This window comes from Neopelma chrysocephalum, unplaced genomic scaffold (genome assembly GCF_003984885.1).
Source record: "Neopelma chrysocephalum unplaced genomic scaffold, ASM398488v2 Primary Assembly neopelma1_143, whole genome shotgun sequence".
Classification (NCBI taxonomy): Eukaryota; Metazoa; Chordata; class Aves; order Passeriformes; family Pipridae; genus Neopelma; species Neopelma chrysocephalum.
In genome coordinates this window covers 1277865-1422043 of record NW_020897805.1, presented here as the reverse complement: position 1 = coordinate 1422043, position 144179 = coordinate 1277865, and the positions used below count along the sequence as shown (strand labels likewise).

The 144179-nt window shown below is 41.4% G+C and overlaps 1 protein-coding gene and 1 long non-coding RNA gene across 10 annotated transcripts; one reads left to right on the top strand and one right to left on the bottom strand.

The window, feature by feature from the left end:
* Nucleotides 1-64539: 64539 nt before the first annotated feature.
* On the top strand, nt 64540-142456 carry SORBS1 (sorbin and SH3 domain containing 1). Of its 9 annotated transcripts, XM_027700044.1 has the most exons (36): nt 64540-64691; nt 73344-73399; nt 74247-74312; nt 76276-76371; nt 78974-79093; nt 80605-80631; nt 80800-80915; nt 83072-83878; nt 84439-84810; nt 87695-87842; nt 92860-92889; nt 96541-96716; nt 97498-97561; nt 98689-98763; nt 99104-99166; nt 103590-103637; nt 103750-103879; nt 105872-105986; nt 109152-109235; nt 112165-112230; nt 112768-112869; nt 114206-114255; nt 117165-117340; nt 118933-120447; nt 121179-121264; nt 122794-122961; nt 124331-124377; nt 125895-126009; nt 126117-126242; nt 127285-127479; nt 129362-130087; nt 131407-131523; nt 137279-137338; nt 137963-138153; nt 139423-139535; nt 140341-142456. In XM_027700044.1, the coding sequence occupies exons 1-36, from the start codon at nt 64660-64662 to the stop codon at nt 140406-140408; spliced, it is 6546 nt and encodes a 2181-aa protein (XP_027555845.1). In that variant the 5' UTR covers nt 64540-64659; the 3' UTR covers nt 140409-142456. The 9 variants fall into 9 exon arrangements, with proteins under 9 accessions (XP_027555845.1, XP_027555846.1, XP_027555853.1 ...); XM_027700045.1 differs by lacking the exon at nt 118933-120447 and having other exon boundaries at nt 64545-64691; XM_027700046.1 differs by lacking the exons at nt 83072-83878; nt 118933-120447; nt 129362-130087; nt 131407-131523; nt 137279-137338 and having other exon boundaries at nt 64554-64691; nt 138095-138153.
* On the bottom strand, nt 80846-83916 carry LOC113975728. Its single transcript, XR_003536902.1, has 3 exons — nt 83831-83916; nt 81046-81146; nt 80846-80936 (listed from the first exon to the last, which is right to left on the bottom strand). It is a non-coding gene; the product is annotated as an uncharacterized LOC113975728 (long non-coding RNA).
* Nucleotides 142457-144179: the final 1723 nt, after the last annotated feature.

Here is a 144179-nt window from a genome sequence, read left to right as displayed (position 1 = left end):
CAGGAAGCATCCATAGTAATTGATGGCCTTATCTACAGTAGTGTTTCCCTTCCTTCCATAAGCTGCACTAACGCACACAGTGATGATACCTACTGGTATTTGAATTGGTGCCTGGTGTCCTCTCACTGTCACCGTGCCTGGATTGTTTGGTAGTCCCAGCTGGTGCCCATGGGCCACTAGGGTTAATAGGAATGCAGGCACAGCTGGTCTGGGTCAAATCCCTGCATGCTTTAGTTTGTTAAAATTTCCGATGGCCTCCAGTATGTGATAGAAAGGATATAGCAGTTAAAAGGTATCTTTCATTATCATAGACTAATTAGGGCTGTCCTAACTTCCTGAGGGAATATGTAGCGATACCCAGTAGTTACAGAAGATTTAAACCAGGCAGGAGTTATTAGGCCGTGGAGAAGAAAATGTACTTATTTCTGGTCCTATGTTCTTTAGCTCCTTCTTATATATTAATGAACAGTAACCTGGATGAAAAACAACACGGAGCGGGGGAAATTAAAAAACATTCTATGTTCTTTGGAGCCTGTATACTTAGCCCCTAAAGGAGACTAGCAGTTTCTTTCTCACTATGGAAATGTGATTACATGGTAGCCTTGCTTTTTCAAATTTGGAGATTTTTTTTTTCCTCCTCCTCTCCTTTTTTATTTCTCACTTGCATTGCTGAGTCTGGTGCTATTTTGCCTGCATCTCTAGAGTGAAAACAGGCTTTGTGTTCATGAGCTTCTAATCAGAAGTGATGACAAATCCTTGATTGGGGCACCATTGCCCTTGTCCTCATGAAAATATTTTATCCTTTCTGATATCATTGGACTTGCAACTGCAATAAAGGCCAGTTTCTGCCACTGATTATGTGTAGAAGTTGATGCCTGTTATCTTTGTGCAGGAACACCTCACAGTGACATCTGTAGTTGTACTGAACATGGTTTCCTCCATTTCATGGGAATAAAATGATGCTTGTGCATTATTAAAAGGGTCTAACAAGTTTCCTGGGGAGAGACTGTGAAATGCAGTATATGATAGTATTTATGTAATTAATGCCCTGGGATTTGAATGAAAAATACTGCTATTTTGCAACCATAATTTTCAGTTTCTGGGAGCCTCAGAGTAACAAGGAAAGTAAATTGTGCTGTAAAGTCCCTAAGCGATTGTCTCTGATTGGAAGGGTGGACCAGTCTGCTGTCTCGAAGTGATAATTAGCGCATCAAAGTGTCCTTCCAAGGATGACATGTGGCAAGAAACTTTTTTTTCCCCCCTAAGTTTTTATTTGAGAAAAAATGAAGGAAATTCAGAAAATAAGAAGCAAGAAGTGAAACAAAGTGTATGTGTTGCCTCTGACTTCCCACTACAGCCCCTCCTGTGACCCTGTCCAGGTCAGATACCAGGTCAGGAACTAGGCAAGCTAAATGAACTAACTTCTTGAGCTTTCACTCTACTTTTCAGCCTGGACTACCAGGTTTCTCTGAGCTGTCTGAGGTTGTGGCTACACTGCAATCCGTACCCGAGCTAGCAAAGCCATCGGTGTCCTACGGTTGACGGTCGCAGAAATGACCGAAGGGTATGTGTACCTACAACTCCCTCTTCTTTGATCTTCAGAAATGTTATATACAGGCATGTTGAACCCCTATGCTGAGGGAGTTGTAGCCCCTCCTGCATGCTCTATGCCTTTGCAGGGGACATCATTTGTCCTCAACACTGTTGAGCTGAACGTAGTGCCCTTGACCTGACTTAGTTTACACTATTGTAAATCAACTGAACAAAGGTCTGTCCGTCCTCCTCTGTCCGTCTGTCCTATGGTGCTGTTCTCGTGACAGCAGGTTTGTGTATGGGGAAATGAATACGAGCTGTAAGTCTCTGTGATAGCAGATAACAGACAGTTTGCAGTTGTCTCTTAGGAGAGCCCTACCATTTGGCTTCATTACAGAAGACAGTATGGGAAGATGAGGGTAAAAGCTAGTTGTTGGTGACCTAGGTGGATAGCCAGGGCTCTTTGGAAATGGGCTATGTGGATCACATGCTGATAGAGCCAGAGCAGCCAACTTAGGAGAGTTGCTGTCACATAGGATGCAAATTGTGGGGGTTTGTTTCAGCAGAGGTTGGTATGAAGTCCTAAGCAGACTTGTCCAGAGAATCTTTGCCAGTCCTACATTGTGCCTTGTACTCCGTGATTACTTTATCTCATACATTTTTCAAATGTTCTGTGCACTTCAACTCAGAATGTTTTTCTTTCAGACCAAATTTTCAAGGGGATCACATACCATGCAGTGACAGTGGATAGTCCAGGTCCTTTTGGTCCCAGGAGAATTTCTGGGAGAGTGCCTCAAGTGAATGACTTACTGTCTGTTGCCCTGTTCCTTCTCCAACAGAGCAGAAATAGGGTGACCTCAAAGCTTATGCACTCCAGTGTCTCTGGATGGAGACAACAACATTTTTGCCAATGTAGTTTTGGAGCATTATACTCTATTTAATTTCTAACATTTTTTGGGATGCTTCTAGCAGAAATCTTGACCTTAGAAGCATCTGCTAGAAACTAGTCACTCCACACACACCGGAAAGATGAATTTTGCTCTTCATGCCGTGGTATCCTCCCTCTGTGAAGTTGGAGCACTTTCCTTTGTGTAAATAAGTGGAAAGCATGTCACCCTCTGGCTTGTCATGAATCTTTATCTGTATTGTCTTAATCAGACAGAACTCCTACTGGAGTTCTTTTATTTATTAGCTGTCTCATAGTCTGTGGCTACCGTTATATGTCAGAAGGTTTAGGAACAAGCTTCACATGTAATTTCATATCTAAAACTTTACAAAAATTCTTTTACAGTGAAAAAAAAATTGACTTATTTCCTTATACTAGTGTAGTCTTTTCTTCACAAATCTCTTATAAAAATATAAACTTTCTCACTTGAAAATCCAAGTAATGTGAATATTAGGACTCTGCATCATTTTGGCATATAATCCATAGGATTTGTTCAAGTGACAAATTATTGACTCTGCACTGAGGTGGACAAAAAAAGATGTCAGTTCTTGGCATTGGTGCATTTCTGTTGTATGGGGTAAAGAGTCAAATCTAAGATCTAGATCATGTGTCTTGTACTCCTGTGGTACATTTGAAACAGTTTAAGGAATTGGACTAATTACAACACTTCAGGTATTAATGATTTTGCTCTCATTCTAAAGTACACCACTAAGTTTAGAGTAATGCTATTTAGAGGGAAGGTGTTGGATGCAGTGTAATGAAGATCAAAAGCTTGTGTGGGATCTATAGCTAAGAGATGTATTTGAGGTTTGAAATTCTGATGTCAAATAAAAACAGAGGAGAAGTAAAATTCTGTGTTAGTGTTGGTAGTATGGTATTACACTGTAAACTGGTGTAATGCCATTGACTTCAGAAAGTACTCTCACTGTACTTATTGAGAATCTGATCTTTTGAACATATATGTACTCCAATTGCTGCTGTTAATATAATAAAAAGTTATCTTGATTACTTCTAAAAATGTTCTCTGAGTTTCCCTGATGGTACCCTGGATATGATGGGAAGTGGCCCAATCAATTTTGCCTTCCATAGGCTGATAACAATCTGTTTATTAACGGTTTTAAATCCTTTCTGTATTCATGTTCTGCCTTGTTTATTCCCAACTGAATGCCTCTGATTATTTTAGCTGTCATGTGCTCAGTATTTGATGCTTTGCGTAGTAGAACTGGAATAAACTGGCTGTGCTATGAGATATTCAGTGTATACTTAAGACAATGACCATTTAGCTGTCTCATTTCCTTAGCAATATTTTAAAGATTAATCATAGAGAGCAGTGTAAGCCAAGAAAAAGATAGTTGAAATAGATTAGAAATTAAGTGTTTTTCTTCATGGTGTTTTGCTTGGACTCAATATTTTGATAACTTGCTGCAGAATTCACAACAACCATAATGACTTGTTCATGTGACTGAAATTTGGATGAGCGGCGATAGAGCAATTCTTAAATATGCAAGGCTAAATTTGCTGGGCCTGTTTCTTGACCTTTGATGAGACTGAAGTAAATAGTCAGATGCTTAACACCAGTGGCAGAAGTGGATATGCTTCCCTTGGGGTTGGGGTGGCCACTCATTTGATAAACCCCAGACAGAGGCCAAGGTATAGACTTCCAAGCAGCTGGAGATTGCTGTTGGGGTTTGCATGTGAGAAATAAACTCTTAAACTGTTTTTTTTTCAGTTTAACAGCATGGTGAAGAGAGGGATGGCTTTAAAACATCCAGGGAAAGTATTCTATTTTCACTTACTTTACTCTTAAATACAAATGCATTCTTAAAAATCTTTGCAATTGGAGTTTGATTTTTAACTGTTTTGATTATCATATTACTGATTTTATGAGAATAATTTTGTAGCCTGATTTTTTATATTAAAATCAAGTAGTAGCCTCAATAGCAACGTTATTACCTGTGTAAAAAACCCAAACCAAATAACCCTCCCCAACACCTCACCAAAAAACCAAGTATCTCCACTCAAAGCACTCTTATCCCTCCCCCCCCCCTTAATACTTATATCAAAAGGACATTATATGGTCTTGCTTTTTTTCCTTCAGAGTAACAGGTATTGACTCTGCTATGGGATGCCTCTTAATAGGTCACAATTCACTCTTGCAGGTGACTTACTAATTCCACCACAGGCATGAGAGTTGGGAATGGTCTCTGTTCTCTTTCTGAAATAATACATTGGTGTGTTTTGTTTTGTTTTGTTTTCTGACTGGCAATCAATCAGTCTTAACTTAGTAGCTTTGAATGAATGAATCATGGGATCAACTAAACTTGAGGATGGACATTTAGACTGTAGTTTATACAGTTTGTTTAATTGCTTAGTAATACAGCAAAAAAGGGCTGGGGGAATTTTGACCTTACCTAATGTGGATTTGACTGTTTTGAGGAGAGACAGCATGTCACGTACGTGCTGGTTGTTTATAATCTGAACACTATGCATTTAAACCCTGGGTGGAGATGTCCCCTGGGAGGGATGACTCTCTGAAGCTCAGTGAGGCTGGATTGCCTGTATGCAGCTTAAGACAAATCCTTAGAAAGGTTACCTAGTCACTGCATGGACCTTTGCCAGGCCATGTGTCTCAACAGTTATGCCTTGGCTTAGTAAATATGCCCTTTGAGCAAGGACCAGATTTGACAGCTGAAATAGTGTTTGTCATGCTTTCAGGCTCAAGCACAAACCAAAGCCTTCAAACTTGCTTCTGAGAAGATGTCAGCAATCAGTCTTGTTTCTTGAAAAATGGGGTTTGTGTTCTGTACTGTTGGTAGCTCTTCAAGTACCCTCTATACCTCCTTGGTTCCATTTTTTGTTACCTTCTTGGACCTTTTTTTCTAATTGCTTGGTCTTTTATACATCAAGATAAAGAGAATATTCAATTCTGCTGCTCTGATGTGGTGTCATTTTCATCTTTAATTACATAAACTCTTTGTATAAGATTCTTCAGTTATTTGTTTTGTGATAGAGTCTTAGACTTGTCTCAGTCATGAGTCAAGGCCTCCTAGGATTTTCACAAATGCGAAACAGAGGGTGTATTGCTCATAAGAAAGATCTTAGACCAACTTTGGCCTATCCTGCTTTTCATGTAGAATGAATATGAAATTACTATAAGGTACAGTTCTATTGATTTTGAAAGCAGATTACAGTGCTAACATCTGAGAGTCAGAGAAGGCATAGAGTCTGTCTGCTTCACTACTTAATTATTCAATATTGCCACTGTGTACTGTCTCTGCACAACACAAAAGATTTCATTTGGCTGGAGCTGCCTCAAGCTGTCACAGGTGTTCTTCTTTCATTTACAATAGCTCCCTTAAAATATAAATGACCGCATTTATTACATCAGCTATTTTTCCTTCTTTGGAATACCCCAGCTAAAGTTACATTACACGTAACAAATGTTCTTTCTCCCCGGAGAATTAGTTTAATTACTGATGTAGGTGGGTAAAAGATCTATTGCATCTGAGATGTTAATTTTACCATGCTTTAATTAAGAGGTCAAGTGTGAAAGGCTAGAGAACACCTCCTGCTTAAAGATGCTGAACAGAATGGTGGGGGTAGAAGGCACTGATATGATGAGGTTTTTTCTGTCTGTAGGAGTATCGACTTTCCCTGTGCATCTCATTACAATGAGACTGGCATCTGGAAATACATGCCAATTTCTATTTGCTCATTGTATTTCCTAAAATTAAAGGCTTTTTCTCTCCAGAGTCTTCAAAGCTCCAAAATGGCATGTCTCTCCTTTTAAAAGTGATGGTCACTCATAGGTACCACCAGTTTCCATCAGAAATGTCAGGACTGCTCCTCCTGCCCGGAGTGTTTGAAGAATGGGGCTGTGAGTATCCTACACCCCTGTGCTCTGGCACAGGAGAGGATGTGGGGTGTGCATTCACCAGAGGACCACAGGTGCTACCATCTCTGAACACACAGTTGTTTCCTGCTTATGTCTCACTGTGAGTGTGGGCAGATTCCTTTTGGCATTTCATTTGAAAGTCTTATTTCTAGCTAATTCCAAAAACAAGGAAATGGAAAGTATTTGGGGAAAAAATGGGCATGCAGAAGGGAGTGTCTCATAACAAGATTAGAGAGAACTAGACAGTAAGAATTCCTTGCAGTAGGGTGTCTGGGACAGCCCCCACTGAGCTTGCTATGTTTACTCTGGCAGCTAGAGCAGCAATGGCAGAGGTAAGAGCAGGTGTTCACTGGCTAATGTTTGAAGATTTTCTTGAGATTGACTTATTGCACTTTCAGAAAGACTAAGTGACCAACTGAAGCAGTACTGTTGCTCTCCAAGCAGCCCTAAAGAGGACAGTTAATGATTTTTATTAACGCCTTTTTCATCACTTACTGTCTATGTGAATTGCTGATTCATGAAGATGTTCTTGTGATGTGTGATACAGAAAGTGTCTTTTCAGAAGCTTTCCTCCTTGTGCTTGTATTTTTTGCTGCTGGTGGGTTTTTGTTTGGTTGGTTTGGTTTTGGTTTTTTTTTTCTTCTGTGATGGTCACTTTCTCTTACTTTTCGAGGATACTAACAGTTCAGCTATGCCACTGCCTTCCTCTGCATTCCTGCAGGAAGATCAGTGTAATACTGGAAAAACACAGAGTTAAATATTAACATCTACTGAATGTTCCCACTGGAAAAATCAGGAACATTTCCAAGCAGTGAAAGCAGACTTTCCTTTCCTGTGGTTAAGTTTTGCTGTTTAACTTTTGAAACTACAGCTTTCTTGATCATTTTAACATGGTTTAGAATTAGAAATTGGGAGTTCTTTATTTCTTTCCCAATGCTCTCGCCCAGCCTGCTTCTCTCTTCCAGATGATAGGGGAAGAATTTTATGTGGTGAATTAGTGCTGAAATGTATAATAAGGTTTTTTCAAGGTAAGAGGTTGTTTGTTTTTTTTCTCCCCTCTGTACTTTGTCCTGGAAATAGAAGTTTCATTGCTTGCTCTTTTGTTCAGAAATGTGTTTTTAATAAATGTTGTGATTTGATATTGATGCTACTGTAACTCCTTAAGGCATACCCAGAATTTGAGTTCCTCTTGGGTTATGAAGGCACATAGCTGCCCCCATTTGTATTAGCTGAGGACCTAATCAACTAAGGCCACAAATGCAGCATTTTCTTCTACTGTGTTGAAATGTCACCATCAGTCTCTGCTGAGATAAAATGTGCACAAAGGAAATTGGTTTAATGAAGAGGAGGATTCTTTCACCCTTAACAGTTTGATGTATTTAGAGCATGTATTTATTCGGTCTTGATGGTTGTCTCAGGTGTCAGGACTTCTCTCTCAGTGCACCAGGAATCCCTGCTCAAGGTGTCAAAGTTCTAATCTTTGTAGAGCAGCTCAGGTGTCTATCAGCTGTGGTGAAGCAGAAGTAAGGCCTAGAAAGGGCTGGATTGGTAAATGTAATGTTTGTGGGGTGGTATTGCTGAAGCTTCTCTCTATATGTATAAAAACTATGCATGATTATATAGACTTAATCCTTTATAAGTAAAATTATGTTGTTTATTTTAATTCCTATTTACGCAGTAGCATCCCAAAGCAACAGAGATCTTGGCATTGCATGAGGCACGTGCTTCTGCCCACAAACAGCCAGTAAGATAAGTCAATAAAAACAAGCCATGCAAGGCATGAATTGCTTAGAGATGGAAGAGACCTATTCGGCTATCTAGCCCTCCCGTATGCCAGGGAATAATTGCTTCAACTGAATTTGCTTTAAAGGGCAGATGAATAGCTGAGTAAAGCACAGGATCACATTTTCTGTAGGATATGGTGGAAGGGCTTCTATGCTTCTGTTTTTACATGTATGTCTAGCTTTGAACCTCAAAAGCAGCAATATCCCAGAGAAATTTTTTCCAGGCTGTTTTATTTAAAGTGTAACAATGGTCTGAGCAGAAACCGTTCTGATTGCACAGATGTGCAGTTTTTCATTGTGGAGGGATTTTTCTCTCATCAAAGGAGAACAAGAAGAAAGGCAACAATCTGTGAGTATGGCTGTCTAGGAGAGCGTGCACCCGTGTGTGTGTATTTGACAGAGCGAGGTGTCTGTCTGTGTTACATCAATTGTGAGAATAAAATTCTACTACTCTGCCTGGCTGTAGGGAGGGAGTTTTACAAAGGCAACACATTGGGAAGAGAACAAAGGCCTCACTGCGTTATGGCTGTGCGAGACACACCGTTAACACTAAAGCGAGCGACCATTTCCTATTAAAGTAGTGTCTCGCACATTCATGAAACAGAGGCAGCAATGCAGTGATTCAGCTCACTGGGAGCTAATGCATCTAGTTCTGATACAGATATAGGAGGTCTCTGTGGTCAGAAAGACAGAAAAACATGTTGGTGCTCGTGTTCTAAGCAGCTTCATCTGGTGACTGGACAGGGAATTGCAGGCACATTTGTTTCATTGCATTAATTTTTTGCATTATTTCCCTTTTGTCTGTTATTGTTTCCTTACCAGCATTTGAATAGAAAAAGAGCTCTGTGCTAAATTATGTGCATGCCCAACTTCTTTCCAGACCTGACATGTTTATATATACAAAGAATTATGGAGGAATTAAAGAGAGGACCAAAGAAGCTCAGGAATTCTTTGGTAAAGCTTGTCACATTTTTAATAAATGGGCGTATAGCAGAGGGAGTGAAATCTGTTGCTCAATACCATAATAGGCAGTGCAAGGCTTTTGCTTCTCTCTGTCATCCTTAACAGACGAATTTATTTTTGGTAATGAGACATTTATCTCCTTTGCATCTATTAAAAGTCAGTTCCAGTGTCAAAAATCAGTTGGAAATAACATGAGGAAGTTTAATGGTGAAATGTGTTTCTTTTGAATGCTTGTCAAAGCTCCTTCAAATCCTGGGGATCCTTTTTCACTTTGTTTTGGTGTATTTTTGCCTTGCTGCAACTTGCATTTCCAGATGATTTAGCTGTTTTTCTGAGATCACTGAATGTGAAGAGTGTGAATATTTAGTTTGTGTAAAGAGGCTTAATGAAATTATTTTCAGGGCAATAATTAACATATCATCAGTTTAAATAATTGTTTTTCAACAGTTTTCTGTGTGTAGACCCTTTAGGATTTTTTGCTAGTGGCAGATCCTTGCCTATCTGACTTAAATCTATTGAAAGCAGAATTTCTTTTCTTTATGGTCATCTTTGAAGCAGTCCCCAAAAAAAACACGTGTAAATAGCAGCCTGGTTGAACTCCCCTGGTGCCACAAAGAAGGAGTCCACATAGAAGTAATTGTGGTAAAAGAATGCCATTAGTCAAAAAATATGGGCTCTGCATGTATTTCTGGTCCTGACACAATTCAGTTAGGAGAGTATTTTCACAGTAGTGGACTGAGTAATGCAGGTCAACAAGCAGACCACTTTGCTTAATCTGTCCATACAGAAGCTTGTGTGGATGCTAGATGAATGCAATGCTTTTTTGGTAGGCATTTGTTTTAAATCCCATGGGATTTATTATATGCCTTTCAATGGGTTTTCAAACTGTTCTATATTGTTCTGCAGGTGGAATGTAATTTTCCTAGTGAGATCTGAAGTGCTTGACAACTGGTAAAAAAAACCCTGCCTCCTTTTAGATTTGTAAATAAGATTTCTTTAAAGAAGCTGTCGGGTGCCACTGTGCACCTCCATTTTGTTTGCTATAAAAGAGGTGAAATGGCCAGGATATCAGAAAGGCTTTTTGATGTGAAGTGACCCTGAAGCTTATTCCAGGAAGTTTACTTTCAGAAAGTGTTGAGTATTCGTACTTTGAGAACCCTTTAAAGTATTTATGATTCACACCAGACACTCCTTTCAGTGTTAGTTGACATCCATCTCATAAAGGTGACATAAGACTAAATATTGATGCAAGGAAAGTTTTGACTTTTTAGCTGATAAAGTGCTAATTATAAGAACCGCAACGTGCTTAGTAACAGAACCACAGATAACAGACACTCAAAGGTTACTATTCCAGAGAAGTTACATCATCCAGCTCCATGGATGAAACATCTTTTTCCGTGGAAGAAATTGCATCCTACATGGAAGGGATTCTTTTCTGTACTGTACAAATCCTACAATTGTCCTTACCTACCCATTTCCTTTCAGTCTTCTGTTCTTGCACAGAAGTTATTCTCCTCATTTGGCTCCTGCTGTACTATAAACAATGCTCCCCTTTCTTCCCCCTATCCTCCTACACTCGCTTTTGAACAACTCAGTTGCTAGGATTACAGTCCACATACAGCTAGAGGTGGGGGAAAAAGTGTCCTTTCAGCTTCCTTTAGTGATCTTCCCTTCTTCTTTGCATTACCTAAGTAATTTTTTCCAAAAGCATGTTCATATTTGCTTTAAGAGCTTTCAACAGCAGTACTGCTGCTGTGCTCCTTGATGCTCTTCCTGGCTTTTTGTTAAAAAATGCATTGAAAGTCAGTGATTAAGTTGAGGAAGATGATTTATTTTCATTGTATGCTGTGAGTTAAACCTTCAGTACCTTGCACGCGGACTGCTTTGTGATGAAAAGGAACAAGTGCTCCAAAATGGCAGAGACAGTGACACTCCATTCTGTACCCTCTCCTTTCTCCCTTCTCCCAGCACTCAGGTTTTACAGACATGGATGCTGACTCTGGTGGGTCACGTACTCTGCAGAGCCGGGCATGTCTGTCTTTCACAGGCAGCGTGTGGAAAATGACAGCCATCACATTATTTCAAGAGGCACAGCAATCATCCTTTGATGTGCCAGACTACTTTTTGCAGGCGAGAATTGGCACTGTGTTAGACTCTTGTGGGTAGAAGGATGGATATACATGCTCTTTGTTTTCTAATAAGTATGTGCTTCTGTATAGTGTGAACACTGGGGGGGTGCGGGGTGGAGAGTGTGTGTTTGGGTTTTTGGGTTTCTTTTAAATGTGGATCTTATTTGTCAGCATGCTTGAGCTATGAAGATCGGCTCCAAAAGGTTTTAGTGATTATTCCAGGGAGCTCCATAGCCTTTCCCTGCAAGGGTTAAAAAAATGAAGTCATTGTGGAATCCATGTAAAACATTAAGCTTGAAATGCCTTCATAGTGCTCAAATTGTACAGGATAGTACTAAGTTCTCTGGAGCCCACTGGACCTGTCTCACAAGGCAGGAGCTCATTTTGAAAGAACCCATGTTCCCATAGGTCTTAACACTTTGCCTGAGATAGTCAGGAGTGAGCTGTTTAATAATAATGTTGCAGTTGAATGATCCCTCTCAGTCAAAAGGTCCTGCATGCAGCTATGATAAAGAGTGAAGTTTTGAACAGCCTGGCACCAACCTCTGCATTTCACCAGCCTGGCTCATATGCTCTAGGGAAGCAAGGAACGAGGGGCAGGAAGGCATGTCCACCTGAAGATACGATGTGGTTAGAGAAGGGCAGACATTCAGCAGCTGACACTCGAAACAGTAAATTCAGGACAATATTCACTCCATCAAAATCAAAGAACAACAGGGAAATGTTCTTACCCTTTCTGTCACAGCACAGTTCATATTAGGATACAAAACATCTCTGTTTAAGTTCCCCACTGGGTTTTGCGTACAGAAAACCATCCAGTTTTGTCAGATAGATTCTCTCTGCCAGGTCTTCTAACTGGTTGCTGCTTGAATGTTTAACAGGTGTGGCAAAAATATTGTCTGGGAGGTTGAACAGAACACAAGGGAAAAGTGAAAAGCTCATGGTGCACAGTAGTTAGACAGTATTGCAAAGGGTGGTTTGAGAGTTAAGAATGAGACTTCTGCATGAGATGCAAGGGAGATTGCCCAGAAGGGGCTCCTCCCACCTCCAGCAACTTCTAGTACTGCAGCATCTTTAATTACAGTATCTAGAATATGTATTTTTGCCGCTTCTACCTAGATATCCAAACATTTCGCTTTTGTAAGTAATTTAAAAAATTTGCTTGAGCCCTATTTTGCATACTACTTAATCGAAAACTTGATTATTCAGATACTGTATTCTCATCTGGCTGAAGTTGTTGAGAAGGTGCATGGCTGCCACCTAACCAAAAAGATTATTGTACTTGCCAGAAGGAAGTCTCTGCATGTTTTGCCCTCACCAAACCATTTTGCAGGGAACAGGCAGCATCCTGGATACTGTTTCTTCAAGCTGTAAATCAAAAGTTTAAAAGCAGAATTTAATTTTTCTGTTTCTGCCTTTTAAGCTGTTTGGAATGTAGTTGCAAAGTGTGTCTGATCCTCAGGGATATCTGTAGGAAGCATGTGTTACTGATTCAACTTAATTGGACTTTCAAAGAATTTCTCCTCCATTGCAAACCTATGGAAAGAACAGCCCTTTGGCACTCTGAATTAACATTAGATAAGAATGGTTCATGTCAGAGTTACTTATCTAATGATAACACCTACTATTGCTGCTATTCATACTAATGTTTGCTCCATTATACTTAGTCTTTTGGCTGTTTTGTGGTGTGTGGAAAATCCAGGATTTTCCTTGAGGAATTCCTGCTGGAATCAGGGTATATGTATCTCACTTACTGTTCTTGGCCTTTGACTCTATGTTCTAGCCAAAAACATCCAGGCCTTTTTTATTTTTTATAAAGAGGTCTGACTCTGTTTCTTCTTGTTTTGTTTCTATTTCCAGAGGCATTTATTTGTGTGGCTGAGGGTAGGGCATGATTTGAGTTTAAAAGCTGTTGTGAAGGTAAACAATCCAAGTTTGTCACATTACAGGCAACCTGTAGTCAGCTTTTGCCCCTCATAAATTAAGGCAGGATGGAAAATAAACTGTACTTTCCATAACAGCATTGGCATTAGAGCATAAGATAGGCGTTGGATAGGTTGGATCCAGAGTAAGTATAGGACAGAAATGGAAGATACATCTGTGCCATTGCTAGTATGCTTCTCTTTTTTCTTTATTAGAGTTCCTCTGTAGGGATGCCACCATACCCTAGTGCCCAAATTGGGTAGAATAGGGTTACTCTTCCCACTTCACAGACAGTAAGTGAGAAATTAAGGACTGAATGACACAGGAACACAGCTAAGCTAGGCATGCAGGCAGAATGTATGCTGGTGAAAGGGCCTTTAGGGTACCAACGGTACCACATGATATCTGATCGTTATGCCCAGTGGTGTTATGGCATGGTTATGGGTGCTGGGCTTTATCTATTGACTCTTGAGGAAAATGAGGCTCAGAAACTGAGGAGATGGAGTGAAAAGGGATGGGGTGTTCCTAACCCCAGTCCTTATTTCTGGGTTCCAGTAGGCAGTGAGACATATTGCTTTCTGAGAGGAAAGAAGAGGTAGGAAAATTGATAGGCATTTTATTTCCCAGAGCAACAGGGAGGGACAAGTTCTTCATTGACTGGAGTACCAACAAGAGCATATCAACAGATGCATAAATCTTGTGATTGAGAAAGGATCAATAGGATAGAAAATCATAGAATCCTAGAATGGTTTGGGTTGGAAGGGACCTTGAAGATCATCTAGTTCCAAATCCCCCACCATGGACAGGAAAACCTCCTACTGGACCAGGTTGCTCAAAGCCCCATCCAGCCTGGTCTTGAACATGTCCAGGGATATGGCATCCACTACTTCTCTGAGTAACCAGTTCCAATGCCTCACCACCATCATAGTGAAGAAAAGCACTAGGCTGTGCACCTAGTGTAGAGCAGCTCCCCAGAGGGGCTTCTATTGCACAGGACAATGGACTGATCTTTATGTGAGGGGTTACCTGCCACTGTAGTTAGGAGTCCTTTCTGGTGACAGAAGGTGTCTTGGAGAGCTGCTGTTTTTTCCTTCTGCTTCAGGACTACAGCTGTCCTGACTCACACATAAAACTTCCAGTATGAGAAAGGGAAGTTTGGACATGGTATATATCCAGCTGAATGAATACTTTTCATCCTATGCCCTTCCTGCTGGGAAGAAGCTGGTGTCTTTTTCCCATCCAGAGATATCTACTGATCCACCATTTGAAAAGCAAAGAAGCACCATCTATTGTATTGAGGACAGCTTTTCACTGGGAATATACAGAAAGCGTAAATGTTCCCTTATCAGGATCTAAATACAATGATGATGCAAAACTTTGAGCTCTACCTGTCCTGAGACTCTGTAGCATGAAGTGAAAGACAGCTTTGAGCATGGGCCCTGCTTGTATCATTCACACTAGACTTGGAGAGTACAAGTTTAATTCCACCGCTTGCTGCTATTTCTAATTGTTTGTCCTTGGTAGTGGTAGCAGCAGAGAGTGAACTTCCGAGCTGTTATTGCCTGCTCTTGAAAACATGTACAGAAGTGCCTGTTGTGGGTGGGGGAGATTGTCAGGTGGGTTCTCACTATATGGCCTTAATGAGGTGAGAAAAAACGAGATTTAACCTTGAGCAGAGATCCTTAAACCAGATCTTCTAGAGGGCTTAGACCTCATTGAAATACTCCAGCTTTTGCAGATCTGTCTTTTTAGGCAGCTGTGCTCCCAATTTTTTGTTTTGGAGAAAAGACAGGCAAAGGCCAGTGTTTTCAGGTAGGAGGAGGGACTTTCCTGAGAGACTGCAAGATGGAGAAGCAGCAGCATAATGTCCACAGGAGGGACCTGGCTCTCTGGCACACCCACTGTATCCCTACATATAGTTTTCCACAGTCTGTGTCCTTGGCAAGTAAGAATGCACCTGAGTAAATCATAATAGCCAAAGCTCTGAAGCAGATTTCGTTGTATATAAGAATGTTTGTCCTAGTCCTGGCTCACATGTAACTTTGTATTAAACTCAACATAGTTAAAGTAGTATTAGAGCATTCATATCAGTCAATCAAGCTGTCATTTATGTGACGAGCTGTAAGAATTCAGCTATTTACCAACTTTCATGGTATTTTTAGAAAATTTTGAACACTCTTGAAAAAATTCAAATATGATGAGTAGAAGTTATTCTGCATAAGTTGCATACAGAGTGTTTTCATATTTGTCTCTATTTTAACCTGTTACAGAATCTAGTCCTTTCTTGTCACCAAGTTAGTCTGTGTCTGATGTATTAGATAAAAACATATCCCTGACTCCAAATGCTAACAGCAGCACATTCAGTTCTCTGGATTTCAGCAGCTTAAGTGGGTGTTGCAGAAGTTTGGCACTGTTTCTCTTTATAGAATGATAAACACACATGATGTTGCCTTGGGTTTCATATAGACACAGAGGCTCTTGCCTCATAAAAGCTGATTCATATGCAAATAGTAACTCTTAGCTTTAAAAGATAACAAGGCTAGTTGAACTGGATGGGCTAGAAATAATTGTCAAATTTTCTTGCTTATCCCAGGGTGGTGGTTTCTTTTATTTTAGACTGAGAAAGCATTTTATTGTTCATTTTTTCTAACAGCTTCATTAGATTATTGTATTCTATGACACTTTTTTTTTTCTTTTCCAGTAGGAGTCCAGAAAATACCTGTAGAGCTGTGGCTTCTCTTTCTCTGAGCTCTGCCAAAGGTATGTATGTTACGCACTGTTACTCTCTTCTGTATTCATCTAAATTGCACTATGGAAACTTCCAGGAAAGTGAGTTTCAAAGTTATTGGCAGAAGAAGACTGCTTCCTTGATTTTTGAATGCAGTATTTCAAACACAGTACAAAGGTCTTCTCCGGAGAGTTGCATCAAATCAGAACTAAGCTTGAGAATTCAGGTTAATTCATACAATAGTGACCATCTTGCTTGTACACTGTTGCAAGTGATGTTCAAGTTTGGGCTGCCTGATAGTAGATAATAGGTAAACACTTGTTTTCAGAGGCTCAAGAACAAGAATAGTTATTTAATAGCAGGTATACACTGATTTCAGAGTGTCTGTTAATTAATGATTTCCCAAGATTATACCCTAACTCAGTTATCACTCCTGAGCAAATAACGTGGCATAATGGAAGCACTGTCTTCTCCACCTGCCAAGTCTGGGAGTCTTTCTCCTAGCTCTCTGTAAGAGTATCTTGTTTTCTAATTAGGCACTGAATCAAGATTATACAGCTCCTCCTCAGCAGCTTGGTACCTGAAGCAGTTTTACCAGAACTGCGTGATGTAGAGAAAGTGCTTTCAGCAGGTGTGTAAAATTTTGACCTAAAAATAGGCTAACATAGTAAATAAGAACCTGATGTTCAAAGGTTCAAAGCTGTCCTTACTGTCTAGTTTGTTGTATAAATTGGAAGAATTGAAATAGCTTTTGTGGTGATAATTATTAACATATGATTGCAGAGTTAAGAGTAAACAATAGTGTTTTTCTATAAAGGTTACTGTAAAAGCCCCCACTATAGCATGATATTTCTTTTTTTTAAACTAGTGCAAATAACTACGTAGCCTAATGATTAATTTTTATATATATAAAAAATACAAAATTCCTGAGTAAAATTCTGATTTCTAATGTATATGTCAGCTTGACAGTGTCTGCCTAATAACAGAAAGCAATGTATGATGAGGAACAGTGGGGCTCTTTTTTGGTTTGGTGGTTTTTGGGGGTTTTTTTCTTCCTCTGGAGCAGAGGGTAGGATGTGGTTCCTTTGAACTATTGCACCACATAAGCTTTGACAACTGCAATTTGTACTCCCTGCAGTACCTTCTAAGTGTACATCCATCCCCTTGTAGCTGGAGCCGGTGGTGGCCCAGATTCTCAGTGAGCCATGGGCAGGAAAGGCTCTGGTTCTCTCTTTCAGTGTCCCAGGAACTATGACCATTTTCTAGTTCTTCCTTTGGAAAGCCAGATATTCCCTGACCCTGGGTGAACTCACCGATGCTTTTCAGCCTCCATAGACCCCTCTTTTCAGTGTGGAAGAAAGAACTGAGAATGAATCAGAATTAATTTCCGCAAAGTTTTCCCAAGTAATTCTCCACCACCCATGGGTTTTCCTGGAAGACTGGTATACAATAGGCCTTTGTCTCCAAATGGATTTAGTTATTATTTTTGAATCTAAATGCCTAGCTTGACCCCAGTTTTAAAGGGCTCTTTAGTCCCCAAGGCTTAGCAGTTCATGCTTGAAACCTTTTGAAGATGTGACTTTTCTGTGAATATACAAGGCATCATAAATCCATTCAGTACCAGAATGAATGCAAATTAGTCTAATCATATCTGAATCTGAGCTTGTTACATTTTAAAGGAGCCAGAGACAAAGCAAAATGTCTCTGAAAGAAGTTTTATGATTTCTACAGAAATATATTGTTGTGAATTAGCTCTGGATTCCTTGACAAAACTAATGCATGGTGGGGCATACATTCAGCAACAGGTTTGGAGTTCCTACAAGCTGTGAGCTCTGAATTGATTGTAAGATTAGTGGCTCAGTTTACTATTCTTTTCATTATTTGTATAACTTGAAACTGTGTTATTTAGAGGCAAAATAAAACAATAAACAGATCTCTATCTTCTCCTCTTTGTTTCAAATTAGTTTGCATTAAGCACAAAGGCATTGTACCACTTGTCCAGCTTGTAATGCAACAGTTAATTTAATTTGAAAATAATGTTCCTCAAACAATGAGGACTTCATCAAGAAGTTTACATTCCCTTGTGAAAATCCTCTCACATGTGAGCTCTGATATTTTATGAGCTGGAAAGCTCATGAAAATTATTACATTTTCAGGGGAGATGTTCCTGACACCAGTTACAGTAGGTAGAGAGTTGTGGACAGGTTTTGGTGCTTTTTTTTTCCCACAAGAGCTGAACACTTGCAGCTGAATGGGAATTTCTATAAAGAGTTCAGCTTTCAGTCATATGGGGCAGATTTTCTAAAGTGTTTCTGTTCTGATCTTTCTGAAAGTCTCTGTCCCTAACTCACTTGCACTAAGCAGCCTTGCCCCTCCCTTCACCTCCCTTCAGATCTGTAATGCTTACCACTAGATAAATCTTTCCTCCCAGACAGATAGGAATTTACACCAAATCTGAACTCTGAAAATTGCATTGGTTGCAGGTAAATAGATGTTGACTAGTACTGAAATCTTGTCATGCATAATCCTGAACATGAGAGAAAAGAGAGTATTGGCTCTTTTACTGCTGTGCTGATATTGTTGTGGCCCTGCAATGTATTTTTGTACTGCTTGGTCCAATCTACTTTTAAATGACTGAAGTGGTGGACTGTGTTTTATGCCATGGAAGAAACTGTATAAAGTTCAATAGATTTCACTGTTACAGGATTTTTTTTCTATTACAGTTGACGTTTGCTTAGACTTGTTTCCATGAGATATAGCTTTTTCTTTCCTAATGCACACTGGCCATTGTGAAAACCTTCTCAGTTCATCTCTTGGTCAAATCTCTTTCAAGGATAAGACATTAAGAATACTGCCATTGAAACTGTATTAAAATTAATAAGAAAGAGAACCTGATCGTAGGAAGCAGTGTTGGAAAGTGGATGGCTGGATGGGCACCATCCAGCACTCATTGTTTCAGAGCCCCTATGAACATGCCACAACAGTGATTCTTTCTAGCTCTGAATTTCATGGCAACAGTGCACAAATTGTTGAGATTATGGGATAAGACTTGTCTCTAGCCTCACCATTAGGAGCAACCTGGTACAGAGAGAACAAACTCCATATTTTTCTTTTCATACTAATTGTGGAAATTTGTGATGTGGTTTGTTTGTCTCCATGAGTGTTAGTGTGAGACTAGATGACATGAAGGCCTGACTCCCCTGCCACCCTTGTTGGATTTTCTCTGTTAGCATCACCGTATTTTATTCACTGGCCCTGAGGCCAAGACATCATACATTCCCTGTTTGCTTGAGCAGTCGCTGCTTGTGTGGTGTCACTGATGAATCACAGCTTCTATTTGGTCCCTGAAATATAAACTCTGCATCTACGCTGCTACTGGGGTTTCTGTTTTCCAATTAATGCTACACAGGACGTGATACAGTCAAGCCCAGAGGGAAATCATGCTGAGACCAGTGTGAAAAGTGGATGAGACCATTCTAGACTCTTCAGCCAACATTAAAGAGAAAGCAAAGATCTGAAATAATTTTTTTAAATGTTGTGACCTTGGGTGCCTGAAGATAACATAGAGGAGGTAAGGCACAGTGGTTGTAGCTGAGTACTGCCTCACGTCCATAGTACTGAGATTTCAAACTCTATCCTGATTCAAACATGGGAAGAGTAAATAAGGCCATTTCCAGTGCTGTGATGGTTCATTGGACTATTTCAGTTGTTGGATCCTTTCGCTTTGAAACTGCAGTGTCACCAAACAACTGCATTTTTTTTAATTCCAGAAGCTTCTGACAGTCAGCAAGGATTGTATCCAAACAGTACACTGAGTATTAGCGTGTTCCAGCAAATGCATTAGTACCTATTAAACATTTATACAGCAGCATAAAGTTAGACAAGGATTCACAAACATAAATAAGGCCTGTTCTTTGCACTGTAGAGTCATCAGTCTAAATCTTGCCTAAATAATGACATATAGCACAGCTGCTTATAGGAGGAAGGGTGAGAAACATTTGAAGGAAAAGTGGTTTCTGAGACAGTGGTGACTGGAGAAGGGGATTTGCAGGTCTAGGAACTAACAAATCAGGTGGGGTAAAAAGAGTGTAAATAGGAATTGAAGCAAGATAACAAGTCTAGAAGGTAGTAAAGAATGGAAAAGAAGTTGTTAGCTGTGAGATAAGCTTGAATATGAAATGGTCAGGTACGGATAGAAGAATTTTCTCTTGCCACTTTTTAACATTCAGGCAATGTCTTCAACATGCAGACCTGATTGAAAGTGTCTTGCAGATATTGAGGATGGGACGGAATGGAATAAAGTCTGAGAAAGTCTGTGTCTTTAAAGCAGTACATATAGTTACTTTGGTGTGCCCTGATCAAAATGCAAGTGTTTTTTCATTACCTTTCGGTATTTGGAGCTCTATACTTTTTTTTCCTCTTCTCTGTGCTCCACCTGGGAAGCTCTTTTTATTGATCTGAATTTCTTGTCCCTAGGTTAATACTGAATTCTTGAGGCTTCTTGTAGTTTTTCCTTTTCTTTTTTTTTTTTTTTTTACAGCCATGTCAAGGAATTGAGAAACAAAGGGTGGTACAGATATTTTTATCTGTTGCCTGGAATGTGTCCTATATGGGAGCTACAGGAAACACTGCATAATGAGCTTCCAGCCAAATGGAATCTCAGTAAATCTGTAAGTCTAGTAGACTGTATAAGAAGAGAGAAATAGTGATATTATAACAGGGACTGGCTCTGAGCAGAGCTGTCTAGGGCACTAGATAGCCCTAAAAAAACCCCAAGCCAAAAAAACAACAACCCCCCTAACAAACAACAGCAACAACAACAACAACAAAAACAACACCACAAACAAAAAACCAAAAACCAACAAACAAAAAACCCAAACCAATAACCCCTGATGTCCTCTCTAGTTGGTAAAACTAAAACTGTCAAAGTGAAAGCTTACATGAAGCAGTGAGGTAGGTAGTGTTGAGAAAGAAGTGCCATCAGAAGCTACTTTTCCTCCTTGCTGTCTGTTGGCAGTATTGGGAGCAGTAGGGCTTCACAGCAGTTTTGACACATCCAGATTCATCATTAAAATGCATTCAATCTTGCCCATACTGCTGGGAAGCTTGTCACCTGTTAAAACTAGTAAGTGCAAGTTCTTGGTAGTTCATAAAAAAAATTTCATGTCAGTGCTACAAAATTATGGATGTTTCTGCTGATTTTGTTTGGTAGTGCCTTGAAGTTTCATCTGAGATCTGGGCATAATGAAAGACTCTTGAGTCTACAACCTTAATAATATGTAGCATTAATGTAACCTTTTGGTGTTTATGAAACACCAGAAAATTAAGTGATACAGCTCAAGTCCTGGAGAAGGACTCTGGGTAAGGCTGAAAATGAATTGAAGGTGTTTGCTTAGAGCTTTTCAGTGCCTACACGCCCATTTTGTCCCTGCAATAAATCTGCATGCGGCATTTAGAAAGCAAAATTTTTCTTTACCCAGCACTACACTTTATGTTCTCGGATCATTACACTTCTCTTTGCTCTCACTCACTCTCACAGTACTTTCTAATATACAGATATCAGAGGACTTAGTAAAGTTTGGCTGAATGCAACAATTTTTATCGGAGCACTTGTGGAATGTGGGAGATCACATGCTGGAGAGCTACTTGCATGGAGACAGCAAATTCAGGAGTAATGCTGTCAGAAAAGGGATGTCCTGCCACCAGCTTTTGTTTTCCACCACAGTTGCTAGTGGAGTGAGGGGGCTGGTCATGCTGCCTGCCCTGCCTGCCAACTCGCCAGCTCAAGGCTATTTGAGAGGGACAAGTGCCATGGCTGCAGGGCACTGAGAACCAGCACAGCTACCAGCTACTCCCTGCTTGAGACTGAGACCAGAGTCAGGACTTTAAAGAATGAAATCTCTATTGACAGGTATTTTGTGGACTGTCTGTGGTATGGACAAAATCTGCATGACTTAAGTTTCAGGTTTCTAGGTGCTTGGGTTCTTCTGCTGATCTCTCTGTTGGCAGCTGCCAGCACTGCATACTCTGATGCTCACCCCTTCCTTGGGGCAGGGCTGGCTGATCAGACCATGCAGTTTTGTGCTCCTTTGGCAAACCAATGATGGTGTTCAGGACCTGGCCTAAAGTGAGTCGGCCTGCTCAGAAAAACATAATATTGCACAGGAGGGGTTGCAAACACCGCACCCGTCCCTCTTCCACAAAACCTGTCCCTACATATGAGTGACTGGAAGTTCTAGTACCTTAAAATGGGGGTTACAGTACCAGTCCAGCTGGAGTGTATTGGTTTAGGTCTGATCTACAGTTAACAGAAGCTTGTGAAACTAGATTAAATTGGCCTGATATTGAAACCAATTCTTGAGACATGAAGCAGAGCGAAGGTAATTTGTGTAAAAGTCTACTGCCACTGCAGGCACTGGTCCAAGGAAAGACAGATGGAGAGAGGGAAATGTCACAGAGAAGGGGGAGGGGACCTGTGAAGTATGTATAAACTTAAGATTTGTACCTGTAAGTAAGACTTTAATGGCAGCTAGAAAACAGAAGGATGAAGTAGAAGGAAAAGTGGCAAATGATGCAGATATTAATCCTGTTTAACAAAATATTTCCAAGAAATAAAATTTAATCATGAAAGGAAACCAAAAAATATCATAGCCAAAGCTGATCATCTCAACATGAAATGGGAACCAAAGGCAGTGCTGAGGTTAAAGCTTATTTTTGTCTCCTGCCCATGTATTACCATAGAGGCAAAAGTCGAGAGTGTTGTTTTTTGCTTACCCCAGAACCAAGCTGGGCAGGTTGATTAAGGGGTGCTTGCACTGTTTTAGGATTGGATCTGGAAGATGAAGGCAATAGTCTGTTACTTGCATTGGAAAAGGGGGTGGGTAAGAAAACAGAGGGTGAAACACATGGGAAGCATTTGCTCCAAGGAGGCATTTTAGAAATAAGCTTACGCAGGAGGGAAGGAGAAGCAGCTGTGCTGCAAGCAGGGACCACCAGGGCTGCAGTGAGAAACAGGAGAGGAGGCAGTGTTAGGATAAGGCTTCAGCCAAATCAAAGAAATAGGCAGAGGGAGGACCCAGACTGCAACGTTATGGCCAAGACACCTCTCTAGTCTAGACTGAAAGTGAAAATTTGGAGTGTCTGTGGATGGTGCACTGCCTTTAACCTAGACCCCTCTCAGGGAAAGGAGCAGGGTGCTTTGGACTAGTGCTGAAAGCAGGGTAGGTGGTAAACATACCAGAAAAGAATAATTTATCAGAAATGGTGTGTCCTTCGTGGAGGGAGAGATACTGCCCTTATCAGGAGAGAAATGAGCTGTCTGGAGAACAGTAAGTCAGCCAAAGAGAAAAGGTGCTAGATTAGGGCTTCCAGACTCTGCTTCTTACTCTACTACAGGTTCTTTACTTGGCCTCAAGCAGAGCATTTATGAGTCAATTCAGATGTTTGTTTCTAGGTCTTCAGAAGTGCCAGGTAGATTGCTCTGGAAGCACAGACAGTCTTACTTGTTCCCAAATACCTGGTTTTCTGAACCTGAGTTGTTCTCTTGGCTTTTACTTTGTTGCACTGAACTGTAGAAGATCTTTCAAGTTCTTCTGTGGATCTATGGTTTCATGACTGGTGCAAACTGATCCAAGCCTTGGCTGCTACTGAAAGAATATGCCCCATGCTACCCTTACCCCAACTTCACCCTTACTTTGTGTTAGCTCGTGTTGATGTGAAATGTAACATCAGGTGAACCGAGAACGAATCCAGCTAAAAACTTACCCACCAAAGATAAAATGGTGCCTCACTGACATGGGGAAGCTGCTTTGTGCCTTTGTCAAATGGGAGGGATACCCAGCTGCAACTTCCCCAGAATTGCTGATTGGTTTCTTGTATGTGACCCTGAGGCTTCTGGTACTGGTAAAGGCTTTTGTATTATGTAAATCAGTAATCTGATAATATGTGGTATCTCCCAGGTCCTTTTTTTCTGGAAAGTAATTTTTCTACTCCTCCCCCCTTGCTGAAATTACACTGTCCTTGTTTATCCAGTTGTCTGACTTCATATCCTTTACATGGTGCTCATGGGAGACTGATCCAAAGCCCATTGCAAGCAGTAACAGGATACATGTTACTGATAGCAGACTTTGGATCAGAAATACATCCATTTATTATGCCTGGGGGTTGTACTGTTTATACTCCACAGATCAGTTTCTATATCCCATGGTGTATCACTAAAGACAAGTTAAATAAAATTCGTCCTATGCATCTTTATTACCCTTTGAATTTATTGGTAGTTCTTCCTATACTTAGAGACTGCAATTGCCCTAAAATTGATCTAATCCCTGTTTCCATAAAACCATTTTTTGGATGAAAGCATCTCAAAGTGCTCTACAATAACTAGGCTCAAACAATCCCAGTACAGCTCTTTCTGTGGTTGTGCTGCACCACCGTTCCCATAATCAGCCAGAAGAAATTGCAATTGTGGGATTGCTTCCTTGCAAGTTGAAAAGATGGGCAGATGGGCAGAGTTATTATTCTGGATTTTGGTTGGGACCAATGTTTTTTTCCAGCCTAGGTGGGCTGGAGAAAGAAAACCGACTAAACTTTCCATGAACCACATTAAAAGAAAGTTTCGCTTCCCTGGTGAGAAAAGCCACTCCCAAAGCAGAGTGCTTTCAGAGTGGGTGGGGAAGGGAGCTAGAAGGGAGAGGCTTCACAATCCAAAGAACAGATTGAGACTGTTGAGGTTCTGCTCAGCATCTAAGATGCTTGATCACATTGCTTCAGCCTGCCAGCTTTCCAAGTTATGTCAATCTCAGTTTGGTTCCATAAAGCATGTGCATTTTTTTTAATGGATCCTGAGAAATGTGAACCTTTTGTGCTCAGAGTGGGTATTGAAATATCCCATGGGACTTCAGTTTAAGCATTGCAGTTTCTGATGGCCTTAGTCAAAATGAATCTTTATGTTCCACAGCCATGAAAAATGCTGGGCACTGACAACTTGCTTAAGAAAGTGCTTATTTTTTTTAAAAGGTAGCACTGCTGAGGAACTTATTAGTGCTTGTTAGGCTTAAAGTGGGAATTGAGAGCTTATCCAACAGAATCGCCCTTGTAGTCTAGTGTTGGGTCTGATTTCTGAGGCCCACGGATTTGCTTGCACGTGCTAGTTAAGGAGCAGTGGCCCTTTACTACCTTTTAGGGTTTTGTGGTGAGAGCAGTCAGGTTGGATGTTGTCAACTGGCAGCTTTTCAGTGATCTTTGTCTCTGTGGAAGCACAAAGCTGTTTTTCAATGTAGACTATAGAAATGGCCTGAAAAAGTCAAATGTGGCAGAAATTGGGAAATTCCTGGGAACCCTCTGATTATGTAATAGAAACATTGGTCTAAAGCCAAAGTTAATAACCTTGTGTATCTTAAGTTAATAATTACAGGTATTAATAAAATCACTGTGAATTTTCCAGAGACAGTAGCATCAGTAGTAATACAGTGCATGCCATTCCAGAACCAAAAGCCAAAAGGTTGTTGTTTTGATGCATTTGGCCATTCAGTCCATTTATATTACAACTCACCTCTCCCTCTCAGTATTTAATTTAAAATAATTGTGAATGTTTCCAGAAGGAGACAATTGCTGATGCAGACTGTATAACAAAATGTGGCAAAAGAATATCTTCAGTTTTAAGGTCAGGAATAACTGCATTATTTTCAGAATGGGACAGAAAGTTTTCACTTTTCTGCTTTGAAATCCCTTAATTTCCTTGAGAAATTCTTCTTCTTTCTGTTTCTTCTCCCTTAATCTAAATAGCTTTGCTCTCCTTTCCTTTTCATCTCTTTGCTCCACACAATGGAAAAGAGGATAAGGAGGAAACACAATTGGGAGAAACTCAGTGATCACAAACCTGATTTATTACTTTAAAAAGGAATATATTTTTTAAAGGAGACAACATGAAAACTCAGAGGAACTGCACAGAAAATATTCTTGTTGGATTGCAGTTGCTGCAATAATTTGTTATGCAGTTTCAGCTCATAATGCAGGTGTAACTCTCATCAACTGGGCATGCTGAAGGCTATCCATTTGCACCTTCAAACACTATAGCAACTTTCCTTATCTGTAAAAACACTTGTGTTTGAAGGCTTTGTGCTAAGGTACTTGTTCGGAGCAGAACAGCACTTACTGAATGACCATTTTCCTCCGTAACACCTAAGGGACTTCCTATCCAGCTATTGAATTGTCAGAAGTCTGCTAATTTCAGGGGATTTTTATGAAGTGGCTTTATGAAGAGGAATGCCTGTGGACACAGAAGAATCCCAGAATATGTCCCATCAGTGTATTGATCTCTCATTAATCTACTGAACAGAGTATATGGTTGCCCCTTGGCTGTTGTTTCGATAGCCAGCGTTCCACTGAGTTGCATCTACTGCACTTACTCCATCAGTCATTTCCTTAATGTCTTCTTACATAAGAGGTGTAGTTGCAACTAAAGGAAGATAATGAGATTTGCTGTAAGCTGCTCTTGATTCCTCTTGATTTACCATGCAACTTTTAATTAAAAAAGGGAAAGAAGGGGTGGGAAAGAGAGATCTCATCCCTTTTAGTCAAGTCTTGAAGTAGGGAAGGTAAGACTGCATCTAGGAAAGGTAAATTGTCCTGAGTTATTTTTAGTTTTGCTGGTTCTCTAGCAGTAGGTACATTATAAAGTGAAATGGAGAAAGGATGGACTTGTCAGGAAATAGGAAACTTGGAATCAAAGTTTGCTGCCACAAATGGATCAAAGATCAGGACCTGGAGATTACTGACTAGGGCCTGTGCAGGAAGAAAGAATGTCTGTTCTTGTTCTGTCATCCTCTACCCTGCTGGGGAGGGGATGGTACTTATTTTTCAGGTTGTGTGAAGCGAGAGAGGGAATAGGAATGAAAGCAAACCCTTCTTTACATTTGTGTCTCCACCATTTTTTAACCCGTTAGCACTAAAACACTCGGAATTTTTCCAAAAGGCTAATTCAGCATAGTGTGAAGCCTTACACAGGAAACATGCATTTTCTCAGGCAGACATGAAAGTCTGTGATTTGTTTCTTTCTGGTGACCACACCATCTTGTACAAGCGTAAAACCTTAACCAGCCCAGGATTTAGAAACCAGGTTTCTCTTTGTGAGTCTCTTCTGCAGTTTAAAGGAACTATCTGGCAAAGATGGCATCAGAACTTTCTTTTTAACATGGAGACAAATTCTGACAAAGAGAACAGTATCAGACCTTAACCTGGATTACTTAGACAAGAAGTAACCAAAAATAGGCAGCATCTATATTTTACAATGTGGACGGAAAGCAGTAAATATTTATCTGTCCTTTCCTTCCCTTTGAAATAAACACTTAAGACTCTGCTGTCATTCAGATAATCTGTTTCTATACTGACCCGTCTCTTTAAGGGAGACATCTATTTCCTATTACAACTATATAGAGGCCCTGAACTAAAATATTTTGCATGCCTTTGCAGGCCTCCAGGAAACATTAAACACACAGAGACAGACAAACAGCTATGAAGCCCCTGTTTAAAATTAGGAGCAGAGAAGGGAAGCAGAGTTTCTGTCTGCTTTTCTCAGACCATATATGAAAAGGATCTCAACTCAGTTCGCTTGTTTTGCATAGAAGTATCTTCTTTCTCGGTATTAATTAAGACCAGCTGTTAAAGCAGCAAGGTCAGTGGGAAGTTACACCTTTTACCACCCAATGAATTCTTGGCCACTACAAGGGTATATTTAAAGTATGTCTCTTATTAAAAAACCCCAAAAACTAACCACCAGAACAACAACCTTGATTGCACCAACTGTTTGCTAACTGCTGCTCTAAGAACAGCCAGCTTGCCTTACACTGAAAAATGCTACTTTATAATATCTAAAAAGCACATATGTATTTAAAATAGCTTTTGCTACAGTTGGATTTCACTATCAGCATGCATTAGTAACTTTACTCCTGAAAGTTGTTATACTGGAGTGAACAGGGAACAGTCGCAAGTGCAGAGGTTTGAGAGGCAGGCCACCTAAGGTGCTGCCCTTTAGAAGTACAAAGTCACTTCAGGATGACATTTAGGGATGGTTACTTAACTGCTGAATTGTGGTTAGTAGTCAAAATTTCCAAAGAGTTGTGCTGCTTTGGGCCCTGATGTACATAGTTAATTCCCTATCTGAGAAATGGATCTAACAATACAGACAATTTCTCATTAAGGAGTGTTGTGAAAACTAGACAAACGTGAGTATGGGAATGGGCACAGTTGTGTCTCAGAGATTCTTCTAATGCAGTCTGCTGCTCTGGCAGTGGTCAGTGTCACCCATTTAGGGGAAGGATTAATGTAGACAGCAAATTTAAATTGCCACCTCACATGAGATATCTGCACCTTCTAGTAACTTGTGGTTGATAACTTCCCAAGTCAAGAGTTTTAGCTTAGCTTTGTTCTTTCATTGTTTTTGAGTTTCATTTTTTGAGCTTGCTCACGGAGCGGACTTCCACAAGATCCTGGGCAATGAGCTCTGCGATCCAATTATGCGTGATGTAAAAAATAGCTTCCTTTTGTTTGTTTTAAAACTGCCTGAAGATTTCTTTTAGTGCCTCTTAGTTCTTGTGTTACCAGCCACCATTCCCAGATCAGCATTTTTGGTGCATTTCACGATTTAATAGCATCCTCTCATAGACTGAAGAATCCTTGTTTATTCAGTGTCTCCATGTCAAACAGTTGAGGAGCTTTCATTGTTCTTACCACCTCCCTCTGTTCCTTATCTAGTTTTAACGTTGAGGTGCTAATCTGTAAGAGGCTTGCTATCAATTCTAAATGTTGCTATCTGTGAGCTTGTATTTGTTGTTTCCTTGGGACTTACTGGTGGGAAGTCACTCAAGATGAATTGATTACATTTTGTGAAGACCTAAGCACTATATAGCATATGTGTGCTTGTACTAGTCCTTGCAGGGGGGAGAGGGAGTGTCTGTTACAGATCTGTTTTCCTCTAATGAGATGTAATGATTTTGAAAATGGAGAGTGACTGTGCTGTACTTACTGCTAAGATGAGCTAGAGCCACTTTCTTTAAGAGCAATGCAGAGGAAGAGTGACATTCAAAAGGAAAATTATTTTTCTTATGTATTTTCCAGAATGAAACCATTTTACACCTAAGAAAGTTAATAAAAAATAGCCTGGACATCCTCTTCCTTTCTGCAGCAGCTGTTTCCACTCTGTATTCTAATGAGTGGGCTGAACTAAAATCTTTGGGGAAGGGCTTTTCCCTCCCTCTCCCCTCTTTGGCATTGCTGTGTAAAAGGCTGCACTACAGTATTATGCTCTGTGCTTCTGTTGAATGAGTAAATGCCTATGGCTGGACAGTCCAGAGGAAAGGCTACATCATGTTCTCAGCTAGTTATGCTCCTTAATGCAATCTTTTTAAAATTTTCCTGGATGTTCCACTGATGTGATTTTGGCTGCAAGAAGTAAGTATTTAAAACATCAGAAGTTTTAAGATCTTTCCCATCTCTTCTAAATTTTCTGCTATAAATAACTTGTGGAGTATCTGCTGGTTTTGGAGGTAGATTCTGTTTGCATTACTTCATTTTATATTTCCTGTTAACTGTTTTTATGTCTTCTGAATGATTTTTAATTTCCCTAAAGTTGCACACTGAGATTCTTGGAAGAAAGTAACTCAAATGGTGTTGTCTATCTATAAAGTGTACTGGAAAGTATTGATTCCCTTTTACTTCATAACAAAATGAGACTGACTTACCACTGCAGATGTTATTTCCAAACTGCTTTTTGTGTCCCCTGTTTCTTGATTCATCTCTGCCTGCTGAGTGACTTTATTTTTTTTTCATTCTGGTTGTATGGTTTTATTCAATGTCCAATCAGTCCTTCTTATGTGTGCTGAGAACATCTGCTTTGCAAATTTCTGTGTGCTTTCACAGTAATACAATAATCTTTCTGTCTTTTATATGATTTCTCATACAAAATAGAACTGAGAAAATGGTGAAAGAAGCAGTACTTTCTGCCCCCCCCCCCCCCCCAATTTTTCATCCTGCACTAGATTACATTCACAAAACTCAGCAAATAGCAGAATTCCCCCTGGAGTACTGGGAAACAGCCCAAACTCACTACAGTTGCATTTTGCTGGACTATTCTTGTACTAGGCTTTTCTTTTTTCCTGTCTTTCTCTTTTATGGTTTGCTGAAATTCTTTCTGTTGTAACTGCATTCCTGATTGATTCCATTCTCAGATAGGCATCTCTTGCCTGTTAAATTTCCCAAATGACATCCTGAAACAAAAGTAAAAGAGATGCCATACATATAACTGCAAATTCAAGTTGCGAATTTTTTTACTAAAACTGGAAGTAAAGATGGGCTCAACCTCAAGCCTGCTTAGTAACTTAATTAATTTTGGGCTTAAATTGTTGCCTTAATTTACCAGAAAATCAAGGCTGACATTAAGCCTTTGAAACTTAAAGTTTGGGTTTAATTCTAGATTTCTCAGCTGCAGCTGGAACCATTTAGGGCCAGTCTCAAACTTGCTGATTTGACTCTATAATTAGTAGCACATTTAGAACATTTAAATGAGACCTAGGGTTAGGTCTTTCTTAGTTATGCTGGCATAAGTATAGGAGAATTAGTTTCATTTCAAAAGTTCCAGTCTCCGAGTATGGGGATGCTTGGGCTTTAAGACAAGCATTGTGGTTGATACCAGGGCAGGATCTTCACTCTCGTTTTCCAATTTTATTCTACTCCAGTAATCACCTACATCTGTCCTTGCAACATTCACCTCACCTGAGACTTGCATGGCAGCCAATAGCCTGTGCTTCCCCGCTTTCCTGTGACCACAGTTAGCCTGTGTTGTGTAGAGCAGCCCAGCTACTGCTCTTGGATACCGGAGTTCTTCTGTATGCTCTGGGTTAAGAAATTAAAACTGCAGTTAATCTGCATTCCATTCTGACATAGCTCCAGGCTATGAGCAGCCCCTCTGTTGTAGTTGAGAAAACAAAGATTAAATTAGATAGAGTTTACAGTAACTCCAGGATCATTTAAAAACCACTTTGATTTAGGTAGATTTGGGTAATAGCTGAAGATAGCAACCCTGTCTCTTTCTCATGATTGACTTCAACTTTGATTCCTTTAGGTATTCATCATCTTGTTTAGTAATTTATGGTCATTCTGAAAGGCTGGAGCTACATGACATGTTGTTGCAAATAAAGGCTGCCTGCTGCTGCTCCCAGGTGGAGTCCTGCTCTGCGGGACCCTCTCCAGCACTTGTGCCTTCCCAGTTCTCCCATCAGTGGCTTGAAATGGCTGCTAATGGTCTGAGCTCGGGAGGCTGAGTAGCACTGAACACCATGCCTCAGTTTTCTGCTAAGCTTTTCCAGAATGTTTTCTTGAAATTTAAACGACAAAGTTTGTTATTCCACAACTTCCTAAGGCAAACAGTTCAACAGAGGCAGTCATTTAGAGGAAGAGCCAGAACCCAGAGTGTGCCTAATAGCTTTTAAAGCACCTTGTAGAGAGCTTTCTGCCTGTTCTATAGCAGAGATTTCCCTTGAGACTCCTTTGAGGTGACTGAACGGTCTCCCCTTATTCAAAATATCCTCTCTATATGACCAGCATATGATAGTTTACTGTCTTCCACACCTATGGTCCATGGCCAACAAGTGAGAGTAATAACTAGATGCAGGCATAAATGGGCACAGCAGCCTTGTCCAACCTCCCCTGTGGCTTTGGCAGTGAACTGGGGCTCACGAAGAGGAGCAAGTTTAATATTAAACTCTGTGGCATGCACTCCATGTGATCTCAAGCATGTTATTTTATCTGTCTGCGTTCAGTTTCCCTACCTCTGAATGTAATAACGCTTTGTTTGTCTGTATTGGCTGTGAACTAGTCTGATAAGGAGTATAGTCTTATACACACCTACCACATGACGGATAAGATTTGAACTGGACCTTTAGGTAACACTATGATAAAAATACTGAAATATGAAAATGTTATTTCAGGTAAATGCTTCATCTGTATTTATCCATACAAAAGCCACATGCTGAATTAAAGAACCACTGAAAGCTTTATTAGAAATGAGTTGTATCTGTCACATAGGGTATGTGTGGTTTTTTCACTTTACTCCAATTAATCCACAGAAGTGAGAGATTTGTCTCTTCTTGTAATTTCTGGTTATATCTGAAAGGAGAGAAGCAGAGATTTATGTGTTGATGTCCCCTACTAGGCAAGCTGCAGTAATGTTTAGCACAAGACCAATTAAATTCAATTAAAGATTCAATTAAAATCTGGCTCTATATGTGGCAGGTTCCCCAGTGTCAAGAATACATAACTTAGGGGTGTCCTGTTGTACAAGAAACCCCATCCAGCCCCTGACTTGATTAGTTTCTGAATTTCCACAGTTGTATGTTCTGAGCAACCAAGACTTGTAGGACCCACTTAATTTTTAGAGAGAATAAACTCTGAAACCACTCTCTTTTTTTTTTGTCTATATCTCATTGTTTTTCCAGGTAATGAGGAGCTTTTGACATTCAAATCTTTGCTAACCTGTTTTGCAGCCTGCTCCCAGATACCTCTTCAGAGTTTTCATCCTCACTCAGTGTTCTAATGTGTTCTGTGTGACAAAATAATTTTCAACTCTACTGATTCTGGTGTTGGGGTAAAAAAGTTGAAGAAAAATGTGTGAGCAGCAAATTTATGTTGTCATTAACGAGTAAGAGACAGAGGGTAAAATGGTAAAAGATTTATAGAGAGTATTATTTAAATATATGATTTTCTGCTTGATGTGGGAGTAACACTTTAAAGATTTTATGAAATGAATTAATTTCATGAAGAATAGAGTACTAATTATCTGTAATGATATAGTTTGATGTGGACGGTATGCATAGAAAGACTGTCATCCATGAAGTAATTAAAAGGCATAGGTCCATTTTTCTTTCAGTGTATGCAGTATTCTCATTTTTCCCAATTTATTCCTGTTGTGAGTCAGGATGGCGGGGGTAGGAGAGAAGGTGGGATTCATAGAAGTAAAGGAATTGTTAATGATGCTGTCAGAAATCAAATGGCACTGGGAATCACTTTGGATCTGTATTTCTCTGTATTACCCTTCCTAAATTATTTTGTGATCGGGCAGACGAAGGCATCTGTATGCCTGCAAGTACTGTCATGGATTAGATTCTGTGATGAGGGGCACGACTTGGATTTACAGCAGTAGAACTGAGACCTGGACTAACTGTACTTGAAATCAATTATTCTGGATTGACGCGGCAGTAAGTGTAGTCTCTGCTTTTGAATAATCATGTTGTGGCTGAATTGGTGTAAATGTTGTCTGAAATATTCCAGGAGAGTATGAAAAATAAATATCAAAATCTGGTTGTTTTCAGCTAGAGGGACTGAGTACTTAACATGGTGATAAAAGGGAAAGCTTTCATAGAGTATTAAGTTTTTAAATGTTTGAGAAGGAGACTGGTAGGTTTAGTTCTGTTTTTTGAGAAAATGAGACACTACTCTCTAATGCAGTGATTGCAGAAGGCTGGGAATAAAGCTCAGATTTCCTGAATTCCAGTTCCTCGATGTGCTCTGTGAGACTCTGAGTCCTGCTGAATTATCTTCAGGGAAGAAATATCACACTGAATTGTGATTACTTAGCAACACTCTGAATGGGAATATCCTAAAAAGTTGAAAGTGAGCGTCATCAGACAGTCTGTTTTTCATAAAGGCAAATCTGGTGGATGTGTGGATAAATGTCTTCTAAAATATGGAGGGGTGGGGAGATAACATATCCATTAGTTTTCTTTGCATCTTACAGTATTACCAGGAGCAGGATGTTGTCCATGGTAAATTCCACATGCTTCTGGGTAATGTCTTATCATTGTGTAAGCTTCTACATAATGTTTCCTGTATCCTGGATCTTTCCTCAGTGTTGTGTTGGATTTTTTTTTTCTTCCCAAAATGTCTGTTTCTTATAGGAAAGAGGAAGACTGCTGTAATATTCTCCCCAATAAATCACGTGCTGTGAGAGGAGATGTGTTAGAGCTTTTCATGGGATCAATGACTCTTAAAAAAGGGGGTTTCATGCACGTGAAATAAGAAATAAGGTTGTAAATAAGAAACTATCCAAAAATAACCACAGGTTTTGGCATGGACGAGAATACTTGGCAGGAAGCTTGTCTGCAGATAACACACAAGACTACTACTTTAAATATTGGAGAGTGGGGGTTTTGTTGTTGTTTGTCATTTTTAAGAAGATCAAAAGGTTTCCTGCAGTTTTTGACATGATAATTTGTGTTTGAACAGTTTAGGGGGCACATTTGTGTGTAATTAAGTTTATGGACTTGTCCAAAACCTCAGATCACCAGCTCCTACACAGAAATGGCAACACATCCATCACATCTTCAGTAGCAAGGGAGAGCAGGCTGTCTCAGAGCCATTTAAAATGCTTTTCTTTCATATTTGCCAAGTTCTTCTATTCTCTGTAGGTTTTAATGACTCAGACCTCTGAAATCTCTTCCATACATGGTTAAAGTGTAACTGCTGGTTGGGGGTGGAGTGGGAGGATGGAGGGAACAACCTACTGAACTGATAGAATTTTAAACAAACTTGGGTGGTTTTCTTGAGACAGCATTTCAGTCCGAAGTCATACATATATATCCACATGCAGGGCATTCCTTAGCCTTAATTGTGCTGGCAGCTAGAGGAAATAAATATCCATGGAGAGTGAATACAGTCTGATTCACACTGAATCCAGCGAGGGTAGGTAGCCTCTATGCTCCATCCAGGCCCATCTTCTTAGCCGGGATCCTTTGAATCTTATTTCTACAGTATTTCTTCAACCTTTCTAACCTTTGTTCATCTTTTACACACATTATTGAAATAACTTATTTATTCGATCTTTTAATGGTGGGAACCCTTTGCATATCTATCTTGTTCTTCCCTTAAAGTAGCTTATCACAGATAGCACTTACGTTTGAACACCTTGGTAATGGATAATCAACAGAACTATTGGATCAAATGTTGCATACCATTTCTATTTTTAAGATATCCTTAATTTAAAGATTTCTGTGTGACTGAGCCTTCTTCCAAGCTAGAAATGTATTCAGAGGGACTGATTTGGTCTAGTGCTCAATGTCAGGCAAAGTTCCCATACTGCCTCTGCCATAAGCCTGTTGTGTCATGTTGTTCAAATCCAGTTGTGGGTAGAATTTTCAAAAGCACATAGCAGTTATGTAAATCCATCCCTATTCAAGCTGATGGAGGCCTAATTCTTATTTCCACTAAGGCTCCATTACACTGCCTGGCAAGGTCAAGATACTTAAAACTTGGCTTTTTGCCCTACCAAAGGAGTATAAAGGGACCCCATGGAAATGCAAATCTGGCATGACAATTTTTCCATTGACTTCTGTGGAAGGAAGATTAAAAAAACACAGCAGCTTTTTAATAATTTTGACTTCAGCTTCTGTGTTTTCCCAATGTAAAAATAAGCCTACTATCATGTACCTACTTCATACAAATGCAACAAAGCTAATTTAATGTTTGCCTGCTCTTTGAAGATGTCCAGTGCTGCCTAAAGTGTCAACTTGCATAATTAACTTGAACTAACTTGCTGATCAGTGAAAATTTTGTATTGTATTTTATATCTCTCTGAGAAACATCCCCAAATCCAAGTAATTTAGTTTAGTGAGATGATGTGTTGGTCATGAATTTAAGAGCCTTGAGTGTGATGAGGACTTCCGATGCCCAGGGCTGTATCGTTGCAGGAGGGTGTTTGTTCCCGTGTTAACCACACTGTAGGTCACGAGACTGTTGATGGGAGCCAATTGCTTTCTGTTCCAAAGCTACAAGAACCTACCAGTTGCTAAGGCCATTTTGTATCAGATCCTTGCAAAAGTTCAAAAGGGTATGAGGATCACTGTCTTCTAAATGTCGTGTATTTTGCAGACTGATAATGGAGCATTTTGTTACCCTGATGAACTGCCTTTTCTTCTCCTGCTGACATTCTGGACCTCAAATTAATACCACACGGTAGCTTAGGATCATATCACTCCATTTGTATTAAAAGTGCTAACACAGGTAAAAATAAAAATGTATTTCAAGGGTGCTCGTTACGTGAGCTGAAATGGTTGTTAGATAAATTAAGAGACTACAGTATTAAGCGTAAATTTAATTGGAACACACATACTAACAGATGCCTACAAACCCTTCCCTGTGAGAAAAATCTCTGCCTACGTAAGTGACTGCCTCGCTGTCAGTGGACTTGCTTAGAACAGGCTGTTTGTGTATGAAATTGCAAGATCAAATCCTAAATAAAGAATGCAACATAGTTATTCTCTGCAAATGGGGGGATTGCCTTGAGGCACAGAGCTTTCGACATCCCTTTAAATAGATGAGTATGGTGCAAAAATGGTCATGGTCTAAAATGTTATTGCAGGAAACAGCTCGTTCAGTTTCCATTCTATGGTGTTGTCTCTGGATTTACATGATCAATAATGTACATCTTTCATGGACTTAATATGTATTTCCTTGGTGTTGTATTTTTGTCTCTGCTAACATCGGAATCTATCAACAGGATCTGCCAGAACAGATTATTAAATACAGTTGATATTGACTGTTCCTGGAATGCAACCTGACCTTAGGATTAGAAAAGGCTAACTGGGGTTTGTTAACACAGGAGCAGTAAAGCAGGTTGGGACCCCTGGTGGCCTAGTGGTTAGCATGCAGGACTCTCACTGCTGCGACCCCGGTTCAATTCCTCGGTCCCCCGGGCAGATGGTAGCTCGTTAGCCCTGTGAGGCCATCCATCTATGAGAAGGTCACTCTAAACAAACCTACGTCCTGAGGACCTCACTGCCATTGTCCAAGCTCGCTTGGCCCCGGCAGATGAACCTTAGGATTAAAGGGTGGGCTCAGTTCAGCGCAGGCTGTGTCTCACCTAAAAAATCCATTGCGCAGGCTGGAAAGGTAAAAGACCTTTCCCCAAATCTTCGTTCGCGAAGACTGGCCATTAAGTAAAGCAGGTTGGAAATGAGTAAATCAGCACTTTTCCGATAACTGTGCAGCCAGCTGAGAGAAGTGCTCACCATCTCTGGTGTCCAGTGCAGCGTATGTTAAGCAGTTTATGTTTAAATGCATTACACTTTATTGGCTACACTGTGTTGCAATTGATACAGCTGGCCAGATCCCCCAATACTCTGAAGATGATGTATTCAGAGAGAACAACAGTGATTAATAACCATTCTTAGGACTATGCCTTTAGCCAGGGTACAAACTTTTTCATCTGAGGACTGTAGACCCTAACGCAGCTTTTACAAAAGGGGCCCTGGCCTCACCTCTGTCAGAGCAGAGAGGGATGCCAGGATTTTAGTCTAATTTGAATGCTCAGCCACACAGCCCCCATGGGAACTTTGGGGAGGTGAAAGTTTCATGTTATGAAACTGCTGTTTTAGCGTTCCAGTCCTTCCACTTTCACCAAGAAACTGTGCGTTTTGGCATTTGGTTAGTTATCGTAATGCCATGAGATCCCAAATGTTGCAGCATAGCCTGGTCTATATTTTAAGTATAACCACTTTTCCAGTCTGGAATTGACACCTTCAGCTGTGGTGTTTGCCCCAAATATGGTTGGCTTCAAACAATCTCTCTGCCAAAACGCAAACCACAACTTTAAAACCCACAGATTTAAGTCTGTTACAAGCTGATGCTACTTAGATACTGTATGTACTGTTCTGGTGGGAGAAGAAATCTGCATGGCTGTTTAGTGCCAGTTGCTCCCTTTTTTTTTTTTTAAGGATAAGCATCTCCATGTAACAGGGAATGAGAGCAGCCCATCAAATGGGGACTGCTGCCTGTGTGCTATGATCCACCTCTACCTAGATGTGGTGATCTTGGCTATTGCTACCTGAGGCTGTGACAGAGATGTTATTGCTGTGTTTCCTGAGGGAAGTACCTCACACACCTCTGTACAAAAATGAGATTTCCAAACTCTTTCCATCGTGAGTAGAGAAAGAAAAGCACTGCCACATGGTGATTTGTTCCAGCTTATGTGCTTGTTGTAGCACAGGATTACTTGTCCTCTCAAAGCCCTTGTTGCTCACCATTAACTGAAGAGGTAACTGTCTAGATGCCTGACGTTTTGCTGATTCCAGTTAGGTGAAGTGGATCCTGCCATTACTATTTATCTCTCATGTTTATTCATGTGGAAATGTCCATGTTTAGAATCATTGGCATCTTGAATGAGGATTATGTTTTACAAAGTTCCTGTATGTGTGTGTGCTTATTTGTAAGCTGCACTTTGGCAATGGTTTTTTGGGGGTTTGTTTGTTTGTTTGTTTGTTTTTTACTGCTGGAAAGCACTGTGTGGCTGGTCTTGTTGGGAAATAGAAAATACTGGATCATGAAGAGATAATGAAAACTACAGCTCTCTGCAAGACCTAACATTTTTGAGAATTTAAAAATACTAGATTTTTGTGCTACAAATGCTTCAGGTGCATGATGTCTTCAGTGGTTACTTGGAGCTGAGTGGGATTTCACCTTTTTGCACATGTAAAGCTATTAATTAGGAATCGACAGTTCTGCTCTGAACACATAATTGTTGCAAAACCTTACTGTTAAGAATTTTCAAAGAATGTAAGTATCCAGAGGGAGTTAGAGGTGAAGTTAAATCTGTTTACTAAAGTCCAGTGACACTTGCCTAAGTGGTGTGCCTCTTCAATAGCCTTCTGCAGTGCAGCTGATTACATCCTTAAAGTTACGGTACTACTTAATTCTGTTCAGTGAAACAGATCATGGACACAGAGTTAAATAGTTGTAGGGATAAATCCTTGGTTTGTAGCTTTTTGAAACCTGCAACTGCTGGTATCCAAGCCGTATTGGACTTTCCTTAATATGTAGAATGTCAGGAGACCCAGTTTATCATTCCAGCAAGAGGGCTGGTGTTCTGTTTGTATGAATTTGGTTGGGGGTGGGAGGAAGGAGTAAAATACTGTGTCCTTGTCTAGTACCAACAGTAGATTTCACTCTGTTGTCTGCAGAACTGCTTCACTGATGAGACCTAAGCTGTTTCCTGGTAGGGACTGTTTGGATGGAAGGTGCTTCCATGCACGTGTGATGAGTTCCTCTTCGTGAGGCACTGGGTGGATAACTTGTTTTACACAGTCCAATGAAGTTATAATATAGAGAGGACTTCTGTTCACTCCTGGACTGGCTTCAAGATCCTTTTGTCATAGAGCAGTTATTATGTAGAGAGCGGCTCTCTTCAGAGTCATCCACTTTCTTCATTATATTGTTTACGTGCTTCTCTAGGCATGCTTGTGGAATGTGTCTGTTGAAGGGAGTCAACACTTCACTGTATAAGCATATTAATTAACTCCTATTATCTTTATTGTAGACATGAAACCCCAAATCACTTTGCTTATTTAGAGAAGCAGAGCCTGGAGAGGGCTTGCTGTATTATTAAGGATGCTCTTTGTCATTTCAGGAGTCTACTGACAATTGACTGCACTGTAGACTCAGTTCATCAGGCCACTTGTGGCTTTCTTTGGGACTTTAGACAAAACATCCTGCTGGTGCTTCAAATTTCTCTCTTGACAGAACAGGGATAAGTCTTGCTTAGTCATAGCAAGAGGGACTTCTCAGCTTAGAGTTGCTATGAAGTTGCTGAGATGACATATGTTACAGAAATGTATCATTTTGTTCTGACTGAAATGCAGCATTGCCATTCCGCTTGTAATTATCTTTTAGAAGAGAGTTCCAGGACTTCAGCTCTGATAGCAGTTCTCTTACTGCAATCTGGGCAAGTTCTTGCTATTTGTAACAGCATAGTTTCCATTTGTCATGACAGACTATTTCTAAGCTTTGCTCATTAGTTAGGACTGGAATATATCACTTTATTTGTTTCTGTAGATGCTTTCATCAGAAACCAAGTCCAGATGTAGTGGGTTGGCAGTAGACCAGGTTGAACTACCCGAGGTTTTGCTGAGACTAAATAAGGCTTAAATATTTTCATTCTGTTTCCTCTTCACCTTACTTATCATGCTGGCATTGACAGAAGCAAGGCTGCTTTCCTGAGTGTTGATCACCCTTCTACATCGTCAGTAAGTGCTGTTAGCAGTGTTTAAAATACAAGTGACTTGTTGATGCAAGAGAGAGACAGGGGTTTGAATAGCTAATGCTCCTTGTTTTGGCAAGCCTATTAAGATGTCAAGTGGCTCCCACAGTGGACAGGATTCTGAGACCTGCAGTAGCACAGTCCTGACATTTGGAACTGGCAGCCAGCCCTGAAGGTAACAGTGCACTCAGTCTGTTTTCACAGTGATTCTCCTCATAGGTCTATATCTGGTAATAGGCTGCCTGCTGCTGGCAATTTGCATGGAAATCCTGACTAATTGCCAACAGCGTTGTCACCTGTCACAAACAATTCCTAATCAAATACTGCCTCTCTGCAACTTTGGGCAATTACCACGTGTGTTACAAGATGTATTATATTGTCATCAGTAAACAACAGCATTGACTTGTGACTGTAAACAGCAGTACTGACTTTTGCCTTCTGCTTCCTGAAGAATGCTGGTGGAAGCCAACTTGCTGCAAGACATGGCTACCTCTGACCTACAGAAGGCATCCTTTGTTTTTTTGTGGACAGAAGCCAAGAATGAGGAATGGTTTACGCTTGGAGTGGAGTGTGTGACAAAATACTGCTTCAAGGGTGCTGATGTCCCCAGAAGAGCCTCATGGTGAGGTGATTGACTTTAAGTCATCCCCTCAGAATAAAAGACACAACCCCTCAAACTCAGGTCTTGAAGCAATGTGGGCTTTATGGAAAGTGCTGTTTTGACTTCTAGCAGTTAAGTTAGTAAAACATCGTGACTTGGCATCTAGTTATAGAAGTGATTGGGGAAGGATATTGCTTGCCAAATATGCAAAGCATTTGTGTGATTTACTTCAGCAGAGATGTGAAATACATCCTACTCAGTCTGAGCTAAGGAGGAACCCTGGGGCTAGGAAAGTGCAGAGTTCTGAATGACAAATGGAGAGTGGAAAAGCTGTAAGCCCCCAAGGAGATGCCTTGCCTCCAGCCTGTGTGGTGACAGACCTACCTCTGGATTGAACCTCTAGGAGAGTTCTCTGTGTGATACAGTGGAATGATAAGATTTGATAGAAGATGAAAGTGAGTTTAGGCTCCTGTTTCAGAAGAGCTCCTGCAGTGTTTTGTTGAACACAGCATGCAGTTGGAACTTCCAGATGTGGTTTGGGCCACTGCTGGTTTTCTGCTGATAGGGAGGTCTATAATTTGTGATACAATTTAGTTATACGTGACGATAAAATGTCAGCTGTTTATTTCTGTAAAGCTACCATAGGAAACATCTCAAACACTGAAAGCTAGTTAACTGCAGATACTACTTAGTTACCAGTATCAAATCTGTTGAATCATCTATGTAAGGACTTTTGACTCTGAAAGCTGTAAGTTAGAATTTGTCCTTTGCTTGTCTGGGATTAGGCTTCCTGAATACTTTCCCATGAATTATGCAAATGCTGAGTAGAACAAAACAGGCCAGAATACATCCAAATTTGGTTCACAGAAGTAACTGGAGTAGAGGTTCTTTGCATTGCAAAATTCTGTCTCTTTCTAGGAAACACATGTACTAGAGATCTCAGTGAATCAGTCTTCTCTGGAAGATCTCATTCTGTAGAACTGAGATAACTCACTCTCAGATATGTAATCTAAACCACATTAAAACATGTTTAGTCACCCATCTCTTCACAAAGTACATGCAGCATTCCTCTTCCTTTGTCACTACATGACAATTTTCTGATAACAAAGCAAGAGAGGATTAGTTTCTACAAGAAGTCAGGTCTATGAGAACATTTAACTGGTACACTGTGACAGAAATGTGTGCATGTAAGTTATGAAATAACTGCACCTTCTGGACACAGATCACTCCACTTCTCTGTTCTCTAAAAAGAAGCAGCAGAATCCCAGTGCATGGATATAACTGCATTGGCACAAGCTTGGTAAAGTTAGTAATGGATCATACTTCATATGTCAGCAGATCAGTTTTCATTTCATCGGCTCCCTCCTTTATCAAGGGTCCTGGTCTTATTCCTGTTAAACGAAGAGCTGCTGCTTTATTGCTTTTGTCATGGGGCTCAAGAATTCGCTCTCATAAAAATGCCTTGAAATCAATGGGTGCTTGCCATAGAGTATGCCACGTTCATCTCCTGAACACAAAAGGTTTATTGTCACTACATCATCAGTCAGACAAAGAGGTGTGATAATTGCTGGCTCGAGGAGCTGTGGAAAGCTGTGGGCCTGATTAAGAAATTCTTCCAGTTCGGAGGTGACTTTGGGGTGAAGCTGAGGCTCAAGAGACAGAAACTGTTCATGTAGTTAGCTCCATGGCATGTATGTGCCTGGATGGTCTAAGTAAAGCAACTTCTAACTGTTACAGGGCCTCCTTAGACTATTCTGTTGATCCCCACTTCAAAAAACACGAAAAGTATCTGGCTCAATAAAATGTGGGAAATGGGGGTAACATTTTTAATTATCGTGAAAGTTCGTCACTTTCACTGAGTACAGGCCTCACAGATTTTAGCAGTCAAGAAACAAAGAACTGAGCCTGAATGCTTTGTGCCTCTTGATACCCCAATTCCAAAGATCAGTATCTTCCTAAGTAATTCCAGTTCTGTCATGCTGGGAGCAGCTCTGTTTACTCTGATTACAGGGAAATGTGGTGAAACAGTGCTGACTTATGCTTGCTGAAAACAGGAGTACAATGCAATGGAAGTTCCCAAGATCCTGACAGCTTAGCTATTGGACGCTCCATGTCTTTGTTAGTGTTTGGAGATCTGTTTAGTTAGTAACCCCCAAGACAAGTGAGCACCTTGCTCTTTTCAGGACAAGACTAATAATGTTTGAACAACTTGTTGAAAATGTTTTCGCCCAGCATCTTTATAGCTAGCTGAGCTGTGTTACAATCAAGCCAAGCCCTTTATTATCTGAATGCATAGGAAAGAGTATTTATTATATTATAGCCAAATACAAAGCAGATGAATTACTGGTCTTCTGAAGCGTGGGTCACATTTACTATGAAGTCAGGTTCAACAGGTCTTTCCAACCTTACTGTCCAGAGGAAATTGTCTGCTTGAGTCAAAGTATTTTCTGCTTCTGAATGCATGGCCAGGCTCTGCATAGTGGCCCCTTTCCTAGGGCAGTTGAGCTGCTTACATGAGTGTCTGTTAAATTCCAAGCCTATGTTAAAAAAGTGCAGGTGTGATAGGTGATGGATGGGTGAAAGGATACTTGTTTCTCCACAGCACTGATTTGCTCTAGCTGGTGAATTTCCATGAAGTCGAGGTACAAATTTCAGTTCTAGGGTATGAAGGGGAAGAGGCTCTGTGCAAGATCTGGAACAGGGTTAATAGAGAATTCATCTAACCAAGATGTGCTCTCATAAATGGCAGCACTATCTGAGGCTGAAATTTTGACTTGGATTAAATGTATAAAGATTTGCAAAGACATCAGTAAGAGTAGCTGGAATCCTATACAGCACTGAATAAGAAACAAGCCAAGTTTGATCTGGATGTCTAATGCCAAATAAGTTACTCATGTACTTCTCTCAGGTTTTAATGCTTTTTCTTATTTTTAAAAATTTAAAAATGGAGTAATGTCACCTCAGGACCATTTTAAAAATCACAAGACCATTGGATAATTTTGTCTTAGCCTTACAAGCAGTATCTTCCCTCCATTTCAAAATTCTGTAACCATATTTGACTGCTCTGTCTATGCTATCCTAGACATCTTTGCTGTTCTCATCAAGTACATGGCTTAGTTGTGTCTTGGCGCCAGTTTGTAATCTGCCATATCTTTTGTCTCTGATTTTTTTTTTTTAATGATAGGTCTGAAGAGTTTATAGTTCATTTGAGTTTTTGTGAGGTGTCCTCATCTCTCAGTTATTTAATGACCATATTAGGGAACCTCTGAAAGCCCAGAGAATGTAGTTTATAGGATTAGTTCTGAAAGTTTAGTATGCTTACTTGACTTGATGGCTTGCATTTTATGCAAAGCTGTAAACAAGAGGAGAGTAATCAAAGCTTGACTGGTTCACAGATACAAATATTTTAATAATATCTCATGGGAAATACAAGAAGAGGCCAGTTATTCAGATCCATGGATAGCATCTATTTTGGCAAGTGACCTCTTGGAGCATGTACAAAAATATATACATCATACTGTTGTTGTACCCTTTCACCATCCTGAGTGACATCTTTAAAATGTGAGGGGCCAACATGCCAGTGCAGGACAAGGAAGCATTGATGTTCCTGTAGACAGAGAAATTAGGGGGGATGTTCTGTACAAGCTGAGCAGATGTGCTTCATTCTTAACTGGTTACCATTATATCTTGCATTCCGTGTGATATTTAGCTATGAAGTGTATCTGTCTCTGCATTTTAGTAGAATCCCAATGAGTAGAAGGACTTTCAATGCAATACAAGGTTGTTGTGATTTATCTGTTAAGAGGTATGTGGATTTTTAAAGAGCACTGGAATCTTCCTGTGCCATTTTGTTTCCTGTTTTCTTCTGAGCTTTCAATAATATTTTTGAAACTTATTTTCTGTAGCCACAAAGAAACCTGAGGTTCTTAAATATTTATATGGTTCATTAATTAAAAAAAAAATTAAAAATTAAGGATTAACCCTTTAATGATGGCTGTACCTACTCTGCAAGACAATGGAGCCATTGCAGCTCTTCTGCAGTGGAAGTACAGTGCTCACTTTTGCAGAAAGTGCAGGTAGTTATTGGCTCTGAAGGATGATGCTGACAACCTGGGCCTTCAGAAGCAGAAAGGAGGGTCTTTAAGAGGAAGTCATGAATGTAAGAAGCAAACACTGCCTAGGCCTTGTCTAGATCAGTTGAGATCAGCAGCCTTTCTTGTGCCCAGGATCATGGTGCTGCCATATCTGGGAAGCAGCTAGCTCAGAGCTTGCTCGTGTATCTCTGTATAGCCCTGTGTTGTGCAGAGCAGGCATTCCCAGAACGTTATTTTTTTTGTTTAGTTGAAACCTAAGATTCCTGGCTACTGCATGAGCTGCAGACTTTGCAGAAAAACCCAGCTGTTGTGGGAATTGCAGTCAAAGCACAAGAGTTTGCAGGATTGCGCCTTCTGCATTCAGTTCACATTTGACATGCTACCGGTTAGTGTCCTCTGACTTCACAGGGAGGGAAACCCTCCTGCGAGGCAGGATCAAATTCTGTTTCATGCTGCCGCAGAGTAAACTGTGAAAGGAGCTGGAGTCAAGGAGAACTACTGCTTTGACACTTGTGCCTCTCTTCACTGAGCTTGACACTCTGTTCTCACATTTCTCTGGCTGACCAAGGCACATCCTCCTGTGTTAGGAGGAGAGAACTTCCAATCAAGTATGTTCATGTAAGGTAGATGGGAAAGTAGTGGCCCCAGTGAGATTCAGCTCTTTCTTCTCTTGAGCTTCTGAAATTACTGGACACCATGCGCTTCAGTGCTATGAGGCTGAAGAAGATGCCTGATTTTGTTCAGGTTTGACTTTTTCCATCTATGCCAGACACCAGGCAGGATGTAGCAGCAGTCTGATGTGTTTGCTGCTCCGGGTCTCATTGTGCACAGGCAGAAGTGACTGAGCCCTGCTCTGGGATCCTCAACTGAGCACAGCATTGTCCTGCCTCCAGCACCCAGAGCACTCATGTGATGGTCAGAGGGAGGTAATGACTCCTGAGAAATGTCACCAAGTATTTAGAAAATCGTTCCGCATGACAGCGTTTCAGCTTCTTGCTTTCTGACTCTCTCCCCCTTTCTACTGTAGGCCTCAGCATTAAAGTAGGATCTGTATTTCCCAAGGGTGAATGCCCAGAGAACAGTGTGAACTCCTGTGCTGTATGTTCATGGTATTGCAGCTTCAGATGTTCTTGAATCAGCATGTGGGTTCCCCCCATCCCAAATTAAGCAATCTTTGTTTGTCATGTAAGAATATACATTAGAATTACTTTTCTTTGCTTTCTTGTTCTGATCTTTTCTGGTTCTTCAAGTTTTTCTCTTCACCATGAGTGTCCGTAAATCCTTACTTCTTTTTTTTTTTTTTTTTTTTTTTTAATTTTGGGATTTTTTTTTTTATTTACCTTAGATGAAAGCTGAAATTCTCATGCAGTCTCTCATTTCCATCAGGTATGGCTTTATGAAAGCATCACACACTGTAGAGCTGACAGCACCGTTCTAGATGTGCAGTGCCCAGTGGTGTATCAAACTGGGAGGTGACACTTTGTGCTGTGCCCATTCTGAACTGACTGGGAGATTTTATATGGTTTAGAGGAACTCTCTTGTGGGCAATTCTGAATGGATTCAAGCTTCAAGAATCCCCTGGGAGATTTTTGGTTAAAGACTGAATGTTGTTACTTGACTAGAGCTACGTGTGAAGACTTCAGTACTTTTTGCAGTGACATTTTGGAACTATTTCATTTACTCTAATGGTGGAATTTAAAAATCTGGGCTGTTTTTTAGCCTGAAGGCTTTGTTGAAGACAGGATGACTTTTAAAGCCATTATATATGAGAAATTATTCTCAAATCTTGTGCACTTTGGGAAGGTCTGAGTATGAAGACCAAAGATGGAATTTTTTGGTGTTCATCTTCATTCACAGGAGCAGGCTGAGTCACAGTTGGGGCAGGCTTTATGGGGAGGATGCTTGAGCTAAAGTAATCAACTTACTGCTGTGCTCCTTAGCTTCCCAGCTCACTAAAGCAGTAGAATTACCAGTCGTTTCTATCAGGCAAAACTCCAGCCTTGCTCACTGGCATTGGCACAACCCAAAACTGTTGAGACTCTGAACCGTTTCTCCCCTGTGGTCTGAGCATCCATCACACACAAAACCATGTAAGGACCAAATAGGAATTTTACAGCCTGTTTACTTCTAACAATGACTCAGAAAGGGCAGACCCTGCTGAAGACACAAGTATGGGGCTGCAAATGGAAGAGAGAGGTGCCTTTGGGTTGATTATTCTTGGAACTCTTCATGTAGCTTTCCCAGTTGTAGCTATTATTTATGTTAATATAATTGTCTAATCATTTTTAAAAGCCAGTAAAGCTATTTCCCTACAGTGTTCCCTCCTTGCCCTTTGGTAATAAATTCCTCAGGCTGATTTTATGCCACCTTTTAAAAATTATTTTAATAAAATAATATCTATTACACTTAATGCCTTTTTATAGCAAGGAACAGGATAAATTGGTGCGTCCCAGTCTTGCTTCACAATTATTCATTCATTACTTGACTTGCAGCCTGAAATTAATCAGCTTTTCTTCTTTGCTTCCATCTTTTCCAGCTAAATATTCCTCTAATCTTTCCTTGTAACCTCAATGTATATTTGTCATTTTTAGTCTCTTAGGCATTGATTTGATTCAGTTGTCTAATCTTACAAGGTTCCTCAGTATTATTCAATTTATACATTGGTTAACAAGTCAAATTATCTGGTTAGCTGCTCCAAGACTCTGCCTGATTGTTTTGTGGCTGTTGCCTGGATTGTTATGAATCCCAGCCCAGGTAATGATGTGGTCCCAGGACTTCAACAGCTTCCACATACTCGATTCAGGGCTGCTGCTTCCGTTATTCCCTTCTTTGTGCTTAAGACAAGAAGGAATTGTCTTAAATCATGTTTGTGAGGCCCTGCCACCATAGGCAGGGTGGTGCGTAGTCCAGCAGCAATACCAGCCTTGAAATTGTCCCCTCTGTTTCCCCTTCAGCATCCTGTAGCTGTACCTTGCAGTGTGAAGTAGTTGTAACTTGACGTGTTCTGGCCCAAACGCTGATCTTCTGAGAGCTGCTGTTAGATCAGGTTTAGACTCCTAGAAAGGCTGTCTGAGCAGAAGATGTTTCTTTGTAAGTTTTTTTCACCCTTTTAAGGATGCTTTACTATTAGCATAACCACAATCACACCGGATGTAACTTTGCCAGCTGCTTGATCACTTGCAGTGTTCAAGCCCAAGATACAGAGCTGGAAGGGAATCTCATGAGAATGTGTCTTATGGTGGTTACAATCGATTTTCTTTTCTTCTGTTTTGTATAAAGACATCAAAACAACATGAGGTTTAAAGAAATACAAAACATGAAATAGTTCTTTAGAACAGGAAGCATTCTTCTTTTCCTGTAGAATAAGAGCCTTAGCATTTGCCCTTTGTTTTGCCAAGAACAGACCATGTTTTCAGGGTCTGAGTCTAACTTCTGAATTACAAGAGCAACAAAAAGAACTCCATTTTTAAACTCTCAGTGGAAAAATAAAATAGGCATGTGTGCAAATGCAGGAGGGGCTGTGTAAGCACATTGGGGATAGAAGCAAGCAATGTGACTTGCTTCCATAAGACATGCTTGCAGTTTCATTGCAAGATGGAGCTAATGTGCAGAGAAAGCAGACGGGCATTTCACATCAATTACACAGCTCATGGACAGTGTGGTGTGTAGCTTTTCTGTGAGCTGATAGTGACCCCATGCAGTGCATTGTTCCTTTTCTTGTTTCCATCTGTTCAGTGTTTCAGCTTCTCAAATCACTAGAAACCTGCTGTTGATTTTTAAGATGTGTCCTCTTTGCCATAAATTTTATGTAGTGTCCTCATACTGGCAGGAAAAAAAAGATTTTGAGACACTTCAGCCCAAAATCTACCCGTAAGTAAACAGAAGATGTTCGCAAATCATGACAATCTATTTATAGCCCTTTGGGAATGCCTGAGCTGAAAGATAATCACCGCCACCTTGGTGGTTATTGATCTCTGCAAGGTAGATCTTTCTTTTCGTGGGAGATTTCAACCACTTTACTCTTTGTTCTCTATATTTTGATATATGTTCATCTCCCTTTTGGTATATGCATGGCAGCACCAAGTCTTAACAGTTGTGTCTGTCTTTACCCAGCATGTTGTGACTTCATTGTCAGGCGATGCAGTCTCTGTATTAGATCAGATGGATTCTGCTCTGGCAATGGTACATCTGCCTGACATGCCCCATTGCTCCTGCAATCTATGGCTGAAGCCTCATTCCACTGTTCCTTTTCTCATTTCCATCTGTTTGTCATTCCGGAGTTTCCTGAGTAAGGGAGACACAGTGATTGCTTTTGAGATGTGTCATAAGCTTGTTATAAGCATTTTCTTTCCTTTAATAGCCCCCTTTGCCAGACAGTGAAGTTGGAGGATACGGTAAGGGGATTTGACAACTTATTCCAGCTGTTCAGCTGAAGCAAATGCCAGTGGCTCTTCTGCATGTTTCCCCACTTGCTGTCTCCATTGATTTTCTATTATTCTTGGCAGAAATACAGAGGCCTGATACTTAAGCCACTGAAAATTAAGGGGACCTCATTGCTTGAAGTGTTAGAACAAGGGAGATTAGGGAGATGAGGAAAATAAGTGCTTTTACTTTAAAGGATTATTGATATAAAATCTAAGGCAAGAAACTCCCGTTCTCAATTTTGCATACTTCACCCTTTCTGCATTCATTGAGGTAAAATTCATTACCATAGTTGTTAGCTGTGAAAAATTATATTCACTGTGGAGTTAACTCATGTGGCTGGATTTAAAATCCCAGCTTTATTTGCAGCTACCCAATGTTTGCTTCAAGCTGTGATAAAGATCTTATAATTTAGGACTCCAAGTGATTTGCAGAGAGCTCAGGTAGAAATAAAATGCTGTCTTCCTGGCATAGTGTTCTTGAGACACAGAGGGAGGATACACATGCCAAAGGCACCTGCCTTCAATGGGAGTGACAGGGGTTACCTATGGCCCTACGGGGCCAGAGCACAGCAGTGCTGTGACCAGAGAAACGTGGGATCTGTGCAGCCCCTGGAGCTGTGGCTACCATCCCCCTCCCAGTGTAGAATACCTCTCTCCTTCCTGCAACTCTGCCTCACAGTAGATGGAGATCTGCAGCCTGACAGCAGCATTTTCATCCCTGTACAAAGCCCTTCGTGAGTGATATTGCACACGGTGCAGAAGTGTTTTACTGCCTTCTCTTTCTCAGTCTTTTTGAACCAAACGTGGTGAATGCGAGGTCTTGGTGAGAATTTTGTTGCTTTATTTTTCCCTCTCCCTGGAACGAGGGGCTGTTGTTTCCTCTAGAGAAATGTAATCAACACAGTGCCCAGAGGCCAGATCACTATGTGTTTGACCCTTTGCCTTGGTCACTGACCCACATTTCATTCAAACACATTGGTAAATAGTGGCACTTCTTATGTCTTTAAGATTTATGTAACAGACAGGAGAAGATTAGAATTGGAGCTATCTCTTACTATTTTGGGGACCTGGGCTGTCAGCCAGTTTTACTTCTTGAGAAGCAAGTGTGTGGTTTTGTGAGTATGAAGCGTGTGACTCATTCTCCTTGACATGCTTTAATACATGCACTGAGTGGTGATTTGCATGAGGATGCATTGAGGCTCTGCTTGAGCTGACAGCACTTGGTGCACTTTAATCTCACATGTGGATAGAGGAAATGAGTTAATCTGCAGTTAAATATAGAGGTGGTGAAAGAGGTGGTAAGGGGGAGGGGTTGACTCTAATCTCACTTAGGTTGGGGTCAGTTGAGAGTAACCTCTGTATCTGGATGGCATTACTCTGGGGTAAGTCGTATCTCACCTCTGTGGAGCTGACAATATTAGCTAATGGAAAATGGCGACAAAGTGAGAATGTGCCCTAAGCTCTGGTGTTTCTGCAGTGTTTTTCTTTCTGATCACCATCTATATGTTGGTGACACCTTTTTTTTCTTTTCCTTTCAAGAGGCAACCAATGAATTGTAGGGGGAAGCAAATGCGTATTGTTGAAATTACATCTTAAGGACCAAATCTGAGAGTGGGTCAGCACTGATCTACAAGCTTGGTTCTCTGTGATTGTTGTGAGGATGTACCATGACCATGTTCCTTTGTATGTTTGTTTTCTGTTTATTCCTGACCTCAGTTTTGAATTGGGGATGTAGAAGAATTGAGAAACAGGATACCTGCTCTGTAGTTATCCACTTCTCCTTTGTATGCAGATGTGCACATAAACTCTGTGTTAGACCCAGAGCTGCCACTGACCATTCTCTCCAGCTTCCCGAGTGCCTAAATGGGTATTTGGGGGGGGGGAAGTCTGCATTACTGGTTTGGATATATTAGCTGCTTCTGAGCAGTTTTTCTTCTGCAAAGTGCTGCTGGTATGCTGCCTGCTGGTGTGCCCAACCAGAAGGGCAGCCACACCTGAGCAAACAGGGGTGCTTTGCTGCCAGACAGGGTGCACTGCCTGTGCCATGAAGGTGTATGCTTCCTGCATTGCCTTTGGAGAAGAGGTGAAATGGATTTTGCTGACTCATTTGGGCAGGTAAAAGCAGTCTTTTGGGCATGGATTGAACAAACTAGAAGGACGAATTTCAGCAGCAGCCTCTTCTGAGAAGGCAGCTTGAGCTAATCTGTTATGTGCTGGCAGTGTTTTCTCAACAGAGTTGAACCCAAGTGGTCCATGTAAGGAATTTGTGTTTGGAGATCACATACTATATGGGTGGTGTTTGTTGAGCAGTGGGTGAAGAAAGCCCCTGGTTTACATAAGCTCACTAAAATTAAAGGTCTGTCAGTCAGAAGAGTTCATTTTTATATTGGAGAAAATCTAAGCCAATTCTGAGAGATCAAGATCTATCCTGGAATGTACTTGCACCTCTTTTGTTGACTTCACTAGGAATGACATGCTTTTGCAGGATTTGGCCTTGCATATAGATTAGTAACAGTATCACTGTTGTCTCTAATGTTCCTGTTGGCCCAAAACAATATTCTGTGAGTCATTCTAGTCCATAGATGGAGGCTGAGATGGAATTTTTGTTGTATTTGATGCTTACTAAGCCAGAACTCTGATGATGGAGTGGCTCAGGGAAGAACTTTTTAAAGATCCACAAGTATTATGACTTCCAGAGTGGAAGGACATAACCATATATGAGACTAAGGACAAGCATCAACTTAAAAAACAGTTGCTCAGGTTGAAGACAGGTACCCTTGTCTTCTCTTCCACACTGCTTTGCCAGCTGAAGAGTGCATGTGTGCACTGTGTGATCAGCATTGAGAAAATAGATGAGCTTAATTTATCTTCACTGGTTGTTCAGTTTAACTTGGTGGATTCAGCCTTCGGTGGATTATGGAGTGCTCACATGCTCTGCTACCAGCACCGTGGGGAGTTGTAATCTCCAGCAGGTGGGATGGTGAAAGCAGTTTTCATTGAAAATGCCTTCAAAAGGTGGGTGTCAATTTTCAGCCTTCTAGGCTGTATCGACCAGTGAAAGGAGCATTTTGCTAGGAAAGCTGGAGTCGTAGTTTGTTCCTGGCACTGATCCTGGTGTTAGGTGATCAGGACAAATCACTCCTCATCCATGCATCTGTTTCCCCTTCATGTGTCTCGTTCATTTAAATTCCTTGAAAAGGGGCTACCTGTTCTTATGTGGACAATGGCAAAATATAATATTTTTATCCTGCTAGTTTTACAGAGCTGAATTTGTTGGGTTTTTTTAAATGGCCTTTAGATCTGAGTATTGTTTGTTGATTTTAGTTTCCAACCCTTTGCTTTTCCATTGGAAAGCTGGCCTCACACTGATGTGTTTGATTATGTTTTCATTGCCATTGTACTTGCTTTGATTTTGCAGCTCCGTGCCCAAAGCACAGGGCGCTGTACAAACAACATGATGAAGTCAAGCAGGGTCAGTCCCTTTCTCTTTTTACCTTGAAAACAATGTGAAACTCCTGTGTTTCTTTTACTTGGCACCTCCAGTTCTTGAGCTTGAGGCTCTGTGTGTGTGTGTGCTGCCCTCCTGTTGTGTTCAGGTGTGAGATCACTTGGATGCTGTTTTCTCTTGCTGCCTAAGGGGGTACTGGAAGCTGCGCTGTCTGCTTGGTTGTGTGAGCTCAGGCTGTGAAGTATGGAAAATTACTGCAAGAATAGCAGCATGCTGAGCTGATGTTCATGTGTACAGCAGGGTAGTTGTGTCTAGGTGTCATTGCTGGGGCTCACAAGTCTGCTCGCAGATAGACTTGTCCTGCTGGATCATGCCTGGCCACTGTCTGCGACAAGAAGTTTTCTCCTGTTTCTCACCCTCTCCTTTTCATTTTTGGCAGTGTTCCTTTCTCCATAGGTATGTGAATTGACTGTGGCCTGTATCCAACCCTTTTAAGAAGTGCCAGATTACTGGCTGTTGATCTGAAAAAGGGAGAAGGAGCTAGATAGCTTGATTTTGCACTACCATAGTATTGTCAGCTAGTGTATCAGTCCTTAGCATGAATAAAGCAGCCTCCAGAAACACACATAAAATTGTAGACCTTCTACTTTTGTACTTAAGGCTCCTCCCCATCTTGTTCCTGCCATGCTCTTCCCATGTCACTCTGAAAAGCCTCTTATGGCAGGTTTGGGTACCAGGACATTCTGAGGCTGTAGCTCAATGCATCAGAACTACACAGGCTGCTCTAAGCCACAATGATTTATTTGTCTTTAAACTCAAGGAGTGTGTAGAGTTAGGGAAATCCCTAGTTATAAAAATCAAAGGGGAGAAAAAAAAGAAAGAAAATCCTGCAGGGAAACCTCTTTATTAGCAGTGTGGTAAGGTTTTGGTTTGGTTTGGTGGTGCTTTTTTGCTGCTTGATTTGCTCGCCTGCTGCATTTGTTCAAAGTTTCCTTGTGGAAGCTGCTTTTTGTCGCTTGCTGAGCAGTTCAGTTACCAGCAGTGCCAACGTGCTGGCTGCTTGTGCAGGCAGAGTCAAAGTACCTCCTGTGTTATTCATTGGAAACTCTTTCAGCAGACTTTTCTTTTACGGAAAGTTTTATTAGAAATCAAACTCTTAAAACCAGATAAAGCCATAACACAGCTAAATACCAAAAATTTAAAATTAAAATATGTTGAAAACTTTTTGGCAGTGTCCTTCCTCTCTGACACGGTCAGCTCCCTAATTTTGCTACCGCTGACAGAAAGGGAAGTTTTGTCTCTAACAGCAGTAGGTATAAAGTTTGTCTAAACTGAATCCTTCTGTGAATCCTGCATTGATTTTTCAGGAAAAAATGGCTTCTTAGGGTCCTCCAGGAGCTAGTGTGGGGCATATTTCCAAGGGGAAAGTTTGAACGTTTAGGTGTCTCTTCTAGACTTGGGCACAGACCAGTCATAACCTGCCTCTGTATTCCTGTGTCTTGCTGTGCTCCCTGGCTATGTGCCAGGTTATAAACTTAGTTGTAACAATTCTGAGCACCAGAGAAGTTTCTATCCGTTGGCTTTTGTGCCATTTACTCTCTCCTCCTCCTCTCAACCTAGCTCTTAGTCCTTGTGATAGCAGTTCTCTGCTTTGGGCAGCTTTTGGTAGCTGGGACTCTGGCCAGCTTCAGCCTTTTGCCAACTCACAAGGACAAGGCAGGTTGGGAAGGCAAACAAACTGTAGTTAATGCCAGCAGGGCAGCTTCTTGTGTTACGGGAAAACCAGGGCTTGACCTTGCCCAGGAGTATTAACTCTCTCATGGTGCATACTCTGGGCACCTTTATAGGAAATTTTCTTTCCAGTACTAGCAATAGGCCTTTCAAATGTGTGTCCTTTCATTGATCCCTTTCTACTTGTTGGAGATGGAGAAACTGCTAGACTGTCCTGGACAGAAAACTCTAATTTTTCTCAACTTGTGTTTTCTTAGGACTATTCTAGTTTTATTGAAAAACTCGCCTGTTTCTTCTAGGCTCATTTTTTTGGGATATTTGTGTGTCTTGAAAGAAGTCTTGAGTCTTGTTAAAGCATCATCTTATTGAAGTTCTGAGATGGCTCCTAGACAAGGTCCTTGATACTCTCTCTGAGTGCTTTTATCTCTGAGCATCACCTTCTGTTTTCTCCATGTCATATTTATGCCCCACCTGTACTGTCATGAGAATATCTAACTGGTGAGGCTTATTGGCTGACAGGCTGGTTGTGCAGGGCCCTTGGAAGTTCTCGTCTTGAATTGCTTGTTAAAAGAAGTGTGATTTCGCTCCCCTTGGAGCTTGAATAAAACACTCATGAGGATTTGTTCAGTCATACAGCATAGGCATGAAACTTTGCTAGTTGGTCTCCTCAAATTCTTTTTAGAGTTGTTGAATACAGAGAAGTATGAAGAAGGCAGTGGGGAGAGAGGTTGCATTGCCCTCTGGAAGAACCCCTCTGTCCACTCAGTACAGCAGAAGCTCAGGGTGACTGGCTGATTGGTTCAGCCTGATAAATGACATGATTAAAGTTGAGGGGTGTCAATACTTACCTTATAAGTCAAACTGCAAAGACATCTCATTAAAGCAGACTGCTGTAAATATTTCTAAGTAAAACAATAAAGCTGCACAGCCCTCTATTAAATCAATGTCAGATCATACCATTTAGACTTAATATTGGACTGGAGTTAAATAGTTTCATTTACTAACTCTCAATGCATGCAAAAAAAAATTGTTTCTGTGAATTCTACCTCTGTGTCTGTCTGTCTAGTTGTCAGACCAAGGAATTTGTCCTAAGACAACCTGATGTGTGTGTGTTTCTTAATATGTGCCTACTACCTGCTCTTCTTTGAGAGTTTTTATTCCTGGCGGCAGGGAGTTATGTTTCGTGGCTTCTTACCCCTAGCTCCCAAACTAGGCTCTGTATCAGATGAGCCTATTCACACATCAGGGTTAACTCATAGATGTGTATTTACTTCTCTTTTTTTGCATTTTGCAAACTAGTATACTAAATTAAGCTGAAATCAGCAGCAATTTACATTAGTAAACAGACTGTAGGTTGTAGGGAGGCGTGAATATTTGTGCTATTCAGCTGTCCTTGCTCCTTGAGGGGGGAATCTCTAGCAGAAAGGCAGGAAAACGGATGTGGTTTCAGCCTTCCCTGGGGACAACTGTAAATATTGGTTCTCACACAGGGGATGCTCTGATGCGGGTCTGGTCAGACTGCTGTTTATACTAACTATGCTATGCTTCCTGCATGGTAAGCAGAGGGAATTGCTTTATCTAAAAGTAGGATTATTTCTGTGAAGGCTGATTGCTTTAGTACAGCCCTCTGTGATTGTGTTGGACAGCGGGACTAGTGGTGCTAAAAAGCATTTTCTTTCTCTTTGCCTTTTGTAGGTATGAGCTGTTACGTAGCAGTTGCATGTGAAGAGAAGACAGAGTGGAAGTCGTTGTCAGAGGATCCTGTCCTAAGCTGGGCCTGAAGAGTTCATCCAGCTGACTGGTGTGAGTACACTGAAGGGAGGGGAAGGAGCACATCACTGGGAGACCTTATCCTGACTTGAGGCACCAAAATCGCATCTGTCTCTTATGACTTGCAATGGAGCAGTTTTCATCCTAGTAACAGCCTACCTGGGTTGTGCAGCAGAAAGCTATAGGGTGGTGAGAGTATCACTGTATTATAGAGGTTTTTTTGGTACCTGAGCCAGTCAGAAGTTTCAGTTCTTGAAAGAGGATAAAGCTCTGAGTGCTATTTTTGTGGTGATTCAGGGATGCATTAGATAAAACATAATAGTCCCAGCAAGGATTAAATTCACCTTTGCCACCATCAGATGTGTTCCTTGTTTACTATCTGTGTTTTTGACATCCTCCTTGTTTATTGTCTGCATTTGTGACATCTTTTTCTATTTATATTGATGGTAGTGCCAGTAAAGATTTTGTGCCTCGTTCTAGATCAGAAACACATGGAGATAGTGGGATTTTGGAATTGCAGTAGTAAAGTTCTAGGATAAGGACTAGAGTTTAACAGTTGGCCTTGAATAGGCTACAAATCCAGGTTTAGCACTGGTGCTTGCTTGCATGGCAATAGAGAGCTGGATTCATTGCCTCATCTGTAAGAGGCCATTAGGTTAGGTTTGAGTGGCTGTCAGCATGTGTGATGACTTGGTGTAGATTTAGAGCAGACAGGAGCTCTTGAACTGGGATTGAACTGTTTGGGGGGTAAATTACGGAGTTGATGATGATCAGACCCCCAGTGGGCTACTGGGCTAGGTTTAGGGTAGCTACAGACAAGACAACTACAAATGCTGGTAAAGCTGATTTGTTTTCTTTAGAGGAGATGGTGTGAGGTCTTCGGTACTGTTTGCTCTAAGATTAAGTCCTGGGATAAAAGAGACTTGACAGTTTTGAGATGAGGTTTGATTTTCTTACTGCCTGAGGCAAAAGTGCCTCAGCTTTTGAGAACTCTGCATTGAAGCAGAAGTCTTAGACATGATCAAGGCTGAGCCTCTCATGTCAAGCTCTTGAGACCGTTTTTTCCCCTTAGGATGACTGTTCTGTAGAGCCTATTTGTGATCAGGAAGGCAAAGGTCAAAGCAGCAGCTACCAAAGACTGAATCTGGCATCCTAGACATGGCAAATAAAATTCTTTTTGGCTACTCCTTTCTTTTTTACTAAAAAGCTGAAACCATCACTCTCCTGTCTCTCGCCTTCCCTTTTCTATGCATAGATCCTCTAGTGGTCTCAAATTTCAGCTCTGTATGATAATCTCGAGTCCTTTCCCATATAACACTGTACCTGATGTTTGTCTTCATGCCAGGGTCACATCCATACTCATATTGTGATTCTCAAGGGTTGCTTATGTCTCTCTCCTTTGGGGATATAGAGCCCCTCCAGTAGGGCTACATCAGCCTCTTGCGTGCTGAACATGCAGCAGCTGTTGTCAGCCTGATGGTGCTGTCTTTTATGAACTAGTTCTCTCTGAGGAATGAAAGTTCAGGATGTTGGAGAGGAAGCTGGAGAAACTTTTGGGAGGTATCAAGCCGAATTTTACGTCATTCTGCTACTGCTGCCTTATAATCAAAATCACGTGGACCCCACTATTGAACTGTACAGTAACTTGGTCTCTTCTAGAGATGGGCTGTTTTACACCAGGCCTGAATGTGATCCTGTACTTTGGCTGCAAAAAGGAGGGAAGCTCCGTCCCCTCAGTTTAACTGCTTTAGAGGGAAGAGATTGTGATACTTGATTCTCCTCCAGCCAGAAAGACGCAGTCAGGCATTAATCTGGAAAGAGAGCATCTCCAAGAAGCCTTGATTCTCAGAGACATGCCTGGGAGTCACAGTGCCTCATGCTTGTGCTGTGGCTGACCTATGTCATCAGCTAAGTGATGACATCTGCATTTCCTTCTTCCCTTATCTTTGATGCCTATTGGCTGTCAAGTGACATCAAGGCATGGCACATCTGTTCTTCAGGGAGTGCACAGCATTGAGTACCAGGGCCTGGATAGCCCATATAGAAGTTTGCAGGAGAATGACTTACTCTTTAGCCCCTATTCTAGGTTAGGTGGAGCCCTGAATGGCTCTTTTTACATTACCTTTTTATGTGAGAGAAACTTATTTGCTTTTCTGTAGTCTGATTCTTTTCCTTTAGTTGGAAGCTCATGGGAATACAGGGAAGTAGTTGTATACCATGCTATTTTGTATTTATGTTTTTTAAGATCAAATTAAGGTGTTGTGTTGGTTTTTAATGTGACTTGTAATGCATGCTGCAGATCAATTACTCACTTCAGACCTTTAATCCAGGAATCTGTCGCTTGGTGAAGACAAAACAGTTCCAGGCCTGTCAAGCTGGACCAAAGGCACAGAAAGGGGGGGAGGAAAATACCTACCCGGTGCACCAGGAAACAAAGTAGATGTATGAAAACACAGTGGGTATATCTTGACTGTATCTTTTGCTGTCATAGGTGAGGAGTTAAAGCATGGAAAATGATACCGGAAGTCCAAGACTCAGAAATTATTTCTCCCACAAAGGAGAAAAAGCGCCCGTAGTGCGCACACAGAACTGTTGCAGAGATTGTTAAAGAGTTGCTGTTCTTACCGATGGCCAGATTTCCCAGGGTCTGCTGCTCAGTAGCTACTGCATTATTAAGTTCTGGAATTCATTTCTTCAGGTGAATGCTGAAGGTTATTCAGACAGGCTGCTGTAAGGTGCAACAAGTCTTTCACAACTTTCCCTTGAGACAGAGCAGAATGTCTTCTAGAGGAAGATGTTGCCCAGAATGTCATTTTGGCTCCAGCCAGTTTGTCACACCAGCTCCACACCGGCTCTGCCCATCTTAGACTGTAAAGAGGTTTTAAGTGGTGCAGCACTGTGCCAAAAACCAGAGCAGTAACAGTGAGAGTGAGTTTATAGAAAGCAGGAAAATGGAGTTTCCATTTTTTTCCATTGAACTTTTGGGAACAGATGGAGAGTCGATGAGGCAGAGATTCTGGAAGGGACAGTGTGTTTCAAATGTTTTCCTTAATGTCTTCCCAATCTGCTCATAGATTCATAGCTCCTTGTCTGTTTGGCACAAGGCAGTTAGTATAGGAAGTGAAAATTTCAACGCCCCCGGGTCTTCAGAGGTGGATGTTTCCCAAGGCCTATTTAGCTGTGTTTTTTGGGCTAAGGAACTTGATGCAAAGGGTCGTGGGAGCAGCTCATGGCCTGATGGGCAATGTCTTTGTTTACTTCATTCCAGGTCACTAAAGTGTAGGATCTGGACAGAGACAATGACCCAGTAGCATCTTAACTGAATGCTGTACTGTTGCTAATAGGCTAGTCCTGCCTCTTCTAAATGGCCAGTGTGTTTTCTTTGGGTTTTTTTGTTGGTTATTTTGTGTTTTGGTGTTGTTTTTTTTTTTTAATCTGGTTAGAGGCCAAGAACAATCTAATCAGAGTCCAGCAGTGCACTGAGCAGCAGTCATTATCATTACTTAGTCATCCAGTTGCTGTTTCTTTGCTCTGACAAGAAATGTTGGTGTGGTGGGAGGGGATGGAGGAAAATAGCTTTTTTCTTCATCTCCTTGAAGAGATTCAAGCACTTTTCCTCTCCATACACCTGTACCCAAGTGTTGCCCTTAGAAGACAGATTTAAAGTCAGTAAGGCCTTCAAAACTCTTTGACAGCCACAGTTTGAGGGAGAGGAATCAACAACAAGGGGGAACTTTAACTCTCATTAACTCCTAAAGGAAATGACTTTCAGCTGTGAACTGTGAAATATGATTAGACTCTCATTAGCTTTCATAGTTACAAATGTAACTGGTTAATAATTCCAGCCAGCTGGCCAAGTTAGAAGCAAATCCAAATTTCTCCTCAGCCTAGTGTTTAGGACTGGATTTCTGCTTATTAACGACACACAGCAAATACATTGGTCAGAACTGCTGGGACTTTCCATGAATGCCCAGGCTTGTCTACTTGATGGCATGCTACCTCTTTTGGCTCTGCAGTTCTGTTTCTGGAGAACAGAAGATCAGCTGTGGATAACCTGATTTGTGATATTCACTTGTTTTTAGCAATTAAGGTACAGGGAAAAGCATTGCAGGAAAATACTGAGATGGAGAGAGAGCACAGTCTGAATTTTCTTTGCTGCTTCTACAAGTTCCCTTCTATACTGCACTCCTACCTCTCTTTTTTTTACTCTGAAGAACTTAGCAAATCACTTGCTTCCATTTTGCCAGAGTGTAAATGGCGATACCAGGTACAAAGGGCATGAGATGCTTATGTGTAGGTGAGGATGCATGTTTCGTTGATTGTATGCTGTAACTGTCATTAATTTCCTTAGGACTTGGGTAAGCATAGCTGAGCCATAAGTTTTTCCCCTGGAGCGTTGCATTTAGCGGGTCCTGAATTCCGTAAAATTGCTTGGACCAGGATCAGCTGCTGTGCAAGGTAGAGGAGCAAGGTTATACTTTCTTGTATGTGTGGGAGTTTAAATAGGTCAGCAGATCAGTGGGAGCTGGGAGAAACTGCTACTCAGGTGACTGCTAAACAGCTGGTCAGTCCTAGCTTGTGTTGGTGTGAGAGTGCTTTCCAGCCTCTGCTGAGTTCTGCAGTCAGAAGACAACAGCAGCAGATGCCACTCCTCTCACTGAAATTTCTCTCAAGATGCTGTAGATCCAAAATGCTGGTAAACTGTGATCCTACCAGGTAGTATTTCATTCCATTAAATTTTGTTCTGTCAAATGAGGGATCACCAGTCCACAGCACAGCCCTTATCTCCAACAGCCAAAAGGGACATTAGAACAGTTCTTCAGCAAGGAAGACAAATTACGCATTTGCTTTTCTCAGCCACCTGAGAAAATTTTCTAGCAGTTTGTTTTGTGGTCCATGCTCTTCTTTCTGTACACTTAGAAGGTTATGTGCTTTCACTGGATGAATACATACTTTATTGTTACAAGGACCGCTTGCTAGCCCTTAACCTCTGCCCTGCAGACTTCGACTCCTACTGACAGATTAAGTTCCTATCTAGAGCTCTTCAAAGTCCTGTATACATCTTTATAAGGAGTTTTACTCAGTCTCCGGTGACAATCTGAATGCCTCACGCCTTGCAGACTCAGCTATAAGTGCTTCCTGAGTCCTTGTGCAGTTTCACAGAGCAGCCTGGAATATTGTAGGGGCTGCTGACAGCAGTATTTCATTCGATGGTGGTGCTGGTTCCCATGGATTTTAACTAGGGAGGACTGAGCTGCAGAGTTCAGGCTCAGGTCTGAGGCATCCATGGGGATCTTCTGGGCGTTGGGAGCTTTGGGGCAAGGTAGGGCTCATCTTTTATAGAAGGGAGGTTGCTGTAAAACTATCCCAACCAGAACCTGGGTGGCTGTTTTGTAACAAAGCGGGAGCTCCAGCCCAGCAGGACGAGGATGCTGGGTGAATGAGTTTGTGCTCATTGACGGTACTGGGTGGAACTCTAGCAGCAACATGTTATTTTGGCCGAGTTTTGTTTTGCAATTCAAACCCCAGAGCTCAACTAAAAGCATGAGCGTGATGTAAATTTGCTTGCCTTCCCTGTCCATCTGCAGAATGAAGTAACCTTAATCACTTTTGTTTAGCATCTCCCAGATCTGTCAAATTACATCGTTTTCTAAACTGCATGTCACAGCACCTCTGACCTCTTTTGGTGGCTGGAAAGCCTAGTCCCATGGCATATTGGGGTGGTGTTACTAGTATGGCTGTGGGACATTTATCAAAACCAAAAAACTGTATGGATTGTGCAGCAAAACTTTCCAGGGTAGCTTGTAACTGTGACAATTACTCCCTCCAGTGAAAGCAGGCTTGTTCAGTGGCTACTAGAGCAGTGGTCCAGAATACCCTAGAACTGGCATCTGCTTCTGTTATGCCAAAGACTCCCTTTATTGTTCAAATTGTTTTGTCCCTCTTGCTATTTCCTTCAGCTGTTGTGGTGAAGTTATCTTTCACAAAGATATTATGGAGAAAAATACAGCAGTGATTGTGCAGCAATAGATGCCAGGAAAATTGTGGTGCACAGTACACTAGTTCTGTGGGTTGATGGTAAACCAGCAACATTTAATGAAGCTTTTTATCCTGCACTCAAGGTTGACTTTGGAAACAATGAAGTTTGCTGCCCTTCACCCAAGTGGAATTGCAAATTCTGTGAAAATGTAGTTTTCCATCCAAGTGGTGGTCTGTAGCAGAAACTCCTTCCTCCTTGCCAGGCTGTTTGAAAGTTCTCTAAGCTGTTCCTTCAAAGACCAGAAATGTTTCAGACCCTGTCCTTGAACTGACTATCCTAACTGTGGACCTGAGCTGGTTTCTGGATCCTTCCCTACTTTGCCTCTCCCTAGGTGTCATGCTTTTGTTCACTAGCTGTAGTTTTTACAGTGTGGTTGTTTTAGTCTCGATCATTTTTATTACCTGAAGACAAACTATCAGGGGCTTGTTTATGAACCTCTGCTACACAGCAAGTGTGGCTTCCAACTGGCTCTCATGTGGTCCAGGCTCCACAACAGACTTGAAGGAGATCAAGGAGGTTATCTTGAATTGTGAGGAGGGTTTCCTGTTGCATACTGTTGTATAAATAAGTATGTTTCAAGTATTTGGCGCTGGTGATGACTGCACAGCTTACTTTGGACAATGGGGGGGGTTGGCTTTTCTGGTTTGTTTTTGAGAACAACATGGGGTTAGGTTTTGGTGGTTTTTGTTTTTAGGTTTGGTTTTTTTCAGAGAGGAGAGTAGGGTCTGACCACTCAAACCATACTGTTTTTCATCATCCTTTATTCTGACTGTTGATATATCTGAAATAACCCTCTTCCTCCTCCACCTAAACCAAATATACCTGACTTGTATAGGGACTGAAATCTAAACGTAGATCCAAACCTGAGTTTTGCTAGTAGCATCTGATATCTACTGGGGTAAATGAAATCAAAATCCCAGGAACAAGCTCCCCAACATTAGTCTTTGGGATGAGGTATTAAATGTGGGCTCTTGGGCCCTTTGTTTACTTGAATTAGAACTACCAGTGGCATGTTCACGCTGAGGTTTGGGATTGGTCTTAAATGAAGTAAAACAGAGCAATTTCACAGCTTCTTCTGGCCCCTTAGACAATCTACCCAATCAGAATTATGCCTATTTTGGTTAACAATTAAAAGCTTCATTTGGTGGGAGGTAAATATTGGGATGCTAAAAGATGTATTGGGGAGGAAAAAGGAGGACTTGTGTTGCTGACTGAACCTCAGTCGGCATTTCACAGTGCATCAGTACGAGTTTATGTGTGTTGTTCTGTGTCCTTTGCTAACATTTTACTGAAAGAGTCAGAAGTTAGAGTAAGCTTTGACTCACAAAGTTTGCTCTGTGCCCTTCTGCAATCAGCAATTCTTGCCATCTGTGGTGCTTTCTAGGTCTTGTTTGAATGCTAATGTTTGTCTTGCAATAACTTTCAGTATATTATATATTTTATCAATCTGTGAGTGTGGCAGCAGATCAATGCCTGTACATGCATATTTGAGGAACCAAAATCCAGAGACAGGCCACAAACGGAGACACTCAGGAGTGTCAGTTATGAAAGCCAGCAGTGCTGGTGACAAGGAAAGTAGCAAAAGACTTGGGGGTTCCTTCAAATTATTTCCACTGTTGGGCTACCACTTGGTCTTCCATCAGCCAACCTTCAAGGTCTGAGCTGAGGAAGCCTTATTCCAGTGGTTTGTTTACTAGGCATTTGCTGTGGAAGGAAGGGTGATTCTGTGCTGCAACTCACCTTGCTCACTGACAGGCTGCCCAGGCCTGGGGATACATGAGTATACCCTCGCTCTCCTAAAAGCTGGCACCTCCTCCACTCCAGTGCAAGTCTTAGGTTGCCTAAATGGAAACCAAGCTGCACTGTGGTGGGGACACTCCACTCTAGGGACACCCTAGTACAGCTTGTGGCTCAGAAGCTTCTTTGATGCCTGTTATGATGCCCATGGAGTGAGCATATAATATGTAAGCACTTAGTTTCCCCTTGTGTCATGTCAGGTATTTATGCTACAAATCTCAACTGCCATATGCAGAAACTTCAGCTGCCCCTTCAGCTCCTACCCATTGAAATAGGATCTGTCATGTCCAATGCTAATGAAAATTTTCCTTCCTTCACAAGCAGATGCTACCTGGTTTCAAAAAAAAAAAAAAAAGGTGCTTTTTCAAGTACTTTAATATCTCTTCAAAGTCTTTCTGCCACTTCTTTTCTGAAGTGCTTCCCATACCAAAGCTACCATGGAGTGTCACCTCCACTTTTTCCCTTCCCCAGCTCCAGAGCTGCAGGGAAGAGTCAGTGTCCTTCGTGCTGACAGGGGCAGGGGAGTGACAGGCAGGCTGGGTGGGGGTGGCTGTTGGTGAGCAAGCCTAGTGACAGGATGGAGTGACTAAGAACCAGCTGGCTAATTAAAGCACAGCAGTAGGAGGAGCAAAGTATTTAAGGGTGCCAGAGAGAGAGAGAGAGATGCCTCCACAAATTTCTTGTTACACTTCAGCAGCCAAGTGACTGGGCAACACAGTGAAAGATTTCCTTAACTCTTTCGTACCTCTAATGGAATGAAATCAAGAGACTAAGAAAATGGCACCATTGACTGAAAAGCCTGAATCAAGGTAAGGGCACTGGTAGGATTTTTAGTCACAGTTAGTCAAATCTAGCTCTCCTAGAGCTGCTATGAGCTGAATTCTCAGGACTTTACTTGGCACTGGCATATGCTAATGTGCACTGAGTGGGTAGGTCTGATGGGGCAGTGCACACTGCTTTTCAGAATGCTACTTTCACTTGGATAGGTATTTCCAGTTGCTGATTGAAAAAAGAGGCAATATCAAGGTAGTAATACATGGATTTGTGTTCTCATTAAGAAAAAGGGGCATCTTCTCACCTCCTTACCATTTGTGATTGGATCTTTCTCCTAATCATTTTTATGGGAAGGAGAGTTTGAAATCAATTCCTGAATGTTACTAAAAGGAAAGTGAAGAGAGTGGATGTGGAGTTCTCAGCAATATGTGGATTTGGTCACCTGAGGCTGGAGGAGTCAGAGGGAAGTGAAAATGAGAACTGGCTTCTGGAATGTAACTTTCTTCTATTTCTGGAGACATTTGGAGTATCAGATTGTTGCTTCACCCATCAGTTTGGTTTTCTGCAAGGGTTTTCAGTACTGAGTAGAGAGGCAGTTACTGTGTTCTTCATTCTAGTGTGTAGGTGACTTTAGAAGCAGCACAGTCCAGCAAGGCTAGCAAGCCAGCACTCCAGCCTGAATTCCCTGGCAGGCACAGGTTTGCTGTCTGGCCTTGGATGCCTGACAGTGACCAGCCTTTTGAGTTTTGCTGAGACCATGTTGTTTCTGATATCCAGGTAGATGAATCGGTTCCATGGCAATTTTTCTAGCGTACCAATGCTTCCAGGTTGGCAAAGGCTAAGGAAAATGACCTTGTCTAATTTCAACTTGTTTGTCAGAGGTGTGTTGAAAGTATTATGTGCCTGGTTCCCCATATGCATTGGTTTGACTTAGCTTTATGTGGTTCCCTGGAGGTTGGTGCAGTTGTGTGTAAATGGGACCAACTCTCAAACTGATTTTGTTTATTCTGAAACTATAAAAAAAAGCCCTGTAAGGCTGATACCCATAAGCCCTGTTACACTATGCCAGCTCAGCTGATTTCAGATGTTGCATAGAATAGAGGCCCAAGTCTTCCATCTCTGTGTAAAGTAGGACTATCACCTATACACCTTGAAAGTGTTAGCTGTTGCTTCGTCAGTGTTTGTACAAAGCTTCAGAATAGCTAATGCTAGAAGAGGTCATAATTAAAAATTAATGTTTGGTGTGGTTGCCACAGTGAGCACTCATTAATGCCTGTGCAATTCCTCTGCCTTGCACAACTGGAAATCTCAGGATGTCTGGGATGGTATAAGGTGGTCTGTAGCATTAAAGTATCTGTTTTATATGTCAGAGGTGCATCAGAATATTCTCTCTACCTCAATTTTTGTGAAATGTCTGTAAACTGGATTTGAACTTTGTAATACTTGTCAATCTCTAATTAGTATTTCTACTTAATGCAACTTCCTCTTATTTACTACTTCACTGTTTGATAGTGTGTGACAGAGGTGAAGACAGCCTTTGTAGTCTTTGTTATACAAAATCATGCAAGGGAAGCTGCTGGATGTTGTTTAGATGATCTAATTGATAGTATTTATAGAATGCCATTCACTATAGTAAATGCAATGCAGTGTTTGTGTCCCTTGATCCTGCAGTCAGCTGAATGGATCCATTGTTATACATAATGAGGGCTTCTGGAATTTGTGTCTGTTTATTTACAGCAGTTGTTCTGCAGAGACACAAGTGGCCCCATATCAGAGGTATACAGAGTTAAGTGCAGTACCCAGAGCACTCCAGCTGCACTGCTCTTACAAGTAGTCTCACAACAGCTTGAACTGAATGAATCTTCTGTTTCTTCCAGCTGAAGCATAAAACCAGCATCCTTTTGGGTAGGTGTGGCCATTGCAGATTGTCTGAAAGATTTTCCTATTACAACAAAGATAAGTTGGGTGTCACTGAATTAGTTACCCCTTAAATATAAATAAATCCCAATTTCAGTAGTTATGTGCTCCCTGCCCCAATTCCTGTATGAATCTCAGTTAAGTGTCCTGAACAGTTCCAGGTTGTGGTATGCTGTTAAGTCATTTACAGCTCTCCCTCTGGAGCTGGCATCCTGAGAGATGAGCTCAGTGAGCTCCCTTGTATAGGATGTACATTTGCTTGTTCATATAATGCTCCCATTTATGAGGTGTGAGCATACCTATGACAGATAAATCTCAGCTTTTACTGCTCTCAAGTGCCATGCTTTGTGTCTCCTGCTAAGATGAATGTGAGATTTTACTTAAAATAACCTAGAAAATTTTATTTTTGTTTCTGAAGTTTCAAAATGTTAATGTGAGCTGCTTGGGTGTATGGGTGTGGCAGAAAGGCATGTTTCTTCAGCAGACACCCATGATTTATGGGCCAAAGCTACTGTCACCATGATCTCAGCTATCAAATACTAAAGACAGAGGGCAGTCATGACAGACTCAGGAGGAAGTCAAATCCCAGTTACAGTGCATTTGGAATCTATTATCATGAGAAGAAATGTTTTTGACTGTAAGGTGATGGATGTGAGCAGTTAACTTATCCAGGGGGAACCAGTGATGCACTGTATGTCGAGTCTGCTCTGTGCCAAAAAACCCCTCTGGATGGCTGTTTTTCAAGCCCTGAGTCTGTAGCGGAGCGGGAGCTTGATGGCTCAAGCAGGAGCCACCTTTCATCCCCACAACCCTCCAGGTATAAGTCAATGTCACTTAAGGAAGGTTCAGTGGCTGGTGTGAAATTATTCCAGTCTATTTCTTTGCAGGGAGGTTCCCATAGACATCAAATCGCTATCTGAACTAGCACTAGTAATGGAATTCATTTTAGTAGACAGACCAGAATGAGAATGGACAAGAAAAGCTGATTTACCTTTTAAACTTTGCTTTTCAGCTGTTGGACATGTCGGCTGTAGGTTTTGTTCTCTGGTTCTGTGACGTTAAGTGGAGTTTAGACTTTGACCTGATGATCTTTTACAGTCTTCTGCTGTTTGCCAGATTTTAATGAGATGAGTGACAATGTGCCAACCAATATCTTTGGAAATGCTTGTTTACAGGCTTGTAAAAGGAAGACTCAGAGGTGCAACTGCTTTCAAAAAATGCATGGATGGGGGTAAGAGCAAGGAGGAAGAGCTGCTTAAACAAAAAGATTGTATTGGTGCAAAACAATTTAGCTGTAGCTGTTCATGAATTTAATTTAGGTTACGAATTAGAAAAAGCATTCAAGCCATAAGAGGAATGAGTTCTGGAGCAGGCTTCCAGGAGGAGTGGTGGAGGCGGGAAACCTTACCAGTTTTAAGCTGGAATGTGAAGTGTTCTTGCACAGTATTGTATGACACAGTTGCCTGCAATAGCATGGGAGTAGGCTTGATGACCCAAGAGATCCTTTTCTGCCCTCTGCTCCAAAAGTGGTGACCTTGAACTGAGTTAACTCAGGTTGCAGATAAACTTTGTTTACTCTGAAGTTGATGACTGTAAGATGACTTAGTTCAAAAGCATCTCTGAATTCTTAAAGCCACATCCCCTAGTTTACATTTCCTTTTTGACTTTTGTTATTAAGAGAAGCACATTCCTCTTACATTGCCCAAAACCTGGCACATATGCCCTAGATAACTTAATTTTACCAAATAGGAAGGAAACAAACACACATTATATTTAAAGAAAAGAATAAAGAGAGAAGTTGTACTGCATAGGAAATGTGCTCTGTTTGTTTATTGTAACAGCTGTAAGTTCAATTATTTATAAGAACACCTCACCCAAGCTGATGTTTAATGCTGCCATTTGTTTCATTTAGTGATCTTTCAGTGCTCTCTCTCTGCTGTCGTAACACGTGCTGAAGAGCGCGGGGATGTTGTTGTCTTGTACAGAATTGGTATGATTCTTCTATGTGCACTGCTTACTTACTCAGTCTTTTCATGACATTTATTCTTAGGAGCATAACGTCTTCTAAAGGAATGACAAGCTGTTCTTTAACCCTTAAAATAAAAATGACAGGCAGCGTATTTCAGAATAAAAGATAATGATACTTGGAGAGAGAGCTGATTGCCTGGGTTAACCTGGAGCTACCTACTGTATTCTAGTTATTTTTCTTCTTGGCCACGTTTTATGTGATGCAAAGTGAGAAGTGCAGAGAAGATGTGCTTTCCAGCAAGTTCCTTTAAGCAGAGGAACCTGCTGGTAGGAGGCACTGACTGCAGTGCAACTGCTTGCCATCTTTGCAGATTTGGGACTTCACATTGCTGACATGGCTCACTGAGCAGAGCCTTTGGGTCAGGGAGACTGGTGACATTGTGAGAAAGGGTCTGAGCCTGGGGTGAAAAAAATGACTGCTGCCAGTGATGTGTAAGACCTGACCAGGTAAAAAGTAAGTTTTGTGATTGTTAATAATCCTTTAAGTCTGAAAGCTTACCATTCTTCTGAAAGCCTCAACTCCTAGATTATATTAAGATGAATAAGAATTTGGTATTTAATTTAAATGCAGCCACAAAACACTTAAAGCTCATGTATATATAGAGAAAACTTTGAAAATGTGAAAAACTCAGAACTGAGAAAGTAAAGCAGGAGTCTAAATCTCAGGAATATAAGGGACCAGCCCAGTAAGTTTTGAATCCCTATCTCATATCTAGCAATTGTTTTAAAATCCTGTGTGAGTCATCAGAGCTGTCAATAATAACAAGAGAAGAAACGAAAGGAAGTTGCTTCTCCCCACACTCGCATTAGACCACCAAAAATAACCACCGCCTGCGACTCTTAGCTGAGATACCAGTGACTTAAGAGCGTGTGTCCTTGCTCAGAACTATTAATGAGCTGTTTGTTACCCCCTGCCATTGTAGGGGGAGTACTCAAACCTTTAGAGCATGTGAGATAATCCAGACACGCTGTACAGAAGTAGTTGCCACTTATCTGCATTCCTCCTAAATAGGCTTCTGAACACACTGCTCTCTTTTCCACACCAAGTAGGGAAGGAACTGCAACCTTAGAAGAAATGTGCTGTGGGTGAAAGGGAGGAAGGAAATGTTAAACATCCGCCTAGAGGTAGGACTGAACTGACAAGGAGTTGGTGGATGTTACATATGAACATTGGCATGCTCAGGGTTACAGCTGCTGGCTTATGCCCTGAGGAATTCATTACCTTTCATTGTGTTTAGAATGTCTGCAGCTTTGAAGCCTTTGTTGCTATGTCTGTCACATTTCAGGAAAGGCACTAGTTCCAGACTGGTAAGGAGGTTCTGGTTAGCTGGTTAGAGCAGGGAGTTGGAAGGAGACACACAGGGGTTTTGTTTTGGAGTATATTTTAGTCTTTTTAATTTTTTATTTTCTTTGCCTGATATGTCAGTATGGGTTCCTCTGTTTTTAATAGTGACATGAGGGACCTCATTCTTGGTTCCCTTTGAAAGGCTCCCTTCTGAAGTGCTGCTGTGCATACTTGCATCAATGTCTAAGGAATGGCTTGGCCATGTCTACAGGAAGTTCTTGAGGCAAATTGGGAGCAGCAAATGTTTCCAGAGCCACCTGCTCGATCTGTCAAACCTGGCAAAGACTGCTCTGTCTAAGGATGTTACATCCAAACATTCACGGCACACTGGCTTACAGCATGTACCTTCCCAGGTGTTAGAGCAGGCAACAGTTTGCTATACTGGGGCCATGGAGCCAGATGTGCAATCTGACTGGTTTATCTGGTCCCAAGAGCAGTTCAGGACAGAGATAGGCCTAATAGGACACAGTATGTGGTTTGGGTAAAGTATATGGGAGACAGGTAGAATAACTGTAGCCCTGATGCAAAGAGTTGCCAAAGCACGTTCTCAACTCCAAACATGCAGATGTCAATCTAAACAAGAGTTAATTCTACCCGCATACAGCAAGTCTGTATGCAGATTCTCAACTGATCAAAATCAACTTTGAAATGGAGTTTCTGGAATTAGACCAACTCAGGGGCTCAGGATTGGTTACACTCACCCTGAATACGCTGAATCCGTTCTGTGTATGGGAGCTCACATTAAGCATGTGTTTGTGTGCTTGAAGGATGTGGATTAGTTTCACAGTAAGTGTACACTGGATGTTTGTTATTTTAATTGAATTCTATAATTGCTAGGAAGTGTGGGGATATTTGGGAAAGTAATTTTTCTAGATCTAATTCTAATGAATTTGTACACATCTTGCATTTTAGCAAGCTTCTTTAATTATTACTTTCTTTTTAGCCTCAAAACACCTTTTTGTAGAAAGTAATTTGTTCTATTAATGCTAAATAATTGTACCTTTTTTTTTTGTGAATTCTTTCCTAAATGCTTTTCTTAATGCAATGGAAGCTAGTACTTCACATTGTAAGCAATGTCAAGACTCTTGGATCAAAAAGACATAACTGAAAACAGTTTTATGGCATTTGTGATGTCACTGTTTCTAAACAAATGGCTGTTTAAAAAGTATAAAGCATGTGGTCACGAGTTTAATTGGTCAGATACTGCCATTGTGGAAGGGGACATGTGTTGCTCTGGGATTGCAATAGTAGTGGACCCTGCCTTTGCCCAGACATGGGAGCTAGTAAATTATCTTTCTATCCTGAAAAGGTAACACACTAAATTATTTTTCCCCTCCTGTTTCATCTTGTATACCAAAGGAAAGCATTGCAACCTTTTGGGAACGTTTGGAGTGGAAGAAACTTTGTGTCGACTTGCATGAAGCCTATGGAAAGGGCCAGTGTTGAGTTAAAACTTCAGGGTACCAGCAACCTCTTCAGCTTCAGAGAGGGATTAATCCTACAGCTGAGTTGAGATTTTTTAAGTACTGCTCCTTCTTGTGGTTTTCTCCCTGCCCCATGGAGGGACTTGTATTTATCCCAGTCAGTTTAGCATGTAACATTTTTCTATGTGTAGAATAGCGTGATATTGCTACAAACCTCCTTAGACTGGACAAGCTATCATTTTAGGCTGTTTCTTTCTAGTTTGCTTGAGCTAAGGCGCCTTTCTGTAATGGAAACATATGGAGATCAGAAAGACCATTATTATTAAGTACATTTGTCTGTGTTTTCAGGCTGTGCCAACCATTACTATTTCAGGGTATTCACTGCTAATATGAAATGGTAGAAACAGAAAGCAGATACTGTATGGGCAGGCAAAGTCAGGCAGCAGACCTTTAATTTGGACTCAGCTTTTGTTGACTGGTTTTAGACTGCACCTTCCACTTTACACTGTATTTTACTGGGATCAGCTTGGAGTTAGGCTGCATCCTGCTGAGCCTTCACCAACCCACAATATAGATCTTGAATGGATATTTTAGTGAACAAAATATTTAAATAATTAAGTATTGGCAGCTGTTCCTAGGGTGGCATGCTGGGGAGCCCAGATATTGGCTGTTTTTATGGACTCATCTGTTACTATATTTGCTTCTTGAATTTTCTTTCCTTTTGAATGTCTGTTGAACATGCTCATTATGTTCTGGCTGGTATGAAACAAATGCTAGTTAAGAATGGGGACGCTTGAAGCAAGAGAGCAAATTCAGTTCCCTGAAGGAAATTTCCACCTCTTAACGATGTCCCACTGCTGCCTCCAGTTCATGTAACAAGAAAAAAAATATTTCTAGCTCTCTTGTTTAGTTTCTTGTTTCTCTGAGCAATTTTCCCCTATACTTCCCTGATTGCAGTCCTTGTTTCTGCATAATTTCATGGTTTCAGATATATATTTCTACTTGTGTCATGGAAGCCATTAATTGTCTGGAGTTACACTTTATCTCACTCTCTTTAGCACTAACTTTTTTTGGGGGGGGGGGGGGGGGGGGATTGGAACACAATTTTAAGGGGTTTTTGATTCAACCTAGGACCTTTAGAGAGTTGAGAGATCTTGTCAAACATGGACTTGTTTTGTAGAAAGGCTGCTCTTTGGCTATTCAAACCAATATCTGTGACATTGAAACCTGTTTATTTGCTGCAGGTATCAACTCCCCATGGGAGTGAGTACAAATAGGCCTCAGAGTTGTCCTGTGTAGACTGTCATGACCATTAAATTTAACTTTTTTCTTGTCTGATCCTCATCTTGGTATTTTTTCTCTTGGGTTGGTAATTTCACTGCCTTTGGTTCCAGAAGGATTAAAGCTTCCAATTTTCAAGTTTCAGTTACTGGAGTCTGATCCTGAAAATATCAGCAGCATCACAGGACTGGAAATGATTGGTGCAGAAGTTAATAGGCATTTTGACAAGTGCATCTCTTCTGTAATGTAATATCTTTCAAAGGAGAGACAAACTTTAATCTGAGCAACAGATTGCCTTGAAATATGGAAATGCTCTAAGTTGAGGGGTTTAAAGCTTTTAGTGTCACTTTGATTTTTAAAATTTTTTTTAAAAGGTGATGCATATTTTATGTATTAGAAACTAGGCAGACTTGTACTTTGCCCTTAGGGTTTAATCAGTGTATTTTAATTGAATATTGAAGATTAGTCTTAAAGTCTGGAAGTAGTGCCTATTTTGGGTGGAAATACTCTTTAATTTCTGATAATTATCAGCAAAAAATGTATCTGGTGCTTGACACAAATCCATTTGGCATTTGAAACTAATTTTTTTAAAGAAAACTGTCTTGAATCTTGTGAATGTTCAGTATCGTGTCCAGTGCTTTCTGGACTGACATGAAGCATAATGTAATCATTCTGCCTTTCCCTTTAAACAGACATAAACAAAATCCAGAAGTGAAAAAGGAAAGTCCCTCTGCCACAATGAGCTCTGGTAAGTCTCTGTTTTCTACTTGCTGTCACTGGCCTTCCTTTTTATTACTCATAATATTCCTGTCTGTTTCTGATCCAATTATTCGCATTTGTTGTTTGAATTTGACCCATAATGTTAAAAAAATTACTAGAAACATCTTGAGCTGGAGTAGGTCACTTTGGCTTATTTCAGTTTGGAATACAAGAATTCAGAATTACTGATTACCTGAAAAAGTTATCTGAATTTGATGTGTTTTTGTAGAGATTAATTCGGAGTTTGATATCTGGATAGGAAAAATCAGCTGTTCAAAAAAAAAAGAAACAACGGCCCAGGAAATGGGGGCTGGTTGGGAAGAGGAAAACTGGCCTTGCCCAGGGAACAGGCTAAATCAGAGTGGAAAAAAAAAGCAGATGCCATACTGAAGTGCCATATGTAGGATCTATGGAATAATATTCCCACTTGATTTTAGCATTTTACCAAGTCTCAGCTGGAGTATCACGTCCTGGTTTTGGCACCACATTTTGAGAAAAACATGAACTGTTTGAATGGAGTCCAGAAAAGCATGACCTCAGAATTTGGTTTAAGCACTGATAAGCTTACAGGCTGTGAAGCACTGGAACAGGTTGCTTTAAGGGGATGCTGAAAGTTTGTAAAAACTCCTTAGGAAAACATTTGTCAGTAGTAACAGAGGTAGATTTGTTTCTGTCATGGTTCAGGAATAGGGCTTTAGATGACCTTTGGTGGCCCTTTCAAGCACTGTCTTCTGTGTTTCTCTTAAATCACAAGAGCCATTTTTATTTAAGTCAGCTCAGGACGTTGCAGACTTGAAAAATCTTTCTTGAAAACCGCTTCTTCATTTGTCTTGCAGAACACGAAGAAATTGATGTTGCAAAAACTGTTGTCAATGGGCTGAGCAGCAATGGACAAGAAAAAGGTGGGTTAAGAGCTTCAGAGACATCTCTGCAGCTCCCCCTGCATGTCAGCTGCGTGATGTGGTTGATTTCCCCGGGAATTCAGTGTAGCAGGGGTTTCCAAATTTAGTTTGCTTGGCCACTGATACAAGAAGAGCCTTGTGCTGCACCATGCTAATAGCAGCAGCATTTCTTAGCTCAACAAGTGTTCTTTGTTTCTTAAAAGTGGCAGGCTGGACTTGCCTCTTTGTATATTTTTAGTGCTGTTTTGAGCAAAGCTGTACACTACTTGTGGTACTTGTGAGCACCTGTGAATCAATATCTTAGTGTGTTGAGACAGCATGGGTTTATGGGTGCCTGTGTGTCAGTGAGAGGTGGAGGTTTAAGACCAGGATTAAAAGGCAGGAACTAACCATTTAAGTGATTAAAAAAAAAATCGAAACAAACTAGTCTTCATATTAACATCAACAGGTTTGCAGTGTACTTTATAGCATTCAGTTTTGTATGGTGATAGTGTCTCTTTTGGCAGGGTGAAAGTATGTGGTTGTATGGGTTGGTTTTCTGCTGGTTTAATTTCCTTTCTTTTCCTTTGATGTCTTTTTATAGTGGTTAGTATTTTGACTGCCTTGTGGATGGATAAATTCAGTCAGTTTCAGAGCAGAACAGAATTAGGATTGTTTCCTAAACCACAGACTGTTTGATTTGGGATCTGTTGTATCCACAGAGTCTCTAGTGCTCAGGGAGAAGCACAGAAAACAGGATTTGATTTGGGCTCCTCTTTTATAAAAAAAACTTAAAACCAATCCTATCAAATTAAAAACTAATGCTTTTCTGAAGTTTGAAAAAATTCTGTCATACTCTTCCCCCATCCTTTTGCTTGAAATCCCTTTCCTAGGTTGGTGAAGTCTGTGCTTTCCAGTTTTGCCAGGAATCAGAAAGATCTGCCACAAGAGGGGGTGTACACACCACCCTGATGTCAATGTCTCCCTCAGGCTGGCCCAGTGCTCAGTATTAGTGTGTAAAGTATTAGAAATGTGGTTCCTCTTACTCCTGATTTTGCAGGCCTGAGAGAGATGCCGTGGAACATGAAGAGGCATCTAGCATTTTGCAGCTAATATGTGCAGAAAACAGGTTCTAAAGGAGAAAATCCTGGCCCTGCAGAAATCAAGAACACAACTCAAGTAATTCTGGTAGAGTCATGATATCCAAGATGTTTATCTTGGCAGGTCCTGTTGAGCTTCACCTCTGAGTAGTTTTGCCTTTTTTCACAATGATCCCCCTTTGTACCAGTTGGTTTGAACAGTTTTCTAATAATTACTAGGATTTTGCTTAGTGCTATGTGTAATTTTCCCCAATGTTACTACATCTAGTATAATTAGTGTGCTAGCTGATGGAGTCCAGTAGAAATCTCTTCAATGTACTGTTTATACAGATGGGGTTTTTTTCTGAAATAGCTATATGGATGCTATTCTTTGGCATGGGACTACTTTCAAGATGATTTCACATTTCACTTCCTTCTGTTGCTGAACTTGTAAAATATGTGCCATAAAATTCAGAATTCGTGTAATGTTCTTCTCTCAACATTTCAGTCCTTGTTTTTTCACTTTGTTTTAACTGAGCCATATTAATGTTGTACTTAACATTTTTATTTTTGCATGTAGTGTACCTCAGTTAAATGACTACACTAAAATTTTTTTATGGCTTCTAAAAACTAATGCTTCCAGATTCTTTTTGCCAGCAGCATCGTGGCAGTCAGCAGTTAGTCCATTCAGTAAGCAGTTCTGTATGCTGCATAAAACAGACACATCCTGAATTAGGGCGAACGAAGGGATATTTTTAACGGTTGCATCATTGCTCTGTAGACTGCTTTTGTATTTGAAATTTCCTGCTATTGTGTCTCCAAGTACATTAGAAAATTTTGTGGCATGCTTCCCAAACTCTGTTCTTCCCTTTTTGGATGTGCCATTTACACTTTTGTGTTTGCAGCTGTTGGCGTCCCTTTATGTACACGCTCTATTTCTGCCGTTAAAATAATCCCTGTGAAGAAAGTGAAAAGTTCTCCTCACCTAGTGCTGCCTACAGGTATCTTCTTCCTTCCTCCCCCGCCACGCATTAGTTGGCCATCATTCTCTCTCTCCTCTCTCTTTCTCTGTCTCTCTGCTTCACCCACATGCTTTGGCTAGTTCTCAGCTTCATCCTCTTCTCACTCCTCCCAGAGCTGTAGATTTCATCAGTAGGTAATGCAGTTAGCTCTTGATGGCACAAATGCACTGTTCTCAATTATGCTGCTCCTCTGCAGACATAATTGTGTCTGCTTGAATCTGGGATCATTGTAAACTCTTCTACTAATGCTTGATTATGAAAAATACTATTATTAAAGACTCATTTTGAACCAAACTCCTGATGAACCAAAGAATGTTTCCTGCATATCTTTGGTCTTTATGAAAATAAATGGTTCAAGCGTAGTTCAGTGTTGGTGGGATGGTTTTGTTTTTCTGTACATACACTGAATTTAATCTTCATATGAATAAGTAAGGATATTAGGCTGCCTGTCACCCCTCCACAAGCACATGCTTGCACACTAAAAGTACAAGATTATTCTTGTACTTTCCTGGATTTGGACAATCAGACTACTCTAGCTGATACTGCTTGTGTCTCCTAATTTGTTACACATGTGCTTTGTTGGACTAGTACAGTGCTAATGTCCTGTTTATTACCATTTGCTGGATCTCTATGCTGAGATATTCAGATTTCTGTTTCCTGTCATTTCACCTAAATTGTGAGGGAACTCAACATCTTAGGTATTTGTCTTCATTTTCCAAGATGAAATAGTCTAGCAAGATTTTATTTTCAAAACATTTTTTTTAGTTCAGAGCATTTTTTTCTGACTCTTATTCTTTTGGTTCAGTATACAGGTTTAATATGTTGTATGAAAAATAAAAAAAATGCATTGATTCCCAAATTTGATTCGGCTCCAATATGATGAAGAAAATATTTGGACATATATGACATGTTGAACTTTCAGTGTTTCCATTTCTCTCCAGTGCCTGTGAAGGGAATATAGGCATAGGGTAGTAAAACAGCTACTTTGCACTCTTTGTAGATGTCTAAATTAGGCCCAGTGACTCCCAACGGTGTGTCCATACCTTAGAGTTCCAGCACTCTTAAAACTGGAGTCTTGGAACTTAAACCTTTGTCCTGTGATTTGAAAGTGAGTCACTAGAGTCCTTGGGCTGCATGTTTTGCAGCGCAGATGGAAGTGATAGCCAGAACTGCACTCTTGGGCAAAAAGAATCCTGACCCTTTCTGAATCGTGTGAAAATCAGTTGAAGTCAACTTCTATTTCACAAGGCAGAAGGGTGATCTTAGGTTGTGATCAGGTGTGTGGTGTGAGTGCAAATGTGTCATATTTAAGGATTAAGCAGCTTTTCATATGTCTGTGTAGATAGTCTTTCCCCTTACAGAGGCTGCATCAATGCTGCCTAAGTTAACTAGAGGCTGAATTGTAGTAAAGTATCCTCTGATTTCTTACTTACTCCATCCTTTTGGAGTCCTAAATATGGGTCTGGAGAGGAGCTGCATCCCTCCCCATGCAGAGGTAGCATGATCCTTACCTCATAAAAATAAAAATCATTGTGTTGTCACTTGTGTAATGCAACATGTGCTCAGTACCTCTCCATGCTCCCTGTGCAGTGTCATAGTAGGTATCTCTAGGTAGGTAGGTCAAAGTGAAGTCTGATGGCAGCTGCTAGGTTACTAAGAGTGCATGAGAAGATGAGCTGATGTGTTTTTCTCTGGAAGTAGCTTAGAGAAGTGAGAGTTTCTTTAGGCTTATTGCTTCTGTAGGTATTTGAAAGGAAACAACTTCCCAGAAAGATTTTAAGTAGGGGGGGAAAGATAGCCTTGAAGTACTGGTTTGTTATTACTTAATAGGATGACAGGAGGAGAAAACCCAAATCCATGGACTGAAATGCACAAAGGTAAGCCTGCACAGAAACTGTGCTGAACTGTGCCTCAGCAAGGACACTGGTATGATCTGGTATCTGGTTCGCTGGTTGATCTGAACAGGTATATGTTAAATCTCCTTCTAGGTTTTGAGACTTGAGTTCCTGTGTCAGAAGATGAAATACTGCCATGAAATGGGGAGATAGCAAGGAGGTGGCCTGTGGTGCCCTGCCTTTAGATCATATTCAGCGTAGCTACAAGATTTTGTCTTTCAGTGGTCATAAGTCTTTTTTTTTCTCTTTCAGTCCTCCACAAAAGGCAATTTTAAGCTTCATCACAAAAATCATATTGCATTATACCACTGGGACATCCCCTATAGAAGAGCCGCAGGTGTAATGGTAGACTGTCCTTGCTAGCAGAGTATCTCCATGCAAAGCAGAACAAATAAAGCCAATGGACCTGTGACATCTGATTCAAACATTCATCCTTTTTTCCTCCTTTCTTAGCTCTGTTGCTCCAACTCAGAACTTAATGCTACATTCATCAGTTACGTGAATATGAAACTGCTTTGATTTCTCAATGCTTTAAATACAGAGCTAATGTTCATCTGCACAAACATTACTAGTTTGATTCACCTGGAGGCAGCCATGCTAAAATTACTCTAGAGCTCTGATGGCTCCTAATAGCTTTTTATCATCCCTTTCTGTGTGTCTCCTCTATGCATGTGCATTTCCTGTAGAAACGGATCCCGCTAAAGTCTGCAGTGGAAAAGGAGCTGTAACCCTCCGGGCAACTCCAGCCTATGAAGGGAATCGGAATATCACTTCGCCATGTCCTCAGGATGTTGAGCAACCTGAAAGTAAGTGGGTGGAAGGTTAACTGGAATATGTTACTTACAGTAACCTCAAGACAGGTCAGTCCAGGGTCTTGGGATGACTATTTAGCTATGGTTTAAAGCCCAAAATTCTGTAGCATAGTTGGAAACCTCTTGCAAGACCCAGACCAGTAGAGGGAGACTGACTTGTGGTTTTTTCCTAGTGCAGGTTTCATGACCACTCAGTCATTGGCTTAAGTTTGTCATGACTGCCAGAATCTCTCAGTTCCCTTTTTTTTTATTATTTTTTCGCCTGGCTGGCCCGTGTCACCTCCTTTTATCCCAGGCGTGAGGTGGAACAGAAAGAAGCTGAGTGGTGCTACTGCCCCTACAGCATTAAGTTGGGTTGTCAGGGGAGCGGGGATAGCATCCTAGACAGACAGTGTTACCACGGAGCTCTGCCATCTTTCAATAGCAGACGTGTAATTACTTAATTGTAGGAGACAGGCAAAGCATAACAAACCTGGCCAGTGTCGTGGGTCTGGCAGAGAGGATGAACTCCCAAAGGCAAGATGCCGTTAAGGGGGAGGGGGTAAAACTTGCTCTTGAAAGCAAAGCATACATCGTTTCTGACTGTATTGTTGGTGAAAGGGCAATTCCATTAATTCCAGCCCCAATGTGCCGCTTTCTGCTCTGTCTTCTCCCATTCTGCCCCACCCGTGACCCTACCCCCTTTTTATGCTTGCCATTCTCTGTTTCTTCACTCTTACCCCCCACTGTTGCCTCTCTCCTTTCTGTTGATGGCTTCATAAATTTCCAACAGCTTGAATGGCAATGAGCCCATTACTATGGAAATCAGCTTGTTAATACTTCCTTTGCTTACTCTCTCAATCGCTTTATGAAATGTACTTTGGAGCTGGAAAAGCTTTTTGCATATAACTTAAACAGCAAAATGAGGGGTAGGGAGGAGCCCAGTGGGAGGTGGGTAAATATGTGATGAGACTGCTGCATGTAGCTGCAGGGACTGCGTTGTAAAGTGACATCGTATCTTATAACTCCCCTCATGCACTTAGCCTGCAAACCTGATTTATTTGTTGGCAGTCCTTTATCTCAATTAATCATATATAGTGATGTTGATAAGGATATATATGTCTTCATAACCTGTATCATGGCTGAATACAGGGTCCCTACATTTCCAGTAATTTGCAGTGTCCGGATGTCAAGCTGCAGCTTTAAAAAGTAGCAAGCTGGGCTGCCTTTTTGCCTCTGAAATAAGAATGTCAATGAACAATTGTTTTTTCATTGCTCTGAATGAATTGCCTTGTGTTTACAAAGGTCAGAAACAAGGAGGGCATCATGTTTAGGGACGGTCTCTATGGTAATTAGGCTGCCCTGTCAGAAAGCATTTTATGTGTGAAATGAAGTAGCTTGACTCTTAACTTCAATTGGTACATGTTTTCTGTAAATGTAATGGTTTATTTTTTTCCTCTTTCTTTCCCTCTCTGCCTATCCTCCACCCCCACCTCCTCTGTCCCTCCTTTCTGTGAAATGCTTAGGTCTGGAGCCAGAAAACTCAGAAACAGGTACAAACATTGTCTGCTTATGCTGTTACTTCTGCTGCATTATTGGAATTATTTCTTGTTGCCTGGGAAAAAAAACGGAAAAAGGAAGGAAGAAAAGAGTCCCCTCTTTTTACTCATCCTGTAGCTGGAGGGAATCCTCTGTGATCTGAGTTTTCTTTCCCATCATAGATGATTGGAGGTCGTCGTCTAACACCGATGCCAATGGGGATGCCCAACCATCTTCTCTGGCTGCCAAGGGTTATAGGAGTGTGCGTCCAAACCTTTCTTCAGATAGCAAGCCACAGGTAAGCCTTTCTTCTGTGACCCTGAGGGTGATCATCTGGGTTCAAGCGCTGGATTCATGGTCAGGAGTCCTGGGCTGAACTCCAGACTTGGCTGCAGATGGGTAAGTTGCTATGCCTCAGCTTTTTTTACCTTTAAAATGGGGGCAACCCTTATGTCAGCAAAGTGTTGTGGAGCTCGTGTATTCAGGCACACCGTAGTGTTTCCTTGGTGGATGAAGGAGGAAGACAATGCTATTTGTTCAAAAGAAAAAAGGTGAAGTAGTCATCTGTAACTATTTTGTATTTTATGTTGGTTTTATTTCCTAGAGGTTGCTGCAGGCTGAAATCAGAGTTGCACTCTACATCAAAAATAATATATTGAGAATGTCTTTCAGTTTTAACACTGTAACTGATACAAGCCAACAAGGGAAAGGTTATTTGTACCTGAAGGTAAATTGTTGAAGTCAATCTGTTAAGAGAAGTGTAACTTCATGCTTTTTCTTTTGGATGCTCAGTCTGCACAGAAGCAGTCTGAAAGCCTGTAAGGAAACCTTTCATTAGAGACTGCATTCTTGTGTGAAACAGAGTCCCTTTAAAGCCTTGTCCCCTATCAACGTGACTGCTCCCATCATCAGGGTCCTATAGCAATGCTACAGACCAGACACCGTTCCTGAAATCGTAAGTGAAAGTGGAAGAAGGTACAGCTCGAATGAAGGTGTGGGAAGGAGCAGCACCCTAAAGAGAGACCCATTTCTGCTCAATACATACAGCTCTCCTGTAGTCCCTTCCTGATTTTGTTGAACAGAGGGAGCACTCATGCACATAGTACTTGTTATAGAAGTCTCAAGAACTGCTGTTCAAACTAAGCTGAAATGGAAGAAATTCCAAAGAGAATGAGCCTGTTCAGAGGCAGAAACCCTTCAGAAGAGCACTTACCAACCCCCTTCTTTACTTCTTTATGCATCAGGGAAGGTGGGGAGGGGCAGTGGGGCAGTGTTAGGACAGTAGATTTTGGGACAGCAGCTGTAATGTTATGAAACTTTTCTACATCTACATTCATGTAACAAGAATAGTTGCTGGCCACAACTTGTCATATGTTGATGAATTTTAAGGGATGTTGCTTTTCAGATTTGAATGTTGCAAACTGTTAAGGCGTTTCCAATTCTCAGATTTTTTCTCAGGAAAAAAAATCACTGTAATTGGAATTGCAGTCAGCAGGCAATTTGGAGTTAGCAAGCTATGTGTTGCTAAGTACCAAAACCAGTAAAGCTTTTCTTATTATTTACTAGCAGCAGGATTTCTCTGTTGGTGATCTTGATTCTGGAGGCAAATTTTGATGAACTCAGTTCCTCAAGAAACTCTAATTGTTCCGATCTTCCCAAAAGCATTTTCAGGATGGAAAAATACTGAAGAGAATTGAAGAGCTAGGTTTTAGAAGGAAGAAAGGCTGACTTTTTACTTAGCCAGCTGTGGTAGGATAGAATCATAGAATAGAATAGAGTCAACTGCGTTGGAAAGGACCTCCGAGATTATCAAGTCCAACCCTTGATCCACTACCACCGTGGTTACTATACCATGGCACTAAGTGCCACATCCAATCTCAGTGAATACTGTAGGCTACAGTATTCACATGATGTCTGCTTTCATTAGCACTGGTGAAACTTCACAACGTTCATTTTTCAGCAGTGCACTTAACATGCAGACATGGCCTAGAGCTCTGAATTTGGCTTTGCGATTCAAACATCCCCAGTGCTGGGAAGTATTTAGTTATACAAGCGTGAGCCTGAGTTTAGTTAGCCATGATGTTAAATCATGACTTGGGCTTTCCCAGGGGCATGGTGGGTGTTACTGTGCAGGTCTCTTGAAACAATAGAGTACTGAGATTTATTTCACCCAGAGAGAGAAACATGTAGGCAGAGACTTGAGAGCTGGGTAAAGTTTGTGTGCTGCAGTGAGCTGTGCTAAGAAACAGAGAATGTGTGAGACGATGTGAGTGAGTTCTGCACTGGCCTTCCAGATACTGTATTTGCTTTTTATTCTTGCTGTATTAAAACCTGCTTAACCCAAGTCTAATGATCAAATTCATTCTTAGAATTTAATTTTTTTTCCTTCCTTTTTCCTTTCATTTGATGATGCTTCCTTTCTCCTTTTCTACCTCTTTGATTCTGCCTCGGCAGGCCCTTGCTCCTCCCCGTCCTCCTCTTCCCAAAGAGGAAAGCTTTGCATGGCGTCCCCGCACTGACACTAAAGCGACCAACCTGTTGCCAGTGCCCATCATGGACTGCGTGTACCTGAATGCACCCAAGCCTTATACGCAGCGTGCATCACCAAACACCAGTGCACGGTGTTATTTGTCATCACCTACCCCCTATGGGGCCGTCCCCGGTGGGAAGCAAGGCTTGCCAGCAGGGCATTCTCCCTCTTCAGGCCCCAAAGACGAGGTGCATGCTGGGCAGCCACTCTTGGAAAGTCGCTCCTCGTCGGGTGCATCATCCATACAACACAACCCTGACAGGGCAGATCCCAGTAGTAAGGCTGGAATGAATTCCAGTCATGAGACGAAGGCGGATAAAAAGGTCAGCAAACTATATGTAGCTTGTTTATCTAACAGCACTTGCTCAGCCGCATCTCAAAATTCCGCTGGCACCACACATGACCCAGCAGCCAGCACCAGTTTGGGCGCTGAGCTCACTCAGGCACCAGCCACCAACATTGTTTCCTCTGTAACAGACACTGAAAAGTCTCTTCCTGCTGCTCCTCCTCCTCCTATTCCTCCCAGGCCATCCTTTTACATTGTCCTCAGCAAAGACGCAGTTAGTTATGGTGCAAGCCAACCCTCCCGGACTCAGTCGCCAGCTCTGCAAGCTGTGAGGGACAGAGTGCTAGAGCCCCAGAGCACAACTGCCACAGAGGACAGGATGAGAAAAGAACCTTACCTTACTCAGCAGCGACAGCCACCATACAAGGCAATGGGACGCAGCATGGTACATGTTTTCTCCATAACCTTGTTTTCTTTCAGCCGTGCGAACAGTTCTTTAATTCATTACAATGTTCCCTTAATGCTTTATTCCCCTCCTTCCTAATTTCTGAGCACTTCTTGTGCCGCCTGAGTCTTGTGATCTTCTACTCGATAATATTTAACACCCCATGTGTGCCCCTTCAACGTTGATCTGTGTGTTTGTGTGTGTGTGGTATTTGTAAGGAGTTGGGTTGGGCTGGTGAGGATCTTTCCATTTTAGGGAGGTGTAAAAGAAGCAAACTCTGTACGGGGATGGCTAGTGCTTCTCAAGTGATGGTGAATGCAGAGCTGTTCTGTGGCTTTCTACACAGAATGGGAGAAGGGTGGTGAGAGGAATAAATATTTTTGTGGAAAAACATATGTTCATAGGGGCCAGGGCTGCAAGCCTGAATGTCTCCCTAAGGAAAGAAAATCTGGTGGGTCTTTGTATCATTTTGGGTACATTCCTTGCATGACACTATATGGCTGTGTTTGACTAAAGTATCAATCCTCCCCCGTTGCATAACAACACCTTGTTTCCCACAGGATGCCACTGCCACCACCACAGCTCAGCCTGGAGTTATAGTAGTCCCCCTCCTCCAGGTTAATCCAGACAGACAACAAGAAAGCAGCTCCAGCACTCCACCACCGCCTCTGGTTCCTTTTGGGCAAGGCTCCGTATTCCCTGAGATTGTTTCTCCTGGCTCACCCCTGACTTTTCCAACTCTAGACGATTTCATTCCCCCACATCTCCAGAGGGGCTCCCACCATAACCAAGCACCTTCCACACCTGGCACATTACCCTCTGTTTACCCGAAACTGCCATTCTTCTCATCACCACCTTCACTTGTCCCTCCAGTCACAGGGGCTTTGCACAGGGGCTTGAAGCCTGAAATCACTGGAGTCATCTCACATACAGTAAGCTTGCCAAGTACCCTCCTCGCCCTTTTCCTAAATTTGTATTCCCAGATTAAAATTACTTTCTCCTTGCAATACTAAACTTGAGAGAGGAGCGATGACTCACTCACTGCCAGCAGCATGACAACTGAAACCTTGTTTGCGTCCTGTGCTAGTGCATGCGTTATGCCTGCCTTGTGCAGCTTTGAACTTTCTATTGACTTCTTGCAACATTTGACTGGCTCCCTTTGTGCCTGTTCTGCCAGGTGAAGCACACCATAAGAGTCTTCACAGGATTTGCTCAGAATAATGGATTCTGTATAAACTGAATAGCTGCAACTAACTGATCTCTTCAGGCTCTTTTAATAGCATCCTTAATTGTGTTTGAATAACATTTAAAGCAGCAACAGCAGACCAGTTAAAGGTTAGGGCTGGCTTTCTGTTCCACTTGGAGCCACAAGACCATATGGTCTCTACACAAATCCCTGATGAAATCAGTGTAAGATTGCTGCCAGTATCCAATGACCTACAAGTTATAAGTTACTGAGCTAAGTGCCTTCCAAGCATGTAGGTGCTGTGGGATAGATTAGGCAGAGAGTCTCTCTTCATTTTGGAATTGCTTGTCTTTGAAAATTTTGAAGAATTCAGTCCACAACAGTTGGAATTTACTGTGTTCTTCTTGAGTTAGGTTTTGTTCCGCTTTCAGCACATCAACTATTTTAAAAAGTCCTCAGGGACAAGGAGGAAAAGTAGCTCGCAGTTAAAGTTGCAGAGGAGGCAAAAAGTACACAACCTTTCTTGCACTGGAAGTCTTAAAACCACCTTTTTTTTTTTTAATATACTTGTTTGTAAGGACAAGGAAGAAGTTCAGCAGAAATCCCCTTCTCTCATGATGATGTTTGGTCTGCCCTCTGGCTCTGTAGGGATCTAGCAAACAGGCATGTGGAGGTGGGGAAAGAAAAAATCAACTGAGGATATTTTCAAAAGTTCTCAGCATTGGCCTTTCTACTTTTGTTAAAATCAGCAGGGGTTTTATTGCAGAGAGTAATCAAAGTTTGGGTTTGGTGTTTCATTTTTGATTGGGGGTTTTTGTTTGTTTTTTAAATAGAGCCTATCTGTAGGCTCCAGAAAAAATCAGGAGGCATCCAAATCATAGAGGAGTACTGGAGATTTTGTTGTACCTGACTTTCTTGAGATGAGAGTTTTGAAACGTTTTTGGACATGCTCAATTCAGGCATGTGGTCACAGAGCTGTTTTCCACAATGATATAAATGGTCTTTCTTCACCCACTCTGGTGACTTTTCTGAGGCTCCTGAGCCAGCATCCCTCTTCTTTGAGGGATTCCTGTTTGTATTTTAGTTATCAAAGTGAAGCTTAAACCCAGTTCTCATACTTCTCCCTGCCTCTTGCTCCTTTTTCCTGTTTGCACTGTTTGGAATATTATCACAGTCAGCAAAATGGGACTGGGTCTTTCTCTTGGGAACACGTATTTCTGAAAAACACTGATTCTTTTCTGTCCCCATGAAATGTTTATGGCCTGACCAGATGCTGCTTGAACCAAGATCACCTTCATCCGACAGAACAAGATTGTTTTTCCCCATTTCCCCTCTAGGTTGGAGAGACTGTAGATGCTTGTTCTGAGTATGGCCAATTCTCACTATGATTTATCTCTGAGCTCTGGTGCCAGACCTCACTCTGGCCCCTGTTCAGCCCCCTGCTTGATGCTGTAAGTCCTTTCCTCTGATGCTGGTGGGTATGAAGGGCACTGAGTTGCAGTTGCACTTGGCCAGAAAAGCCAGAAGTAGGGATTTTTCTGGAGCAAGATTCTGTGCATATTCAGGGGGTTTTTTCAGTAGTGATGAAAGTACCGTTGAATGCTCAGCTGATTTTACAGATCAGTGGCTTTCAGCATTTCAGTCTGACAGTGGAGCAGCAGGAGTGCAGGAATTTGGTCCACTGTTCCATACTCTCTTTGTTTGGATGCTCGTTCCCCATTAACAGTAATTGTGTGTCCAAATTCCTTAAGAAGCTTTGAACAATCTCAGTCTAAACTGGCACACACACGGTCTTAGTCATCATCCCTTCTTTATTTTTTCCCCTTACCACCACCCAAAGCCCAGTATCCCTGGACTGAGGTTTTTCAAAGATGAGCTAGCTTTCAAAGTCTCCCTGCTGACACAGCCTGTATTTCTACAGAACAGTGAGAGTTGTAGTGATATCAGAGGTGGGTTTGAAATAAGCAAATAATGGAGCTGGATGCTTTAGGAGGGCAAGAAGAGATTGCTATCTGTGCTCCAGCAGCAAAGCCATGATAAGTACCTCTCTTGCTAGAGTCCTACCTTTTACCCTCTATCAGTTTTGGGGCTTCTTTATGTAATTTTTTTAATCAGGTAGGTATCACACTGTCCCCTGAATGATGATGCTAACTTAATTTCTCAGACTTTCCTTACCAAACCATCTGCAATAATAATGTTTCACTCCAGAACTGCATGAGTTTTGCATGTCTGACTTGCTATGAAAGGAATACTTTAGGAACAAAAATATTTGTGTGTGTATGTATCAGGGGAAAGATGTCTGCATCTTCTCCCCCAACCAGATTTACTCATTTCTGTCACCTTGTGTTTACTCCAAAGAGTCTGCTAGATGAATTTAGTGCCCTCTTTTGGGGTTGGAGTTGTGAAACCCAACACCAAATAATTATAGTACCGCCTTAGCAAACTAATTCCATTAACAACAAGCAGGGTATGTACAAGGAGCAGGGTAACACTCGTGCTTATGCCTTTTATACTAAAATTTGCTGTGATTATGCTTCTCTTTCAGCTTAAAATGTTGGGGTTTTTTTCCAGATTTTCCCAGTGTAGCAGCCTTCTGCATGTTACTGATGATGTGTTGCTCTTCTTTTCAGGAACCAGGTCCTGTGCTAAATGAAGTGCCTCAGTCTGGCACTGGCACTGACTATCCAACCTCCATCACTTCAATCAGCAAATCTGCCTCTGCCTATCCTTCTACCACAATCGTCAATCCCACTATTGTCCTCTTGCAGCATAATCGAGGTAAGGAGACTTGCATATAGATAGTTGTAGCTCAAACTGAGCAACCTACTATGCTACAAGGAACTGGAGAATGTGTGTGCTGTGGACAATTAGGTCCAGACTACTAAGAACTAACAAAGCTGCCTCAAAAAAGTTGTAGTGACTGGAACATACAACAGGCAAGTAAGAGGTTAGAGGTGCGTGACAATGCCTACTTTGTGTAATTAAAACCTGCGGACCAGAAGCTCTCTGAAGTGGGGGGAGGTTTTTAACTGGGCTATGGACAAATGAATAAGCTATTGCAGGGTAACAAGTGTCTTGTTATGGTGGAAAAGGGTGTATGCTCCCGTATATCTGTCAGTAGAAACAAGGTAGCTTGGAGTAGTTTCTCCCTCACTTGAAAAGGTGATACATTACTTCTCAGCTACTGCAGTGTGAAAGCAGCTGTATTTTCTGTTACTGTGGGAGAGATTTGACCTCTGAATTTGCAGCAGAATTTGCCCAATAGTAAATAATCTGCTGTCCCACAGGTTTGAACTGGGCAATTTGTTCCTCTATCCATAATTATGTCAACTCAAACTCATACTGCACTAGTCCTTGAGCTCTGGATTTGCGTATGAGCAAAACAACCTTGTTTGAGAACTCCTATGTTTAGCAATCAAAGCCTTTCTTATAGCAGCTCTATCTGAGTGAATAGTTCCATCTCTTTACCTCTGGCATTAGAGGGAAACTTTGCTTGTTCTTTCTAGTTCTCCTGGTGGCTGGCATTACCCCAGCCTCCCAGTTCATTGTGCATCACTAAAGACAGTAGCTTATAACAGGCCACACAAATGCAGTCCAATTTGCCTTGATTTTTAGTGGGCTCGGGAAACTCCAGGAATCTACAGTGTTGTGGCTTACCTTTTGCAAAGAAAAAAATAAAATCAGAAAATAGGGTCAAGGCCCGCACTTCTCATACTGTAGTCATTCTAATTACAACTCCTTTGCAATCCCTCATGGGGTATTTTCAGTGCCCTTTTAAAACAGTTTTCAGTCTTTGATCCCGAAGGTAGTGTCCTCACTGTAGCCCAGCCCCTTATAGGGGTAATGAGTGGCTTATTTCTTCCTTTTTTGCTAGCATCTGAAGCAGCTTTACTTATGTGCTTCTGAAGGAGGGTGCCTGGATTCCTCAACTGCTTCAAGAGGAGAAAACCTTATTTGAGACCGCCTTTTTAAATCTGAAAGCATTTTGTTGACTTTCTTGAGGTTGGATATGCTTTTGGTTTGGTTTTTTTTTTTTTTTTTATTAAATTTGGGGCATTTAGACTTTAGGAGCATGAGAGATAAATTTATATAACATGATGATACACAGCTCTGAGAGAGTTGATGTGAAATTGTACTAATTACCTTCACAGTTTACAATTTGTCCTGTCTGAATATTGCTTTTGACCATTACTAGTCATGATACTGTATCCTGGTAGATTGAAGAGCCTTCTCTCATCATGTTTTTGTGTGATATAGATCATGGCCTGATGAGCAAATTGATCAGGTCTGTGAAGTATATAATTCTATTTTCCATTTTTCAATCTGTATTAGTCAAACTTGTAAGTTCCAGGAACCATGTTGAACTGGTTTGACAAGGCATAAAGTCATACAGTTGTATTGACTGACATTGTGTGTCATACTGTGTATTTATTAGAAAATCTCGTATAAAATATTAATATTTATGTCGACTTGACAGACAGATGTCCCAGCCAGCAAACTAATGTTTTCCAAAGATTGTCACAACATTTGCTTTCTTCCTTGTCCTGTGGAGTTTCCTTTGCATTCCAAGACATACCGAGTTTGAATGTGAATGGTCCAGTGAGCTGCAATCTCCATAGCTGCTCTCTTTAGAGCAGAAAACTGCTCTAAAATTCTTAACTTTGGTTTATATCAATGTGCTGATTTTCATCTGACCTCAGTTGTTGTCATTTAGCAGAGTCCTTAGTTACTGTTGAAGTGGAAAATATTTCTTCATCAGGCGGTAGGACATCATACTTTTTTTTTCCCTTCTTTTTTTTTTTCAAGTGCTGAATGGAAATAGTAATCAGATGTGTCATCTTTTCTGCCCTCTTATTAAAAGTTCCACACTGCCTATTTGGTAAAAGAACAAGATCATTGCTAGATTTCTGTTTATTCTTAATGTGCCTCAAACTGCATTTTTGAGTCTGAGACATTCTGTTAATGCTTTTACTTCCATTTTAATTTTCTTTCATTTTGTACCTACTTATAGGTGTACATTTCCCTAGTTTTCCTTCTTTTTATGTTGAGGATCTCCTACAGTTCCTTATGCTTCCATTCCTATCTAGGCTTTATGCCAGCATAAGCATTAAGATTTCTTTCTGCTAACTTATAGTTTTTAAGTGGTTCTCAGATCTTAGTTATATATTGAATTTCTGTCCTGGCTGACATGATTCATATTTAGTTTCACCTTTATGAACCTTATCTATTCAAGATTAGTTTGGTCTCATGGCATATAACAAATTGTTACTAGGTTATGTTTTACCTTCCCCTTAATGGTTAATTATGTTTTGTGCTGACAATAATTCCTTCGCATCAAGATGATGTTTAATATAAATTCCTCTTGTGTGCTCTGAAATACCCTCTGAATTAGAAATTTCAAGGTCGTTTTAGTGCTGACAGTCTGAGATTTCCAGTAGTTTAGTTAGTCTTCCAGATGGATAATGTGGCTTTCTTTCTCCTCAGTGGATTATTGATTGTTTTTTTAAGTAGCTAGTTCTCTTATTCTCTGAAGTGACTGTAATAACAGATACCACCTACTTATTACTATTACTTAGTAGTATTTTGTGCTTTATTTGCTAGTTTGTTAATCTGCATGTAAAATCCTTTGACTTTGAGCTATCAGAGGCTTAGGAACAGGTAATGGAATTTGAAACACAGATAGTACACTGTATCGGTTTTTGTCTGCTTGGTCTTACTCAGTAAGTTGTGATGGACAGTTCTGAGAATTTTTTCTCCTGGATTTCAGTAATGTCAACTGAATTCATGCTTATAAACAAGTCATTTCAGATCCTCTTGTTCATTTCTAGCACCAAGGTAAGAATTTTTTCCCTTCAAATCTGTTTGGTGTCTGGATAAATACTCTTTTTGACACCTTTATTTTGCACTCAACATGTTCTCAAATACTTATTTCATTTTCCCTCTTTTTTACTGGTTTCAAATCTTAGTCTCCTCCAGTGCTCCCTCCTCTGGAGGAACTCTGAAGGCATGTGTCATCATTCTTTGACTGTTGTGAGCGGTTTTATCCTTCTGCTTGACCCTTTCTATGAGAAACCAACAAGTTTTTGGCCTTGGCTTACAGTCCCAGAACACAAGATCAAGGGTGAAAGCCTCAGTGAGTTCATGTGTGCCTGGGGTTACAATCTGGCTCTGGTCAGGTGGGATAGTGAAGTAGCAGACACCTCCTGCTCCTTCTGCTTCTATCCATCAGCAGTTCCCTTTCCTGCACAGAGATACAAGTGAAAATGAAATCTCTTCACATAAAAAGTATTTTTTTCATGAAAAGTGTATTAATTCATGGTATTCTCTCCCTGTGGAAAAGAGATAGGACTGACTTTTTAAACCACGTGTTCTTGTCAGAAGAGTTCAGTGAATCAACATAGTTCTCCTCAGCGAAGGTGTTGACTGAAGCTGAGACTTTTCTCACTTGCATTTTGTCTCTCAAGTAATCAGAGATGGGCATCCTGGCATTTCTCACTTGTGTGTTCTTACAATACAGCAGCCTTTTGCTGATGGCCTGCTTAGACCAGTGAACCCTGCAGCGGGGGGTTCCCACCTACTCTTTGGTTCAGATTGCTAACCCTTCCTTCTACCCAGCACACATTGGGGTTTGTTTCCTTGGCAGCTCTCAGGTGAACATAATGCACAGGAGCAGCTTGCAATCAGTGGTTAGCAGGGCCAAAGGCTGGGGTTAAACAACAAAGTTCATAGGTATTGACAAGGGATTTGCACAGAAGAGAAATATCTTAGTTCCCTTGCTGTGATGATCCACTTAGTACAAATGTCTAGTGAAGGTGTGGGTTCTGCTAACAAACACCATATACCTGGAGATTTGTGACTTGCTGCAGACTTACTTGGCAAGTGTTACATACCACCCCAAAGCGCAGTTATTTCCTGGGCAGGCATTGCATGGCATGGTTTATCATGAATATATAACAGGTGTGTTTAATATATTAAAGTTTTGAAATCTTTTTACTAACAATATGAACTTTCAAAAGTGTTTGTATTTTTCATGTCAGTAAAATAGTTTATTCTTTTCATATGGCTTTCATGCTTTAAATAAAATGATTAATTGCTAGGGAGTAGAAAAAGCAGAGTGGAGTGCTAAGAATTCGTGGTTTTATTCCCAGCTGTGATTTGGGCCAGACATATGGGCATCCTTTCAGAAAGGATCAACTTTAGGGTGGTCAAACATGCTGAAAGATACCACAAATGTCCCAATCCGGAAACTCATTAATGAGAGGCCCCTAACTTAGGGGACCGTTCTGAGAATCAAAACCTTCAAGTTGTGTCTGTGCGCAAATCACTGAATCTGTGCCTCAGTGGTATGTGATGAGACTCAGCAAGCACCAACAATGACTTGATCCTTTCTTATATCCCTTTGAAATGCTACAGCAGTATTATTTCAAAATGTACTTCATGCTAATGGTAACAGAGTTAGTTGACAAGTTGTTTGACTCCGTGAATTTTTACTGTTTTTCAAATTATCTTCTGTCCAACATTTTCATTCTCTGATGTTATGAAAAAATGAAAAATTTAATAAAAGTGCTCTTTGCAAATGTATCGGTCACTGCATCGTGAGGCTGCTGTGTGGAGAAGGGACTGTAGGCTGTCACTTTGGCAGGGTATTTGAAAACAGATTCTCTCCAGCAGCTGCTGCCATTCTGTCTACAGCGTATTTCTTGCCTGTCAGAAGTGCAGCACCAGAGCACTTGCTGTTTATGTCTCACCCATTTGTTCTGTATTTCTTTTTGTTTTGTTTCTCCCTTTACCACAGAACAGCAAAAAAGGCTTAGTAGCCTGGCAGGTATGATGTGAAAGGTCTGCTACTCCCCAGTTGCTGCCTCTGCTGGAGCAAAGCTGCTGCTGGTAGCTTGTGGAATACCTTTAGCAAACACACTGCCCCGGAACTGCAAAAGAATATACCAAAATGCTAAATTACTCATCTGTCCCTCCTAAGTCAAAAGATTTACAAACGGTTTGATTGTCCTAGTTGACTTTTGCAGCTGCCTTTTGAGCCTTTAGTTTTATTCCCTTGGGGATATATTCTCATGTTTCTCTTCACCTCCAGTACAGTTAGTCTCACGTGTGGTGAGGGGAGAGGAAGATAAATAAAAATCAGTGTTTACAGGACTCCAAGAGCAGAAGTATTTGTGCCAGATATCAAGAAATATATGGTAAATTTGTAGTATACACGTATGCGTGTGTGCTGCTACCCTTCTCTGCACTTCTCTGTGAGAGTCTCTCCTTGAAAGATGAGCAAGTCGTTTTCATGGTCATCTTTTCCTTCCACACCCCAACTAGAAGTAGCTCAGTCTGCAGTGGGTGTTATAGGAACAGCGCATTATGCTGTATTATCATTCTTTGGTTGTGGCCATGGCAGGGTAAATGGAGAGGTGAGAGAGAAGAGAGTCCTGGAGAGTACCTAAGCACTTGAAATATCACAGTAGAAACCCAAGAGAACCAATACTGCATGCTCCTACTCTCCCATGTGGGCCCTGGACTAACAGAGCCTGTCCCACTAGGACAGAATCTGCCCCGAGGCAGTTGCTGACCTGGTTGGACTTCATACACTAGGTTCCTTCAGCTGCACCCCCAGACTGTCCCTCCTCTGTGCCACTACCCTTCTGAGGTGACAGGCTCCATAACAGCTTACAGTGGTTTCTCTCAGCTCCTTTCCTTGGTGTAGCTGTTGTTTTATCAGGCACCACTCGGCTGAGAGTTTAACGCTTGCCTGCAAGTAAGAACAGGGGTTTCCTGTTGGTTTGCCCCTTTGCAAGGTGTTTCCCTTCATTATCAGGACCTCCTTTGTTTTCTGAACTACAGATAGCCACAGAGCAGTTTATTATAGCCTGAAAGATCCTCAATCTGGAGGATTGTACTTTGTGGTACAGCTGGGTCTGCATCTGCTCTCAGTGTACCAAACAACCACACAGAGCTGCTGACTGCAACCTCTTCCCTGAATTTTATGTCCTGTTGGTCACAGCAGTCAAACTCTCTTGCTGTGCAACACCACATGTTGCTGCTGCTGTTGCAAAAGGATGGTTCAGGTGCCATGGAGTGTGCTAACTGGTGTGATCTGGTTATTTGGGCAATTAGGCACCAGATTTGGCTCTGATTTTTAAATACCTCCAAGCCTGGTATATATCTTCATAAACTCTCTTGAAATTATTGGAGCATCATGGCAAGTAAGTTAGGGTGACATTTAGCCATTATTCTCCAAGTTGTAGGATATTGTAGGAAATCTTTGACGAAAGATGTCTACTTTTGTTCCTCTCTCTGCAAAGACACTTGTGCAACAAGTGTTGCACACCTGAGGACCAGCAGCTAAGTTGGTTCTAGTGGTTGAGTCCTATGGACCTAGGAAGGACTTACCTGGAGGGTACACAGGGAGGGCTTGCCCTAACACAACTTGTGCTGTCAAGTAGGCCTTTCCTGTCTCCAGGGTTGTCAGTCCAGCTCCTTCAACCAGTTCTAAATGCACTCCAAAAATTATTTTTGAAAACTCCTTCAAAATACATTTAAGGGGCTGATAGATTTTTGCCCTCGCTATGTCATGCTAGGTAGCTCCCAGACCTTCGTGTTTTAATATTAAAAATGTGAATAAATGTTTGGCAGAAGGCCAACATGAGCCATCTGGTGGGTTTTGTGTTTGCAAAATCATCAAAATAAAGATTTTGCTTAGATCATGGCTATGGCACTGGGAAATCAGATTGTGATACATTTTCCCTGTTGTTTATGTCTGTATTAGGTATTTTGACTATTATCATCATAGTTTCAGATGAGGTCTGCCTGGCAAACAGCCAGCCATTTTTCCAGTGCAGGGAGCTAGGGAATCAAAGAGAGACAACATATGTTTACGAGTCCTGTTAGAGAAGGACTTTGTGCCCTTCTCTGGCATTGAATTCTTTAGTCTGCAGAAAATAATGACTTTTCTAGACCAGAAGTCACATCAGCAGTGACAATGATAAGTAATGGAGAAAAGTTGTGACCTTTCCTAAAGTTTGCATCCTCTCCTCATCCCCATACAAAAACCTGCTTCCTTTTGGTCCTCAAGGTCATGGAAGAATGGTCTCGTTTCAGTTGCTCTTTTCATGTGCAATTCCTAGAGGCTGAGTAAAGAGTCCCAAATATGTCCTACAAAATGGAGAATTCTGTACACCAGGGACATGAAAGACTGCACACACATTCACAGGGAGGGGGAAAAAGGATGAAAATGCCAACCAAGGATTTAATAGAGGCTTTCTCCCATTTTGAACATTTATAAACGTTACTATTTTACATAAACATATAAACATTATTGTTTTGTTTTTATCTTAAAGAGGAGGAAAACTTAAAGATTGATGGTAATTTCAAACCAACCTTTTAAATGCAAATCCTTCAGTACTGAATTGCACGGGGCAGAATTGTGTTTGCTCAAGGTACCAACAAATCAATGCATTGCTATGCATGAGCCTTTCCTCTGATATCTGGCCCTTTCAGATTTCTGCACATTTAATGGCTTTGGGCAGTATGGTGATGTGCATGTGAATAAACATCTCTCTCTCTCTTCAGTGCATGCAGTGATGTAAAAATTATAGGATTTGGCAAAGTCTTGATGAGGCAGACTGTAAAATTGCAGATATTTCCTCTTCAAGAAATCCACATAGAAAAAATTCTTGACTGAGCCTAAGAGTTGATGAGCTGCAGCTCTCCAGGGCATAGTAGAGCTTCAGAGCAACCTGAAGTCCCTTGGTTCCTTGGCCAGTGGTGGTGCCTGCTGCTACCTCTGGGTGTCAGTTGGACAGCGTCAAGGAATTCCAGTTTGGAAGCAAGTCCGAATTCCAGTTTTGGAAGCGGTCTGAAGCAATTAGTTATTTCCCTCCATCTTTATGCAGACTCATGTGCAATCATATGTTTTATGTGTGCTTAAAAAACAGTGGAATTTGTTGTTTACACAGTCTGGTTAGGGCACAGAAATTAATTGGAAACATCATATACTGACTGTAACAAATGGGATTGTCAGGCAGGTGAGTGCAAGCTGTTAAAAAGTGGTGCCCCACTGCCACATAGGATGCTCCTTTAGATTGAGAACACCAGCAGAAAAAAGATGTCCAGGAGACTCTTATTGCTAGTGCTTTTTGATGAAGAATGAGATTGAAGAGTTGCTAATTAGTCAAAAGGGCACAAAACCCCAACTCTTAAACAGTCCTTAAAGATAAAATTTTCCCTTGTTTTATATGACAGCTGAGACTGTCGTGAAATGTGTGACAGTAACTACCTGAGAGATGCAAGCCTGCTTTTGCTGGTATCAGACAGTTTCCTGGAAGATTTCCTTCAATCCAGCTTCTAACCATTGTTAGCAGTGACACAGTCTGTCTCATCAACTACTTGCTGGGATTTTTGCCTTAAAAGAGCAGAATATGGTGATGTGGTGAAATGTTGGGATGAGATAAGAATCCCCCATTGTCATTTCCAGATTCCGTGCCAGACAGATTAGTTTCCGATAAAGTTGATTCAGCACTCACACGGGACAAGCTGATTCAGGAGACAGTGCCAAGTGAGAAGAGGTCAATGGAGGAAAAGAGAAGCACTATCAAGAGCCCTCACCACATGGCTGATACCTCCGTTGATGACATTGGGATTCCACTGAGGGTAAGACAACACTGAGTATGCGGTTGATGCATAAAACTTGGGCTCGATTCTGCCTGCCTTAGGACGAGGGAATTCACTAAAGATGCAGAGATGTAAGGGAAGATAGAATTCTAGTTTCAATGTATTTTATGATGAATGATTCCATTTGCTATCAATGACCTATTTCAGCTGCCTCAGGGGGAAAGAAAATTAAAAATTAATATTTCTTCTCATAATATTTGAAAATACTGTTTTCTGCTCCTCTGTTTCTTTCACAGCTATCAGCTGAAGGAGAGTTTTGTCTCATTTTAGCCATCTTAAAGGCAGATATCTCTCTTATACAACATTTTTAGGTTCTTTCAATGTTCAGGGGAAATTATGAAAAAAATTATTAACCTGTTCTTACAACTGTTATGTGGAGTGAATTGAACACTAAACAGTTCTAACTGTCCATTGAATACTTAGGAAATTGGTATGTATAACTAAAATGGGCAAGGTGCCTAATTTTAGATGTCAAATCAGATTAATATGCAAAACCTTCCACACAATCTGCAGTTCTATAGAGGTTACAACCTGCCTCTCCAAAGTTTGTACTTTATTAGTAACTTGAGTGAAACCTATAGCTTTGTTACCATATGAGATTGTGCATCTTGAGGGAAATCACTCATATTTCGGAGTATTAACATCATATAGCCTTCACATAGCAGAGCGTAAACCTTTTTCGTTTCTGGAAGATTTGTAATAACTTTGAAAGGCTGGTAGAAATCATTGTTGTGATGATTTATTTTCATTTTTCCAATAGAATACAGACAGATCGAAGGACTGGTACAAGACGATGTTCAAACAGATCCACAAGCTAAACAGAGGTACTGTAGCACAGATGGTTTTTATTTACTTTAAAAGACCACCTTGATGACATTTTGTTTCATTCATGTGAAGAATTGTACTGGATGTTAAATAAAAGCATTTTATGTTAACTAATGTTTGCTCTGCACCACAAAACTCAACTAATGTATTTAAAATCTCTGAAGTCAAAGGTGAGAGAACAGTGAAGTCCAAAGAAAGGTCTGAGTTGTTCTGAAACATGAACTGTAGTGCCCTCATGAAATCAAGTGTACTATTTGAGACCAGAAGGATGATAATAATTCCATAATTAGAGAAAATAGATTCCTGAACTCCTGTTTTAGCAGACAACCCCATCCCACACACTTAGGTTATTCCTAAAACTCCTCTGTGCATAAGAGAAAACTTTTTACACTGTAAAGCTTTAATATCTGCACAACAAAGTGATTTGAAGTTCACTGAAACTAATGGAAAGGTTTCCATTGATTTTTGATGAGTTTGGAATCTGAACTCTGCTTTTTCAAAACCTTAAGCTTTTTCTTTTCAAAACCTGGAATTGTGGTGAGAATTTGCTAACTTTGTGGTGGTGCGCTTCAGGAGATTCCCACCTTGGGGCACTTCTGTGCCTGACTGCTGATACATTCAGATTTTTCTTCTGTGTGAGAAATGGTTTCAATAGCATTTGCAAACTGAACCCTCTGAACAGCCTGATGTGCAGGCAAAAGCAGTTCAGATCTGTGCTTATATAATAAAATGTAGAGCATGCAAAACTGGAGCTGTATTTGGTGCTGCAGGTGCTTTCATGATGAGCTTTATGCATAATTAAATGCTGTGTTATATTGGATGGAATGAGGAGGAGTTGAATTGTTTCCTAATCCTACTGCTCCTAACAGAGGTTCTTCAGCTCAGCCAGAGCCCATGCTCAGATGGAGGGGAATGAGTTCAGTTCCCTTGGCTTTCAGGGTCTCTCACAAGGCCCAGACATGCAAGGCAGCAGTGAGCAAAGAGGCATTCTAGGTTATGTCATGCTAGAAGATCAGCACGAGAGGGCCTGTTCTGCAGTCAGCTTGAATGGATTCTTGTCTTGCCCTTCTTCCCCTTTAAATCTGTCCTCTTTGTTCTTTTTTGCAAATCATGTTCCTCTCCTTAGACACTCCTGAAGAAAACCCTTATTGCCCTACCTACATATTTCCTGAACTTCCTGAAATCCAGCAAAAAACTGAAGGTACCAGAAGTTTAGTCAGAGTATCTGTTGTCTTGTGCTTTGAGTTAACTGTACTATAGCACCCTAATAGTAACTAGATTCAGGTTCTAGCTTTCTGTTACCCATGTGTTACATTACACTGGCTGGAAATTCAGTTATGCCCAGTATATCTTCTTATGTGATGCATAAAATAACTAAATCTTTGCTAATCCATTAATCTTTTTTTAAAGTACGATGCCATCTACACTAGTGTTATTAAAGTAGGCAATAAAATCATATAGTGATAGGAAATTGGGGGATGAAGCAGAACCTCCACTTCATTGTGGATAGTCTCAAAATCCACTGCTTTTCTCTGCTGCAGAAGACAATCCTTACTCTCCTACATACCAGTTTCCTGCGTCTACACCTAGTCCTATCTCTGAAGGTAATCATAAAGGTCCATATATATTTTTCTGCACAAATGCTGCCTTATCCATTTATTTTCTTCCCCGAGTTTTTTCTAGTTGCTGAGCGTTGTGCTGCCTCATAATGATTTGCTGCACTCTAAGCAATGCCTTGACTGTATGATGCCCTTTTGGCTTTGCAGTGCTCCTCTGGCTTTGTAACTGGTATTTGACTAATGCTACAGACTTGGGGTTTGCTTGGTTTTATGCGCTTATCAGTTGTGCGTGCGGTGATTATTTAACATGTCTAGATTGCTGACTTACATATAAAGATGTTTAACTGAGATTTCTCTCCCCCTCCTTTCAGATCAATAAATTTCGCTAACTATTTGCTTCTGGTTTTTAATATTAACAGTGTTAGGGCCAGATCCAGAATGTCACTGAAGCCTATTGGTAAAAAGGCTGCTTGCTTCAGTGGCTTTTGGATCGGTCCCTCAGTATAGTCTTTTAAAATAAACATATCTTGGTAACATAGGTTCAGGGCTGGCCTTAGGTGCACTTGGCATATCTAGGCAAGGACAGAGTTTGAAGGTCTCATCAGCATATCTCACAACTTGAAACAACACTGTCTTTATCTCTTCATGTGCTCAGCAGATTCCTCTTAACTTCATATTCAAATCAGAATCCTTTGCAGTCATGTTTCAGGGATGAGGAAATAGCATCTGCTGCAGTGTTAATCATGTAACTGTGCAAAATACTTATATATGAGAAACAATGGAATCTGCTGCACACATTGGGCGTACAGACATTTCCTGATTGGGAAAGTTGTTGGTGACAAACTTGTTGACTTGGTGCTTTGGTGACACTTTAGATCCTGCAATGTAGGAACTTGCCTACTTAGCCTGTGCCTCAAGCCAACCCTGGTGAGACTGTTAATTAACCATTTCATTCAATGTTCATATTAAACATCTGGTTGGGATTGTGTAAGAAGAAAGCATATAATATGAGCTGAGATGCTCAAAGAAGGCAAGGAGATGTAAGGTGCATTACACTGTTAAAATGAACCTGGACAAAGCGTAATACAGGTATCTAAGATACTTGATAATTTCTTGGTAAAACCTATTAGGCGAAGAGTCCTGTCTTGCAAATCATAATACAGTGTAAGTTATTTTTTATTAGCAGAATGTTATGTGGGTATGGATGAGAGAGAAACAGTTTCAGTTATTAATGGATAAAGGAGTTTTACAGAGAAAATGTCCTTGTTCATAATGAGGTTTGAAAATTTATTTTACTTGCCTGAACTAACATAGTTTGCAAAACCTACTATGATAATATATTAAGAGTCTGATTTCCCATAAATGTCTCCTGTGCAGTTACAAATGTGCATATGAAAGTTATTTGCTGTTTAGGTAGTTGAAACTTTATTGGACCTAACACTTATTTTTTATTCTCAATACATTGAGAAACATTTCTCTAATATTTGCTTGGATTCTTTCCTTGGTAAGGAATATTTGATGATGTAGATGAGTTGGAGTGTGAGTGGGAGCCTCAATTTCATACAATTAGAGTCAGATTGGATTGATGCATAGGATCTCCTAGAAATATCAAGATTTGGGCTCCCCTCTAAAGTATATTTAGAGTCTCTAGAAACCCAACCATGCAGATTCTCTAGGTTCTGCAAGGGAACAGCCTCTTCTCTTTAAAGGAATTAGGTTTTAAAATGACAAACTGTTGATACCCTGCTCCATTAAGGAGGGTCCCACAGATAGAATGAAGCTTTGAGAGACAGGAGATGTTTGTTTTAATGTTTATTTCTGATTTACTTTTTAATGTTATCAAGTCATTCCAGATTTCTGTGTTTCAGTATTTCTTGCTGTCAAAAGGAAAGAAATGTAAACATTCTTCTTGATAACATAGTCAGAGACAAAACATACCTGTTCTCCTTATTATTGTAGATATTAGAATAATAAAAATTGGAAAATAGCAATTATTTGAAGTGCATTTTTTATTGTATTTTTTTTTGTTTGAATGATGAGCTATAATAAATATTGATATTTCTCTTCAAGTAAGTAAATCAAATTATTTTTTATTGACCACCAGCACTAAATAAGATTATTAGAGGTGAATGAAAGGTTGTGAAGATAGTTTTAGACATTTGTTCATCTGTATTGGTAGGGACTGAGAGTTTTGTGATTTACCAAGTATTTTGCTATCTGAATAAAACAAACATATATAAGAATACCAGTCAATTTTGTCAACAATTCAATATAATATAAATATTTGTTTTCTGTCATTAGGGTTTAAAATACAGGAATTGGCCAGAAAATTGACCTTTTCTATTTTTTAAGCCTGAAGGTTATGATAAGCACACCAGAGTCAATAACCATCTTTTTGGAACTTAAACCTTCTGATTAATTCACCAAGAGAACTAAAGAAGAGAGGCTAAAGTTAAGACTTCCCTGAGCCTCCCTTAAAGGCCTGATTAAGGCTTGAGTGCAATTTCAGGTCAACTGTGTTAGCCAGATTGTTTTTTTCCAGCAGATGAGATTGGCTTTAGTAGCTGATTGATATTCTCCTTGATAGAAAATTTGGAAATTGTTTCAATCTGTTGATTGGCAGCACTAAATTCACATAACACTTTCTTAGAATGTTCTTTTATCTACCTCATTCTACCGTCATCGTTTTGGTTTTTTTTTTTTGTCTTTTTATCGCTGTCACATTAGTGGTTTCTTCACAGGGATATTACTAATACTTTTGCTCACAGCTCTCTTTACAGTCACAGAATCACAGAATATTCTGAGTTGGAAGGGACTCACAAGTATCATTTAGTCCAACTCTTATCCCTGCACAGTACAGCCCAGTAATCACATCATGTGCCTGAGAGCACTGAACTCTGTCAGGCTTGGTGCTGGGACCACTGCCCTGGGGAGCCTGTGCCAGTGCCCAGCCACCCTCTGGGTGAAGAACCTTTTTCTAGTATCCAACCTAAACCTCCCCTGACACAACTTCAGGCCATTCCCTTGGGTTATGTTACTGGTCACCAGAGTGAAGAGATCAGCGCCTGCCTTTCCACCTCCTCTTGTGAGGAAGCAATAGACTGCGATGAGGTCTCCCCTCAGGTCTGGTCTTCTCCAGGCTGAACAAGCCAAGTGACCTCAGCCACTCCTCATAAGGCTTCCCCTCAAGGCCCTTTACCATCTTGGTTGCCTTCCTTTGGATATTCTCTTAATAGCTTAATGTCTTTGTTATATTGTGGTGCCCAAAACTGCACACAGTACTCAAGGTGAGGCTACACCAGTGAGAGTAGAGTAGTCCTTGCATTGTACTTTCATGCATTTTGCCTTGGAAGTCCTGTACATGTCTCTCATACACACATCCCTGCAAGTTTTAATCCTCGTCTGCAGAGAAAGGGACCTATGGGTCCAGTTTTCAGGACTGATCGCAACTCCCCCTGCTTCTACCTGCAATTCACAGAGGATTCATTCCAAAGCCTGTTTAAGATGGTGGAAGGATACCACTAGGTTTTTTGTCAAGTAGAAGTCTTCCCTGACCATAATCTGTAGAGTAGAAGGTGGTGATGCTGCCACCCTCCCTTCTTTTTGGGCACATCTGCGTTGTGCATTACAGTACCATGTTATCTTTGAATAAGGCATTATGTGGTTCCATGGCCCAAGGTAGCAGCTGTGTCCTGGAAAGGACATTGCTGTGTTGATGCAGTGTAGCACTGTCACTGTCGAACAGAGAAGGTTGTTCAGCATGGGGGCCAGACCACACCACTCGGTTACACTGATGTCATTCCTCGCTCTTTTAGAGCTGTGTTAGTATCTCTATACACATTCCATACATCTTTGCTATTATAAGCTCTTCAGAACAAGAACTGTCACTTGGCCCAGGTTTATGTGTGTGTCTTGTGCCAGAAACATCATTTGTGCCTAAAAGATCATCTGAGTCAGTGACTATGCTTCAACTTGGTGTGCAAGTTAATAGAAGAAAGGTGTCCCAGCAATTATCATATATAATTGGGAGCAGGAGTCCTCAGCTCTATTTCTGTGTCTAGCACCTAATGAGTTATTTTAATCATATACTGTGGCTTTTAGATCCTCTGTTTATCTTTCAGCTTTTAATAAAGTGTATCTCATTTTAGCTTTTAATAAAGTGTACAATCCATGATGTACAGGAGTTTTGTGATAAAAAGAGATTGTTTAGATTCTAAAGCGCTTAGAGAGCCTGGAGAAAAGTATTAGTCTAAGTAGTATGTTAATATTTATATCCAATCTAGGAATTATATTTAAATGCAATTTAAACCTCATTGGGTTTTTATTTTTTAGGATCCTCTCCCTGTGGTAAGTATTGGGCATATCACTCAAATTATGGTGAATGTAGTAGTAGAGAAAATGAAAGGGTCTCTGGTGCTTCTTCTTTGGGGCTTTTTCAGCTCACGTGCAAAATGCTTTTGTCTTTCAGATGAAGATTCTGATTCATACTCTCCTCGTTATTCCTATTCCGAGGACAGTAAGTAATTCACGTCTTGTTTAATCTGTCAAACAGAAAAGGCATGTAAAGTATGTATTTATTTGCCTCCTATCCAATTCACCAATATTCCTATTTTTGACTTATCATGCAGGCAGAACCCAGCTTTCAGTTCCCCGGTCCAAGAGTGAGATGGACAATATTGATTCAGAGATGGTTGTAAAGAGGTCTGCCACTTTGCCACTGCCAAACCGTACTTCATCACTGAAATCAAGCCCAGAAAGGTGACCTGAACAGAGATACATATGGATACATACTGGAAGAATATCTGAAAGCTGTGAATGGGAAGGGGACAAAAGTGGAAGCTTTAGGTCCACTACTGCAGTTAAACTTTTTTGGGAAATTGGATATATAGTTTTTACCCTGAGTCTTCTACTAGGCAGCAGTGAACTCCTTCCTCGTCATAGCCCAGTCCCCCATTCTGTCTGTCTTTTTTATCAGACATCACACAGCTTGTTGCATAGTCTCCTGCCTGGATGAGGAGTGTTTCCTTGGGTGTCATGCCTGTACAGTGCCTACCACATGGGTACAGTGGAAACTCTTGGCTCAGTGTGATACTATGAAGTCACGTCAGAATACAAGCAAGTAGACATAGTTGCGGAGAAGCAAAATTTGGATTTACGTTGAACCTTGATAAAAACTTTGTTACATTTTTCATCTTTGAGAGGTTCCACCCACATGAACTTTACTGGAAGTAGGTTCTAATTAGCAGTGTCATTTATGATCTTTCAGGATGACTTTTTTGCTTTGTTTATTATCATGTGTTTTATACCTTTTTGTAACAGTAATGAATGCACTTACCAAATGAAGGGAAAGCAGAATGAGCAATGAATATTTTATATCCTGCTGAATTCTCCCAGCTCTTGAACTGCGCCTTACTCTTTCATGAACTTCCATAGGCTCTTAATGTTTTTCACTTGCTGCCTTGCTGCAAATGAGCTGCAAATTTGAGATTGCTAATTTAGTGAGCATCTCAGGTCGCCAGATCAGGAGACAAAATTTACTGATAGAACATGTCTTCCTGACACAGGAATTCAAGGCATAGTGTCTGTCCTCTGAGAAAACTCTTGCAAGTGAAAGGATTACAATAATTAATGCTTCCTATTATCTAGTGGCAAATGAGTGTTTCAGTAGGGAGAATTTTTTCTGGGGTTGGAATCTTAAGGAATCAAGTTATTCTGGATAGCAAAAATCAGCCTTGTTGAAATTAGTACAGTGTTTGTAAGCCAGTCATTTTGGCTGTCATCTTGCCTTACTTTAGAAAGAAAAAAAATTAAATTGGTTGTCTCTGTCTCTCATCAGCCAGTGGAGAGAGTTTGGGCTCTCAAACTCAGTTGTTTGTTCCTATCCTAACCAGATCAGTAGGGTAAGGGAGAGGAAATGTGGAGCAGCAGCTTTGGTTAGATGCCTCCCTTTTGTTTAGTGAATGATAGGTGACATGAATCCACATACACATTGCCCATCAAAGAGAACATGTCAGGAGCAAAATCAAAATTAGTTTACCATCTTAAATGGCCTGATTTCTGGGGGTTTGTGGGGGCTTCTGTTTTTCTGCATGAGGTGTTTGAGTATATTAATTTTCAGAACAGCTGGACATTGTAGGATATGGACCCTGAATGCTTTGTAACTATTGTTGTCTGAACTATGCCAGTGTAGGCACTGCACAGAATTTTAGTGGTTTGGGTAATCAGTGGACTGTTCTTAGTCATCTTTAGATATACCAGTCTGAGAGAATTCATTCATGTCTCTAGAAGAGACTTCCTCTTGGACTCCAGAGTGCTCCCAGAATCCAGAGCAGTGGTAGTCAAGTAATCAGTAATGTGGCTAAAATGAAGAAGTTTAGCAAAAGAGATTTAATCTGAGTTCTGCTCAGAGTTTAGACATGTTCATATTTTTGAGCTTAGTTGAAGCCCATCATTAAGCTATTTCCAATGAGGACAGATTTGGAAATCTGAAAGTTTATTGAAAGTACTTGGAATAACCCCCCTCTGCTCCAATGGTTTCAGCAGCTGAGCTGTATCAAACTCTGCCTGCTATAGATAAAAAATATATGTCCAGAGCCCTATCTGAACTGCTCCTCTTGAAACAGACGCCTTTTCAAGATTAAAAATGTACCCTGATTAAACCATAATTAATGGAGAAAAGTGTCTGTCAAAATGAAGTGTTTGTCTCCATAGAAACCACAGAATTTTGGGTTAATTGATCTTTTTTCTCAGGACGGACTGGGAACCTCCAGACAAGAAGGTGGACACCAGAAAATATCGTGCAGAACCCAGGAGCATTTATGACTATCAGCCAGGAAAGTCCTCCGTTCTGAACAATGAAAAGATGGTAATGTTTGATTTATCCTAGTTTGTGGCTTTACCCTGCGATTATGAAATACTCTCCAAATGCTTGTCTGGTTCTGTTCGGATGGGATTCCTTATGCTTACGTTGCAGTGCTCGCGTGATAGATTTTGAAAACTGTTCTGCATAACTTCCTAACATTTTTGTTCTCTATAGAGTGAAATCCAGGGGGATTGAGAGGTTCTTTCCTTTTGGACGTGTTGTTTTCCATGTTAAGTATGGATCACTAACCCTAGTTTTTAATCCATGTTTGACAGTGTGACCTCTTCAGCAGCTGTTTTGCCAGCTGTACTTTTTCTAGGGCACAGCATTAGTTGATGCAGGAAGGTTGAAGGCATTATGCAACAGAGCAGGCAGGTTCAGTTTCTTTGTTCCTCTGATGCTTTAAATACTGAATTAGTTTTTAGAATGCTTATAATGTGCCTCAGTGGATGCCTCTGAGGTGCATTAGGACATGGCCATCTCCCCTGGGGTGCTTTCTTCCTCAGTTGGATCTCACCACTTCTGTGGCAGGGGTGGCAGGATTGAAAGGGAGCTAGCTCCCCAACTATGCCAGAAGGTAACCTAGCGTATTAAGCAAGCTGTTACCAATTTGAGTATGAAATTAGTAAGCAATGCTGTGAATTGTGACAGCTAGGGGACATAAAAAAGTCTCTTCCTGCAGCCTTGGCTGAGAACACTTGACAAAAGACAGGGCAGAAAGGTAATGCTAACCTCATCAACCAATCCTGTGTAAATCACCACAGATCATTTAAGATGTCCATCAGTGGTGCAAGTGTGACACTGTAAGTGCTGGAAAATACTGAATGATGTTGGTAGTGTATAGCAAGTTTGGTACATAAAGATATAGTTCTATATAGGCATTAATTTGAAGGATTCAATTAGAAGTGCTAATTGCATGTGAGATTCAAAATGTAAACTGGACTTTGTGCCTTAACAGCTCAAGCACTGATCTATGCATGAAGTAGGTAAAGGAATGCTCCTGGAAAACCTGCCAAGGATTTTACATAAGAATGAATAGCAATTTAAATCAATAGAAATGTAAGAATCAAATCTAATCTGGGACCTGATGTTTCTCCTTAGTATTTTGGTGGGTTTTCTTTTTTCCTTCCAAGTGCAATCGAGGTCCATCACTTTTTGAAGATCCTGCAACCAACTTCTTTTCACACCTGTGTCCCTTCATTGACTTCAACAAAGTTGCTCCTTATGGGAGCATGATCCTAGTGCCTATTGAAATAGGCTGTGGATGACTCCCTCTTGATACTATTGGGCATTGCCTCAGCCCATTAGAGAAGTGCCAGTGAGGAGTGGTTTGAACATGGTATGACAACTCCATTCCTGCAGTCCATCCTGGAACAAGATTTCTGCTGACTTAAGCGGCAATTTTGTCTCACGGTAAACAGACAAGATTAAAACTTGTGGCAAAAGGCTGGCTTCATCTGTGTACTTAAGCATTTGCAAAAGGTCTGTCATCACCAGTGGCACTGTTTACGTGTTCAGACTTCATCAGACACTTAACTGAACTGTGGACTCAGAGTCTATAAGCCACAAGCAGGACCATCATCAGCATAATTGAGAAAAGTTGTACAGAGCTCGTCAAAACCAAGATGAATGTGATAGCTGTGTTACTTCCAATGTTTTTTATGAGCTTTAATTTAAAGCCATAGATCACAGAAGAAAGAAGGTCTTCACAGTCTCCATCAGTCTCATTAAATATAACAGTAGTGGTTAGTGACTAGATCTTTCAAGAAGGGTGCAGGAGATTTGTGGATATCTCCTAGTAATCTCCTAGCTGTGACTATCAGAATCCCAACCCAAAAACTATTTCAGATCAACGAAGAACCTCCTGTTGACATCAGTGCACTTTGTTTTAATGTAAAGGCAATTATAGAAGAAGATGAGTGCTTTTAGTTGGAGTGCAGTAAAAAAAAAATGGAGGCATTGATTCTATTCTGCCTTTAAGAAATAGCCAAATGATTCTCCAGGCTATTAGGCATCAAACACGATGTAACTATTTATCTTACAGATTGAAGCATTGCCTCTCATTCAGCATCAATCCTGAGCTCTTGTCCCAGAGACTTTTTTGTGATGCTAATGGCTGTGTCAGAGTCTGGGACATCTAAGTCCAGCACTGTTGTCAGCTGCCTCAGTAACACCATCACAGAACAATTTCCATGGGACACACGGTGCATCTGTGTGGCTCATTGCTCGTTGTGATGGAGTGCTTGGGATCACACTAGCACATCAGACATAATGTGTTTATATTTTTAATGCACCAAGATCCATGATGTCTAAGACTAGATGTACTGAAATGCAAAAATTAGCTAGATATCTTTTGGGGAGTGGCATTTCATAAGCTTCAGCAATGGACTTTTATTCTCTTACCCTACTAGTAGTGTTTTTAAACAGCTACAACAATTTCAACTTTTTTTGTTTCATTAAAACAGATGGTATGAGCAAAAGGGAATTTCCTTTTCAGCTGTACTGTTTTCTGTCTTGTCTGGTTTTCCTTCACTGTAATTTTGTCTGATACTTTAACATTTATTTGTGAGGAAACGTAATATTGTCGCTCTATCCATCCCTTCAGAGATCTTTCAGGATGCGCTCTCTCTGACTTGTGTCTCATTTGATTTAGAAAACCACCTTCCACTCTGTTTGCAGTGTATAGAACAGGGTTTCTCACATATTCATGTGCTGTTAAAGATGCAGTATCTGATTCAGGTCTCACTAAATCTCTCTTTTTTTAACCAAACGACAATTTAAAAAAAAAAAATTAAAGTACATGCAGCTTTGGACTTGATGAAAGTGTCTGACAGTAGGACTCCTTGACTCCCAGCTCTTCCATTGAGTCTTCCTGTGACTCTGGGCAAGCTGCATAATCTCTCTCTGTGTGGGTCTCCTGATCTGTAAAATGCAATTCATTCATATTCATGTTGCTCACAATGGTGCTATTAGGCTTAACTGATGTTTGCAAAGAAATTCATGGCCTTTATGAGAGAGGTGCTATAGAAATGCCAAATTATAAGGCTAAATATCTACATTTCAGAATGGAAACCATAGGATCTGCATCTCTAACAGTCCCTTTCTGTGTATTCTTTGCATAATGTTATCCTTCTCTCTCTTCCATTCCCCTATCACCAACTCCTTTAGACTCGGGATATAAGCCCAGAAGAGATAGATTTAAAGAATGAACCTTGGTATAAATTCTTTTCGGAATTGGAGTTTGGGAAACCGGTAAGTTTGATAGTTGCAATGACCAATGAAGTCAACCTGACTTTTTTTTTTTTTAATGATTGTCACATCTCTTTGCTAGGCCCTAAACCCGAAACAGCTGTCTTACTCATATAAAGATGTGATTGTACGTAACGTCATCCTGGTACTAATGTAAAGCAGCTGTTCTGTGGCCACTTTTAGGATTTTGAGGCCATTTGCAAACATTTCCCACCTTCCAGCACCATGTATCAACAAGGCAATGTTTTTTCACACACCGTAGTTCAAACTGCATTTTTGTTGTTAATGTTAGAAATAATATCCTATTCTCATTATTCAAAGTCTCTGTTCTCCCTCTGCCTAACAAGATCTAGGATAGCTGAGAGGTAGCTTTAAGTCAAGGGGAATCATTTATTCCTATCCCTGGCTTGTAAAATGTAAGTCAGTAATTTCCAGCTATCCATAAACAGATCATGACACTTTTTCCTGATCATTTCCCTATGCATGTAGCTGCCCATTGCCTAAATAGAGGGCATCAGTCTGTGTTGAATAGCCCTTGCCATTCCCTGAAACCAAAGGAGTCTGAGAACAGTGTGCTTTCTTTTCAAATGGACCTGTGTTGCTCTGTGTGGAGAGAGGGGAAAAAGACACCTTGATTTCCCCTCTGGAAAAGAATGAACCAAAGCTTAATTATTCAGTAGGACAAAGGACATTTTGATGGAGGGAACACATCAGTGGTCATGGCTACTGCAAAAAAATTATTTTAAAGCATTTTATGGCCTGGTTCTTACTGATTAAACACTATTAAGTTCGTTACTAAATACTGTTTAATAAGCTACTCTTACTGCACCAGGGAGTCAATATCAGCCTCTCACATGTGTTGGAGCATAGTGGTTGGTTGTTGCTTCTCCTTCCTCCTTGAGGTCAGTTGTCAAATTCCCATACATTCCGTTTTTGAGTGCTACTGAGATTTCCCTGCATGTACAACAAAACAGAAATATGTTTTAAGGTTCAGTACTGTTTTCAGAGGCAACTGCACATGAACACCAGAGAGCCAGAGAGCAGGTTTTCTTTAAATCTAGTCTTTGTTCTGACAGAAGTGTCAAAGTTCCTCATACGGAATGTAGCTGCCTGGAGTTGAGTGCTCACTCCAATCATATCATAGAAATATAGTGTAATTTTTGCTGAGAAGCAAACATGTACAGTGGTTGGGTAGTCCATTCTTTCACAGAAAACTATATTTTATAGCTATGGACCTTCCATCCTAAGCTAAAGAAGGAGCTACAGCAATGCTGGAGATGAGACCCCCTAATTTTTAGGCAGTAGAAGTCAGATAAATCTCACCTCACTGAGGCTTTTAAGTGTTGTCAGTATAAGGATTTAATCCTTTACAAGTTGTCATGGTTTAAGATTTGCACAGTGAGAAGAAACCCACTTATCTTTGCTCACGTAATTAATAGCTATATGCTTTTGCAATGAGTGGAGGTTTGTCATCTCTATGGTCCTTTGACTTAGCATGAGTTTATTGAAAATGTGTCAAAGAAAGGAAAGCATTTGTGCCCTTGGTCCTTTCTAAGTGTGGAGGTATACCTGTTCCTTAGAAGTGTGGATTTGTACTTTTAGTCAAGCAGCTTTGGCCTTATTTCGGAAGAGGGCATCTCAGGCTACACCAGCAATCCCTCTTGTGTTCAGCAGAGCATCTGTTCTAGTGACAGGTTCTCTGCCTTGCTCAAGGCACTGTTGTTAAGTGCTGCTTTCTTACAACTTGCCTTGAAATGATATCCCATGTCAACTTGCTCCAGCTCCACAGCCGTGCAGCCATGCTCCCCAAGAACTATGTCAGCTCCTGAATGTCGTACTCTCTAAATACTTTTTTGGCATCAGGCACTTGAATTCAGGATGCCATCTCAGATTTTTATAGCTAGCAAAGGCCTCTCTGAGCTTCATTATCACAGCCAAAAGAGCATGCTTTTTGTAGCTTTGCTCACTCCAGTCATGGGAGGGCCAGATTTTTGTGACCAACTAGTGGCTAAGCCTCTCAGCTGAGAGTTTCAACTAATATTCATTAGTATCTGGGCTTTTCAAAGACTTTTCACAAACTAAGAACAAAGTCTCTATGAGCATATCAGTGAGAGGTGCATATCTGGTGAAATGAGGATGCTATCTTGGCATTATTTGGATAGGAGTGTCAAGACAAAGATCTTTCACTTTGAATAATCCTACCTGATATTTGCATGGGCATTCAAATAGGAAAATCCTATTTTGAAATTGGCACCTTCACCTGTAGGATGAATTTTAAATAACTAGTTCCCAAACTTTCACGTGTGCCACTGTCTCCACCAAAAATCACCACAAACAAACCTCCAAACCAGTGAAATACAAAATAACAAATCTGCATTCTCATTGCCCCACAATGCCACCACTGGAAAATCAGCCATTTGTTCACATGGTATGTATTCGTAGTCTGACGCAGGTGGGAAAGATTTTCCCTTTTCTTTATCAAAGGCCCTTGTATTACCCTTTCCTTTTGAAAGAAGAATGAGCAAAACAAATGCTTTTTATGACTATGTGTTTTTTTCCCCATTTTGTTTTGGTTTTATGTTAAGAATGCTTAAACGAACAGCTGTGGGCTCCCTCTGAGAGTCCAAAAATCTTCAGAGCACCCTGCAAAAATAAAAATTTCCTCCCATACTACTGAAAATAACCCCTCCCAGACTGCATGTATGTTCCCTTTTACCCCCCATGATTTCTTGGTATTTGTGCTGTAGCAGATTTATCCGTCTTTCTCTCTCTCTTTCTCTGTTGTGGTTTGTTGGTTTTTTTTATAATTTCTTTTCAGTGTTGATGCAAATCCCCTATTGTATTCCCCCTCTGTTCTAATCCAGTTTCCATATTCTCTGTGATGTCTTTCCTTATCTTCATTTCCTCATTTCCTTCCTCTGCTTTCCATCAGCCTCCAAAAAAGATTTGGGATTATACTCCTGGAGATTGCTCTATCCTTACTAGAGAGGATAGAAAGGTAATTGTGTCTCATGCACTACAGCATCCAGCGCGTATGTATGTGTGTATGTGGGTTTTTGTTTGGGGTTTTTTTTGTAACATTGCTTGGGTTTTGTGTGCTTGTGAGTGATTTTTTTTTTAATTGGGCTTGAGCTCATTAGCCTAACAATTAAGTAGCTAGTAAATTGATTTAATAAACAACTCTTAAATCATAATCAACTGTAATTTAGAGTGGTGGTTTTGCTATCTTGACTTGCAATGATAATTATACTAACAGCATAATGCATATTGTTACAGTATCTTTTTTTTTTTCTTACAGGTGGGTTTTATAACTTTATGGTTTGTAGAAATAGATTCTAGCAGGCCTGTGCATCTCTTAATTCCTCTGTAATGATTGAAACATGATTAATTGCTAGTGAATTTCTGTGTATTGTTCATACCACCTCCACCTTTTTTCAATTAAAAAGGCTCGCTTTTTTTTTCAAAATTAACATTCCTTTGGTTTCCCCTAACCCTAAGCATTATTTTCCCATTCTTCTTCTCCTTCTTTAACCAGACTGATCTAGAAAAAGACCTCTACCTCTACCAGACTGAGTTAGAGGCAGATTTAGAAAAAATGGAGAAGCTTTATAAAGCGCCACATAAAAAGCCACAGAAGGTATTTCCTATTCTTTTCATGCTGCCAATCCCTGTTTCCAAACTCTCTGCTCTAATCTATTCACTGCTGGATGATTATTAAATGAGGTTGGGATAAATAATGGCTCTGACCGTTCTGACTGCATGGCTTGCTGTGTCGCTGTCAGAAATAATAGAACATGATGCTGAGAATCCGGCTTGAAATCCATTTCAGATACAGTGATTTCCTCTCTCCCCCATTTGCTTTCAGTTGCCCCCCACCCCCACCTCAGTCCCCCTTTCAGGTTTAGAGTTCAGTGTCTGCAAAAAAAACCCTCTCTATTTTTCACATGAATAGGCAGCAGCAATCAGCTTAAAATTCTTGGTTGGCATGTCACGTCATCATCTCGTGCCTTTCAAGCGTGTTGCCATCTACCCTCCCTTCATACAAGCCCTGCTCTGTGCTAGGAGCTCACGCCTACCCAAGATTTTGGATATTCCCAAGAGATTTTACACAATTTTCCTTACACTGCACCTTGTCGTGGCCTTCTAGGGCAGGTCAGCTGCAGCTGCTGCTTCGAGGGTCTGCAGGACTCGAACCATGAAATGATAGATTAATTGGTAGCACGCCATTTTTTCTATTTTTTTCTGTTGTTGATTTTTTTTTTGAAGCTGCGGCATTTCACCAGGACTTGAAAAAGCTGCTTTTTCAAACCCAAGATTTGCTTTTTCTTCTTACACGGGAATCCTCACATATATGAGGGGACACCAGATAGAGCATTTCTGCTAAAATTGTCTTCAATTTTTAAATAATGTGCCTAGGAAGTGTTAGATGGATTTAAAGCAAGCGGATAAGAACTGGCTTTTGCTATTGAACCTGTGCAGCTGGCATTGCTTCTCTTAAGTAAGGAAACTGAACTGAAATGTTGCTTTTCTTATTAGAGCTTTGATATTTTTTTGAACGCTGAGGAATGTACTGTGCTGCAGAAATGTAATACACCTTTAAAGCAAAGGCGGGCAGTGACCGGCTGGGGGAAAAGCTTGGGGAAATAATTATGAGCATGTGTCTCCTGGTCATGGCCCAGCTGGTTATCTCTTCTTGCTTTTGGCTTTATTCACAATGACTCATTTGCAGACAAAAGAATAGGCACTGCGAAAAGGCATCGGCATCGGCTGTGCTAAAAACCTGTCACTGCCCTAAAGGAACTCAGAAATCGTTGCTTTTCTGCAAAGACACTGACAGCTTAAACTGCATTAAACCCCAGTGTCTCCTATAGGCTAATATTCAAGCAATAGATGGAAAATTACTTAAACAAGCCTTTTTCTTTCTTCTCACATGTAAGTGCGTATCAATGACTCCTTTGTTTGGACTTTTGCAGAATACGGCAGGTGTTACTCCTCTGGAAACTTCCACAGACCATTCTTCCTAGTAAGTTTTTCAGTTGCTTTTTGATGTCTCTTTTGCAGTCTGAGGTCATGTAGGACAGGGTTTTGTGAACTGGAAATGGGTTGGCTTTATTTTTTGGGGATGGATATAGGCAAATGCATGTACCTTAAGAATTATACATGTGCTTTAGATGAGTCCAGGTACAATATCTGCTCTTTGATCTTGAATGAATTTCGAAGTGATTACATGAGAGATTGCATTGTCTAGACAAGATTTGCTGATTGTGCCAGGCAGTGGCTTTAAAAAAAACCCAAGAGACCTTTAACTTCATCTTGATGAAGTTTGCAAATTGACTGTATCTTCACGCAAGTAACATTATTGTGTGGAATAAACGAAAATTGTTTGTTAGACGTGTATGATAGATTGGTGCCTGCTAGGTATTCCCTGTTATGTGCACCAGATCAAAAGGATGCTGCTGATGGAAGGCAATAATTTTCCAGTCTCCAGAAAGGGAACAGTGGTAGGAGTAACAATATTTCTCAAAGATCTAACGTGGCACTGATTTTTCAGAGGAATATATAATAAGCAGTATATTCTGTCTAAATGAGTTGGTTTTTCCTTAAAAAGGAACACATGACAAAAAAAAAAACAGAGGAAGATGCTGAGCTGTGCTGAGTCGTACTGAGTTATTCGAGCCATGGAGCCAACTCCTACTGTGAGCCTGCTGCTCCTTGTAATTGGACTGAATACTTAATATTGTCCATAGGCACAGTGATCCCCTCTACGAGGATGGTTTGTTAAAAAAGGCAAATTCTCTTCCAGATACCCATTAATACCATGTGTGTTCATAGCCCCCCTGGGGGCCTTAGAGGTCTCCTGTACTTCTTTCAACTCAATTCCCTTCTGTCTGGGTTCATTCTGCTGGGAAACTCACACGCTGCTGGACCTTGTTGATTGCTCCTATGACTCTTTGTTTTGGTAGGAAGAGAGCAATAAAATAAATGGACAAATCAGAGATTAGCATAAATAGCTTATTTTTGCCCATGACTGATAAGGTTTCTGCCCATGGCAGCACTATCTCTGCCACCCAAAACATTCAGGAGTGCCAGTGTCTGATCCAATGGAGAGGAAGCAACCTGGGAATGCTGGGAATGGGACACAATAGGGAGGCCCAGTGGAGTTGCACACTCTTTCCTGTCCTGCTTTTAGAGAGCAGGGAGAAAAGATCGCTGGAGTTTATTGTCTTATTTTTGGAGTGTTGCACTTCTCTCCATTCACCCAAACCTGATCTTGCAGACTGCTTTGGCCCTACTACAGTACTGCTTGCTGGCCTTATTAATAAGGAAGCAGCTGGTAAAGGGATTCTGTGAAATGCCTCCTCTCTCTCCCACAGGTGTATGCTGAAAGAGGATTGTTTTAACCCTTTGTTTTTTAACAACTAGGCTAACAACTCACCTCAGGGCAGTCATTATTCCCTGCAGCATCTGGCAGGACTTCCTCAAGTACCTGACAAAGAGAAGCACTGGGATAACCCTTATAGGAAACAACAGCTTTGTAGCAGTGGGCCTGTTTGAGCATTGTTTAGGTTGAAAAAGTGACAGTATTCTCTTCCCCTTTTGTGGTGCTTTTCATGAGCTTTTGCTCCAGAAAGTAATTTGACTGCCTATGACCTGGTTTTCCTTGTCTGGAAACTAAAATCATCTTTATGATCCAGACATTGTGTAATTTCACTTCCATAGCCAGTCCTCTGATGTGTTTGAAAGCTTTCTCTTTACCCCAGAAGTACAATGTCTGTCCAAAATAAACAGATGCATGTACAAATTTATCCACAACAAGCAGGCATAACCACAAGCATTTCCACATTCACCTAAATTTGAATCACTCTTGGACAACAGGATGTCAAATATTTCTATTAATTGGCAAATCTGTATATTTTTATTTTTTCAAACTTTCCAGCAGTCATGCTTTGGCCCCAGAATAGCTTTGTGTGAGACTCAGTCTTATTCAGGTTGAGCACAAGAACTGGTATCAGATGAGGTTAGCTTTTAGGAAAACATAGTCTGCCTGATTGCTCAGTAAGTTTTTACACCTGAAAGGTCATTTATACCATGGCATTATTGGTTAATCTTTTAGAGAGAAAACAGTGAAATCTAGAAATCAGATGTGTGAGCGTACTTGTGTCAGTGCATGACTAGAAAAGGGGTTTGAAATAGATTTCCAGTCTTTAAAAGCCTGTTTAATTAAAATTGTACTCATTTTAACATCATTCTGTTTATATATCTGCATGGTAGACCTAGAGTCCAGAGTTTTTTATTCCCTGTAGCAGAAGCCTGAGACAAAGCCGACCAGAACTCTGCACATCTGGGAATTTCTTTGGCAATTAAAACAGTAGTGTCTATAGCCTTGTACTATTGCTTCTCTGCATGGTTCCTCACTAATGGGCTTCAGAAGTTGCTCTGGGAGTCTTGAACTGTAGTGTTGACTGGGAGTCTTGAACTGTAGTGTTGACTGGGAGGCTGAACTGGTTGAGGTGAACTCCTGAGCAGCTGTACTTTATAAGCAAGAGACAGACATGGCTAGTGTTTAAGGAAAAGGAACTGGGAGCTAGAAGGTATTTGTGCTGCTTCCAGCTAACCAATGAATTTCTTTGTATCTGCAAAGAAATCATGCATCTGCTCTGACTGTTGCCTCATCTGTAAAATAGAGGAGTGCCTTCCTGTTACTGGTTTTCAGGTGGAGCCTTGACCTGCTCCACCTCAACTCAGGTGGAGAATGCTTTGTAGTGCCAAACCTAGAACATCACAATATATTCATAACCTCTTCATTCAGCACCAGTTCTTCATATATAGTCTATTCTGGATTCAAAAGTGTGGTTTTCCCTTACTTTACATAAAGCTCTCAGCAAACAGAACTGATCCCCTGGTGTCCCTCCCCTTTTTTGTGTATTCCAGCTCCACCTATTCACCCAACTACAATGCAGTGAAGAGGGAGTCAGAGCAAGCTCTGGGAGACCCTGCTGCCTTGGAGAATGAAAGGCAGATTTACAAGAGTGTACTGGAAGGTGGAGATATCCCATTCCAGGGACTGAGTGGTCTCAAGCGACCTTCAAGCTCTGCTTCCACAAAAGGTAGGTGGTCAGGGCACTAACGTCTTCTGCATTCTGCACAGTGTCAAAAGCCAGGTGATATGGGGCAAACTGCTGGAAGGTTTAGAGTCCTATTCAAGCCAGTTGAGATTTTTGCTGTCCTTCCTCCTTGCCATCCTCTGTGTTCCTGCCCTTTTTTCTCTCAGACCACACTGGCCAATATTTTTCATGACGCCTTTAACTGATCCAGGTTCCTCTTCCCAAGAGAGACCAGCTCCCTCCATCCAGCACCTCAACCACACCCCAAACCCTCATGTTCTTCCTTGAGGTAGCTTAGGCTGGCCTTGCAATCCATTTGCTCCCACTGCCTTGCCATGCTAGAGCCCTTCCCTGCCTTTTCTGTTCTTCCCGCTGCAGTATCTCAGCAGGCCACACCAGTCTGCTGGCCTGGCTACCCTGGTGTAGCTGGTGCCATGTGCTCCACAGCCACCTGCCTGCCAGGGATGTACAGAGAATGCACGGGTCACTGAACCAGCAATTGCTGGCTGAACCAGCCAGCTCTGGGACTGTGAGCCAGAAGAGATCTATCTCCTCCCCCTTCCTCCCCCCATCACAGACTCTCTAGAAGAGTAGGACAAGGAAGAGCCTGACTCCCATCAGGGAGTTGTACTGGGGAATGTGTCTCTGAGCCAACTTCAACCTAAAAATGGCTTGAGATGGGGAGAGGACTGGAGAAGGAATGTGTTGGGTTTCTGAACTGCTCTCCCTAAAAATAGTACATCACACCAAAAAGGTCTCTCTGTCTCCATCTTCCAGCTGTTTTTCAGCATTTTGTCAGGCCTGTAGGACAGGGAGTCAAACTGGATCCGAACAAAAAAATCTGTTCAGTTATTTTTCCCCAAACTGCAATTGAACCTGAATCATTATTTTGACATTTGAATTCGAGCTCAAATTGGAAACAGACCTAAAAGCTGCAGTCTAAGCTGAAACCAGGCTGCATCCTTCTTAAAAAAAAAATTATGTCCTGATCTGACTCCTTGAATTTTAAAGCAAACATGGTCAGCCACATTGTCTGAAGGACACTCAGCTTATTCCTAGTATGGGGAATCTCTAACCAGGCATCTCTTGGGCAAGGTCAGCTGATGTGGTGTGCTTGTGCTGGCACAGTCAGCCACTGATTGTTTTCTCCCTCCCAAGGAATAAGCTGTTTGGCAAGCACTGTGGTGAGACCATAGTAGGTGTGATTACAGGCTTGGTATAAAGCCATTTTTGCGATGTTAGTGCCTCTGCATTCTTGCTGACACCCTGATCCTGCCCAGAGTTCAGTTCCCTTTTCCATGGTGCCACAGCTTCCTTGGAAGCTGACGATGCTTAGCACTTTTTAGGTGGGTACCTTCAAAGTGCTCCAGATCTGCTTCTGGCCAAGCCTCTCATTTTAGAGACATGAGCAGCACTTCACCCACTCCTGTAAGCGCGGCTTGTTTTGCAGTTTCTTCCTGCTTTTCTTTGTTTTGGAATTTTGTTTCTTTAAAGTGCATTTTATGACATCCAAGCATGTTCTTTCTCCTTTTCTCAATAGCTTTCTAGCACTTAAGCTAACAGGTTGTATTTATTTTATTCTGCATGCTTACCAGTGGATCGTAAAGGTGGGAATGCTCATATGACTGCACCCTCTTCAGTTAATAGCCGAACCTTTAACGCTAGTCATACCGGTATGTTAGGTCACGCATGTAAACATAAGAAGCCCTTATCAGCTGCAAAAGCCTGCATTACTGAAATCCTCCCTTCTAAATTCAAACCCAAACTAGCAGCTCCAGCTGCTCTTGTGCAGGACAAGACGGGTATCTTGCTGTCTCATGAGAAAGCTCAAAGCTGCGAAAACCTTCGTAGCTCTATTGCCTTGTTTGATAATAAAAAGGCTTTCATGGTAGATATAGGGGAAAGCATAGAAAACATCTTTATGAAGTCAAAGCAAGAGTATGCCATCAAATCTGGCAGTACCATGAGCCTGCAGGAGTATGGCACCAACTCTAGGAAAGGCTGCCTGTTCCCTGCCTCCAGAAAAAGTGGGATGGAGTTTACAACGCTCTATAAAGATATGCACCAGATCAACCGTTCCAGGATCCATTTGGACACAGTCTCCTCCTGCAGCGTGAAGGATATTGCATCTCAGTTTGAGAATGAAGCAAAGGACAAGATGGAGCACAGCCTTAGTCGAGAGGATTCAGAGCAGATCCCCAAAGACACTGTTTCCTCCCGTATCAGTGCCTTCGAGCAGCTGATCCAGAGATCCCGATCAATGCCCTCACTTGACTTTTCCGCTGGACAAAACAAATCCACCACTTCTCTTCAGTCTAAAATTTGTCTGAGTGCTGCATATTCTGCAGAGATTCTTCTGGATTTGTCAAAAGCACACCAAGAAGAGAAGGATGCTGCCTGCTTGGCCGACAAATCCTCCCTCTCCTGCAGCAATGTGGAGGACACGGCTTCGGATGTCAGTGACGCCATCCCTATGGACACACTTTCAGCTTGCACAGATGAGATAGATCTTCTCTCAAATGCCTCCAATGACAGTGGCAGCAGCAGCAGCAACCTCAATGGGCCTCAGAAGCATAAAATCAACAGATGCAAAGGCTCATGCCCAGCTTCCTACACCAGGTTCACTACCATCCGAAGGCATGAACAGCAGCAAGCCTCCAGGAACCCTGATTCCAAAGGGGATGTCTATGGGGACAGGCACATGCTCCCCAGAAATGTCTACCTAATGAGCCCACTCCCATTTCGATTGAAAAAGCCCTTCCAACACAAATCCTGCAGAACTCCACCCCCAGACTGCCTGGCAAGCCTGGCAGTGCCCAGCCCTGAGAACCCAGATGAGCCCATACAGCTGCAGGGGAATGTAGGAAACAAGAGTCACCACTCCCAGCACCAACTGTTCTCCAGAAGCAGGCCTCTTGCCCCCAGGCGCCTGTCTTCCTTTGACATTGTGGAAAGGCTTGGCTACTTCCCCACCATGGGACCTAGCCGAGATAGCTTCATGGGCCGGGCTGACACTCCTGACTCCTTAAACAATGGGAACCCTATTCCATATGCTCTCAGCCTGGACACAAACAACAACCCGCAAAGTGAACTTGGGACGTACCTAGGAGGTGGTTTTTGTGTTCTTTACCAGTTTCTCTTCATCTGTCTTCTTGCTTCCTTTCTCCTCCCCTTTTCTTCCACAACCCTTGCATTTTTACTCCTCACCTTTGCATCCCCTGACTCTTCTTTTTTTTTTTCCCCTAGTGTGTCTAACGTCCTTTGCGTGTCTTGCTCAGCATTTTTGTTCAGGACTTGTTAACAGCTGCACTTCTGAGAAACGATTTCCGCTGCCTTTCTAATCACATCAGGTTCAGTTTATCTCTCAAGCAGCTCTGGGGATGCAAGAATCTCAACATGAGATATTTCTTGTCCTGTATCATTTACACACATGGGAATTATAAAGCAAACCCAGATGATTTGCTTTAAAGGAGTAGTTTCTCAAGGTCTAGTTGTGTGTGTGTGCGTGTGTGTGTATTAAACTTTTCTCAACAGTAAAATGCCAAATCATTCTTTGATGGCAGCGAATCTTTTCTTTACAAAGTCCTTCTATGTCTTTACACTTTCCTGTACCGTTATTTTCTCCCTATTTTTGGATCTTTGTTCACATGTACAGCCCAAAAGGGAAAAAAATGAAAATGGATAAATTATCAACATCTGATTGGCAATTTGGTCAATGGCAATTGAGAATCCTTACTGTTATAATGGAAACAAATTGTTTAAAAATATCTATTTTTTTCCTTTCTGGTTATGCTATATAAATCCATCTGTATTTTAACTTCCTTATGTTGTTTTGAAGTAGATTCAGAATCACCAAGGCATTTTGCACCAGTTGATTACATGGAAACTCCAGAAGAAATTATCCGCAGGCGGCATGATGACAAAGAGGTAATGCTCTCCTTTATGGCCTAAAAACAGTTGTAGAAGCCCCACATAGAAGAAATATAGCATTCAGCCTTATATAAGGACAGCTTGTACATCCATGACACTGTACTGGAAAATAGAGCACCAAGAAGGAACTAGAATGTTTTAATTTCAATACTATCTCTGCCACTGATTTGATGTATAATGTGTATGGTTCAGTTTAGCTTTTGTTTCAAATTAACCTGATAGTTCTTACCAGTTGCACAAAATTATATATAGGGGCCTTAAATAATAAATGTTGGAGATGTACGTGAGATGTGGTCCAACGCCTCAGTACTCTCAGATAAAGATGGTTAAACTGTTATTGTTCTTCATGCAAGCCACTTGAGTCGGTATTAATCAAACTGGTGAAAAACAGTATTTTTCCTGTGGGGGTCCTCAGGTTTTGAACAGCAAATATAAGCTATCAGAAAGTGGGAAGTTTTTCTCCAGTGCAAAATGGAATTCTTTATGGTGTCTGAAGTTGTACCAGTCCTTTTTGAACTGTCTGAGCAACACTGGGACAAGCCAAAATAATGGAAAAGCCACATAGACTTTTCAGCACTGACTGTATTCAAGCTGAGTTAAAGAAGTTATGAAGTGATTGCTTTCCAGGAAGATGGAATTAATTTCCCCTGCCTGGGGGAGGGGGAAAAAAATGTTTTATTTTTCATGTTACCTTTCTGAGTTCAAATAATGTTTATCTATACTTTGAAATACGGTAAAACCCGCTCTTAATTCCTATGTGAAAAATGTATTTTTGCTGTCTTCTCCTGTGAAATAGTTAGTAATCCCCCAACTTCCAAAATCCAACATGAGAACTTGTATAAGATCAGAACCCTGCATTCAGTAAGGCCTGCTGGCTTTAAATGAGTTAGCACAGAGCTGAACTCTTTACGGTCAGCCCCAAAAGGTGGGAGAATCCCTCTGCCCAGGTATTCAAGAATGCACATTTCCATTAGTGTGCTGGAGACTGAAGAAGTCCCAAATAATTCTTTGGAGTTTATTTACTTTATTTTACCAAGTGTGTTACACGAGCCAAAAGGAAGTGTGGGAGAACCTGAATGTGGTTACGCACTCTCCCAAACTCCTTGCAAGGCTCAGGGGAGTTCAGTGCCTCATAACTTACCAGTGGGGCTGATTCAGGTCTCTTGAAAGTCAATGAGAGAAACTCCTTGTTGGTTGAAGGGGGTTTGGATCAGCTCTCTGCATTATCAGCAGTCTTCTTAGAAGCTCCCAGGAGCTGCCCAAAACTTAGAAAAACTCATTGACTTTCATCAACTTTGGATCAGATCCTCTTATGAGATGGATTTCAGTTATGCCATAATGATGATGTACCTTCTGTGCTTGCAAAATGAAAGGGTATTGTTAGTAGATAGTAGAATCAATATGATTTTGAACTGTAAAACCCCAGATATTTGCAGGGACCTCAGGAATTTTAGTCACATTTATGGCAGCTTTTGAATGCCTTTAACTAGATGATTTACTGCCCATTTTATGCAATTTTATGGCAGAAACTTTTAGAGGACCAGAGACGGCTTAAACGTGAGCAAGAAGAAGCTGATATTGCAGCTAGAAGGCACACAGGGGTTATTCCAACGCACCATCAGTTTATCACTAATGAGCGATTTGGGGACCTCCTAAATGTAGACGATACAGCAAAGAGGAAATCTGGGTCAGAGGTCTGTTTTAGTTACCTCAGTCTGCTGCTTGACCCAAAGCAATAATTGCCTCTCACAATGTTGTGCTTTAGGCCGACATTAGCTCTTCAGAGAATGTCGTTTGTTGTTTTTTTTCCACCTTCCCCTTTCCCATTCTGGCTTCATATAGATCTGCTTTGACTCTTGTGCCTGGTAAATTAATTGATAGCTCTATACCAAGCTGCATATATTAAAGCATGCCTGCTGAGAATTGCTGGTGCACACCTGTGATGCATGCCTTTAAATATCAGCTACTTAGTGAATCAAAGGCATTCTACATCTTTTGCATCATATTGCTACATTGTCTTCTTGTCTGTGCCTTATGCTTAGAAACTTCATGTCTTGTTGATCCTGGCCATGTCACATAGGAGTTTTTTTTTAGAAATACATAGTTTTTTCTCTTGAAATATGCTTAATGTGCTTTAGAAACAATAGTAAAAAATCTCAGCATATTTCACTGCATATGACCTGGTTGGACTTTCTGAAAGGGACAAAGGTAGAGGTAGATGCCTTTTCTGCCCTACATGGACTGCTGCTGGACTCTTGGCATCAGCTCTGTTTCCCCAGAGGTGCCGCATTGCGGTGGTGGGTGGGGTGGTCACCATATGGCTGGACTACACCTGTCTGCCCTTTATCTGATTTCAGATGCTCTGGAGCCTCATGATTGTGACTACTACTTATTTTATGCTCTGTTATCAAAATGACTTTAAAATTGTCTGAATATTTTGTGGCCATTAGAAGATTAGCCAAGTAAATCAAGCCTTAAAGCCTGCACCTGCTGTCAACATCGTTTTTGTCTTTGTAGCCACTGAAGACTTTTTTTAGACATATGCTTAATTTATTTATATTTTCTCCTCACCTTTGTCTCTTTCCTACCAATTGACATGGAGTACATGGGTCATATTGCAGTATTCAACAGGGTCAGGTAATAATCGATAAGAGCCACATCAAATAATATCCTACTGGTTTTTCCCAGCTAGTAAATTTTTCTTTTCCATTCAAGTCTCAAGAGAAATTTGGTCCTGGAGCCCCAGTAACTTTAGTTACTGGAGCAGCTTTCATTTTTCAGGATTAGTCACATTTAAAAGTTTACTGCTGCTAAATCCATTTCCTGTAGAGCTCTTAATTACTGCTATACCAGAAGTTGGCACTTTGTGTCCTGGTGGGAGATGCCCATCCAGCATACTTGGACCGTAATACCAGTTGCACGCAAGCTTGTAGCAGAATACCTGCATCCAAGTTTTTCCCCATGCTAATGTTAGCTATAGAAGAGTTTGGGTGCTTTTCCTCAGAAGAGGGTTGAAAACCTAGTTATTATTTTAATGTGTTGATTTTTTTTTTTGATCTCTAGATGAGACCTGCTAGAGCCAAGTTTGACTTTAAAGCACAAACGCTAAAGTGAGTACAGCTTGTTGTGACTGCCTTGAGTGTTATTCCTCTGCTTTTTCCTCTAGGATGCAGCATTTATGAAGTGTCATGCAATTGGATTCATGTTTTTGAAGTGTCTTCCCAGCAGCATAAAGCAAAAGTGTCCATAGTAAGGCAGGGAAAAGTAATATGAGTGTTGCAGATCGTAGCTTCTGAAGGACCTTAAGGAAAATGTCTTATTTCTCAGTGCATCTCTGTCCCACATGTTTTTTAGGGCAAACCCGCATTCTTTACTGGAACAAGTGAGTTCTTGAACTCTGAGGGTGGGTGGAGCCACAGGAGAGCAGCATTCACTTCACTGTGCCAAGCATAGCCCAAAGGCAGAAGGGACTTAAAAGATGCCTAGCTTGAAGTGTGCAGGTGGGCCCTTTGCTCAGGATTTCCCTGATTCAGGACCTATAAGTCTGCAGCGTGGTCACTGTTCTCCTGGCATCTGTGGGTACATAGCGGGTGTTTGTGGTGTCGTTGTACCTCCAAGCCCTGTTATGGTCCTTTGGGTGAATCACACAGCACTACTTGTTCTTTTTGGGAAACACTGCTTTGTAGAGAAAACCTGGAAGGCCTTTCCCTCTGCATGAGGCTGGAGAAGCTCTCATTTTAATATTGCTAGGAGGGAAGAAAAAGAAGAAATTCAGTGAAGGAGTTGTTGTTCTTCTTCTCAGATGGTAATGTCCTGGGAATATTTTTGTTGTATGTTCTATAGGTGATGATTTGTAACGATTTACATAGCATCTCCCCAGCACTTCTAATAAAACTGAGGCAGATATAAGGTGTAACTATTGTGTCCCTTGAGCAGAATATACCAGGGTGCCAGACAAAAGTAAAGGAGAGCTTGTGAAAAACGTCTTAGGAAAGGCTGTGTTGTTTGTTTTCTTCTGGGGATCCAAGTAGTAGGTTTATGAGTCTAGTACAAGCTGCCCATAGTAGATGTTCTGCAAGCTGCAGACATTCCTAAATTTAGCACTGAAGACTGTAGATTAAAATTCCAATTGTTAGCCCAGTTGAGGTCAGTGGTTGCACAACCACAGGCTGGCCAGAAATGTAATCATTGCAGGATCAACACTGGCATGTGAGGAGGTTAATCTAATCAACAAACTAGCTCACATTAAAATCATGTGTCACTGTGGAAGGCACTTGTGACATGACTGTTTCAAAACAGTAATTGAGGGCTGTTCATTGTATCCAACATGGAAAGCAGCCAGTGTCATCTTTGGCTTAAGCTTGACCTCATTGCTGCTGTAGAGTGTGTGGCTAATAGGGCCCTCATAGGCCAGCTTTTTTTGACAGGATGCTCAAAGAGCAAGAGAGTCCCTGCACATCACAATGCAAACAGAGTAATTCTCAACATTTAGCTTTCACTTGGAGTGGAGCATGCTGTGTATCAACAGGCTAATGCAGACCTTGGTACCTAGGGATTGCTGGACAGAAAAAGAACACATCTGTTCTCCTCCAGTGAAGTTCTGATGGAGTGTTTGTGTTGTTAACAGGGAACTTCCTCTGCAAAAAGGAGATATTGTTTACATTTACAAGCAGATTGACCAGAACTGGTTCGAAGGTGAACACCATGGCAGAGTTGGCATCTTCCCACGATCATACATAGAGGTAGCTGCTTTCCTTTCAGGTTTTCTCTTTGTTCACTCCCTTTCTGCCACTGACCAGTTTATGGGCTTTTATTATGAGACTTACCTGATTCTGTTTGTTCATTCTAGCTCCTTCCACCAGCTGAGAAAGCTCAGCCCAAAAAGCCATTACCATTGCAAGTATTGGAATATGGAGATGCTATTGCTAAATTCAACTTCAATGGGGATACCCAAGTGGAAATGTCCTTCAGAAAGGTAGGACTTTTGTTGTCCTGATGAATTGAATTCAGACATGATGACATTTTTAATACTAGTAACTTGCAATGTCCAAATGAAAGCTCCAATATGATGAACTCTGTATTCAGGAAGGATTCCTTCTCATCATCCATGTTTTTATTCTACAGTCATTATTTAGTGCATTGTAGTTATTGTTGCAAGTAGACTGAATCAAGAAGTGCCAATTGCTTCCTTAGGGCTAACTGAGAAGATACTTTGAGCACAAGTGCAGAAAGCCTGGCTCTGCAAGGCGAGTTAGATACTTGGTGACATGCCTCTCCAGTCTGATAGTATTCAATGGAGATGCACAAAGTCCCCAGTAATGGTGATTTAGAAAAGAAGGAAACTGGATTCACCTTCCTTTGTACTACAAACCAAATCATTGAGTGAGCGAAGTTCTGTGGTATTGAAGTGACTGGCTAGACCTGACTGCAGAGTGAAGGGATGGGAAGGGATTGTGTAATGGCTGTTCAGAACAAAGTAAGCCATATTTAGATTAAGTAGCAGTATTTCTCCATCTCAACCAGCCTTCTGTTTTGATGCTCAGATTAGATCTTGTCTGTCTGCTCTTTTAATTATACATGAAGCTGGGACTTGCAGTTTATATTAAGGATCTGGAAGTCACTTCATTTGTCAGCAAAACAGGAGAGAGCATAGAGAGAGCTGGGTTAAACTGCAGACCTGTGCATACTTTCTGTACACCTCATACCCCTGAGAGGCTTATGGTCAGCCTAAAACTGCTGGTTTCCATTTTTTGACTGGCTTTAGCAAGTAGGGTCTTGAAAATGTGAGCATAACTTAGTCTGCAGACAGCTCAAGTCAAGACCAGAAGATCTGCATTTTTTCCTTCTCTCAGCTGAAAAATATCATTCCCACTCAGGGTTTAGGGTTAGGATCACATAACTGGAAATAGGGGAAGCTGACTATTATTAGGTCAGCTGCGGCAAGATTAAAAATGTCATCTGCTTTGGAATGGTGAAATTTGTTAAAATCAGAACTATGTTGCTATTCCTTCTCATAGGGTGAAAGGATCACATTGATTCGACGAGTGGATGAGAACTGGTATGAAGGAAGAATCTCTGGCACCAGTCGCCAAGGCATCTTCCCTGTCACTTACGTGGAAGTGCTCAAAAGGCCAGTGGTCAAGAATGCCATTGACTATCCTGACCCACCAATGTCCCTCTCCCCCAGCCGCAGCATCACAGCTTCACCACAGGTATTTGGACTAAGTGCAGCCAGTTTCAGCACCTTGCAGAACAGAGGGATGTTGCCATTGCTGTGCAAGCAGCGATAGCTGAAAAAAAAGCTGTAGCTAAGACTAGTATTTTGTGCCATGTGGTCCCTGCAGTATGCTGCAACTGCAGGAAAAGGTCATGTTTCATTACCAGAAAGGTTAATGAGTGGATCATATGGGGATTTGGAGACCCAGCTTTTTACCTCTGATCTGTAGCTTCAATCCAGTCCAGGTTGAAAGAGCTGCAGTTCACAGCCATGGGATTAAATTTCACTGCCAGAGATGGAATGAATTGGTGATCCAGCCTCTCCTGAGTGTGTGTTTACACTTTACAGACCTTCACTGTGATAAGTGAATTTCATATTATGACTATTAAAAGGGTGTCACAGACTGCTGTGGTCATTATGTTGATCCCAGACAGATTGAATTAAGCTGTATACTTGCCCCTATCTGTTCCAACTCGTGACCAAGATTCTGGAAGACAGGGTCAGGAGAGGAGCCTGTATTGTTTGAAATGGGTGCTAAATGAACTCAGGTTTTGAGAGCAGGCCAGTCTGGCATTTACCATGAATATTAGATTCACTATAAATCATACTGTAATTCAAAACAGAAATCAAAATGGCAGCAGGTATGGGGATCCCAGAATGTTTACTGTGGAAACTTTATCAGGGAGGCACTGAGTCTCTAAATGCCTTTGTTTTGCTCCCATCCTGCAAATACTTAAGTTAGAAGGTCAGTATGCATACCTGGGTCGTGGCCATGAGGTTCTGGTGCATCCCTCTCTCACCTGTGGGACCAAAGCAAGGTCATTCTGAGGTTAAAACTGCAAGGAACATAAATGAAGAACTGGGACTGGGAAGAAGGGATATACAATACAAGACGGATGGGGAAAAAAATGCCATGACTCATGCCTGTTGTCTGTCTGGATCTTCCTGAAAAGGAGTGGCTTTAGTCTTAGCCACTGTATAAAGAGGAAAAACTTGTTGCTTGTTTGGGATTGCCTGTCAAAATGGACCTTGACTGAGCTTTTCTGTTTGAGCTTGGCAGCCTCTCCATAGCTGTGGCCTATCTGCCACAAGCTCTCTGCAAGCTTCTGATGGAAGGGATCATATCCACCTTTTTTTGGTTTCCTTTGCTATTCTTTTGATTCCTCCCCTAGTAAGTAAATTCTCTCCCTCCTTTTTTGCCTGACTTGTCAGAGGACTGAGAACTACTCTGACCAGTGCTAATGTAGCTGTTCTCACTGATGTCACTGGTGGTAAGAGCTAAGAGCAAGACTTGTGTATGTTCTGCCCTTATAAACATAGGATGTATTTTAATCACCTAAAGAGCAAATAGCCACAGGTGGCTTTTGTGATCCCTTTCTCCTGCACAGCTTCCGCAATATAAGTTTCTTGAGGAGAAGGCATTGCTCATACTAGAGCTGGATGAAGTCAAAATTCACTTCAGCAGTGAATTCTGACTGGGTCTGCAGCATGAGTTATGGGCCCCCAGCTATTGCTGCCAGGCCAGACAAATGCTGCGTTCTGCCATCACGGATGGTGGCTTCAACTGCTCCCTGAGGAACTTAGGGCGTATGGTATGAAGTCAGAGGTCTTCCACAAGATGTTTTGTGTCTGGGATCCTTGCAAAGTCTGGAGAAGGGTATTAGCAGCATAGATACAGACTGGACCCTGTGGTTGGGGTAGCTGTGAACAGCATGTTCTCCAACAGGATGCACCATAGAAAACTTATGCACGTGGTCACAGATCTGCTTCTCTCTACACTCGCTCTCTCTCCTTTTACTTGTGCTCAGTTTTGTATTTCCTTTATTATTTTTTTGTTCATTTCTTTCTTTTTCTCTCCTGCTTTTGTCTCTTTCAAGTCTCCCAGCTCTGAGCTGCTCCATACACCAACTCCTCCGCCTTTGCCTTTCGCGCGCCGCGCCCTATCTCCAGAGGTGCAGGCGGTCACCTCTGAGTGGATTGCTCTGACCGTGGGAGTGTCTCCCAGCACCACTCCTGCCATAACTCCTCCACTGCCTCCTCCGCCTGAAGCTTCCCTCTCTCCCACTGACTATCTCTCGCCTTCTGCTGCAGCCAGCCCTTCCCCCACAGTCAGCCTCCACCATTCTCATCTCTCTGGCTCCTCGACTCCCAGGTCCATTAAATCCCCATTGCCCTCTTACTCATCTAGACCTCAGTCCTCTGCCCACAGTTTCTCTCAGGCCACTCCACAAAGCGAAGAAAAGTTTGTTGACTCCCCTCCTCCCAGCGTGACCTACTCTAGCTCCTCTCGCTGGGCAGAGAGCCCCGAAAGCATCCTGGCAGAGCAGCGGGACACCACTGGCAGCCAAGCCTGGTTCCAAAAGACTAGAGAGGGCAGCAGCAACCCCGAGCAGAGCGCTCATGCTGTTCCCAAGATCTCTGTTGAGCGCTGCCTGAAACCATCCCAACTAGACATGCGTGCGAGCCCAGAAAAGAGACCCGTGGGTTCCTCTGAGGACAACCAGTTGTGTCAGGAGCTAATGGCTATTGTTCAGGGAGGTAAAACAGAGAAAAAAGATGTGAGGAAAGGTGATCTGGGAAAGTTTCAAAGCGGGGAAAAGAAGGTACTTCTCCTGCATGTGTGTGTGCTGCTCTGAACTGCTGATTTTTATTTAACTGGCGTGTTGAGGTTTGTGCTGCTCTGCTGGCCAGGCAGAGCCAGTGGCTGCCACATGTCATTTTGATGATCCTAAGGCTGTCTTCCAGGGGTCACCAGTGGCATTTGCTTGATAGCAGATCAAAAAGTTTTACAAGAGGGCTCAAGAGCAGTGTAGTGCAAATTATTTTAGAACAGATAATAACACAGGACTGACACAATCAGTCACATCTAATGAAGTGATTGTCCCAGACAGTGGCTATTACCAAATGTGTCAGATCAAAGTCACACAGGCCTCATGCCTGCATACCTCACTGTGTAGAATACAGATAATTCCTTGCTTTTCAGAAATTTTCAAGTGTGCAGTTGATCATCTTTGGTTATAGAATTTGTTTGTTTCTTCTAAATCCAAGGGCTGAAAAGCCTTGTAAACATCAGCCTGGCTTCTAGAATCACAAAAGCTGTCCCCTGATGGTCCTGCAGCCTATAATTTAGTGAACCTTAGTCTGGGATGTGCCTGACTAAGGGAGTCTTGATTGTTATCTCTGCATTGAGTGGAATTTATTACCTTTGCATTTCTAAAACAATGTGAAAGGCTGTAGCCACAATTCCCACAAATGGGAATTAGACCTAGTGATACTTTTGCCCAAGAGTTTTTAGTTATATAGCTGTATGGTACAATGAGAGAATACATGTGAAACTCTCTATAGCTTCTACAACCTATCTTCTGCCCTCAGTCTTGGTATAGGAGATATGCCTCTCCTTGCAGCTCTCGGTTGACTTGGGGTCCATTGTGGGCTACAGCCATCCCAAATACATTACAGCACCCCCATGAGTGGACCTTTGGAGAGCTCAAAATCATAGAATTATAAATACTGTCTTGGATGGACTGCGGAAGCCTCCATGACATACCCCATCTAGACAACATTAAATAATGAGAAACTAGGGTTTCCAAGATGACATGTTTCACACTGGGAAATCTTATGACAAATGATTTGATTTCTGCTTGAATCATAACCAGAAGTGTACTGAGAGCTGTGTAAAGACTGTACTGTTTACCATCCAGATATGTTTTAGTAGCATTTTTTACAGACATAACCTGCATGTTTAAAACAGAATGAGGTGGTCAGCTCAGACAAACCAACTGGAAGCTGCACTTGCCCTTGCATGGAGTAACTGTTGCTGTGTGTGCTTCAAATTTACTGGATAGTAGATGCTCTTATCACTAGCAGTGATTGTGATAAGAGAGTGTGTGCCAAGCTGACCAAATTTTCTTTTCTTCAAAAGACTGCAGACTCAAAAGTATTCTCTTCATCTGCTTCTCTTACTTCCTCTACCCTCTCTTCCTCTACTGTCACAACACAGCCACCTCCCAGACTTACACGCAGAGTCAATAAGCCACAGGTAATCATCTTTGCTGATTACTGTTCCATTAATTAGAGTTGTTTCCATGCCATGCCATTGTTTTGTCATATGCTTATTTAGCCGTTCATTGATTCCACAGGTGAGATACTTTTCCTCTAATTTAGAATTTTTATTTAAAAAAAAAAAATACTTCCAGACTGTGCAGAAGAGCAGATATGGGCAAAATCTTCAGCTGGTGCAAATCCACATAGCTCAAGTCCAGGTTTCTGTCCATTTGTACCAGCTGAGGATCTGCTTTTCTGTTCCTCCAAAAGATTAACTCGGGGCTTACTTAGTTCTGACCTTGAGTTCCTACATCTTGGTTGCATTATAAGGCAGTGCTGGTGGCCTCCTTAGCAGGAAAGACATAGCATGAGATACTTTGGTTCAAGTATTGTTTAACCACCTGAGATCGGGATTCAGAATTTGAGCATCTCAGAGCTGGGGATAAGGCACACACAGCTTGGTATCCACGATGTCAGGGGCCTGTTCTGGTCTTCCCAGGTAGGATTCAGAGGTTCTGAGCTCTATTGCTGAGAGCTACAAATGTTTTTAAAGAGGGATGCAGTAGGGTCTGTGCAGCATAGCTCAGCCTCAGCACTGTGTGGCTGGGGTGTCCAGGGTCTGAGAATGAGTGGTGCTCGCAGCTGCTGGTGCCTCATCAGTCTTTCCAGGCAGCTTCCACAAGATGGCAATATTTGAAACAGAAAGCTCACAATTAGCAAAAACTGGACTGTTTGTAGTGATGGGGATTGGGGAAGCAATCTTTGGCTTGATCAGTGAACCAAGCAGGCTGCTAATGTAGGATGAGTGTGGGAAGCAGTTGCCAATGTTCCTTATTTACTTGATCAGTCTATGAGAGATACAGCTTTAACCCTGACATCTTCCTGTTACCTTTACTGATTTTCCTCCATTTGTGAGCTTGCACAACTTTTTACTGAACAACCACCTCCTGCTTCCCTTTCAGTTTCAATATCTGCATCCAATAGGATACCTGTTCTGCTTCATGTTAAAAATCCACATAAGTTTCCTGTGTTGGCCTTTCTCCTGACCTCTGATCTGCTTGGCCCTGCGGGTGTTTACACTGGATGTATGTGATCCGAAAAAACTGCATTTAGAGAAAGATGTTTCTCCCAAGGGATGGCTAGCACGCAGTTCTATTTTGGGTGTTGCACCTGGTTGTAATAGAACCCTGTGGCCTTTTTTTGGAGTCAATGTCAAGTCAATATTTATATTTTATATGCCCTGACAATCAGAGCATTGTCAGTGTCAAGTTAAAACTGTGTGTGACATTACCCAGTATTTTGACCTCCTTTCCAGCTCTGGATCTACAGTTGTTTAGGGAGCAGGAGTGGTATTTATATGTGCAAATGACTTCTTATTATCTGTGTGACCCATACAGAGGCTGATGGCTTCAGCAGAACTTCAGGTAGTACCCTGGAGGCTTTTCAAAAATCTGTACCTCTTGATTGATTTTAATTGAATGAGAAAAGCACTTAGCAGACATGGAAATGAGCCATTACATTTGAGTTTTGTTTCCATTACTGTCCATCCCTGGTGTTTGCGGTACTTTACGATTTTGAATTTTAGTTTTCTCTCTCATTATAGAGAGCCTCTCCAGTTATAAAATTCTGATTGAGGGTTATTTGCAAGTTTAAGACCCCTTTTGGTACAGGACTGGTGTTAGGACTGTGTTCTTGCCTGTTCTGTTAAGTAAAAATATAAATTGCAATGGCTCTTTGAGCTACTCTGAAGTTTCCTTTTGTTTGCTTTTAGTTAAAACTAAAAAGAAAAAAGAACCACCCCACAGCATGTGAAAGATATTTCAAGTATAATTTACAGATAATTTATTTCAATATTCTAGAAAAACATCATATTAAGGAATAATGTAATCTGTCAGATCAGTTTATTTCAGGAGACCCACAAGAATTTTCCAGTTTAATTCCTGTTTTACTCTGAGGTCCTATTAGTGCACTGTGACAGTCAGCAGTGGTGCTAGCACAGTGTGATCAGTGCAACAGCTTCAGCCCTGGGGCTGGACTGTGGCTGTGGGGTGGGGAAGCCAAGAGTGACTGGCCAAAGGTCCCTATATCACCTGGCAGCATGAGAGTTGTTAGTGGGGACTTCTCTGCTCCTTTGCACTTGTACAAAACCACTCAGGCAGAGTGTTGAGTAATTTCACCTGGTTTTGGCCAGTAGAGAGGAGAGCATATGAGGCGTATGTTCAGACCCCCATGTTCCCCAATACAGACCAACTACCCTTCCTTAGCATGTTCATTACTTTGCACCGTATCCAAGGTAAACTTTTATCCCCCCTCCAGTGGTTTTCTGTTGCTCCACAGATTCAGCACAGCAGTGTTTCTGCTGAGTGCTGACTGTCCAAGGCAGAGCTACCCAGCCTGCAGCAGGCATTGGTACCTGCTTTCATGGGAAATGCATTTTTTTGCTGTAGACACAGCCTTCAGCTTCTGATCCAGGGGCTGGGGAGTCTTTCCACTGACTGTGGCAGCCTTCAAGTCAGGCTGCTCCACTCTGCAGCCTTTTCAGTGTCCTTTGTGAGAGCTTTTCAGCAAGCTTTCCATTCACTTTCACCAAAGCTGGGGCTTGGTGTGTGCAGAGGTTTTCCTTTTTTCTTTTGCCTGGGCTGGAGAGGCCTCCCTGCTCATGGTTCTCCATTCATGTGTGGGAGTATCACTGCTGATGTTTGCCCTTCTCTGAGGGGATAACAATTTTTCTGTCTGTCTTGTCTATCCGTCAGTCTGTTCTGTCTAACTTTTTCTTTGGTCATGTAGTCCTTTAACTGCCACCTGAAATGGATGAAAGAAGACATGTAAATGAGACCTGCAGTGGATGCTACTTGATGCTACTTGACCTGTCTAGGAGCAGGGAGAGCAGTGTTGAGTAGCTCCAGCATATTTCTTCCTAATATTTAAAACCTACCTTAGAGCTTTTCTAGGCTCTTGATGTTGAACCTTTTTATGGTAGTTTTACAAACTTGTGGTGCTCTTTAGACCCATCCTCAAACACTATATGAGGTGGAAACAGTGGCCAGCTGTGTTTTAGGACTGACTGTACTGCACCTTTGTATACATAGTCTGTAGACATGGAGACAGAGAGCCTTAAGCACTCACTTAAGTCACTTGGTCTTTACAAAGAGTAAGTGTGGCTGAGGGGGTAGGAATTGAGGTGTCCTCATGGTTTGTGAATACTTGGTCACTTTTAGGGCCCTCTGTTTAGCTCCAGCAGTAGCAGGGCTGGCTCATTCTTTTTGGGGAAACTGTGTTTTATACTGTGGAGCTGCGCCCCACACTTGCTGATTCCTCAGCCACCTGTGGCACAAGGAGTCACCAATGTAGGTAGTACATGGGCTTTCTGAAACTGTGTTTGAAGACCATTTGGACCTATAACACTTTTTTTTCCTCCCTTTAACCTGTTATCTCCTTGTAAGAGTAGTGTGGGGTTTGTTTGGTTGATTTAAAAAAAAAAGCGATCTAGATCATGCTATCAAGGTCACTTGTTTAAAGCAGTGGGGTGGTACCATTACAGCCTAAAATTATAGTGTTTGATTGATTGATTTTTCATCCTGTTTGGCTAATACTGCATAGTTGCTGACTGTAGGGTGTTTCATCACCTCACTGCAGGGCTCTGCTGTAGCCCTGGGAGTTTGTGCTTTGGTAGGAGCTGCCTGGATCTCTGGAGCAGAGACCAGAGGGATCCACTTAGTCATGTGTCTTGTCAGGAACTGGAAGCTGCTAGGAGGGCAGGGGACTGCTTGGCCTTTGCTCCTGCCCAGCTGCCTCATAGAAGTCCCTATGAGGATCCTGCCAGGAAAGGGAATGTGGCCAGGGTTCTGTGGCTGGTAGGCTGCACCTCCTGGTAATACACATACAAGCTTGCACCATGGAGCATTCAGAGGTAGTGTCAATTTTTTAGCTTTCAAATAACTAATTTAATTCATAGTTATTAATGCTTACAGGAGGAAAAGCAGGTCAGGAAGGTCTCAAGTAATCAATGGGAAATGGACCATGTGGTCTTAGGAGCTCATGGAGCAATTCCAGCAGTCAATTTATTAGTATGGAGCCAAGAGGCACTTTCTTGAATAAAAGAAAAAAAAAATCATTCTTACAGCTGTCTCAGCCTGGAAATTGATTTCCCCAGCTACTTAGCCACCTGAGTTAGCTCTGATCTCGTCATATTTGATGCACTATATCCGGTTGGTCTGCTCAATATTAACTTTAAATTTCTAATTTTTCCATTTGCCTTTCAGGGTTGATGATAGGCAGGCAGGAAGGACTTCTAGAAATCCTGTGACAATTTCAGGCTCCGGTAAATGCTTTGAAAGCAAATTGCACTGCAGTTAGTCCATTCAAGTTACATGTAATTTTCTTTCTGTAGAAATATACATGGTAACAGAGCATTGCGTCTTAGGGCAGTGATCCCAGATTCCAGCCCCAGACAGTAGAGCTGACAAAAAAGAAGTTGCTGTGGGGCTGGGTTGGCCTAGAATGGGTCACAGTCCTTGAGAAAAGAGACAGTTTGCTTTAATACGATGGGCACAGCTCCAGGGGTCCAAGATGTGGTTCAGAGGAGCTTTGAGAACAGGAATTAGACAGGGATGAGCTCATCACCCTGCACTTCTCCAAACTCTTTGAGCATGCTTGTGCTGAAGGTATCACAGACCTCTTTATCTTCTGCTCTGTCTTGGTATGCCATGAGAAAGGAAGCCTTTTACTGAAGGGCACTGTTGAAGTGAATAAAGAGGTGGACAGAAAGCATAACAATTTAGGCCTTTGACATTTAGTTTGAAAATTGTGTTGAATGATCACAGAGGATGGCCATACTCTGTATCTTGTCCAATCCACTTTACCAAGTAGCACTGCAGGCAGTACACTAGTTCAGACATCCTATTTGCTCACAGCATGCCCCTTGCTTTCAGTAGGTGTATGAATATGCAAAAAGCATGAAAACCAGGCTGTGGATACCTGTGTGACTTTTTCAGTGATGTTCCCCTTCCTCATAAAACCTCCAGCCTCAAACACCCTGACTTTCCTTGCTGTGCCCTGGGACACACCCAGGTCTCTGTGAAGAGTTGTGACTGGGGAGAGAGGCAGGGCAGAGTCCAGCAGTTTCACTGGTGATGGTGTTTGGAGATGGATTTTCCAATCAGGTCCTCCTCTGCCTGTTGTGGGAATTAACAGAACATTTCAGATCCTTGCTTGGTACAGGCTGAAGTGATTTTGATGGGGCTAAATGGCATTCTAGGACCTGAGCTGATTTTTTTTAAGAAGAAAGCGAGTTGCTGTTCTCTTCCATGTCAAAGTCATGGAGGACTTTTCTAAAAACAGCAGCAGATTTTTCTCAGCATGCTTTTGGTCTTTCAGTTTTGATGGTCTCAAGTATGTGTTCCTGTCCTTGTTCTTTTTCCCCTTCAGGAATGCAGTATGACTCTATGTACCATTTCTGGCTGTAGCGGCATCCATAACATTCCATTCTGATTCCCTGCTCTAAGCTTCTGTTTTGCTGTCATCTTTCTCTTTGCAGCATTTTGTGTGCTGCAGTGCAGTTGTGTTACTGTAGCCTCAATGTCTCTTGAGTAAATGAAGGACCTTGCTGTCTAAGAAGTGTGGTGTTGGGGTGGGGAGGGGAAGAGTTGTTCATTTTCTTTTGTCTGCACTCCACTGACTTTTTTTTTAATTCTGACCAATGTAACATCTGCTAAAATGTCTTCCTTATCATTTGCTTGGTGATCACACAGCCTTCTCACCATTCATTGAGAGCTGGACCAGATCTCACAGAGTCTGAAAAGAGCTATGTGGTAAGGCCCCTGTTTAACTCAGATGTGTAGTCCTAGACACTCTTCACCCAGACAGTAACACCTCAGTAGAGATAAAATGCCAGCACTATTTTTAGTTGCAAAGTAGGTACATATTTATCTATCTGCATATACTGTTTTGTTTGCAACAGAAAAAAGGAATTTAACAATTAGAAAAACTGTCATAGTCAATGAGAAGTTGGGCTAATTGTGCTGCCAGACCCTGAGTATAAGTTAAATGAAGCCAAATGCATGAATGGAGTAGCCCACCTCACCTTGCATTCTGAACTGACTTCATAGCATTTGTAATGGTGCCACTGCATAACTAATTGCAACCTCTTATGCTGCTGCTTTTAAAAATATATGCATATGTATTTGTTACAAATCTTTAAACTAAATGCCAAATTCTTCTGTATCTTGCCTGTTTTTCCATGCTTACACCTGGATCCCTTCTGCACTCCACTACCTGGATATTTACGTGGATCTACAACTCTTTTTTTTTTTTTTAACTGGACTTATGTGCTGCAACTGGAATGTCCCATCTCTTCTTGTCTATATTTTCCCCTCCCTTCCCCCTGTTGACTGTCCTTTGGGTGTTCTTGGATGTCAATGCTGCCTACCACGCAGGAAGCTGTTTGCAATGAGATCATAAACATTGCAGAAAAGTCTGTTCATTACTGCAGTACTATTTCTCAGCCTCTTGACTCTCGCCACAAGGTGACCTCTAATGACCATAAACCATCTCTCATCATTTCTCAGCAACCTCAAGCACAGCAGCAAGGAGCCAGCCCTGAGCGAAGTCAAACACCACGAGACATGTAAGTCCTTTTGGTTCCCATCTCTTCCAAGGGCCTTATTTCTGACTGATGGTGAAGATAGAGAGGTATGGGAGTTTTCAGTGTTTCAGGAGTTAAATTAGAATTATGCAGAAACGTCGGCTTTGCTTTAAAGAACAAAAATAGCCACATACCATCATAATGGATAGTTTCAAACTGTGACCTTTATGTCTGTATAGCACTTGAAACAATGACCTCATGATCCAGGACTGGGTCTCTATTACAGAGGCTGTGTCTTTGTATCTTGAAGCTGGAGACAAATTAATATCCACTGGCTACACCTGACTCATTGGTGTGGAGCAGTGTGTTCTCTGCTGTTTTTGGCTCCTCATGGTACAGTGAGCTGTCCCAACACTGATGCCACTTGGTGCATTGTTGGCCAGTTTCACAGATGAACTGGTGGCTGAGAGACCAAGGCTGAGATTTTCAAAGCTGTCCAGTAGAGCTGCCACTGAGCTTGGTGGGGCCTTTTGCTGATGATTTTGAGAATAGTAGCCTGCACTGTGTCCTGGGGACTGATACTCCTTGGCAGTTGGCTCATGAAAGGAGCCTTTGCCCTCCCTTTACGCAGAACAGAAAGCCTCACATTAGCTCTGTTTTCACTTCCTACAGGCAGGGGACCAAAGCCTTCCCAAATTTGCCCACTTGATTGTTTCCACTCTATAAGGCTCCTCTCTAATAAACACAGAGTTCCTCTGGAGCAAGTGGTGTCTCAGGGCAGGATTCAACCTTGGGTTTTGTTTGCACCATACCTCCTCAGCCATGATTTATCCAGCAAACTTAGCGTCGTAGAATAGGCAGGATCTTTTTCTAAAGTTCTTTTCTCTGCCATTTGGTTACTCACAGCCCTGCCTATGTGTCTGGGCAAGGGAACAGATGTCTCATTTAGCCAGGAATGAGTGTATCCAGGTTTTGGCTTGCATTCAATGGGGTGCCTGCACTCATAGGATCTCTAGGTGCTACATGTTAGGAAGACTCTGGTTGTTTCAGTCTGTGCAGACAACTACATGGCAAAGAGGAAACAGAAGCTCTCCGCATATCCCACACAGTGCAGGCATGACAGTTTTTACTACTGTAGCCCTTTGACAACAGCCAGCTCTATGCAGTTGGCTTCCAGCTCTCAAGAGGAAAACACAGGTCCAGACTGCATTAAACAACATATAGTAGGAATCAGGGGAAGGGAAACATCTCCTCCTGATGGGGTGTCAGAGAAATCCAGTTGCTTACATGTAGTATCTTTTCTGGTTTTAGAGTTAGCTATCAAGCCCTCTACAGCTATACTCCTCAGAATGACGATGAGCTGGAACTGAGGGATGGTGACATTGTCGATGTCATGGAGAAATGTGATGACGGCTGGTTTGTGGGTGAGTGTGATACTTGCCTGTCAGCAGAACTTTTTGGGATGAGCAATTTTGCAGGATGTCTGGAAGTTGCTTTCATTTGTGGGGTCAAAATGGTGAAAAAATCAACTCAAACTTTTCCACAGTTTCTGATCTTTTCCCACCAAGAACATGAAAGTTAAGCTGCAGGGTGGTGGACCTTTGTTTTCCTTGCTAGGTCTCTAGTTTTCCCTTTTTTATCTTCTTAGTGTCTCCATTCCCCTCTTCCTCCCGATCCTTCTTGCTCACACAGCTGGCAGAGCAACAGAGGGAACCAAGGAAAACTGGATTTCTGTAGCATTTCCAAAGCTGAGGGAGCCATGACAAGTTACAGAAAGTGGCAAGTAGGGGATGAAGGGAACCACATGGGTAGGAGTTGCAGTCCCTGAAAATACAGACTCAACTATATGTTTAGCAAAATCCTTTACCTTCAAAGAGTGCAAGTCTGGACAGTGTTCTTCATCTCAACACTGCAAATCTAGACTTGTTATCTCTTCTTAACAGAGATTAGCTCACTTACACTGATAGGAGTTTGGCTTCTAGACTATAGGCCTAGGAGCTTTCACCAGCAGCTTATTAATTGTTAAAAGGGAAGACCAAAGATGATTAGTAGCAGAACTAATTGTGATCTGGTCTGTACCAAAAGGCTCTTTGATCAGGACTCCTATTTAGTATTAGAAATCAATGCCTGGAGGCAGAAGAGGTTATCACCTCTACCTTTTTAAACCCCTAAGCCTTCCTTGCATGTCTCTCTCTTACTCTGGATTCCTTTTGTTTTATTCTGCAACAGGTACATCCAGGAGAACAAGGCAATTCGGCACCTTCCCAGGCAACTACGTGAAGCTTTTGTACCTGTAAAATAACAGTGATCCCACCATGTCAGTGATGGGATTGTTTTCCAGATGATGTTTTTAAACAATGAAGAAACAGACAATTTATGAATGTAATGGATAAGAGATGTGTTAGGAGGATGTGGTTATGTGGTACAGTATTGAGTTGAATGTGTAGCCCTGCTTCCATGGAGTCAGGGTGTGATTTGTTTGCTGAAGTTTCTAGTTTACAGTGCTGCCTTTGTGTATTCTTCTCCCTTCCTCGGCAAGAGTTTTGATGATAATCTTAATTTGTACGGAGTACTTACCTCTGAGAAAGCTTCAGGGAAGCATGTGGTATAGGTTTTGTTTGTGTTGAGGTAGGATAGTGCTTTGGGGCAGTACGCAGCCACTCATGTTCATTGGCAAGGTTCGGAGAGGCCAGGCTTTCTGCCTAGTTTCTGCCTTGCTGAAGATTCACTTTGCTCTGCTTTCCACTTCATGTCATGCATCTTAAGACCCAGCAGAGGCAGAGGACAGCTGATACAGTTAAACTGCAGAGCTCTGTGTGGAAAAAGAGTTTGGGACTGGTTTAATCCAGAGATGTCAGATAAAGCATAATGCAAATGTGCAAAAATCCCAAACCCTTTAATAATGTATTACCAATCTCTGCAGGGTTTTTTCTTTTGTGCAGGGTGTGTGTGTGTGAGTGTATCGTGTGCATCAAAATGAACTGAGTCCTTGTTTTTAAAGAGAAATCAGCCTGGCTTTGATATTTATCTGCACAAAGAATAGAACCAATAAACAGAACATCCGTGAGAGCAAATCCTGGGTTTGAGTCCTACGGTTGTTCACTTTCTCTGCTCCTCGTGCCCTATTGCTGGCCCTAAAGGATCACACACTTTTTGCAGTATATGCCTCGGGATGAAGGTTTTGCTTCTTTCCCAGCATTAAATCTTAGAGGCTCTAATAAATCTGAGCAACGTATCACTGAGGGTGCCTTTTTTTTTTCCTTTTTGTTACAGTGTTGATGGTAGGTCTCAAATAAATACATGCATTTTGTCTGCCTCTTATTCATACAAAAAAGTCTAATCAATTTCGAAAGCTGTTTCCAGCAGTTACTACCAGTTACATAGATTTGTATTTCCTTGAGGAAAAAAAATAACGTGGCTTGGCTGGATGCTTGCCTGTAAATCCACTATGAATACTCTTTTGATAGACATTTTGTTATTAAGAAAAAGCATAAACAAAACCGGTTCTATCAGACTCTGCTTCCTACAATTACCGTACAAATAGCAAAGGGTTAGATTGCTATTTTGTCATAAGCCGTATTTAATAATATAAAATGCCTATTTTTATGCTGATGCTTTTATACAGATTTATTAAGAGTAACTACAACTAACTGTTAGCACGACTTGCAATGTTTTGATAAACTAGCCATGCTCCTGGGTTTGAAATCAAGTAGGCTTGTCTTCCACCTAGGTCAGTGGAAGAGAAGACTCTGTGTCTCAGAAGTTTGACTGTAAATATGTATATTTAACTTTGTACAGACAATGTACTTACCTTGTATAGAAAAATAATTTAAACACATTGAGTGAAGGGAGGGAAAAAAAGGCAGTTGCGAAAGGTTGGGATTTTTTTCCACTTTTATTTAAATGATGGAGTTCCATGTATGTTCACATAAAGAGTTTTAGCACAAAATATTCATTATGAAAGGCTTTCAGATATGACACAAAGCACTACTGTTTCTTTTCTGCAGGAGATACCTTGAATCCTGCATCTTATTTATGGGTTTGTTGTTCTGCTTTGGGTTTGCCCTCCAGCTATTTGCAGCAATATTTAGGCTTGTTGCTAAGATTGGATAACATCAAATTAATCTATCCAGCAAAATAATAACATGTTGATATTGATTGTATATAACATACTCGTTTAGAGGTTAATTTTCAGTTCTTGCTCTTGCCAGTTTAAGTTACACATACACACACACACACACACACACACATCCACACAAAATGCAACTTATTTTTGTGTTGATTTTTTGTTTCTTATTGCAGTGGATTACTATTTGACAATTAATAAATGGAATTATTGAATTACTATTGTGTTCCTTGTACAAATTATTAAATAAAATCTATTCTGGTTGTTCCTGTACTTTTGTACTAGTGCCCTGCTGTGGCTGTCTTTGGCTGTGTCCATACTGAACTGTAGGTGTTTGCCATGGGCTTCCCCACTGTTCTGCACCTGAGGATCCTGCTTGTGACTAGGCCTGAGCTCACTGGTTCTCCTTCCTGAGCCATAGGCTGGCTGTGACTTTTTTGAAACCAAGGTGTAAAGCAGAGACAAAGCTGGTTTACACCCAGATCTCACTGTAATGTGGGGTCAGAGTGCAGCTGCTATGGCATGCATGCAGACCTGTGGGGCAGGAGTACACCCAAGTCCACTGGTTTACAAAGGGTCTTTGTGACTCACTCCCAGATGAGAAGACCACACAGGTTAAGTCAGACAAGAAACCCCAAATGCCAGCCTATGTGTAGGAAGGGATGTCAGTTGACGTTGGGCTTATGTGTGCATTTTTAACCCTGACTCAGGTCAGAAGCTTTAAGACCCTCACTTCTGTAGTAGCTGCACTCTGACTGGGCAAGTATGGCTACAGCATTGAATCAAGGGGTTTGTGCAAGGCCTGTGGTGATCATGTCACATCTCCCAGCCCTGTAGCAATATAGCTAGCTGGGATTTTTTGGGAGTGCCTTCTGTAAGGGAACAGTCCCTGAAGGAGTAGAGCAAGGGAAGGCGACAGCAGAGCTACCTAGGTGGGCTCCCTGGAGTTCAGTAATGCATGAGTACCCCAAAAGCGCCCTGTGCACCTCCATATGTTTGGCTCCTGCTTGCTGCCTGTCCAAGACTGGGCTAACTCCAAAGACTGGTATTTCACAAGGAGTTTTAACTTCTTTGAGATGTCCACCTCAAACTGAGCCAAAATTGGGCAACAGATTCAAACTGTGGTGATGCGACCGGATGGCCCAGCAGACAGATAAACATCACAGCTGCACTCACAATGATTTTAGGAAGCCAAACTATAAACAAGCCAATCCTAAAACCAAACTACCAGGACAAGAAAAGCCTCAAGCTATTTTACATGTCTTTAGAAAGCACGCAGACACAAGCCCATTTTTCTCTTTCGCAGGTTACCTTATATAAAAGCCAAAGAGCAGCCTGGCCATGGCTTTGCTGCAATCACAAGCACTGCTCGCCTTTGCTTTACAGCATCCTGGACAGGGAGGGGAGAGAGACTCATCTACAGCTGCTGAACATGGGTATTTACTGATGTCGCTCTCTGTCCTAATCTAAGGTAAGGAACAAGCTAGAGATGGTTTTGTGATTGCAGAGAGGGGAAGATGACCCAGCAATGTGCCACAGTCCTCTGAAAGTCCTGCACACCCTGGGGTAAAGGAGCTTTCAGTGTCACTTTCTTCACTGCCAGGAGATGTGTAATGATGTGGTCGAAGAACTACTCTCTGATAGAGACAAGATGAATAGTCTGGACGCATGGACCTTGGAAAGAAAAAACCTGTGAAATGGCAAGTTAAGGTAGGAAAATGAAGGTAGACAAGAAAGGGGACTGCAGAAGTAAGGGTGAGCCTTGCAATGGGATCATTCATAGCCATCCATGTCTTTTAAGACCAGTACCTGGGTGACCTTCATCATCCCTACTTGCTGACTGCTCCATGCTCCCCAGCTGTGGGTGAATCCCAGCCTCAGCAGCAGCCTTGAGCTGCAGCTCACTGATGTTCTGCTTGTGGGTGAGCTGTATTTATTAACT

Coding starts and splice junctions, on each gene's coding strand:
- SORBS1 (XM_027700044.1), top strand. CDS start 64,660: ATGGCACCATTGACTGAAAAGCCTGAATCAAG. Junction 112,870..114,205: donor CACATAAAAAGCCACAGAAG/GTATTTCCTATT, acceptor GGACTTTTGCAG/AATACGGCAGGTGTTACTCC. Junction 126,010..126,116: donor TCCCACGATCATACATAGAG/GTAGCTGCTTTC, acceptor TGTTCATTCTAG/CTCCTTCCACCAGCTGAGAA.